Source organism: Podarcis tiliguerta, assembly GCF_965153285.1.
Source record: "Podarcis tiliguerta genome assembly, chromosome: 1".
NCBI lineage: Eukaryota > Metazoa > Chordata > Lepidosauria > Squamata > Lacertidae > Podarcis > Podarcis tiliguerta.
In genome coordinates this window covers 65857867-66002045 of record NC_139534.1, presented here as the reverse complement: position 1 = coordinate 66002045, position 144179 = coordinate 65857867, and the positions used below count along the sequence as shown (strand labels likewise).

General features: G+C 41.6%; 2 protein-coding genes across 19 annotated transcripts in view; one reads left to right on the top strand and one right to left on the bottom strand.

The window, feature by feature from the left end:
• Positions 1–42027: 42027 nt before the first annotated feature.
• LOC310664667 (uncharacterized protein) lies at positions 42028–109346 on the bottom strand. 4 transcript variants are annotated; one of them, XM_083414046.1, is made up of 5 exons: positions 108981–109346; positions 93007–93098; positions 82515–82579; positions 82402–82424; positions 42028–42837 (listed from the first exon to the last, which is right to left on the bottom strand). In XM_083414046.1, the coding sequence occupies exons 1-5, from the start codon at positions 109006–109008 to the stop codon at positions 42725–42727; spliced, it is 321 nt and encodes a 106-aa protein (XP_083270172.1). In that variant the 5' UTR covers positions 109009–109346; the 3' UTR covers positions 42028–42724. The 4 variants fall into 4 exon arrangements, 1 of the variants encoding a protein (XP_083270172.1); XR_014505024.1 differs by lacking the exons at positions 82402–82424; positions 82515–82579; XR_014505026.1 differs by lacking the exons at positions 82402–82424; positions 82515–82579; positions 93007–93098; positions 108981–109346 and adding exons at positions 46733–46844; positions 58857–58931.
• A 6755-nt stretch (positions 109347–116101) lies between these two features.
• Positions 116102–144179, top strand: part of LOC310664225 (uncharacterized protein) — a 170504-nt gene continuing 142426 nt past the window's right edge. For 13 of the 15 annotated variants that reach the window (XR_014504815.1, XR_014504816.1, XR_014504817.1 and 10 more), the window contains exons 1-3: positions 116102–116129; positions 123906–124019; positions 127650–127720. Coding sequence is in view for 6 of the 15 variants with exons in the window: in XM_083413099.1 (XP_083269225.1) it covers positions 116124–116129; positions 123906–124019; positions 127650–127720 (191 nt within the window). In the remaining 9 variants the exon portion in view is untranslated. The other 2 variants (XM_083413103.1, XM_083413102.1) reach the window with 2 other exon arrangements.

Sequence of the window (144179 nt, the reverse complement as noted above, 5' to 3'; positions counted from 1 at the left end):
CACCTAGCAGTTCGAAAGCACATCAAAGTGCAAGTAGATAAATAGGTACCGCTCCAGCGGGAAGGTAAACGGCGTTCCCGTGCTCTGCTCTGGTTCGCCAGAAGCAGCTTAGTCATGCTGGCCACATGACCCGGAAGCTGTACACTGGTTCCCTCGGCCGATAAAGTGAGATGAGCGCCGCAACCCCAGAGACTGTCACGAATGGACCTAACGGTCAGGGGTCCCTTTACCTTTACCTTTACAATTGCAAAGGACACAGGATTTATGTACCTCTACTCCCTCCCACCCTCTTCCTTCTGTTTATTTTTTTCCTTTCCACCACCTCACTTATTACAAACAACAACAGTATAATACTGTTCCCCAAACGCAATATGTTTCAATCGCCTCTAATTAGGGAGGCAATGAGTAGTTGGAACTGCCTTAAAGCGGTTAGATTAAATGCTCTTTTGAGCCATACCAAGTCTGTGATGTTATGTTACTAATCTGAACCCAGATCCCTGCATCCCAAAGCAAGGTGTTTGATGACTAATAATCACCCTGTTATGTACTGTGGTTCTGATCTTGCATCATTTCTCTAATCTTAGTGTTCCATTTTAAACCCAGCCCTGTAGCCAGAATCCTAATCCCACAAACCTGCAGCAAGTTCAGCAAAATATATCACACTCATTTTTTTCTTCCCAATATTCAGGGACGACAGCCTTATACAAACTGATTTTCAAAGGGAGCAAAATCATAAAAGGGTTCAGAGAGCTGTAATTCTAAGTGGATAAGGCAGAATGAAATCTTCCTTTACTTGTGACATTGCATAGTCAATTACCAGTCTCAGAAGTAATTTCAACTGACATAGTATTTAACGTAGAGATCCCATGCTGTAAGAATTATTGCTCCCGGTTGGAATGGCTTCAAAAACAACCCACCAAGATAATATTAGTTTTCATTTCACTTTTGGTCCCATGTGTCTAATCATAAGAGCTGAACAGTATGTCATGTGCAAAACATTGACTGGATGTTGAAGCTGTGACACTAAATGACAAAAGAAGGATATGCACAGTTAGCTAGGAAATGTACCAAACTGGCTATTTTCCAATACAATGCCACAGTAAATTAGATCTTTCGAAAAGGCGACCCATGTAATCCTAGGTTTGTTTGCTTTTTCCTTTCCATCTTCCTGCATTGTTCTAATAAATGCAAGTCCTAAAACAGAACAGAATCTTCTGCTGCTTATTTCCTTCTTGGGTGTGGGAAGAGGGAGAGACAGATGGGGGGATTCTACCCTCTGTCTTCATACACCCCATGCTTTTTGGGTTTGTGAACATGGAGTCCGTGTGCAAACAACATGTGCAGATGTAGCTTTGGTCAACATGAACTGAGATGCTATAAAAAGCAGGAAAAGTGCCTACAGACACATGAGATCTTTGCATGCAAAGTCAATAGGTGTGTGGAGGTCGTGGTCAGGCAGGCCTAACAAGATGGAGCCCACAAATGAATGTCTCTGAGAGTGACAGGATGTGGGGACATGCCATACCTCCTAGGAAGGTTGTACAGAACAAATATTTAATAATAAATAAAGTAAATGTTTAACCCCACCTCCCCAATGGCTAAAAGTGACATGAACAGGATTTAGACAGATTTGTCCATTCCTAGTGTCAACCACCCCATTAAAATTCTTAAATACAGGAATGCATTTGGCCACATCACTGCAAGGACTTGAAAAAGATGGCAGTGGTGGAGTTGCATAACTTCAGGAGGAGCAGGTAAGAACACAGCAGGTTTCAAATTGAGCCATGAAACTTTCAATCCCAGTGCCACCTGGTGTACTCATTCTAATCATCTTGTAGGAGCTGTACTAACAGAGTCCCATGATACCCTTAACAGTAGATCCAAACTTTTGATTACCTGAACAATTGGATATCCTCCAGGCCTTCAGATAGATGGGACTGTGCTATACAGTATTTTTAATATCACCACTAACACTTAGGAGAATATCTATAGCCCTCTACATCTGGAATATGAAGGGTTAATGGGACTAGCATTTGTTTATGAAGCCCATCAAGTACATGTTTGTGCAAATTTGTCAGTTATCTGAGCGAGGCCAGAAAAACAACATGGATCTTGAAAGAAAAAGAAAGAAAGAACTTCCCTGCCCCTGAGAATTAAAGAAAATGTACTGTAGATAACTAGATAACTCTATGTAATGAATATTTTTATCAGATTCTATCATATGGCTCTGTATAAAAGAATAATTCTTTATCCATGTTAACAGTCAGTGAACATCATATTCACTTAATGGTACCACAATGGGATCAGCTGTCTTGTCAAGTAAATCTATTGCATCAACACCGTGTTTTATCCCTCGATCTTCAGCTTCGTGCACATAAAATTTTAATACATACAGTCTTCAGCAGAATGTTCTTTTGTCCATCAGTCACAAATGCATGGTTTCATCCTCTAGTACCACAGTATATTGATGTTACTGTGCATGGTTGCTTTTGGAATCCATCGCAAAGGAGACTGTAAGTTAAAAGGTCTTTTACATCAATTCTAGGGAAATCAGAAATGTGCATCTGTGGATATTGCTGCTTATGTTGAATTTCCAATGGATTCATGTTCCTATCCTATAAAAAGGGCCCTGTTTTTAACATGAAAACAAATGTATTCTGTTTTGGCGGGGAAAATGTATATATTTTAAAGCATTTTGATCATATCTGCTCCATATTTGGATTTCCTGAAGAACTAGACTCGTTTTCCTATAATAACTTTCTGGCGAACTGTGGCAAGAGAAATTGTAACCTAATCCTGTGACTGAATCACAAAGAAGTATGGTAGGGGGCTTTAGTCAAATGAAACCATTCTCATGTTCAATGAACACATGTGGAAGTAGTGGAAATGTGCATGTTAGGCACACCCTTTCCATGCCAATGTACCCACTAGTCACAGTCCATGACAGCCACACATTTGGTGTCCATAAGAAAGAGGCTACACACACACACACACACACCTGTATATAGGCTTCTCCGGCTATTGGGAATCTTGACTGGCTCAGACTTCTAATCAGGTGGAAAATCCCTATGTGCCTAAGGCTAGCCAATCAGAATTCCAAATACCATAGGTGAATCCTGATTGGCTTGGATTCGCAATCAGATGCACACAGATATATGTGTCACTTGTTAACAATGACAACTGCTGGGGGCTGTGGCCACTGGACACATCACAGTGCAGAAGGTGAAGGCAGTAGGCATGTTCCTACTACCGCTGTGGGGCACGTTTGAACAAGGAGTACAAGAAGGCTGTATATTGTCTCCCTGCTTATTTAACTTATATGCAGAATTCATCATGCGAAAGGCTGGGCTGGATGAATCCCAAGCCAGAATTAAGATTGCCAGAAAAAATATCAACAACCTCAGATATGCAGATGACACAACCTTGATGGCAGAAAGTGAGGCAGAATTAAAGGACCTTTTAATGAGGGTGAAAGAGGAGAGCACAAAATATGGTCTGAAGCTCAACATCAAAAAAACTAAGATCATGGCCACTGGGCCCAGCACTCCCTGGCAAATAGAAGAGGAAGAAATGGAGGCAGTGAGAGATTTTTCTTTCTTGGGCTCCATGATCACTGCAGATGGTGACAGCAGTCACGAAATTAAAAGACGCCTGCTTCTTGGGAGAAAGGCGATGACAAACCTAGACAGCATCTTAAAAAGCAGAGACATCACCTTGCCAACAAAGGTCCGTATCGTTAAAGCCATGGTTTTCCCAGTAGTGATGTATGGAAGTGAGAGCTGGACCATAAAGAAGGCTGATCGCCGAAGAATTGATGGTTTTGAATTATGGTGCTGGAGGAGACTCTTGAGAGTCCCATGGACTGCAAGAAGATCAAACCTATCCATTCTTAAGGAAATCAGCCCTGAGTGCTCACTGGAAGGACAGATCCTGAAGCTGAGGCTCCAATATTTGGCCACCTCATGAGAAGAGAAGACTCCCTGGAAAAGACGCTGATGTTGGGAAAGATTGAGGGCATAAGGAGAAGGGGACGACAGAGGACGAGATGGTTGGACAATGTTCTCGAAGATACAAACATGAGTTTGACCAAACTGCGGGAGGCAGTGAAAGACAGGAGGGCCTAGCGTGCTCTGGTCCATGGGGTCACGAAGAGTCGGACACGACGAAACAACAACAACAACAACAACAACAACACTAAAGTTTGTATCTCCATACGTTTGGCTGCAGTCTGCCCAAATGGCCACATCAAAATTTGCTTCTGAATCCCACAAAACCAGTGTAAGGAGGGCAACACCTGATTTGACTTGGTGCCAAACCCTTCAGAGGCTTTGAGTGTGCACTTTTCTTATGATTGTTAACATGGCTTTGCAGGAAAATGTAATAATGAGGAGAAAGCTCTGACATGGTTCTGATGTATCACAGTAAATGTTCATGCAGATGACCCATTCATGTAAACAAGATAACATTTGCTGCCTTCTCACGTCTCCATGCCTTTAAAAATGCAGCTTGGCCTTCTGCATAACACACACACACACACTCAGAAATGCACTTTGCCCGTTCTGTGCAGTCCCTCAATATACACCCCCATCCCCAGTGCTACCACTTCAGTATCACTTAAGAGTCATTGGTGAAAGTGCTGTTTGCCACCACCAACACCAATGAGTTCAACCCCATTCCAGAGGCACACCATATATCCACCCCTGTCAAATATCCTACTCCTCCCCTTTTCTGGTGAACGGTGGCAAAAACTGAAGAGCGCCATTTTGGTTCAGCCTTAAATTTAACTTTTGCCCTGAGGAAGAAATGCCACATTCAAAATGCATTGGGATTTTTACCTGGCAATAAAATATTACTTGCACTCACTGGCTTTCGGCTTTTACACCTGTTTGCAGTGTTTGATTAAATAATACACTTGTGGGGTAGGAAACTTGCCAGAGGGATGCTGATATCTGTCACAAGTGGAGTATCTCAACCAGTTACATTTCCTCACCTACAGCATCCTTAACTTATGGAATCTTTGACTGAGACCTTCTTGTGATTCTTTGACATGACAGTAATCCAACAAGCCCTATCAGGCTATTTCAATATGTCACTGATGCAGAATTCAGCAAAATGAAGTGTATGTGATACATTATACTATACAAGGTGGTTTTAGAGCACCATAGCTCCTTAATTTTATTTCTTCTGATGTCTTATTTTCCTCTCAGTTTTAGCTCTACCAACAGTGTATATTTGGAATAAAGTAATCATAATAAGAGTGATTTTAATAATATGATCCTTTGATTAAACTGCTCTTGATCTACGTCTAGAATAAAAGATCAAGTGATAAATTAAAAGCATAATATCCTTGCTAATGAAATCGGTTCTTTTTGTGGACTCTTTGGTCATCTCCGTCAGTATTTGCTCTCTAAAATCCCTAATGCAGTCCATTTATTTCAATAAGTTGCAAGTATACATACGTTTTATCAATATTATAGATTTCAGTTGTCAGGCTACATTAATTTCAATGTCAACGCCATCCACCATGTTCCTGGGTTTTGAACTGAATAGCTCAATGTACCAGTAAATACACATTATTCTTATTCCAGGATGAGTGACTTTGCAATGAGCTACTTTCATCTGAGAAGAACGCTTTCCTTTTGGTATCCCTCAGGTGTGAGTTTTAGTATACACATAGTCAAAGCAAGAGCTTGAAGAGCTCCCAAGATTTTTTTTATATTTTTTTTGCTCTTCTTATTACATGTCAAAATCTTATTCTGTAGACAACTCCTTTTCAAGCAGGTTGCGATAAGCAGCTAAATCTAGATTCATCCTCCTTTCGCTAGAGGGAATCACCTTGCATCTGTTAAAACTAAGATTATCACCTGATTAGAACATCTGAGATCAGAAATGCTTTACATCAAGCTCAGGCAACAATCTAAATAATGAGGGCAGGAGAGAGAAAGAGTTGGAGGGAGAAAGAGAGATCGAGGATGTGGCCCGCATATTCATGTAGAGCTGCTGACACATCTTGAATACTTAGAGTTTAAATGCTAAGTTAATATAGAAGCATAATTGTGGATTTTTAGGCAGGGAGAAAAAGACGTGAATGGTGTATGCACGCCTGTATTTATGCACTGGAGACTGAAAAGCGCTTCCAATATTCTGTAAAAATTTACTATCTCCCCCCCCCCCAGTAGAATAAGCCATATCCTTTATGCTTTTTTAATGACTCTGTTTCTCTCCCCCCCCCCTCCCTTTTAAGAATCTACATTCAACTTAATGTTTACTCGCTACGAGGAAATATTAGCAGGATAAATGGATGCTTGGTAATCGGAAATACATTCTGTCTCAGAACCACCATAGTCAACAATTTCCATGTAATAAATGCAAGCATTTGAGAATAAAATTTGTATAGAAAAAAACCCTGTATTGCTAACATGAATTCCAAAGAATCTGATGTGATGCTCCAAATTAGTCAAACCATAGAGTATCATTTGAATTCGTTTAAAGATAATTCTGATGGGTGTAGATGTCTACGAGATGGGTTTGGGGGCTTGTTCATATAGCACTGAAAGTGGGCTGATCTGGGGCTTATGGCTACATGTTCAATGCATGCCAGCATTTTCCTGCAACACTATGAACCAATTCCTAGTGTGAAAACAGTTGACAGTAATGAATTTATGATGCCGGGTTAATTCCTTGTAGAATAAAGGTTAGGAGAGAAAGGGTTACAGTTAACTCCTTCCCCATTAACTACAAGGAATTTACTTATGCAATAAGAGGGAGGAAAAGATCACGTCAATTACATACTCATTTCTTTGAAGAGGCACAGAGGAGAGTAGGGAGTCAAACCAGATTTCCCAGAAGGGAAAGTAAAACACACATACATACTCAACATATGCATCCTTTATTGCCATCATTTATAGGTCATACCATCTGTTTTGCATGCAGAAGGTGCCTAATTCAATCCTTAGGATATCCAGGTATAGCTGGGAATTCTCCCTGCCTGAAACCCTGGAGAGTCACTGCTAGTTACTGCAGAACATTACACAGCTAAATGGGGGTAGTGGTCTGATTCAGTATAAGGCCGCTTTCTCTGGGCCTATGGACCCCTAACCACTTAAGCGAATGTGCAATGAAATCCTAATTATGTTTATTGAGCTCAATGGGACTTACAACCTATTAAGGTAGCTCATATACAGGCGGCAACCATTTTAGGCATGTCCAGTTGACACATGATCCCTGAAGCGTGGATCCTTTTGTACCCGGAAGATGGCAGAACGGGGGTGGAACAGAGCACAACAGAGGCGGGGCAGCGTGGGGCATAACAGGGCACAGTACATTTATTCATGCTCTGCTGACATGCATGGGGACCGGGAATGGAACGCCCACACGAAATGATCGCCACCTGTATACATGTAGATAATGTAAGTTGAGCAGTTAATGTGCATAGTAACCAAACATTTTGCACATTCACCAGGCCTCATACAGAATGCGTTCATGAAGAGGGCATCGTGCACATTTTTTTAGTCAATATACGTATGTAGGGTTGTAACCAGCTAAGCTTTATGCAGATTAGACCTCCTGAACTGAAGAAATCTACAGTGGTACCTCAGGTTACATACACTTCAGGTTACATACGCTTCAGGTTACAGACTCCGCTAACCCAGAAATAGTACCTCGGGTTAAGAACTTTGCTTCAGGATGAGAACAGAAATTGTGCTCCGGCAGCGCAGCGGCAGTGGGAGGCCCCATTAGCTAAAGTGGTGCTTCAGGTTAAGAACAGTTTCAGTTTAAGAACAGACCGCCAGAACAAATTTAGTACGTAACCAGAGGTACCACTGTACATTAGTCATGGGGGGGATTCTACTAAGTTGTTGCATGTCTGGGACAAGGTCTATTCACATAATAGGACTTCCCTCCTCTCCTTCCCCAGTGCCCCCTAGATCTGTCATGGAGAGTTGTGAGAAGCATGACAGGAGAAAAGGGGTTGTGCCAGCAGACCTTGTTCTCTGTATGCATACCCCACCTAATGCAAGATGACCACCCAACCTCTGTAAGGAAGGAGAGTCCACCACTTCCTGAGGGAGTCCTTTCCACTGCCAAACAGCTCTTACCATCAGAAAGTTCTTCCTAAGGTTTAGTCAAAATCTCCTTTCTTGTAACTTGAATCTATTGTTTTGGGTCCTCCCCTTCAGAGCAGGAGAAAACAAGCTTATTCCACCTTCCATGGGACAGTCCTTTCAATATTTGAAGATGGCTATCATATCACCTCTTGGTCTTCTCTTCTCCAGGCAAAACTGTTCCTCATAAGGCTTGGTTTCCAGACCTTTTATCATCTTGATCACCCTCCTCTGCACATGTTCCAGCTGGTCTCATTCCTGTACATGTTCTGCCTCATTCACTTACTTGCCAGAACAAGAAGGATTCATCAGTTCCTCTTCCTTCATCAGATGATGTCACCGTTTCTGCTCTGAAAGAAAAGGTCCTGTATCTTTGGTCCCTTGTTTGATCACTGTTACATCACCGGCAGGCAACAAGGCATTGGTAGCAATTTGTGTGGGAAGTCTGAGACCAAGATGAGCATGGAAAGTGCCAGTGGTTAAGAATGGTGGATTCGTAATCTGGCGAACCGGGTTCGATTCCCCACTCCTCCACATGCAGCTGCTGGGTGACCTTGGGCTAGTCACACTTCACTGAAGTCTCTCAACCTCACTCACCTCACAGAGTGTTTGTTGTGGGGGAGGAAAGGAAAGGGGATTGTTAGCCGCTTTGAGACTCCTTAAGGGGAGTGAAAGGCAGGATATCAAGCCCAAACTCTTCTTCTCTTCTTCTTCTTCTTCTTCTTCCACTTCAAGCATCAGGTATAGAATTAGGCTGCTGCTAAAACAGTTGATATTTATGTCACCTTATCATTATAGGCTTTGGCTTATTGCTTACTAAATTACACAACTACCTTTGGGTCACCTCTTACTCAATCATGCAACTATCGAAGACTAACTTCTTCCATATGAATCTACACAAACTATAAGTTCTTCTTCAGTGGACCTGCTTTGAGTGACCCTCTAAATGAAGGAAGGTGTGGACTGCCAGGAGAGGATCTTTTTGGTTGTGGCTCCCTGGTGACAATACAGCCTTCCCAGATAGGCACCATCTTTGTATCTTATGGTTGCCTGGTGAAAACCCTTTCAGATGCCATGTGAAAATAACTTATGTTTTAGAGTCTGATCCTTTAAGTTGTTTTTTAAAAATAAAATAACACCCTGTGATTTAATTGTGTTGTTTTTTTAAATTTTTAAGTGTGATATAATTTTATATAATTCTGACTGAGAGGGGTAGAGAGAGACAGGAGCAGAACAGGATGATCAAGAAGACATTGGTGACAACTGTTATTACGAACCTGACATCGAATATTCTGAATTTTTTGGATTGCCAGAAGAAGATGCTCCAATTAAGAGAAGAAATACTGTAATGTATTTCCCCAAATACACAGAACAGTGGACAGACCTGCTCGCTGCCTTGCAGGCCTTTTCCCACCTGGCCTGGGACCGTAGGTCCCGGACGGACTCCAGCTACAAAAGCTGAGGCTGGTGAAGAAACTCTTGGGCTGGGGTGTTGTTTGGGGGCTGGGGGTGGGTTGCAGAAGGGGGTTGTTGCTGCTGTTGCTGCCATTTTCTTTGTATCTTCATTTTAGATTGGATTTAGGTGGAAATTGTTCAGTTTGGTTGTGCATTTTAAAAATGTTTTATTCTTGTTTATGACTGCTTTTCTTGTAGTTAAGTATTTTTTTTTTCATGTAGTGAACCACCTTGAGCATGGTTTAAACTGTGGAAAGGCAGCATTCAAATAAAATTATGTATGTATGCAGTAGCTCTTATTATTTTATATTATTTCAGCCCCAGCCAGCACAGCCAATGGTTAGGAAAGATGAGAGTTATAGTTAAGAAACCTCTGGTGGACCACAGGTTTCCTATCCCTGTTTGATAATTGTGTTTTAATTGTTCTATTTGTTTTGTGATTCACCCAGAGTACTGTTATCCAGAGTTCTTCAGCTATATACTCCCAGTAGGTCAGTCAGTCGGTCAATAATTAGGAAGATGGCACTTGCTCTTGCTGTACAATAAAACAATGCATTGCCGTTCCAAATGCTTATGTTGTTAAGCCGCTGAACATCTCTTGGGTAAGAATGTTGAACTGCTTACATGATAAGCTAATTACTCATCTTCTTGCATTTTTTTTCAGACTCGTAAAACTTCAGTGTAACATGATCACACACAGATCTGATTCCCTTCCCAGTTCAACACAACTAGCATCTAATAGCACTGTCTTCATCAATCTGGTATCCTATAGAAATATAGAAATACTTTATTGTCACTGTACCACTTGCTTACAGTGAGATTAAACGAGTACAAAACATCATCCAGATGTTTTGTACTCTGACTCCCATCAGACCCAGCCCGAGCCCCCAACATCTGGATGGTAGTAGCCTGCACTAGGGTGTTGTTATATGTAACAGCAAAGCAAAACCTAAATCCCTTGACAATTGACACCTATGGTCTCTCCCACCCCATGCCGTTATTCCCACTTTCTGTAACTGATATTCAACAAAGGATCCTCCACTTTTAAGACCCTTGCTTAACATATTTTTATTTATTTTTTAGGGACATGGATCACAGACTTTATTTTTTTAAAAAAAAATCTATTTGGAACTCGATCAATGCACATTTGACTTTTTACCTTATTTATTGCGCTTCTGTGCATGAATTATAACTTAATGGCTGGCATGCTTTGAATTCCTTAGCATGTTTTTTATACCTAATAAGTGAATCAACCTGCGTGTGTGCATTTTAAGGCAGTCTTTATAAGTCCTGTGTTTGAACATCTGTCAAAGGATGGAGATTAGCTGAATAGATACAGGATGCAAGTATATTCTATTCTCTGTTATCCTGTATACTGCAATTATCTTGATCCTCAAACAACTCTGTGACAGTTACAGCCACTTTTGCAGACTTGTTATTACTGCAAATTCAGAAATTTATTTTACTTGAATCTAAATTAAATTGATATGTAACAAGGCTCTACCCCCCATTTCTTTCCATTGCAAAATCATATTTTAAATGTCCTTACCTTCATATGATACAGTATCATTTATAAATGCTTTATAGTGTTGTATTGTATCTACCGGTACATCTTTGGGACCTGGGTGGTGTTATAGTGTTGTATTGTATCTACCGGTACATCTTTGGGATGTGGGTGGTGCTGTGGGTTAAACCACAGAGCCCATGGCTTGCCGATCAGAAGGTCGGCGGTTCGAATCCCCGCGACGGGGTGAGCTCCCGTTGCTCGGTCCCTGCTCCTGCCAACCTAGCAGTTCAAAAGCACGTCAAAGTGCAAGTAGATAAATAGGTACCACTCTGGCGGGAAGGTAAACAGCATTTTTGTGCGCTGCTCTGGTTCGCCAGAAGCGGCTTAGTCATGCTGGCCACATGACCTGGAAGCTGTACGCCGGCTCCCTCAGCCAATAAAGCAAGATGAGCGCCGCAACCCCAGAGTCGGTCACGACTGGACCTAATGGTCAGGGGTCGCTTTACCTTTTACCTATCTACATCTTTAGACTATAGGTACAGGACCCCTAGACGGTTAAGTCCAGTCAAAGGCAACAATGGGGTGTGTCGCTCATCTCGGTTCAGGCCAAGGGAGATGGCGTTTGTCCGCAGATAGCTTTCTGGGCCATGTAGCCAGCATGACTAAACCACTTTTGGTGCAACGGAACACAGTGATGAGTGTCAGAGTGCATGGAAACACCAGTTACCTTCCCCTCGCAGCGGTACTTATTTATTTAAACAGCATTTCTGTGTGCTCTGGTTTCCGTCACAATGTTTCATTTCTCCAGAAGCGGTTTGGTCATGCTGGCCACATGACCCGGACTGCTGAAAGCGAGATGAGTGCCACAACCCCATAGTCGCCTTTGACTGGACTTAACCATCCAGGGATCCTTTACCTTTACCTTTTATCTACTTATTTATCTACTCGCACTGGTATGTTTTTGAACTGCTAGGTTGGCAGTTTGGAATATACCATTTCTGGGCTTGATGAAAAAAAAATCATTCACACAGTTTTTAATAAAGAAAATTAGCAGAATTGATTCCATTGGCCTGGGTGTGTGTGAACCTTTTCTTCCATTATTTCGTTCTTTCATTAAGGATTCTTTTTTAGAAGCATTCTGAAATCCTGAACCAAAAGTTAGTAAGGGGGAGGAAATGTAAGCATTGCTTGTTAGGTTATGTGAGTTTAAGGCTGAAATCCGATACACACTTATCTGGGAGTAAGTCTCATTGCTCAACAAAGTCTACGATTTGACTGTGACCTACGCTCTTCTAAAACTCAGTGATGGGCTGTAGTTACATAGAACCCCCTGCTCCCGGATCCTATTAATTACCTCATCTAGCAGGCCTGATCCAGCAGGCTCTCCTTATGGACTTTGTAACTGGACACACCTACTTGCTTTCTTTTCTCTATTACTGCAGCTTGCCATCAGTATTCCAGCTGCTGGAACAATCTTTGGTTCCGTCTATGACTCCGACTTCTCCAGTGTTTCCTGAGCTCCTATTCTTCTTCATTTCTATTCACCACAACTCCCATCACTGCTGGCAATTGACCATGGTGGCTGGAGCTGATGGAAGTGTGAGGTCAACAACATCCAGAGGGCCATAGGCTCCTCATCACAGCATCAAAACTGACTTTGAACCTGTCCTATCCTAAGGGTGGGATTCAGCTACGTTTTACACAGAGGAGACCCCCTAAAATTGATGACCATGACTAAGTTATATCCATTAATTTCAGTGGGTAATTCTGAGACAGTGGTTCCCAATTAGTAGTCTGAGGACCCCATGGGGTCCACATAAACCACACAGGGGGTACATTCACATAACAAAAACTACACTAGAGATATCAAAACTTTCAAAAGTAAGGAGTTCATGGCTTGGCTTTTGAAAAACAAGGGGTCGACAGTCCTTAGCTAATTTAGAATCACTGCTCTGAGTAAAAGCATAGTGGAATACCACCCTAAGATTTCATGTGGCAGCAAACTGCATAATACACATAACTCTTCAACACAGTCTGGCCACATTGATGTCAGTAGTGACACTTCATGGACAGACTCTCATTGTCCCATACTGGAATATCTCATTAGTTAACCAACTGTAACTTATGACTTCTATGCAACTCTATGTCAATGCAGCCATACCCAAATGGCTACACACTTAGCCAAGTGTCTCATTATCCACACGTTTTGGATGTCCTCCAGACTATTTGGATAAATGAAGATGTGCTTTATAGCACTGCTTAATTTGTAGAATGAATTCTCACATTATTGATTTTTTTGATTTTTTTACTTCAAAACCACAACCACTCTATGGTAAAATCATGTGACCCTTTTCACAACCTTGAATCTTTACTTAAAAGATTAAAATTGCATCATAATATAATGATGATATTACAATGCAATTATTAACTTTCTTTCTGAAATAAAGAATTTAAATTTGGCACTAGCTGCCGATAAAAGAGTTTCATTGTACTTTGTTATCTAGTTATAAAAGGCCCTTGGGCTGGCAGATGCTTCAATACACATTTATTTGCCTATTATCTTTTTTTTTTTTTTTTGTGGCCCGATTGTATAACCTCCCAGTCAGTCATTTCTGATAAATTGAAACGAAGGACCTATCATAGACATATTTAGATAGATAGATGGATGATAGATGGATGATAGATGGATGATAGATAGATGACAGACAGACAGATGATAGATAGAAATAATTTGTGTCATTATCAACAACAAATATAGTTTGATAACAGTTATGGAAATGCAGAATATGCAGTCAAAGACTATATGCAGATATTTTCATCTCTCTCTGTGTTAAAAACCTTCTAAAAATACAACTGCCATTTCCCTAAAGTACATAATGATGATTTCCAGTAATTTTTGCAGGTTACCATCAGCCCATTAATGTACATGGGCAGTATTTTTCAAATAACACAGACTTTATCTATGCATTATGATGACAGAAAGTGGGTAGGGTTTTACTTTAGTGTATTTTATTGTATTTAGGCTTACAGCCTTTTGAATCTGTCTCCCCCAACTGGGTTCATCTTGAGGGAAAGTGGCTATGAGAATCCTATGCGGTCGAACCGCATAGCACCAATCTTGAAGCACTTGTACTTTCTGCCTATATGTGACCAGGCTGCATATGTGCCACCAAGCCTGAATCTAGATGTTGCTGTTAGCATGTATGCTACATGACTTGAGACTCAAGTATATTGAGCAGTGTCTCCACCAGAGTGGGGTGGAGTTAGCCTTGCTTCTGCTTACCAGAAGAAGAAGAGGGTCTAGCTGGCACTGAGGTCAGGCCTGTGTGAGTACACCAGCAGAGTCTATCTGGTGCTCGCACTGGTGACCTTGGCAATAGTTCACTCCTCCCCTCATTTCTGGCATTGTGGCGAGACATTTCTAGTATCAACCTGCCCATGAATTAAGATCAGCAGGAGAGGGCCTTATTGTTGTTCCATCACTGAGGAAAACTTAAGGTGCAGTGGCACAGAATAGGGTCTTCTCTGTGGCAGCACCTCGTTTATGGATTTCTCTCACCCATGAGGTGCATCTAGATGTTATTTTACTCTGACACACATCAGCCAATATGGCTGATGTTCAAAGGTGATGAAAGTTGGAGTCCAGCAACATTTGAAGGGCCAAAGGTTCTCCACCCCTGCTCTAAACCAAAATTTGGAGGTTCAGGATATATGTACTTGCTCTTTCCCTTCCGATTTTCCCTCCTTCCTTTCCTATCATGAGTCGATTTCTTATTTCCTTCCTTAGGTTAAGAATCTTCCTAGATAAGTTATGAGACCACATTGGCTTTTTAAATCTGAGCTCTATAGAAGCATAATGTTCACCTCATATTTAAAGCAAGCATTATGAGTTGCTGAGATTCCTCTTTATCAGCCAGGAAATGCAAATCGTGAAAACACTGCAATTCAAAACCATGGTTTGAAATGGGTTTTCAAACTATGGTTAGGAAACAATCATGGTTAATGCTAGCTGTAGTTTGCCCAGGTTGCCCAGGCAAATTTTGGTTATAGAAAAGTAGGCAAATGAGGTGTCTGAAGGAAGAGGAATTTTGTAATGAGCCAACAACATGCTCCTGATTCTCCCATCCATGAGGTCTGAGATGGACCTAGAAGTTATTTATATGGAAGAGAAAACACAGAAATGAGACATGCACAGCTTCTCTCCCTCCCTCCCTCTCTCTCTCTCTCTCTCTCTCTCTCTCACACACACACACACACACACACACACCCCTCCCCACCCCCTCTCTCTGAAGGGATGGTTTTACATTTGCAACTGCATTTTAGAGATCAAATGAATTAAACCCCCGAGTAGAGCTGGGAGGGTGACCACATCAAAGGGATTTTTAATTGAAAAATAAGCCAACAACAAAAGACAATAATTTATACAAATGTTTTCAATCCAAAGTATCTGATTATATATGAGAAGGAATGACACCTGTTAAACGAAACCATTTAACTTTTTGAGTGCATGCTGCCTCTGTCTTTACAATTTCCTTTCTCCTGAGAAATAAACAGTTCATTATATGTGTCAATATATATATATATATATATATATATATATATATATATATATGTGCTTATGTGTGTGCATAGATAATCCACTATACATTTAAACAACTTTATATTTACAATTCTGCTTCACATAATTTTACAAAAGTAGGTCTAGATGCATTTCTTTCCATCTGGCAGCAGGGGGCAGTAGGCAGCGAAGAATCTGATCTCAAAAAGCCCACTTCTGCTTAAAATAAAAGCTAAAACGAAATATGTCCAAGACGTTTGCTGCCCTAGAGTTATGAATTTATCAGATAGAAGAAGAACTGTCAGAGAGAATTTGTAAACCGTCTTTTCTAAACAGGAGCTTTCACAAAATACAAGGAGAAAGCTAAATGAATAATAAAGCAAAATTGAGGCTACTGTTACAACAGTGCATTTGTAAGAGCATCTCCGTGTGTGTACAGAAAAGTACAGCTCTGGTTTAAATTCCACACTAAAGTTCGGGGGGGGGGAACTTCTGCTAGCTGACTTCTTCAGTGGAACTGACTTGGGCAGCTATAGATTAATGGAACTATGCTGGCTATGCGGTGATCACAATTATTACAAGACAGCTTGACTGTTTGAAGTTTCCATTAAGCATAATGGAAAAACATAGTGATAGAGCTTATATAGTGACAGTTTTCATGGGCCTTGAACCTATCTTACATTTCTCTGTTATTATCCCAAACACTCCCTGCCACCTCCCACTAATCTCAGGTAAACAGGACTTAGAAAGGCCTGTGCCTGGAAAGACAGACCCCTCTCCACTCAAAAAACTCCTACCACAAACTTTGTTGGGAGTCTCCACTTCTGTGTGCTAAATATTAGCAGCTAGAAGGAGGAATGGACAATTCTAAGGATTTTGTTTCTCTCTGTTTTTCCCAATTTTAAATTCAATTCTTCGCATTTCCAAACCCATCTGTGGTTTTTTTAAAAAAAGAAAAGTCAGCATGAAAATTCACGTGTATTTTTCTGTGCATTTCACTTAATGTATGCTTTTTGTACACAATTTTATCTAATGTACACATTTTTGCAAGCAACTTCTGCTGACTCTTGCACATTAAGTTCAGTAATATAAACCCTTTGGTGTGCACATTCCCCAAATAGTCATTTTTATACAACACTTTTTGTTTTTCATAATACAGTACAGGGAACTGTTCTGATGGACAGCTGTATTTTGCATTTTGGAAGTGTGAACTGGGGTAAGGTAAAGGTAAAGATACCCCCTGCCCGTACGGGCCAGTCTTGCCAGACTCTAGGGTTGTGCGCTCATCTCACTCTATAGGCCGGGAGCCAGCGTTGTCCGGAGACACTTCCGGGTCACGTGGCCAGCATGACAAGCTGCATCTGGCGAGCCAGCGCAGCACATGGAACGCTGTTTACCTTCCCGCTAGTAAGCGGTCCCTATTTATCTACTTGCACCCGGAGGTGCTTTCGAACTGCTAGGTTGGCAGGCGCTGGGACGAAACGACGGGAGCGCACCCCGCCGTGGGGATTTGAACCGCCGACCATGCGATCGGCAAGTCCTAGGCATTGAGGTTTTACTCACAGCGCCACCCGCGTCCCTAGTACCCCTACTACTGGGGTAGTTCACCATTAATGCAATACACCCATAACTTGTAACAACTTTCAGAACATGAAAATGAATGAACATATATTTTCAAGCAGATGGCATCTGGGTTTCAAACAGTACACCTGAAAGGTAATGCAAACTGAAAACTTGCTTAATTACTTTTGAGAGGTGTGTAGAGGCAGGAAGACTAAACCATCTATGGCTGTGTAATGGGTTCCATATCTCTTCTGTGGGTATAACTGGAAGGCTGGCGGTAGACTGAAGAGGAAAACTGGCTGGCAGCTTAGCATATATAGGTTGAGACAAATCGATAGCAAAAGAGAAAGCCTGAGAACAGCAAGGTCGTGTTAAGGTATGGCCTGCAGCTTCAAAGTTCAGAATGTCCCTAATGAAAGTCACAAATATTTCATACCTTTTACGCATTGAGAATCTTTGGTTTGGCATGTGTAGAAATCTCTCTACAGTCCTGAGTGTCAACAGGGCCTCTCTCACTTCCAAAGCAGAGTTTGGTCTACTAAAGATGAAATGTTGCAGATCAAGATAATCCCAGGACAACTAAAGTTTGATATTAAAGCACTCTCCCCCCCCCCCCCTTATATTATTAGCTTTTTCAATCATAGCTGCTTCGGCTGAGTAACACAACTCTTACGTTAAAAAGACATCGGATTGTTTACAGAGTTTCCCTTTCATAAATGGAGGGTCTTTTTCTTTCCACTCACATAAGGGATTGCAATTCAGGGGTAGCTCCCACTGGAGAAAGGAAAGTGTGATTTTTACTGATTCCCTTTTGCCCCTGAAGCTCCTCACACCACTTCGGAGGGGTCTCCAAGCTCCTGGAGCAACTTTTCAGCAGACACAAGAGGCCAAATGAACAATTGTAAAAATTGTAAAAATACAAAGCTCAGGTTGGGGAAGTCCTTAGTCCCGGTCAGGGACTTCCTTAGCTTATCTTAGGTATCTTGATAAAACTGAGGGATGCAGGCATTCTTTTAGGTATGCAATGTAAGACTCAATAAATCACATTGAAAGCATGAATTGAGTAGTGGCTGAAACAATATAAGGTGTCAGCTGAAGCTTCAGGGAAGTAATGAATCGTGATGAGCAAACTCAGAGTAGCCTTGCATTTTATTCAGGCTTTTTTGAGCCCTCTCTTAGAATACTTGGGGAGAGCTTTGTGGGTGGTAGTTTTGTTTTGTTCTGCTTTGAGAAAGCTGAAGGTGCCTGCCACCTTCCCCCCACCAATTCCTTTCATCTGTCCAAGCAAACCTATGCGGAAGAATGGACTGATCTAGCGGTGCAGAGTAGTTACTGCAGACAGAACATGCCTGGTAGAATTGCACCCTTTAGGCTTCAGGGTGCCTGAGCAGTACTCCTTCTAGAGGAACCTCTTTCAGCTTGAGGGCTGCGTTCCCTTGCAGGCAACTTCCTAGGGCAGAGGCGGGTTTAGGACAGCATGACTGGTTCTGCCGCACTGGGTGTCAAACCTAGGGGGCACCGCAGAGCATTCCAAGTATGACATAGTGGATTAAGCAGAACGGAAGGCAGAATCTGAAAGACCAAAGTCCATCCTTGCCCAGGGCCTGTGTGCCCATGGAGGGAAGGGCCAAAGCCTGGAATTGGTGGGACCTATACCACATAAAAACCTTTATATTCCATTCACACTCTTCCCCCATTCATACGCTTACATCCACCCACCCACTTACCTAAGGAGCAATCTCTTCCATCATGGGCAGCTCTGTAGTAGGATGGTCAGCAGCCACTCAAAGGTTACGCTGCTCATCTGATTAGCAGTAAAGTCACTGGCTTCTCACGTGTTTGACAACCCTGCTGTTTTGCAGCCCACGGAAGAGCAGAAGAAGTGGCAAGGCTCACCATGCCCAGAGTGGCAAGTGGTTCAGCTTACTGAGTCATAAATAGTAGAGATCTGGGCTTGCCAATATAGGATTTTCACCATATGGACCAATTGTTCTACAAATACATCATTTATTCTTGCGATTCAGCAAAGCCTAGTGTAACTGCTACAATTGTCTACTTAAAGCAGCGTGCCTGGGATGCCCTTGCAGTTATGAAATGGACGAGAAACCTTCTTTTGGGGGGCTAGATTTTCTTTGCTTTATTTTTAAATTCTTTGAGAAATATTCATTCAGCTGACATTTTATTCTGCAACAGTACATAAATCTCTCTCTTCCCCCCTTCTCGGTTTGGAAGCGCATACCTCAAGGTTTGACGATGTGTCAAAATTAATTGAGAATGCTTTAATTTAATCAAGTTCAGTTCATTAGGCAAACATTTAAATTATTAATTTAAATACTAGGGTAGTTCAATAACATTTATGACAGTAACAAATACAAAAACATCTTCTTCTCAAAGCCTGATTTCTCAGAGATGCACAGCTCAGTAGGTTGCTGTAATTACCATTGTACACGAGCAAATAGTTTTCTTCTTCTTTGCCAGTGTTTAAACTTTTTAGGGCTGCCATTTCAGTGGGATTTCCTTCTGATTATATATGCATAGGATTGTGCTGTTAACAAATGTTACGAGCTCATAAATGTTACATACAAAACAATAGCAGGAGGAGAAATGAATTGTTGAACTGAAGCAGCAATAATATAGCCAGGAGGTCAGGGCATGGAAATTTAACACGTATGTAGGAATGCCTGCCATGACAGAAAGGTTTGTCAAATTCTATATTCAAGAATGCATTTACCGTGATATGTTTTATCATTCTAAACTGCTTTGCAATGAGGGGGTGGAGGATCCAGAATTCAGGTCAAGTATTACGGTTTTGTCAGAGTGGAACTGAATCCTGGCCTGCTAATCTAAAATCAGCCATTTAGAAGCCCGATGCTTAATCTCAACAGACATGTGTGGGGTGGGATAACTGGCTGCTCCCATTCCTGCTAATCCCTGCTCCCTAATTATCATTTCCTGCCTGTGAACACAAAGATCCTAGTTTCCTTGGCCTTCGGATTTAGTTCAGGAATCTAAATCAATTACCCACCTCAGGTGCCTATGCAAGAAATCACACTCATCTTGACCCACCAGAAGAGCATCATTCCCAGTTACTGAGAGGCCAGCATGGCCTGATAATAACTTAGCCCTCCCAGTTACAATTAACTTCTGCCTTGTCTCAAACATTGCTTAGGAAAGGGGAGACTAATGGGGCCTGTGTTTTATTCTTGAATTTGAGGGGGGTTAGCTTTCATGAAGAAAATTAGCATGCCTTTTAAAAATAGTTTTCAATGAACAATTTTAAAAAATGGTTTTCAAGGCAAGCTGACAGAAATTTGCTCATCACTCCTATAATTTCTAATTTTAGAATATCTCAATGTTTCTTCATTTTACAAAACTGTTTACTTAGATATTAGGCTGCAGCTTTTTACACTGAATTATCACCCAGCATGGAAATAGCCTGTTTTCCTATTTACTATGCAGAATACAAAAATATTTAAGAAAATAGTCTATATGCTTCTTTAAAAATGGGAAAAAATCCATATCATAAAATAGAGTTAGGATCATTAATAATTCTTTGTGCCTTGCCTTCTCTGTCAGGAACCATGCTTTCCTTTGAGTATTAAAATTATTTTGTAATGAATATTTGACACAGCTCATAATTTGCAAAAATGCACGAGCAGTATGTGTTTCATTGCAAATATTGTGCCAAACTTGACCTATGCTATAATGATTTTTTTCTCTCTCTCCAAGATTTTTCCATGATTGGAAGCAAAATAGCCTTTTGTGAATTAATGGAGAGAGCTTTGATTAATAAATAATGTGTGAGATATTAAATAATAATGGTATGATTACACATATGACTCCTGTGCCCACACCCAAAGAGAACCATATAGAACTCAACGAAGCCTTCTTCTACATTCCGTGCTCATGCATGGGCTCATGGGTAGTCGACTAGGACAGTCTGAGGAAAAGGAGGTCTGTGGACACCTTTCATATCCCCATCCTGCCCACCTCCTCTACTTGATTAAGTCATGTGAGCTCCAGACCTGGGTGAGCTTGATGAGGCAGAGAAAGCAGGCTGTATGGGGGACATGGAAGGCGCACACACAAACCCCCCTTTCTGCTGACTGCACAAGGCCAACCTTCTTATTTAGCAGAGTGAGGCGGATGCTCACCGAGGCAAGACGGTTTGAGCATAAAGTGCCAATCCTGGCCCGACTGCACTGGCTGCCAATTAGTTTTGGGGCCCAATTCAAAGTACTGGTTTTGATGTATAAACCCTTATATGACTCAGGTACTCAAGGACTGCCTCTGTCCATATGAACTGACCTGGACCCTGCGGCGATCACCATCTGAGGCCGTTCTTCAAGTGTCCAGGAGCAACATGAGAACAGACCTTTTCTGCGGTGGCTCCTTGCTTGTGGAAATCCTCACCTGAGGCTCACCTGGGGCCTAAAGTTATGTATCAAAGGCACTAGGCAAAAACATTCCTCTTCTCCCAGGCCTTTGGCTAATTAAACACTACAGTGGTACCTCGGGTTAAGTACTTAATTCGTTCCGGAGGTCCGTACTTAACCTGAAACTGTTCTTAACCTGAAGCACCACTTTAGCTAATGGGGCCTCCTGCTGCTGCTGCTCTGCCAGAGCACGATTTCTGTTCTCATCCTGAAGCAAAGTTCTTAACCTGAAGCACTATATCTAGGTTAGAAGAGTCTGTAACCTGAAGCGTATGTAACCTGAGGTACCACTGTATGTGGCATTTTAAACTATGGGAGGTATTGTTTTTGTTTGCTACTATATTACATATTTTTGTGCTGCCATGCGATACTTGGATGAAGGGCAGTATAGAAATTTAATTAATGATAATAATAATGCGTCAGGCAGAAGATGGAAGTGGCAGCAAGATGTTGGAAGAAAGAGCTGGATGTGCCACATAGCTTGTACTGCAACTTCTAAGCTAGCTCTCAAGTGCAGAAGAGGATGCTGTCCTATCACTAGTGCTGAAACAAAATTCTTTAAGTTGCCATCTTCTCCTTCACCTTTGGCAACACAATGTCTTGCGCTGGCCCTGTCAATGCGTGTATAACAACAGGCAGAGAAGGAAGAAATAGGATTCTGCTGAGCTCTGAGGCACAAGCAAATAATACCTCCAATGTTTGCAGCTCAAAAACATGGTTGGTTGAGGAAGGTATACCACTGGTATTATGATGATATTGGCATTCAGATGAAATACACAGTGCCAAATGAATTTCAACAAGCTGCTGCAAAATACTTTAAACTGACATGGGCGGTGAACCAGATGCTTCCCAGGGAAATACAAAATAGGTGTGGTTGAGGTATATGGACAATGACATGTGATTCCTGAGGTGCCCAATCTTGCACTAAGGAGTGATACAGGATCTTCAGTAGCTGTGTAGCCTTACCAGCCATTGTCCATAACTTCTGGTAGCAACTGCAAGTCTCTCACCACACTCAATGCAAACTTAAAAGAATTGTGTCCAGTGCTGACAATTACAGTTGTCAGGGAAGAGTTAGAAGTTTTCAGTTTCTCAGAGGGAGAAAGCATTCCCCAAGGGGGGAGGGAGAGCAGTGAATCTAATAGAAGGGAGCAAGAGGAACAACAGGGAGGGACTGGCTGTTCACAGGAAAGGCAAGGGTTAAGTTCTAGCTCAGATTCGGAGGAGAGGAGATACAGGCCAGCTCTAGCCAGGAGGTTAGAAAAAAGAGCGGGAAAGCGAAGGGAAGGGCGCCTTTGCCATTTTGAGGGTGGCTGGTCATGGAGAAGCAGAGCTCAGAAGGTATCTGAAATAAGTGACTCTGAGGAATAATATTTAAGAACCGTTTATAAGATTGTTTTGTTAATACACAATAAAAAGTTTTATAAAGAACAAGAAGCATTGGTGTGGTGATCTGAAGAGGACAACGACCAGTCCTGACAACAGTGCTGACGCTTTGTTAATGCATGGCTAAACATAGCGCAGCATGGGTTTGGTACAACTTACTGTTGTCCACTATCTTTCAACCAGAAACAGAAGACAATGATAGCATGTTCCAGAGATGGCATTTCGTAACATAGATCCAGCGGAATTTTGTAAGATAGATTGATCGATAGGAGTTCTGCACATTTTTAGCTAAATTTAAATTCCACATTTCTTTAAATTGCAATCATTTACTATTAAAATACACATTTCATGACATTTCTTTATTTAAATAAATGTGTGTTTAATTATTTAAAATGAAGATTAAAAATGCCCTTTTATATTGTTTTGAGGTGCCCTTTTGAGTTCATTCCTCCTCCCAGTGAAAATTCATTTAAAAAACCCTGGTTTCCTGTGACCTCAATCTGGGATAGGCAATCACATGTTTACTGAGTATGAATTCATGGTGGCTTTACTGCTCAAACAATCTAGACTGTCCTCACCCTCGATGACACAAGTGCATCTTTAAAAGCTCAAATGATCAAGCTTTTCCAACAGCATGATTTTCTCAATTTCCTTTTGTCTTTTTGCAATACTTCTCCAATAACATTGCAGAACTGTAGGAATGTAATATTATTATTTTTTCAGCAAGAGACTAAATCCTCTGTGCTCTTAAGAAAAGCAAAACAACCAACTTCTAGCTTTCCCCACAATTAAAAGTAAAATAGATAACAAATATAACTAAAGTGAGTTTGGGTTTTAAATCTTTTTGCAATCTTTGTTCCTCAGTTAACTGGTTTAAGAGATTCCATTATTGAAAACAGGTTTTAAAAGCACAAAAAGCCTTTCTTTGCACAGTGGGTTTTTTTTTAATCTAGCCCTATATTACAGGTATAATAATGTCTTCTTTTATCTCTCTATTTAATATTTTTATTTCTCTTTGATAAGATTTCTGTTGAAGTAATATAAATGATTAATGTGAGAAATAGACAGTACTTTTTCAAATCACACAAAAAAACACAGAATACTGGGCATTTTATTTTCATTTATTTGCACCAGATTATTCAGAAATAAAGATATTGATTCCTACTGTTAATGAGTTACATTTGTTTTGTTAGGTACAGAGTAAGAGACACCCATATAATCACTCAGAGCTATGACTGGTACTATTTGTGTTTTGTTGCACATACTATTTATGATGTCATCCTAAGTTTGTGGGGGGTGGAGCAAAGGCAAGTGCCTCTCCCCAACAGCGCAGAGATAACGGTAGAGAAGTACTCATAGAATCATAGAATCATAGAATCATAGAGTTGGAAGAGACCACAAGGGTCATCGAGTCCAACCCCCTGCCAAGCAGGAAACACCATCAGAGCACTCCTGACATATGGTTGTCAAGCCTCTGCTTAAAGACCTCCAAAGAAGGAGACTCCACCACACTCCTTGGCAGCAAATTCCACTGTCGAACAGCTCTTACTGTCAGGAAGTTCTTCCTAATGTTTAGGTGGAATCTTCTTTCTTGTAGTTTGGATCCATTGCTCCGTGTCCGCTTCTCTGGAGCAGCAGAAAACAACCTTTCTCCCTCCTCTATGTGACATCCTTTTATATATTTGAACATGGCTATCATATCACCCCTTAACCTCCTCTTCTCCAGGCTAAACATGCCCAGCTCCCTTAGCCGATCCTCATAAGGCATCGTTTCCAGGCCTTTGACCATTTTGGTTGCCCTCCTCTGTACACGTTCTAGTTTGTCAGTGTCCTTCTTGAACTGTGGTGCCCAGAACTGGACACAGTACTCCAGGTGAGGTCTGACCAGAGCAGAATACAGTGGCACTATAACTTCCCTTGATCTAGATGCTATACTCCTATTGATGCAGCCCAGAATTGCATTGGCTTTTTTAGCTGCCGCGTCACACTGTTGGCTCATGTTAAGTTTGTGGTCAACCAAGACTCCTAGATCCTTTTCACATGTACTGCTCTCAAGCCAGGTGTCACCCATCTTGTATTTGTGCCTCTCATTTTTTTTGCCCAAGTGCAATACTTTACATTTCTCCCTGTTAAAATTCATCTTGTTTGTTTTGGCCCAGTTCTCTAATCTGTCAAGGTCGTTTTGAAGTGTGATCCTGTCTTCTGAAGTGTTAGCCACCCCTCCCAGTTTGGTGTCATCTGCAAATTTGATCAGGATGCCCTTGAGTCCATCATCCAAGTCGTTGATAAAGATGTTGAATAAGACCGGGCCCAAGACAGAACCCTGTGGCACCCCACTAGTCACTCTTCTCCAGGATGAAGAGGAACCATTGATGAGCACCCTTTGGGTCCGGTCAGTCAGCCAGTTACAAATCCACTGAGTGGTAGCATAGTCAAGACCGCATTTTACCAGCTTCTTTACAAGAATATCATGGGGCACCTTGTCAAATGCCTTGCTGAAATCAAGGTAGACTACATCCACTGCGTTCCCTTCATCTACCAGGCTTGTAATTCTGTCAAAAAATGAGATCAGGTTAGTCTGACATGACTTATTTTTCAGAAATCCATGCTGACTATTGGTGATCACAGCATTCCTTTCTAGGTGCTCACAGATTGTTTGCTTAATGATCTGCTCCAGAATCTTCCCTGGTATTGATGTTAGACTGACTGGGCGGTAATTATTTGGGTCCTCTCTTTTCCCCTTTTTGAAAATAGGGATAACATTTGCCCTCCTCCAGTCTGCCGGGACTTCGCCTGTTCTCCAGGAATTCTCAAAGATGATTGCCAGTGGTTCTGAGATCACATCTGCCAGTTCTTTTAATACTCTTGGATGCAGTTCATCTGGCCCTGGAGACTTGAATACATCTAAACTAGCCAAGTATTCTTGTACTATCTCCTTAGTTATTCTGGGCTGTGTTTCCTCTGCTGAATCATTTCCTCCAAATTCTTCAGGTCGGGCATTGTTTTCTTTATCGGAGAAGACTGAGGCAAAGAAGGCATTGAGGAGTTCAGCCCTTTCTGTGTCCCCTGTTTGCATTTCACCATCTTCTCCTCTGAGTGACCCCACTGTTTCTTTGTTCTTCCTTTTGCTACGAACATACCCATAGAAGCCTTTTTTGTTGCTTTTAACCTCCCTAGCAAGCCTGAGTTCATTCTGTGCTTTAGCTTTTCTGACTTTGTGTCTACACGTGCTGGCTATTTGTTTGAATTCCTCTTTGGTGGTTTCCCCCCTTTTCCATTTTTTGTACACATCCTTTTTTAATCTTAACTCAGTTAAAAGTTCTTTAGATAGCCACCCTGGCTTCTTTAGGCACCTTCCATGTTTCCGTATCATTGGTATTGCCTGAAGTTGTGCTTTTACTATCTCCCTCTTAACAAACTCCCAGCCATCATGAACTCCCTTTCCTTTTAGTATTACTGTCCATGGGATCTCACCCAGCACTTCCCTAAGTTTTATGAAGTCGGCTTTCTTAAAGTCAAGAAATTGAGTCCTAGTATGCTTGGCTGCTCCTTTCCGTTGTATAGTAAACTTCAGAAGAGCATGATCACTTGCGCCTAATGATCCTTCCACTTCTACCCCATTAACCAGGTCATCGACATTGGTTAGGACCAGATCTAAAATGGCTGTTCCTCTTGTTGCTTCTCCCACTTTCTGGACAATGAAGTTGTCTGCAAGGCCAGTGAGGAATCTGTTTGACCTTATGCTCTTGGCTGAGTTTGACATCCAACAAATGTCTGGGTAATTGAAGTCCCCCATTACTACTATCTCCCTTCCTTTTGCATGCTTGGCCATCTGTTCCAGGAAGGCATCATCTATGTCCTCCGTTTGGCTTGGGGATCTATAGTAAACTCCCACAATGAGGTCACTATTATTCTTCTCTCCCTTAATTTTGACCCAAATGCTCTCACTTTGGCTTTGAGGTTCTAAATCTTGGATCTCTTCACAGGTATACACATCCCTGACATATAACGCCACTCCTCCTCCTTTCTTGTCTGGTCTGTTTCTCTGAAATAGATTGTATCCCTCCATTTTTACATTCCAATCGTGGGACTTATCCCACCAGGTTTCAGTGATGCCTATTATGTCATATTTAGTTTGCTGTACCAAGAGCTCAAGCTCATCTTGTTTATTTCCCATGCTTTGTGCATTAGTGTACAGACATTGAAGTCCATTAGTCATCCCCCCGTGTCTCTTATTTAAGGATTTTTTCCTCCCACCACTAGGTCTGCTTGCTCTTTGCTCCATTTGGTCTATGACATTTGGATGATCATCTTCATCAATTAATAGACTCCTACCTTCATCAATTAATAGACTCCTACTCTTGCACTCCTCCATCTGTTTTGCATCTTCCTGCTTTTTGTTTCAAGAAGATGGGATGCTGGGCTAAATTTCTTCCCGATTTGGGGACATATCTGGTCCCTAACACCAGCAATACATAGGCAGGCAGGAACAAGTCGGTGAGATAGGAAGGAACGCACCATATAATTACACTTCTTTCTCTCCCTCCTTCAAAAGTCCTTCTTTCTGCAGCGAATATCCAAGCTACCACCAGCACACTGGTGAGTGAGTGAGTGAGTGGGAAGGAAATGAGGACAGGGATGAAGCGATCCCTGCTATTGTTTTCTTCACTCCCGCTACTCAAAATCACTTCTGGGCAACAATATAAGCCCTCACCCCATTACCATCTTTTGAGTCCAAACACCTCAAAATAGGCAGACAGGCCTACCTTTGGCTACAACCACCTTCCTGACTAACTCAGAATTCCCTCCCAAAGTAAGGGGAGATTATTATTTCACAGTCAAACAGATTGTAAGGGGACGAGCCATTGTGACTCCCAGAACTGCTCTGCAAAGCAATATGAAGCCCGTGTCTCTTACTTCAGGAATATCTTGTTTCCAGTCAGGTTGGTACCTTGCACATTTTGATTCATAACTTGGAAGGGCTAGAGACTTGCTTTTCTAAAAAGTAAAGCTAAGACTTTAACTGCCCCACTCCCCCTGCAAGCATGCAATTGTTCCAGTTGCACCATGGATAATCTAGCCTTGGGTTCTTGGGTACAGAAGAATGAATCAAGTCACCTCAGCGTTCTTAAGTGCTTTGGTAACAAAGGTATGCCACTTTGGGCTGAGAAGCAGGGACAGAGAGGGGTGTGGCCTGGAGAGAGTTTTGAATGGCAGATAGCGAGGCCAGGAGGGCTATGTTCAGCGCTTGGGCCTGAAGTTCCTCACCTCTGCAGAAAAACAAATCAGGATCCAGGTAGAATAAGCCCCAAACCAGGGTGGTGGAATATTCTAAAAAGAAGCTCAAATGCCATTGAACATCTGAGAGAACAGGATGGGTTTCACCAGGCATATAAAAGACCACAATGAAGATGCCAGGCGAAGATACTTAGGGAGGTGGTTTCAACCTTGGTTAGCCATCCCTGAGAATATCATCTCACCATTAGCCAGGCAGCTAACCTCTCAGAGTGCGGAAACCTAGAGAAGGGCTTCTGATTTGCCTGGTGGATTCATAAGGAGAACTATAAAATGAGAAAATCACAAGGAATAAAGGTTATGAGTGAATTTCCATGGCTACACTGGCAGCTCTTCCGAGGTGCAGCAGACCCTCCCCTCATTGATTTTACCAGTTCTGTCATTACTACAGAGGAGTGGAATACAATGTGGAAGAATCAGAAAGGACACTGCTTAGGAAACATATGCCTCAGGATTGATAAAACAGGCTTTTCCCAGACTGTATCAATTTCCCACATGTTCATTCATAAGGCTGTCATGTCCCTGCATTAATCTGCAATTTTTTATCTCCACAAACAGTTTCTTTAAATATGTATTTTTAAATGTATTTATAAACATATTTTATCTCAGAGTACACATATCTAAAAGCATTTTATCATAAAATTTGCATTTTAAAATGTATTTTGGCATGCCTTTGAGCCCATAATTGCATCACAACATTTGGTGAAATGAGAGGTCTTATTTATATGTTAGTTCAGGAGGTGAGAATCAGATCAGTTTTTGCACAGGAGTTCTCAAAGACAGCAAGCACTTCTTCAGCAATACCTGGATCTTGGTCATTCCCATGCACAGCATTTCTCAATGAAAATGTGTAGGGTGTCACTGCAGCTACTGTTTACATGATCCCTTAACCTAGAATGAATGAGAGGTGACTCTAGTCCCTGACCTGTCATGGTTGTTGACTCTTTTTCAACGCACTGCTACTTTTGATTCATCACTTGAATGTATACTACAGGCCAGGGGTTGTAATCTCAAGTTAGTTGACTGTACAAACAGAACCTTAATAGTCCCAATGTTTTTTCAGTATGATTTCTATATACGTTCTGCCTTTCACCTTTACAAGCAGGGACACCACTAGTTACTTAAAGGAATCAAACCCCATCATACCAATTTGCATACAATTTTCATATACTAACTTATATGCATAGATGCAAATTTCAGCTGACATTCAAAGAGGGGGGAAACTGGACTGTGTCCCCAATCCCAAAATGAAGGCTTAAGCGAACAGATTTGATATCAATGTTATATACATTTAGTGCACTTTTTTGTGATTATACCCACAGGTATGGAGTACTGACACCTCCTTTTTTGCTCCTCATGACAGCCATTTTGGACTGGTGCCCATGACGCTTTTATAAAGAGCAAAAGCACCTCATTTTTACACACACCCCCAAAGAGACCACTTTATCGTTTAATAATATAACATGTGGATCTGTGCCAATAGTTTGGCTTAACAAGTGTAGACAGCTGCAGAGGCACCAGGTTGCCCCCAAGATTGGGAAACCTGACACTCATTGTGCATGCAAAATCACGCATGCAACACGTGCCGTGTGTGTGTGTGTGTGTGTGTGTGTGTGTGATGTCTCACACATTATATGCATGTGATGAAGATTGAGGGGGCCTGGTGTCCTTAAAACAAATATTGAGGGGGCCAAGGTGCCTTTGACCCCGTAGAGTTGGCATGCCTGGACAACTGTAATCTGCATAGATAGCATGGTCAGACCTGCTGCCAAGGCCAAGGCCAAAACCACCCCAAGAGTGTCCCACCATTCTAAATGGCATGATGGGACTCCACAATGTCCATCTCCCTTGAAAAAGGAGCATTGGGTGTATGTAACCATATTGGCAACCCCAACCCCTACTGTTAAGTATAAAGCAGATGGCACCCACCAAACCCCCAAGAGCCATTAAAAGGAACAACACCCGTCCATGATAAGGCAATCTAATTAAGGATAGTGTGGGAAAAGGTGCACCAAAGACCAATTGAGGTGGACCCTGAAAATTCATAACCACCCCCCACCCCACCTCCCGGGTGGAAGAGCTGGATGCTGCAAATAGCAAGAGAGATATGTGAGGATGGGGGTACCACTTTTTATAGCGCATACCAACCCCCATGCTGATTGGCCAAACAGTCCATGTGACTGTCTCCCTCACCATTCCCTTCAGAAACAATCCTATTGAGACTCTCTCCTCATTAAATGCCCGCCCCCGTCAGAGTGGTAAAAATGTCATAGTGGGTTCCTACGGCTATTTCACTGCATGAGGTGGATTGGCCATCATGCTGCTTATAAATGTATTAAAACTAACACAAATTAATGTGGAAGATGGCTGGGTCTCCCTGGTGTTGCATTTTGTACTGTGCTCAGTCACTGTGTAAGCATGATTTAAACACACACACACACAATTTTATTTTATTTTATTTTTAAAAAAAAAGAGGGAGGGGAGGCATGCAATTAGTGGTCCAGCAGAAAAAAAATATCTGGCACTCAGATCCTTGTTTACAAGAAAGAAGCCCAAGTTTGAAATGTAACTCTATTGTTTCTCGTTCTGACAGGTAAGAAGCAAAGGAGGTTTAAAAACTTGTTTCAAGCATCTCAAAAGAAATGAAAAGGGTTAAAATAAATCCCAGAAATGTTAGGATGAAAGATTACAGATACCGAACAATAACCGTCCACAGTAAACTGTTGATCTGGGTATCTGTATTAGGTGGTGTTTGTAGTCTCTTCATGTAGAGTGATGGAAAACACAGATTAGGGCAGTGAAAGTTGCACAACAATGTAGTCTGATGCTTTGTTTCCACTTTTCAAAGGCTTTTTTTTTTATTTGATAAGGCCCAGGAAATTGTTAGCGACATGCTGGTGGGAACCTATGGAAAAGAATACGCACTCTATCAATGGCGCAGTTCTTATCCCAAGAGCTGTGTTTGGTGGGTGTGGGAATAGCATGCTTTCAGTGTCTGCTGTTGCAAGGAGATAGCATTGAGAGACCGGGCTGGAGAACAGTACAAATTCAGTCTAGGGAACTAGGGGCTTTATCCAGCTGTAATGTGTGTACAGACAATGTGGCAGTATATTTGGCCGAACAACAAAGAACTGTAAAAGGATTTGATAGAAAGGGATTGGCAGAAATGCTGGATTGGTGTGCAATATAATAACAACCTTTTTAAGGCATTTAAGTGATATACTTATGACCTAAAAAGAGAGTATTTGAAACTATCCATTATCTTTAATAGGTCTCATTATTTTTCAGTATGTTCATTTGATACAAGATGAGTAGCATTTAATAAAGGCTTTAGCAGGTTCAGTTACTTACATTATAGCTATTGAAAAGTGTAATATATACTATGGCAGGAATGGGGCGAAAAAAGGCTTAATAATCAATTAATTTTTATAGGCATGAATTCAATTTGGATTGCTGAGAAGTCAAAGGTGAGCACAAAATTTTTACGGCATATAATGTATCAGATTAGTCCCCACATAAACCTTCATGTCCCTTTCCTATCAAAAATTCAAAAGTGTGCTTTGTGGCCCTGAGAAGGGCAGAGTGTTAAAGCTTTCTCATGAAAGCACTGCTGAATCAGGAGTAGATTAGCGATACATGCAGTTGCGCCGATATCCTGTTCTTTTTTGACACATCTTTTTCTCAGAAAGGGCCGATTGCTAGGTAAACAGCCGAGACTCTCTTCCTAATTGTATGCAAAGGAGGAGTAACTTTGGGCAAGGTAGAACTGTCTCCCTTACCAAACTCGGATGAAAGTCGATTCCCTTTTCCAACCAATTTGAAGAAGCCTCAGACATCCAGTTCCACCCAGTGCAATATTGAATCAGTAAGATTCTTATCCTCTATCCTCATTGTCACAGACAATTATGTGGCCAATATAAAACTTTGGAAAGAAAAGGGACTTGGACTTATGGATAGCTCTGGAATGTTTCAGAGAGGAGGCTTTGCCTAGTTACATAAATTCTGGGATATGCAAAGAAAGCTGCATATCAACTTGCATGGTGTTTGGTTTTTTCTTTTTCATTTGTTTGCTATTTATGTTGTTTCTGCATTTTAATAGCGACAACAAAAAGGGCATCTTGTTCTGGAGTGGCTTAAGTGAAGCACATTTCCCCCACCATTCAGATTCTAGTCCCTCCCTTCTGTACCCTGCCTGGCACCCTCTGAAGCAGGTCACTTCACGCTCCTACATGGGAGGACAAGACACAAAGAAATTGCTAAGATCTCATGATGTAAGTGGCAAGTCCAAGTTCTGCAACAGACCCCATGGTTTTCTTTATTTTAAAAGAAAGATGTGCAGAGAATCTTCATGTTTGGGTGATTCTTTGACATCTAAGTACATATTTAGCTTGGGCAGACACGCTCCTTTTCTTGCATGAGTTCTTTAGCGACCATCTGCCAAGATGGCGAACACACAAAAGAGGATCTGTGATAACTTGGGAAAGTGTGCCTATAGCAGAGGCTGATGTCACGCAGGCAGCCCTCTGAACATTGAGGGAACCAGCGCCCTTGGCCTGTACAAAGCTAGTTTTGGTGCTGTTTCTTATTTCAATAATTATTAAGGAAATACACACATATCATTTTCATCCTACCCCTTACTCAAGGCAGTGCACATGTCCCCCTCTCCTCTTGCAGCAGCAGCAACCCTTCTGAAGAGATGGGGATTTGCTGAACAGCACCTGCTGAGCTTCATAGCTGAGCAAGAATCTTCCTAATCCAGCTTTCTATATCCACTAGATGAGGGCCACATTGGCTCAAATCCAAACCTCTAAGGGCCATATTGAAAGATCTGGTAATGATTGTTTTTTGTTAACACCCTAAAAAAGGTAAGAAAAAGTGCAATTGCTCTTCAATAGCTGTAAGAGAACAGAATGGAGAGTTATAAAAAGCAAATTAATGCACTCAAGATGTCTTACCTGTAATTATACCACAAAATGAAATCACTGGAATATTGACTGTCCTCATGCTAAACACCATGTTTAATTATAAAATATCACGTGCAGACACTATTTTCAGCATTTGGAACATATATATGGAGTGCTAAAAATCTCCTGTTCATGGCTGTTTATCTTCAGACACTGGAGAGTTAAATAAAAATATTAAAATTGTGCTGAGGAAGAGGGGCGAGTGAGAAGAGGCTTCCTTATAACATATTTTCATTTATTTCAGTGTGTAATCTTTCCCCCCCCTCTTTTCTTTTTTTAAGTGGATACACTTCAAAGATAATGTGAAATTGGAATTATGAATATCCCTGCTTTGTAGTAAATGCATTGCAAGCTTCTTAAATAATTAAATTATGTGAGTTCTGAAAATGGAGTGTAATTAGTCATTAAGGAGCAAACTCTATTGCTGTGCTGGGCCGCTACTGTGCTCTGTGAAGAATATCTTAGAGCTTGAGAATATTATTACAGGATAGCTTCAAATACCAATGGAGCAAAATCAACTATTGTCTACCTCATGATGAGAAAAACTAAGCTGTGTTTCAACCCAAATATATTAAACAGCAGTTTAATAAATGATTGTACATCACAGCCTTTGATTCTCTTGCTTCTCTCACAAATTGGAAACAAGGCCTGAGCCAGACCAACACTGGGGGCTGTCATGGGCAGTCTCTTAATCTGCAGAAGGCAGCAGTCGCTGAGGACAACAGTGATAGTGAGCAGGTTTCAGTTGGGGTGCGTAAAGAGAGTTCCAGAAGGCGAAAGGGTCACAATAAGGTTCAAAGGCCTGCTTGAAAATTAAATTGCAAGAGGCAGACTCTTCCAGCAGCATTCCTTATGGTTATTTTTTAAATACCTCCCAGGAACCAGAGGTAAAGGCAGTGGCATAACATGGGGGACACAAGGGCAGTTGCCCCAGGCGCAAAATTGTTAGAGGACGCAAAATTTCAACACGCAGTGCAGCCTCAATACAACTGTGCACTTCTGTCGCTGGGCTCCACTGAAAACTTCCATGCCAAGCAGGAAATGACCTCTCCAAACAACAGAACAACTCTTCTTTTCCTATTTCTGTGGCTGCAATCTCCTGGGTGCCATGGACGCTGTTAGGCCATTGAATGAGCATGCATACTCCATTTCCCTCCCTCCCTCCTTCCTCTGTGCAGCCCTGGGCGCTGGCAACCCACACTACGCCACTGGGTAAAGGTATTCCTCGGTTGGGGGTGGGGGTGTAAAAATCACATGTGTTTTGAAACATTGGGAGAGAAACACCACCCTTTTCCTCTGCTCAGCAATGGAGCCCTGCCTGAAGGGACATTGTAAGAATGGCAAGGGGGAGGTGAGTGTGGTTGTTATTTATTTGAGAGAGGGGTTTTTTATTCGCCAGTTGCCATAAGGTTCTGGGGCAGGTTATAACAATTTAATTATATATTTATAAGAACAGGCAAAGTAAGTAAACCTGTCCCACCAAAACAGATTCCACCAAAGGAGTGGGTCCCACGAAACAAAATACCTCAACTGTCAAGAGATAAGTCTCCAGCATATAGCAGAATGTGCTAGATGCACTGACGGAGGAAGAAGAGTGCGGGGGGAGCATACCGCCCCCGGCAGCGAGATCCCGGTGGGGTGCCATTGCGGCTGCCCCCCGCCCATGCTGGGCGCCACACCATCACGCCCCCATAGATGGAGAACCACACTCCCGCCTGATCTCTGCCCCCCTGGTGCTGAAGCGTGAAGCTCCGCCACTGACTAGATGTCCCTCAGAGCAATTCATGGACAGCCTCAGATAAACTCCTCTCCAAACCCACTTTCCACACGGTCCTGAGGGCGATGACACTTGTAAGAAGGGAGCTCCCTTTGCAGACCTTAACAACCGAGAAGGTCTTTAGTGATGGACATATTTGAGGCTTTCAGATATTTGAGACTTCAGCCAGGTCTTTCATTTATTAGGGGAAGAAGGAAGTCAAGATGTGCTGGCATAAAAATGTAAAAGAAAATTTAAAAAGTTGGACTTGGCATCAAAACTAAGAAATAGGAGTTTGTATTGACATGCAAGTCCTGGTCCAAAGTGCCAAGCGCTCAGCAACACATACACAGAGCTACTGTGGACAAAAACCAGTAAGATTTATAGGCACTGGCATGTGGCTATAAAATGGCATGTTAAATAATGAAAGGCATAGAGAGAGTCAGTCTAGCATTCTTGTTTTCCCTTTTGTTTTACTACTTAAGTACCAGAGAGCTGACCAATGGAATAGTCAAGTAACAAATAAAACATAATAGGAAAAGTAATTTTACACTGTGCATAATTATCAATTTGGAGTCCGGAATGGGAAGGGGCCACCATGGCTGGATTATTTGTCTCTATGGGACTTTATATGGACTTATCATTGAAACAATAACCACAACTGCATAAATAATAAAAGGATGTGCCACATGCTACGGGGAATGCGACCTAATTGTTAAAAAGCTGCCTTGCAAAATCGAATGCTTAAAAGCTTTCCTTTGCAAACACTGTTCCTGCTTCCTGTGGGTTGCTCTTGTGCCTCAGTTTGACCTTCTGCCAAATGGGGACAGGAACATTTGTTGTACACCAAAAGTATGTGCCACAGTTTAACTATGGATACGAACAAAATGCTGGTCGTGGGCCCTGTATGGAACATGTCAGCAGGAAAGGGAAAATACAGTGGTGGTGCTGGCCTTACGCCAATTTGAGGAAATGCATGGTGTTCATTACCAAATCCTTCTTTAGGTTCCTCCAAGTTAACTGAATGTGCATGGGAGTCAGCAGGGACAAGAACACTGACTCTGCCCACTGGTTCTGCTCCCTGCACCCCCCACAAGTTCCTGAAACTCCATACCCTTTAGAACTCTGATTTTCCAGAGGGAGACTCCATGAGTAGAGAAGACTCCCCATTCTGAGAAAAAGGACCACTCCCACCCCTTTAAAGATCAGGCTAAGCTTATAAATGGCAACTGCATGGCTCCAGGCATTGAAACACTACCTCAGACCTTGTATCACGAAGAGCTTGACTTGAAAGGTAATATTTTGAAATGTTCTTGAGTCAATTTCTCCTGAAGGACTGATTTGTGAATTGAATTAGAGGAAGATTTGCTGTGGCTTTTCTCCTTTTGCTGCATTACTTTAAAGAATACGCAAAACATTCATATGGGTGATGCTTAAAAGTTGCTCTGAGCACAATAAATATGTTTAACTAATTAGTGTTTGCAAAGTTCTTCTGGTTATTTGATAAGAGGCACTATAGATGTGCAAAAGCACAATTATTCAATCATTTATTAATGATTGCTCGCAATATAAAAAACACAACTTAAGTACTATTTCAAAAGAAACAGGAAAAAATTAGCTTTCTGATATTTGCAAGCACATTGTAAGAAGACCTTTTTGTTGTTTAAATTTATATTAGAACTGGTAGCAAAAACACATATGGTTACTTCTACTGTTGAAGAGATGCTGCGCGTTGATCATCCTTTAGTGCATTTTGAATGATAGTTGGTCTATGGGGACCAGTGAAGACCTCCAATTAATTATTACTGGAGAACATGAAATCATAAACAAAATTCCTTGTAATAAATTTTTAAAATGAGATTGCATGTTTTATTTACAGTACTGGTCCATTTTGGGCTTTAAATCTATGAACAAAAACAAACATGTTTCTTATCAAACTGAAATAAAAAATATATCAATAGTATTTCTTTCCTATCAAAGTAGGACACACAATATGTGGAATGGACTTCTGGTGTGGGGGAGGAGGAAGGAAGGCATCGCTGAACAGGAAGAATAGAATTACTGTATTCCAATTTGTTGAAAGGGAGGACGGAGAAGGAGGAAGAAGGAAAAGAGAACAATAGCACATGGTGCCAATGTATGATAGCTAACGCAGGCTATTGTTTGTGGAGATGTTTGTTATTTTAAACCTCAGCCTGCTATCAAATTAAATCAGCAAAAGATTTAGATGTCTATTTCAAATGGACTTCAGTTTAATTCACTCTTCTCTGCCTCAGGCTCTCTTGCCCACAATTCCTCGGCCCTCACCAACAAGGTACAAGGTCTTTCCTTGGGTAGGAATATAGAGAGCCAAACTATTGGTCCATCTAGTTCAGTGGTGTCTGCACTAATGGGGCAGGGGCTCTACAGGGTTTCAGACAGGGAACATTCCCTGCCCTGCCTGGTGATACTGGAGACTGAAGCTAGAACCTTTCGCATGCAAAACAGCCACTGTACCACTGAGCCAGGGCCCTTCACTCATTTCTTCTTTTCTGAAAATTAGAAGGCAACAAGGAAGACATACAAGAATGATTTCCACCCCTCCTGGCTTTCTCCAAGGAAGCCCAGACTGGTGTACCATTGTCCCCTCTTCTATCCCCACAACAGATTCAGCTGCAAGATACGCTTCATGGCTGAATGGAGAACGGAGCCCAATCTCCCCAGTGCGAGACTAACAGTCTCCCATGGAGAGCCAGCATGATTTCTAGCTTAGCCTTCTCCAGTCATGCTTTATTCTGAAAATGTAGATGAGCTCTGATATGCAAAGGCCTTTGCGAATAGGGTTGTCCGCTTGGGGTGTGCCATGCTAGCTACTGGGATCTTCAGCCTCAACATTAATTAGTAGTCCAAGATGTCTGCTATATATATGCAGGGGTGAGGAATATTAAGCCTAGGGGGAAAATGTGGTCCTGCAGTGCTCTCTATCTGGCCCCCAGGACTCTCCCTAGGTCACACTCTCTTCTCCATTCCACACTGGCCCTGCTTCTAACCACCTCAAGTTATTTTGCCTTGCTGGAATGACTTTTTGAAGTATGATAGTGCTTCTTGATTAACTGGCTGGGGGTTGGGCAGGTACAGCATTTCCCAACTTTTGCCTACTGCACAAAGTTAAGTCTCACACCCAGTGCCGGATTTACGTATAAGCTAAACAAGCTATAGCTTAGGGCCCCACTCTCTTGGGGGTCCCAAAAAAATTTAAAGGGAAAAAAATGATACATTTCCAAAATATAAGATAAAAAAACAAATAACATAAAACCTACATACAGTTAGAGCTTAATAATTATTTCACTATTAATATACTTCTTCTTCATTGTATTTAACTATTAATAAACTTCTTCTTAATTGTATTTCAGTTCAACAATTACTTTGATAAAATACATATTTTGTTATGTGCAAATGGCTTTAGATACCTATTAGGTCCATAAATTACCATATAGCATATATTCAACACAAAAAACAGCGACAATTTGTTGTTGACAAAGGACAGCTGGACATATAAAGGGCCCCATTACCTTCAGTAGCTTAGGGCCTCATCACACCTAAATCTGGCCCTGCTCACACCTGCTACCCTGCCCAATTTTGACTCTGGCCCCAACTGCCACGGGCATGAGGCCTCTGAGGGGTTGAACTCCCTCCATTTAGAAAGGAGGGAGAAAAAGGGGGCGTTCGTGCTGGAGCTATGCTTTCTGCTCTTAACCTCTCTGCCTGGCTGGTTTTAAAGTGGGTTGGCCAATGCCAACAGCTACCATATTGTGAACAAGTGCCTGGGAAATAAGAATTGTTTACATCTGTAGGGAAAAGAGGCAGCCCTGTGACCATGCTTATGGTACATGGAGATATAGCTCTGCAGATAAGACACGCCATGTAAGGAGAAAGAGTAGTCTTGCCATCTCTCTCCACCCACTGTTGTTCTCCCATACAAAGTAACTATGGTAACCTTGCCAGCTTTCCGTTAGGCCTCTTCATGCTGTTACTGAATACTAGTTCATGGTCTGGTGTGTATTATGGAGGCATGGGTGGGTGATATGGAAGGAGCACCAGCTCAAGGCCTGTCTCCATGCTTCCTGGCTAGCAGACTACCAGTTTTGAGTTATTGTGCCTGGTCAAATGGAACAGATCAGTGGTCTCCTAAAACATAGTTATCCCTTCACATATTATGGTTTTCCTGCATGGAGTTAATGTTCACATAGAGAAGAAAAGCCGCAAACTTTTACTTGAGAAGGCCAGCACAAGTGTTGATTTTACTCTGGGAAGGTGAGTTGAGAAGCATACATGTGCAAGTGTTTTTCATCCTATGGGGGAGATTATCTCTCATTTGGAAAACCATGTGAATGCCATATGTGATTTGGCTTTTACTGCCTACATTAAATAGAATTTTCTCCTCATTCTTATTCCATTGAGTTGGCATCTCAACAAAATAATGCCTTCTTTACAAAGGTGCATGGCACACTGACAGTGCATCAAAGCTACTTTGGTATGAATCAAACCAGAGGTGGGAGTACTGTGATTGGCTAGTCCCTTTATCAAAGGCATCCATCAATACCCTTGGGCATTTCTCCGGATCAAAGGGCCTTGTGTTCATAAATTTGGTTTACTGGCAGTTCCTCTGTTCAGATTATGAATTGTCACTCTTGCTGCTACTGCTTCAGGTCAAAGATGACACAGAATCATAATAGTCAAAAGTTTTTGTGATAGTAACATCAGAAGGAGATCGCTGAAGTTTCAAACAATGTCCCTCAAATCCCCCAGAGCAAAACATGAAAATGTGATTTAGGAATACCCCAGGCAAATTCACAAGTTGAGGGGGAAGCAGCTCTCACTATTGGCTTGAAAGTTACAGTATTCCCCCCTAACATTATTACTTTGTTCTGACAGAATTATTCACTCTCAGGTGTTGTTGTGGGGTTTTTTTATTCCATTTGTAATGCCCTCTGATAGCTATCAAAAAGGAGACAAACTCAGGAACTCTTCACAGTTTGGTCTAGGCATTAACACCTGAGCAAGATTTCTCACTGGGTTAATTTATGTGTCATCTCCTTTTACATATATGTGTGTGTTGTTGTTGTTTTTTAGAAACAAATAAAAAGAAGCTAATCTAATACCTTTCACGGAATTACAGGTCTTCATGTGTAAAATGGGAGTAATATTGATTAAAACAGGAGAAATATTGATCTTTCTTTGTAGCTATTGTTTGGGATACTAAAGCCAAGACTGAAAATAGGGCAAGTTAACATTAGAAATGAGTCTGTAGTTAGTTTTTCACTCCTGGTATAATGCATGCAGATTGAGTAAGGCTGGGGACACTCTAAATCTTCAAAGCACATTGGAAGCAAACTACAGTGCTCAGAATTCTTTGAAGGTGTGTGTGCTTCAAATGTTCTTTATGTGCACACAGTCTCAGAGTAAAATCAGAGTAAATAAACTCTGGCAGTTTTGTGGGAGATACTGATGATTTGGGGATACTGGAGTTGATGGGAATACTGTGCCTTATTCATGTCCCCTGCCCTTTAGAAAGTGTGTTCCATACCTGGTGTACTAAAATAAAATAAAATTTGAGTAGTCAAGTCCTGAGGTGTCAGCTTTAGACAGAATTTATCTAAGATGTTAACAACATGGTTACAATATCATAATCTGTATGAAGTATTTGAAAAGGATATGAGGCGGGAGTTTGGGGAACAAACACAACTAGAGAGAGACCTGTTAAATGTTAAAGTAATATCTAAAATGTATATGTTATTGGAATGGGAGACAAAGGACAAACAAGAGAAATCTTCAGTGATACACTGGGCAATATATATTGGTGATAATATAGAAATGGATGCATGTGAACATTTATGAAATGTGGATATAAAATTCACAGCATGCAATACTTTAAGAGAAAACTATATGAAAATGTTATATAGATGGTACCTAACACCTAGTAGATTGGTAAAAATGTATAAATCCAAATTGAATATGTGCTGGAAATATAAAGAGAAAGAAGGTACCTTTTCATATGTGGTGGTCTTGTAATAAGGTTAAATCTTACTGGGAAATGATACATAAGGAACTGAAAAAGATGTTTAAGATAACATTTATTTAAAAACTAGAAGCTTTTCTTTGGGGAATTATGGGATCAGAACTACCTAAACAGTATAGAAATTTATTTATGTATGCAACCACAGCTGCAAGAATGTTATTTGCCCAAAAAATTGGAAGGAATAATAGATCCCAAAGAGAGAAGAATGGATACAGAAGTTAATGGGCTACACAGAAATGGGGATACTTACCAGGAGAATAAGAAATCAAGATAACTTTTTATTTTATTTTTAGAAAGGAGTGTAAATGGTTTATTCAGTATTTACAAACAAACTGCAAACAGATGAAGACATTGCCAGGATTAACATAAAAATCTGCAGTTTCAAAATATATATGGGATATATATGGGAATAAATATATAAAATAATATGTTGAGATAATTTGGAGTATGCAGGAAGATAAAAAGAAATGTAAAGAACCACAGAAAGAGGGGGGAGGGAGTCAGGGTTTGAAATGTTAAAATTATGATCGAATAATTGTTGTTATATATATAAATGAAATTATAAATAAAAAAGAGATGCAAAAACAGCGGTAATACCAGGGGGAAAGGGGGGCATAGAAGGGGCAAACTATATTTGTAGGTGAGCAAACTGTGCCCCACATATTAAGATCTCTGAAGCAAAATAACCATATTTGTTAATGGCAGAGTCCAGCAATGAGGGCAAAGCTTTTTGTTTAGGAGAAGCCCCAATGCTGGTGTTACCTATGACTCGAGGTACTCAAGCTCTCTGCAGACCCCTACTTGCAGACAGGACCCTTCCAGACCCCCACTTACTAGGTAAGTGGAAAGAAGGCAGCAGGGCAGCAGGCAGCAGGGAAGATTTGAGAGAAATAAGTGAGAAGTGCATACCACAGGATAGAGTATGGGCGCTTCTGAGAGGAAAGGGAGGCATGGAATACCAATGGTGGTCCTGAGGATGTTATGGAGGTGTGACAGGATTCACATATTGAAATTAGTTTGGAGAACAAGAAAACGCCTTTCAGTTGTGGCATCACAGGTATGGAATATTGTTCCCATGAGAGCCACCTGGCACCAAAACCAGTGCCAGGTTAAAACTTTATTCACATGCATTTTGATGGTTTTGATGTTTTTATTCCTTAGGATTTTTTTATTGATCTGTTTGTTGTGTTGATTTTGAGAAATTTTATGGGGCTGGGTGGTATTAATATTGTATGGGGAAACTGCCATTTTATTGTTTTTAGAAAGTTGTATAATTTGTATGTTTATGTAAGTCACCTTGAATCTTCCTGAGAAGGTCGACTAAACAATTTAGTTAAATAATCATAATATATTTTCCAATTTTTTAAGGAAATGTTTCATTTCTTGAAATATATTTGCCAAAATATCACTTTCCTGAGCCCATTTCCTAACTGAGATGGCATGAATTCTCCCATGTCTAATGGAAGAGAGCAAGCAACCAGAGGAAGAAGATACTACTAATATGATATTGATATAGATATATTAGATAAATATATATAATCAGATATATTTTTCTTTAGCAGGGTGGACTTTAGAAGAGCAAATGCTGACTTTAAAATAAAAAAGCCCACCTTTACAAAGTAATATTGTGAAGAATAGAAATCATAAACTGGGTTTTAAAATACCCATTTGTGGCATGCCGTTGTAAGGAAAGCAAACAAATAAAGAATTCTTGAAGAGATCTGCCGTTGGTGTTTGAAGGTCTGTGGCAGCATCTGAAAGACAAAAAGGGAAATAATTGATTAGTGGGTTTTGTTTGATCTGTTCAGGGATCAAAGGGACAAATGCTGTCTGCAAGGATGAAAGAAAGGGAAACTGCTCCCTGTACTGATTCAGTTATCTGCTTAATCATACACTCTTTATTGTGCATTAGAGAGTTTCTGCTACCTGACCCTGCCTCAAACTTTGAAGCAACAAATGCAGGGCCTAAGCACTTCCTGCTGTTGCTCAATAATCTCATATGAATTGGCCGTTGAAGAGTATTGTTGTTATGCAGATCTATAAGAGTGAGATGCTTATTTTCCAGAACGTGGAATTTCATTGCCAGCCTATTACGTAGCTGGGAGTAATAGGTTCTCAGCTCGTGAATGAGGGCTGCTTTGCCCTCATCTTCCCAATCCCAGGCGCCGAGAGTTATTTGGCAACCCCTCACGGAGCTTACAGTTCCCAGCACCCTTAACAAACTACAGTTCTCAATATGCTTCAGGGGAAGCCATGATTGTTAAAGTGGTACAAGCGTATGGTGTGTTTTTGATCTAGATCTAATAGGCTTGAGTTATAGAAGTGCTGATTTTGGGTGAACATAAGCAGAAATGTCTTAATGGTAAGAGCAGCTTGGCAATGGAACCAATTACATAGAGAGTGGGGGCCCCCTCCCTCATTGGAGTTCTTCTATTATCTGCAAAAAGGAAACATGCACATTGGATCTGGTAGCGTTATTGGTCATATTATTTCAGCTCTGCTTCAGAATCATATGCCTCATGTGCTTTGCCATCCCTTCTACTACATCGCTCCTTTGCATTCCATTCTTCTTTCCCAGAGTCTGGACAGTTTCGTTTTTTCTGACATAATGAAGGGAAAGCACTGTTAAGAATTAAATTGGCCAGGCTCATGACAGGCTCATGACAAAGCATCCAGTGGGTTTGTCTTTCTCTGTCTGTTTATAATCATGCATGCCTCCTCTTGCACTTATAGTTGCAGAGTCAAGGGTTGTGAGACTTAAGGAAACAATACTAACTAAGTTATGAGAGTATTGGCTGGTGACAACAAGGTCACATGGGACCCTGTGAGGCTGGATCCACAGGATGTCACAGTCTCAGGCTGCCAAGAGTGGTTAGGGTTAGAAGTCAATCCTGCTTAATTGAGCTCTCACCAGCTTTCTCTACAACATAGAAGTGAAACCCAGACGCTCTTCTTTGCCCGCAGATGGCAGAGAAAAGGCTGAGAGACACATGAGCACTACTAATAACCTTAAGCATCAAGTGGCCTGTTTTTGTTATTTTTTTGCTGCTCTCTAGAAATCAGTTGTAAATGCATTTTCCTAAATGTCCTTATTTATAATAGCCTGGATTGAATCCAAGGATGATCTTCTAGATTCCATCCATTCAAAGAATGGCTGTTTTCTGCCATACACTACTACAGTGTGGAATGAGAAAAATGAGACCAGCCCTTCAATCCTGTGGTCCCTGGGAGGGCATCCTAGGGGGCAAAGGATGTTTCAGATCTCCCCCTCCAAGGGTGCTTTGACCTCAGAGATCACAAGGCCTTTCCGCACAACTGAAGAAACCTCTGCAGCCCTTGCCTTAGTGTCATCAAAACATCAACATTGTTGGAAGTTGAAAGAGGTGTGTGCTGGTGTTAGGCTTAATTTTGTGCCAACGTGCTTCAGCAATAAGCTGAATTAGCAACAAGCTTATGTAGGCATAGAAAATCATATATAATTATCATAGAGGCTTCTCTGGTACTATTTTAAGCATTAAACCTCTGAACAGTGGTACCTTGGGTTACAAACGCTTCAGGTTACAGACTCCGCTAACCCAGAAATAGTACCTCAGGTTAAGAACTTTCCTTCAGGGTGAGAACAGAAATCGCACGGCGGCAGCGTGGCAGCAGAGGGAGGCCCCATTAGCTAAAGTGGTACCTCAGGTTAAGAACAGTTTCAGGTTAAGAGCAGACCTGCGGAATGAATTAAGTTCTTAACCACAGGTACCACTGTATTATATACTCTGGTTCAGGATGCGCACCATTAAGTATGAGGCTTTTAGAAGTATTTTAAATGTAACTGCCCGGCTGCTGGAACAGAAAAAGGGTATAGTAGTACAGGTACAAAAAGTGAGAGTCTGGTTGAGAGGGAGACGTCACCCAGTTTCACCTGGCCTTTTACCTGACACTGAGAGTGTATCTGTGATGTGACAAGATCGACTGGGAGAATCCAAAGAATCCATAGCTTTCCCAGGCCTCCAACCTAGTGAGACAACTATAGTAACCCTGGAGGCTGTGACGGATCTTGGGGTCTCAAATTTCAGTGCACCCTGTATGATGCCATACCCACCCACCTCTACAGTTGGCATACATCCGGAATTTCCTGGATATAACTGACAATCAGAAGCAGTGTCTGGGCAGAAATCGCTGAAATGTCTTGGAAAATTTGGACGTATGGCGAAAAAAAGCTCAGCAACTTTGACTGAAAAAAGCAAAAAGTTCAGCAACTTTTCTGTCCGGATTTTCACTTTTTGAAATGTGGTAACCCTATATTACCTTCCATTTTGCATCATAGTTGTGGCACCCCCACAACACCCCCAAGGCTCCATGCCTAGTGCGACTGAACTGATCACGCACTCCTAAATCCATCTATGCTAGAAGTGGCATACAGTATTTCTGCCACATCATTCTCATGGATGGATGTTGTTGAATGAAATCTCCTTGGATGGACTGGGGCAGGAAAAGATGAAGGAGCAAAGGAATGCTGCTCTGTTCTCTTTTCTGCCCTGCCAGCATGAGCTCAACAGAACACAAGGTACTTATGAGGTGATCTGCCTTCTTTAAAAGATGTTTTACAAGAATTCAGGCATTGTATAGAAAAAAGATGGCTGTCCCCACTGTTACTTGCATACAATCTCCTTGCATGTCATTCCATGTCATCCCTCTCCAGGGCATTTCTGGCTTCTTCTCAACCCTTGCAGTAGCTGCTGTGCTTTCTAGTTGCACCAAGCTGCTAAATCTTATAAAAAAACAAACAAGCAAATAAATAAGTATAAAGGAGAAAGGGAGAAATATTAAAGGCAGCCCTCAGGCCACCTCATAGAACTTGGCAGGAGTATAAATTTTGGAACAAGCCACATTCCAATCTAAATATTAATCCAGAAGCTGCAAATCAAGTGAGTTTGCTCTGGAATGTGGACACCTTCCTCCCCAAATTCCTCACCCTTTGTAATACCATCACATCAAGACTACCTTCTTAAAATGTTTCATCAATGCACATGTGCACAGTGGCAATACAGAGCTGGGAAGAGTCTGAAAAAGAAATGAAAGCTAAGGAAATGAAATCTAACAGAAGAAAAATCTCCTGGTTAAGCCAGAATTGAGGGCAGAGTGAAAAAGGAAGCCCAATGAAAGAAGAAATGGGGGGTTATTTCACCCCCGTAATAAATATAACACAAATGTTCAAACAATGTCAAACACAGATAAATAGTCCCTTTTGGTTCCCTTTTCCTCAATTATGCAAGATCTGGAAGTCTGAGGAAATGTTTGTTATTCCTTCTGAAACCAATCTTTCCTCTTTCTGTCATCGACCCAAATAAAAAACCTACTCTGGATACTTATTCTGCATCAGAGTAGCTTCAGCAGCTGTTTGATACTGATTGCCAGATCCCTTCTTAGTAACAGGAAGCCAGACAAATTCCCAAACTTCTTCAGTGTCAAACATGCCTATCTTCTCTTGTTAAAAAAAGAAGAACACAACCAGACAATTTCAAAAGTTTATATACCATCCAAGATTTCTCCAGTGAAAATAGGGACGTCCTATTTAATGATGATGATGATGATGATGATGATGATGATGATTTGCTATTTACACTCCACCTATCCTAAACATTAACGAACTTCACATACCTCCATACCCTCCAGCATTCCTCTGATGAAAATAGGGATGTCCTAAGAAAAAGTGGGACATTCCGGCATCAAATCAGAAACTGGGACAGCTTCTGTAAATCCAGGACTCTCCCTGGACTTGAAGGGTCTGAGATTATAAAATACAGTACATTATTTTGCATATTCTTACTTATTTGGTAAACAGTAATCACCCAGATAATTTGCCAGCATCACCATTCCCTAGGAGTGTTGATGGATGGTTTGTTCATGGCTTTGATAGCTTTGTGCTCATACCACATTTGAATCTTTTTCACATGACCGGAAAAGAAGAGAAACAAGATGAATAATTGATTTGTTAACATAAATTGTGCTGCTGGGCCCTTTAGTTGTTTTTGCTGCTGCAACAGCCTAAGACAGTCTTCCAAACATGCCCCCACAGAAAGTTGTGCAAACTCCCATTGGGAGGTTATTCCCCAACTAGGAGAGACAGGGCAAATCAGAGAAGTCCAAGGAAGAGAAGTTAATAGTTTGTCATAGCTTTCCCCAACCAAGTGCACTTCTGATATTTTGGACCTCAACTCCTGTCAGCTCCAGCCAGCATGGCCAGTGGTCAGGTATGATGGGAAAGTCTGGATGACATCAGTTTGGGGAAGTCTAGCTTATTCTGTTCTGCTTCCTCTGCCCTGATGTGCAATCATGACTAAAGTACTCCATTAAAATTTTATAAAAGATACAAAAAAGGTATGATGCTAATGATCTCCCTTCCTTCCAGAAATAACTCTGCTGCAGTGGTCAGTTGTCCCTCTATTTATTTATATAATGCATAGAATAACCAAAACACATAAGGCAAAAATTGTACTGTACTACTGCAAAGATTAGAGTAGCTTAACCAGGGATGAGCTGAAACTTCTCAAAAGAAACTTTCAGCAGAGGTAAATGCAGAGCTTTGTCCAGGTACGAGGTGAAATTTACTGGTGCTACCAGAGTTTATCCCAGTGGTGGGCAATTGCCACCCCCCCCCCCAAAAAAACCAGCCCATCCTTTAGACCATCAGAACATCAATCAACAATGTGAGCAACCAGGCAGGGCAATGGGGTGAAAGGTACTTCTTCATGCAACCTGGTCCCAAGTTGCTTAAAGCTCTGCAGGTCAATACTAAAAGCTTCAGCCGGGCCTAGTAGCATATTGGCAGCCCACCCAAGCTGCTCCATTGAGAACAGTGTAGCTAATGCATGAGAAGAGAAGACTCCCTGGAAAAGACCCTGATGCTGGGAAAGATTGAGGGCACAAAAAGAGCACGAGACAGAGGACAAGATGGTTGGACAATGTTCTTGAAGCTACCAACATGAGTTTGACCAAACTGCGGGAGGCAGTGGAAGACAGGAGTGCCTGGCGTGCTCTGGTCCATGGGGTCACAAAGAATTGGACACAACTAAACGACTAAACAACAACAATGCTAACGCACACTCCACTCAGGACCCTAGCTGCTGCATTTTGCACTAGCGGTAGTTTCTGGACACCACCCTTTTCTGGCCTGAAAATGAGGCCACAACATGGTGGAGAGAGAGGAGGCCGGCCCTAAATAAACATATTACTCTGTGTGGACTGCCATAGAACACAATACTGTACCTCTTTGCCATTTTAACTCTCACACAGCCACTTATTATTTAAGTTCTTTATAAATTGGATTTATTGATGGAGTTCTAGGCATTTGGTGAGCTTGGAGACAGGAATCATAAATCATATTCCTTCTTAAATGGAACAACCCAGTCAGGTGCTTGTTTGCTTGGAAGTATGCCCCACAGAGTTCAAGAGAATCTACTTCTAAGAAAGTGTCCACAGGTGTGAAATCTCACGTCCACTTCATCTTTGAGCATCCCCTTTTGTTTAATAATAATATGGGCGTCAAGCCTTAGTTTGATCAGCATTTTTCTTCCAGGTCAGTTTTTGTAATGGCATCAAGGTAGCATATGCAGTCATTCGCCCACATATTATTGACTGTACTTTGCCAAATGCAATTAGTAACCACTTTTATGGCTTTCGGACAAACAAGCTATTTTCAAACATCACAATGAGCTCCTTATTCCTGAGCTCTGTTGAAGTCTCAGTAGGATACATAGGAATTTGCCTTTAATTAGGGCTTCTAATAGAAATGTCAAAAGAAAGATGCAGCTTAACCTTAAGCATAATGGAAAATTAACAATTTGTTCAGCTACCATATTTTCCTAGAAACAGACCCCTTTTGATGTTGGAACGCAAATAAAGCAGGCCAGATCCCCTATAAAAGAAGGTTAACTCTCATGTCATTTTAAAATAAAGCTAAATGGATGAAACTGAAACAACCGTCTCTGTTTCTTCCCATGCCAAAGGGTAGAACATGCAACCATTTAAGCTACTGCATTGCTTTCTTATACATTGCTTTCTGATAAAAATCAAAGCATTTCATTCACTTTTCTGCTTTTCATGTTTGTTTATAATGTGTGAAGAAGGACTGAAGCTAAGAACCACGAGATTTGCTTTGTGTATTGCGGTAGTAGAGACAGATAAAGTACCTTAGAAATTGCTCATGATTCTGAAATGCTCAATTACCCATCATAATGAAGATACAAGTCATGAATGGGATGAGGGTTACTCACTGTATTGAAAGAAGAGCTTTGCAGCAGATCTCTCAGATAAAGGTCAGAGCCTTCAGTAGAGAAGTGCACAAGAAGGTCAGTGCATCATATCTAATCCCCACACCGGAAAATATAAGCCCAACAGACAATTGTGCACATCCCTGTTGACTCACCTCCTAGCCATTTCAATATGGTTAGGATGGCGTGCTCTACATAAAAAACGGTATTCCAGCATCTCAGACCAAACAATCATGAAATTAAGAATCCAAGTCTTTAATTGCCAGATATCCTGACTGTGAAGACGAATAACTAGTAATGTGCACCATGCACAGGTTAAGATCCCAAAACTGAATGGACGCATTGTGAAACTTCTCTTTCCAAAAGCTACCATGATAGGGAGCAGTTCAGAAAAAGTCAGGTTTTGAGTTGACTCTTGAGAAACCCAACTTTCAAGTTAGTGTTCTGTCCACCAACGCCTCTTGGGAAATGCCCCCCCCCAACCAATTCCAGCAGCAGCATTTGCGACAGTTCAGCCTTGAGCAATACAGTAAGGGACTCCTCCAGAAAGAAATGCAATTGAACTGTAAAATGCACCTTCACATAAGCATGTCGGCTCTCATGTGAGCTGCACCTTGTGAAGATGATCAGCAGTAAAGCATGTTCTCCTTCTTGGAGACCACATGTTGCGATGGGTGCTAACAAGACACCCCACTGTTGCTGGGCCACCACATCCATTGGTTCCTATCTGTTGCTGAGGAGATTTATATGTTGCCGTTTTGTGATTGACAGCCATAGCTTATATATATGCCCTGTGCACAGTGTTGAGCTTCCTCTTTTCGCTGGATGCATCGGATCACCCGCCCTCCCTCCCTATTTTAGGCTGTTTGCTTGACCTTGCTATGCCTATCATGGGGTCGTCTGCTTTGGGGCAGGGGCCCGGTAGGAATTTTGTCCATTTGGCTGATTGGCTGATGCCATTTGGGTTTTGCCTACTGCGTAGCAAATCATCGCAACTTGTAAGGTTGTGGTTAGGAATTGGTTTTATTAATTTGTTGGTCGAGGGGTACAGATTGGCTGTGCCTGTCCCTCCAAAATACTGCTGCTGCAAGGGTATTCCATTAAAGGAATCCAGGGGATCGCCATGCTTTTGTCCGAATCCCTGTCAAGGGGCTAGGGCCACGCAAGAGCCCATGGGAGCATTTGGGGAGAGGTGAGGCATGGTACCCAGCTCTGCCTCTCTCCCCAAAATGTTTTCCCTTTCTGACTTTGCGGGCGGGCGAATGTCAGTTTGTCCCCATGCGGGGGCAGATAGTCACAACCAATGCCCAAGCAACCACTCACATCGCTTGTAATTTTAATTGTGGCCAAAATTATGCCAAAAACCTTAAACTAAAATTATGTGTCAAGTGTGCTTTATTTGGGGTGGCTTGGGGACCTCGACGCGCAACACACTATCTTGTGTCTCAAAGCCTGTGAAGAAAGGCATGCCAAGCGGCCACCACCTCACAGGCAGAAGTAAAGTGCCTCACTAGTTCCTGAAGCTGCCTGAGAGTCACACCTTTGGCCTTAGAACAACTTTCCAGCCTCTTTCTGGAGGTCAGCAACTTACTCTAAGGAAGGCAACCAGTCTCACTCACCATGTCAAATTGGTGGCTGGCACCTTCATTTTTTTTACAGCTAAGGGGAAGCCAATATAATCTGCTCATTCCTTAAATTAATGTATTTAGGGCAAATATTGTCCTTAAGTGGCAGGGCCTGCAAAAAGCAAATTATTGAGATAATAAATGACACAAAGCAAACCAGCCTTGCCTTGAGGATCCACCATATCTCTATGGTGGCTGGTATCCATTGGGACTGTAAGAGCCTAAGGCAGGAAGCCAACAGTAGGTCTAATCAGAGCAAATAACAGGTGAAACCACAGCCAATGGCAGGCAGAACCAATTAATTATGGTTTTGTCCCCATCCTCATCCCTGCTGTGTTCTGCAAGGACAACACTCAGAATAGGAAGGAGGAAGCTGATAGCCAGCGTCAAGCTGACACCCCTAGACTGGTTGTAAGTATGAAGCTAGGCAGATGGGGGTGGCTGAGGGTAGACTGATGTTGGTGAGGTAGTGCCTATTTGCCCTAATGGACTGGTCTTCTCTCTCTCTCAAGCACATTTTGGGCTGCACAGGGGCCGCAGGGAGGATGTTATAGGAGCAGAAGTCTGTTCCATTCACATGCAGACACCACTGGATTTCACCCTGATAAAATTATTATGGCATAAACTTTTGTGGACGACACTTCACTTTATCAGATGCAGGAAATTATCTTGGGACTGTGGTCTAGCAAAAGCACACACAATTCCAATTAGCTGTGCCAAATTCCAGACTGTTTTGAGGATTGTTTTGTACAGATTATTTGCCCTGTTGATTAAACTGCCTGCAAAGCAGTCAATTTCCAGATACAAGTAGAGTCCTGGAAATATTATGCAGCCCGCAATTTGCCAGTTGTCTCTTGACAAAGACCGAGAGTAAGCCACTTACTACTCTTTTTATACAATGAATCACTTTTTCCCCCTTCTTGCAAAAAGGGAATCGTCTAATGAAAATTCAAATGTATTGCTTTCCAGGATACAAACATAAGCCCAGGCACTTCATATACTCTGTAAATAAGCCTCATTTGCCGCACTGTGTCAGCTAACAAGTGATTTTAGTTTTACATGCAAACTCCAAGGGGAAATTTTTCAAATAAAAACAGGTAGCTTCATTTCACGTCCAATAAGCAAACATTTTCAAAATATTTAGACATCTGTATATAATAGACTTTATAAACTGTTTGTTCGGAAGCGTAAATAGATCTCTCGGTGTTTGAGTTACCGTCTATGTTTCTCATTGTAGAAAACAAAACAAAAAAATTCTACCTACAATGCAAAGCCACATGTCGTATTCTTCTTTCCTTTATGTTAAAGGTTTTCAGAGTCAGGCCTTTACAAGGCAAGGAAACAACTTCTTGTTCATGAGGCCTGATTCACCAGTGTGGTGGTGACCATGTGGGTGGGCACTTGGCAGTGCAGATGCATGGGTTTTACAGCATGCAGAACAGCGTGGAAAGCACTTCCTTGTGTAGTTCTCAAAAATGTATGGGGACACCAGCTGGTTCAGAATGCAGCAGCTGGGATATTGGATATTGACAGCAAAGCACTGCAGCAGTTATATCCCACCAGTTCTCAAAGATCTCCATGGAAATTCATGGAGGATAAGGTTACCAATGACTACTAGTCATGATAGCTATCTTATACCCCCTAGTGTATTGGAGATCTGTACTAGGCGGTCAGTTTGTTTCCAAACACCATCCAAAGTGTTGCCCTGAACAGTTTGGTTTCTGTGTAGCAGAGGGTGCAATCCCATACAGCTACAGATTCCCAACTGGTACAGCACCCATTTGACTTGCATAAAAGCAGCCTCCAACCCATAGTCCCTGCACTTGTGAATATGGTTGAAGAGAGGGTGCTAACTCTTGTCCAGGGTGGAGGCAGACCAGGCGAAACAGAGAGAAATATGCACATGTGCAAGAACAATGAACATTTGCACAGTGTTAAGACTACAACAACCTATGATGCAGTGTGAATGCGTGTAATACATGCATAAGCAAAAACATTCATGTCCTTTAATGGAAACAGTTGGCAGAATTGAAGAAATAGTGAGGCCACCACAGTTCATATGAGACAAGGCTGCTTCACTATGAGTACATCTGCATATGAATGGTCAACCCGGAAATAAACGTTATTCCAAACTAACCCTTATTCATAGTTCCATTTACAACTGCAGCATTCTTTATATTACCTTCACATTTTTGAGCTTATCTCCACAACCATGAGTGACAGAAACACTTTTAATGTGTGTGGTTTTTATTTTTTTAAAAGTATCTCAGAATTATAACAAGAAGTCGGGGGACACAACAAGCCACATCACAACTCTGTTGAACCCATGGGCCATGTTGCTCACTTTTGACTGAAGGAATGATTAGGACAACCACCAGCTCAATTTTTTTTCCGTAGCTAATTTTGCTACTTTTGAAAAGAAATATATTTTATTCATCATCGTATCACTTGGATATCAAGCTGGCTCCCTTTGTGAATCATTAAGAGTATGCCTTTTGTGAAATAATATAAAATCATCCACCAGAGAAAAGGACATTAACCGCTTGTGCTTTGGAGCCAAAACTTATCTAAAAAGAGTATTTCTACCAGGCTAACTTTTACTTATTTTGCTTTGATATAGAGGGTGCCAGCATCCCAACCAGAGCCTATGGAGGGTGGGCAGGGGGGAGGAATCTCATTTGTTAGCTGCCTGAGAAATACTTACTTTTTAACGAAGTTCACTACTTAAAGACTTTACATGGTATGATATTGCTGGGAGCTGGAACCTGACACCCCCTTCTCCTGCCTTGCCTTTTCTTTCTTCACATATTTGCTTTTATCAAGTCAGTTTTACTCAAGTGACACTGAAATATGGAGATTTTTCTGATCCTTTCTTTTTCGAGAAGGAGCTTATCAGTTGTAAAGCCTACATTTTTTAATGTGAGCTTTGATGTTAACAGCCCCAGTGCTTTTCTTTCTTATTTGGGGCATTAAGTTCAATTACATATTCAAAGTATCTGTTCAGTGCTTTTCCTAGATTTTTTAATAATTCAAATGGCTAAGGTTTTTTTAAGGTCTCTTTCATCGATGTTTCATATATTTTAGATATGTGATTCAGGTTTAGTCCAGTCTTTCCTATCCATTTTTCCACTTTAGTGGCTAATACTGACCAGCAGTGAATACTTTAGTTCAGGTTGTTTCATGCATGTGGAGTAGCAAGGAATCTATGGAGTAAAAAATAAAATGGAACAGCTGGAATAGTCAGTACTGCCCTGAGTATGTACACTCATTTCCCAAGCACTTCCAAGGAACTGTGTCTCCACAGCAGAAATGGGGGATCAGTGGCCTGCAAATATTTCTCCCAATTTACCTTGAATTTTCCTGTAAGCAAAATCTGGTGGAGCTCAGGGAAGGGCAGAAGCCCCCTCAGAAACTTTATTCTCCTTATTGAAATGCATATGGCATTCATTTTATATACAGTGGTACCTCAGATTACATACGCTTCAGGTTACATACGCTTCAGGTTACAGATTCTGCTAACCCAGAAATAGTGCTTCAGGTTAAAAACTTTGTTTCAGGATGAGAACAGAAATTGTGCTCTGGCGGCGCGGCTGCAGCAGGAGGCCCCATTAGCTAAAGTGGTGCTTCAGGTTAAGAACAGTTTCAGGTTAAGAACGGACCTCTGGAACGAATTAAGTACTTAACCTGAGGTACCACTGTAAACACACAAACTCTTTTGGCTTTCCTCTCAGTTTTTTGGGGGTATTTTGCCTATGAATTGTCAGTGTGAAAGCCTGAAGTCATTCCAAAACTTCAGACAGAGCTCAAGCCACTGTTAGCCACTGTAATCGCTAGTTTCCCTCCTTCCAAAACTTATCTTGTGGGGTGAAGGAAAGGGGGACTGATAGCGGCTGAGACCTAGTCCTTACGTTCTCAGTTTTCTGGCACCAGTGAAGGGTTCCAAGCATACTCAGAATCATCCATTGACATTAGACACACGGCTCAAGCCGTAAACCAGGAAAGTTGGAAACTGCGTATCAGAAGTCACCCATGTCTTATGATGTCTGCTATGAGGCTTCCCAACAGCATTCCTGCATCACAAGGATTGGTTTAGGAAGAGGGTCTTGTACCAGACTGAGCACATAACTTCAAGGGCAGGGGGTGGACTCAACATCAAATGAGCTCAGGGAACAAACTCATGAAGCCACCCTTCCAACCCCCTCCGTTATGAGGTATCCCTTGCTCCAAATTAAAATTGAAAAGGTTATCTTAATGTTACTGTCTGACATGAGACATAGCACCCAGAAGGGAAAGTTGCTTCTTGTTGGGACTTTGCTCTGGCTTCCAACCCAAAGGCTTTTTAGCTCCGAGCAGCATAAAAGGGTAGTTCACCACTGTAGGAGCCTCCTGCCTCCTTTGCAGATTTACTAGTCACAACACTGGTTTTTGCCATAATCCTGAATGTATTCCAGCAAAAGACTATACAATTGGCTGCTCTACAGCATTCATATGAACCTTCCAAGAAAGTTTTCTAAAGCTGGAGTTATTTGCACAGTCCCAGTGCCATTTTGATTGCACAGTGTGCTCATATTGGCATTGTACTTGTTAGGAAACTTTTCAGAGTTTATCGGAAATACACATTAATAGTAAACAAGAACCGAGATTGGCTATGGCTAGATACTTGCAAACTGTCCTCCCATAGGCAAAAGCTCTTCCATAGCAGGGACTATGGGACTGTGGCTGCTGATAAGTTGGAACTGCATGGGCACCCCTTGATTCTATACCTGCCAACATGTGTCTCATTCACAGGAAGAGGATGAAGAGCTAGAAGAGGAAATGGGGAAATGTTGTTGGCCCCATTCGTTTTAGCATTATACTCATTGAAGCTGGACATCCAAGCATGGGTGTCTGAACATGGATGGTCATTGAATGTGGATATCTTACAAGTTCAGAGCTAGATGTGGAACTCTGAACACAATACTGCCACGAGTCTGCATGGAGCCCCTTTCATGGATGAAACACATCAAGAAGCACTTCAATGTTTCATTCTTATTTTGTACCATAACATTTATACATCACTTGATTGGGGCGGGGGGGGGGGACTCAGAGCAGTTTGCAAAAAAAACACAAAACAATAAAATTATCAGTAAGAAAAATCAGCAACAATAATTTGAAAAGTTAAAATAGCAATAGACTAAAACAGATTAAAACTCACACCAACTTTCTAAATATCTGGGTTTAAATACCTGTCCCTGGTTTTCAAATACTAGACATTACACAGGAAAGACACAGACGCTACCCGCAGAATATAGCATTTACGTTAGATGCTGCTGGATGTGGGATGCAATAATTAAATAATTGGGAGTGGGGATGTGGCAGGGGAGATGAGAATAGGGTGATATAGGGGCCCAACGTGGGTCTTGAGGTGAGACTTGAAGGAGGTCCAATGAAGAGAGAGAAAGCTGCTGTTCTGAATCTAGTGAGCAAAACAGAAGAGAGGGAGATAGGAGAAGAAAGGAAGAGTTGAAAGTCACCCCCCTCCCCTCAAAAAAACCAACAAGCAGCTATGGTTTACCATTTGGATTGCATATTTTCCACAGTATAACTAAAGCTTTTCTTTACGTATGAGGTATCTGACCTGCTGTACAGAAACAGTGTAAATCCAGTGTCCACACAATGGCCGCCATGTTAAGGATAGGATGCTTAAACTTGCTTGGGGGAAAGGATGTGGAAACTTGTAAAAATGGAGGCAGTGCAGAGACTTAAGGGTAACTGTTAAATAGTGGAAAGGAAAATAGTGATGTAAAGGAAATACATGTTTAGCAGAGAACTGCTTAACTGCTGTTACTAATACTTTGTGCATTTGTGTAACTTGAAAATGTGTTTTCTACTGGAAAGTTTACTTTGAAGTGATGAGCAATCTCAAAACAATACAGTATTGAACAGGAGGGGAAATCCTAGTTTGCTTTGCTTTGATTAAACAATTGTTCACATAATGGTTACTGGATTAATTGCACAATTATTTAATAAATAGCCTTAGGGCCATGTGATGAACTTTTTTTTCTTAAAAAAACACCAAACCCTTAAGAATCAGACTCACTAAGCAATTCTTCTGCTAGAGACTCACCACTGGGCAATCATTAGGAGTGGAAATGAGTGGTTTTGTATTATTAAACACCTCTCCAAACTCACCTATTAAGTAAAGCAGCAAAGAGAACGAGGATAAGCTAAGTCTTGGGCTTAATGTGCTACTCTTTTCCCAGTAAAAGCCTTTAGAAGGACAGAAAGCTAAAACAAAAGCAGATTTGTAATACAGCATCCCATCTGAATGAAGCCCCCCCACCCCGGCCGGTCTGGTGCTTTATTAAAGACCAGGACATACTCAATACAAAGAGTTCCCTTGCTCAGATGAATACGCCTTTCACAATTTGTTTGGGAAGTAGGAAGGGGAGGAAGGGGAGGTTAACACACAACAACAGCAGCAGCAACAACACAAAAAAGTCCATTCATGGGATGAGTGGGGAGGGAGGGGAGTCTGAGGAGATTTTGCTTCATAACTCAAGTGAGAACATTAGTGACACAGAGACCTGCTTAGAAACCTTAAAGTGTGTTTCAGTGTTTAACAGAACAAGTCATTAACAGATATTCAGGCTCAAAACTAAGGCATCTGCAGAAAAACGTGTAATGACGGACCCTCACACAGCATTTGTACTTTCCTAACAGCGCAATAATATGCACTGCTACTCAGAAGTAAGTTCCATTGGATTCAATGAGGGTTCCTCCCAGGTAAGTGGGTATAGGAATGCAACCCAACAGCACAATCCTATACATATCACCTCAGAAGTCAGTCTGATTTCAGAAAGTGGTAAATTGATATAGGATTTCAGCCTTCATCTGTTTCACATAACCTGATAAGTAGGTTTGAGATATATAGGGTTAGCCTACCCAAAGCAACAGAATGCTATTCCATTGACCTCTTTGCTTTACTTGTTTTAAAGACAGAGAGATGTGCTTGCATACAGGTGGAGACCATTTTGCATGGGGGTTCTGTTCCCCACATAAACCCAACACACCCATGCCGCCCTTTTTGGGCCACTTCCAGGTTGGCAGCGACAAGTGTATGCTTGATCGTGCACCAATCAGACGTGCCTAAAATGGTCACTACTTGAAGATGCTGGTGCAACCAAACCAGCTGTGTTCCAATAGACCCACCTTTGTCTGTGATGCAAGGATTTCCACTTGTGCAATGGAACTTTCTCCTCCTCTTCCTTTCCCCATGCCGCCTCTGGGGGGTTAGGGGGGAACCCAGAAGAGATTTTGGAGGTGTGGGAGGATACAGGGAGAGGAGAGGGAGGAGAAGTTCCATTGCACAGCCAGAAGTCATTGCAGTGGCAGGTAGGTACTTCACTGGATACTGCCCATTGTTTCCTCTTTGGGGTGGGGGTGGGATCTATTTTTGTCACCATAACCTTCAGTGAATACTTCTCTTTTCTGAGGCAGTTGTGTTGGCAATCCATATGAACCAGGAATCGTGTTGCTATACTACCATTATACGGCTGATGGCATTATTCACTTGCACAGTTTACACTATCCCACACCTCACCATCCATGAATTGACAGGAAATGTATGAAGAGGGGAGGCTGCACTACATAGACTGCCTTTGGTGATGTAGAACCCTAATCATGCAGTGTTCTAAATAACCAGGGTAACCTAAACTCATAGAGGAGATTCCTCTCTTTCTATGCTTCCCAATCCATGGATGAAGAGAGTTGGAGCCACGGGGTGGGGTCTCACCCCCCACACACAATGTTAGTTGATTATCGGTACATAAAATTATGTGGGCTAATAGAACTGACTCAGTGGATTAGCTGGTTGGAGAAATACCTGTGACAACATTCCATTCTTACCTAAGGAGCAGCTTTCAGGATGCTGCTAGATTTTCCGATGGAGGCTTCCTGGCCTGGAGTTTTCAGATGGGACTGATTCACCACCTGTGTTGGAAGATAGGCACCTGACCACCATCATTCACGTCCAGCTCAGACTAGTGTAATATGCTCTATGCAGGGCTGCCATCAAAAGTAGTCCATAAATGCCACTGCTCATTTGTTGACTCATCTTGATCATCCTGAACATATAACACAATTTCTAGAAAGCAGGAAGTTGCCATTCCCCATTTGCGGTAAATAGTGAGTAGTTTGTTTACGCTGAGCTTAATTACACTCAGAAAATGATTGCAGAAATTCAGTATAACATCCTGTTGCAAACAATAAAATTTAAGTTTTAAGAAGTCCGCATGTATTGACAAATAAAATACCTTTTTGTCTTCAGCATAGGGAATTAGGCAGCAGTTATAGCAGGCACAATTAATATGATGTGGCATTATTTGTTGTAATCTACATGGCATTTTGTACCCTTTCCTAATCGTTCTGATGCTCCAATGACCCAATAAAAGCCCAAACCATGTTGTCTACAATTTTGTCTGCATCCCTGCTTGACATCAACAAAAATTACTGTATTTTTCATTACTTTGGCACCTTTCCAGTTAGGAAAATACAAGTCTAATGTGATTTCTTTATTGGCCCATAAATGCTGCCAGTATGATTATACATGAGACCTCTCATTTCATATGCTAACCCCAATCACATTCTTATATTTTAGTAATTATTATGGGTCAGCAAGACTTGATCGGGCATTGTGGTTTTTCCATATGAACTTCATGCCTTTGTGACAAACACATGCCTTGATGCAGTTTAGCTTTGTTAGCCCTTATTATAAAGAAATCAAGAGTAGGTATTATAACAACATTTTGCATGTTGTCACCTTGGTCTTTGACGTTAGGGTGACACCAGACTTTTGCCAACAAAAAAAACCTCTAAACAAAGGGAGCTGCAAAAAGTTCCACATTACATCCCCTTTGTTTACCTTTTCAATGTGCTACCTCTTACCTGTTCACAGCTGTTTCATTTTATCATCTACAGCTTTAGTACCCTTTAAAAAAATAACCAGAGGCTTCTTCTTGAAGTAATCCCAGCCAGGCTGGGCGATATGATGAGTTATAATCATAATTATTATAATGAGTAAGGGCAATACTTCACGGGGGGGCCTTTTCCACATACCATGCCCTATGTCTTAACTGAAACATATTTGATATACATATTCACTCATGCTGATGGTAAAATATTGACTTTGTTTAATGAGGGAGCACTACCTATTAGAATCTGAGAAATGCAGGACACTTCATATTTTAACACTAACCATTAAAGATATACTCAGTGAGATTCTGTAGAAAGTTAAATCGTATACTTCTAGTTCAATTAAGCCAGTACATATTAATAAAGTGCCATCTGCATCCTTTAAAATCTACTGGTTGCACTCAAACGCTGATTTTTAATGTAAAATGATTGAGCACTTGTTCACCTTATTCACTCAGAAGGATCAGCCTCTCTGATGGAGGCCAGTATCAGATATTTGAAATAATAGCTCTATAATTGGGCACTCAGTCCCCACACACAATTAAAATCAAGTGAGCGGAGCGAGGTATTTGCCCAACCACTTCAGTTGTATCGGCCCACATGATTTTATCTACTGATATCTGCTAACATACAAGGGGTGGGGAACCACCCTGTGGCCCCAACCCTCTCTGTCCATGCATTGGAGGGCAGGATTGTTGTGCAGGAACGCCTCATGGAATCTCCCTCATTTGTGCAAGGTTCTAAATCATGGGGAATGGGGGCTTCAATATGTGCAGCAGACTCCCCAATGCACACATCTAGTTTGTGGACGGCAACAGGTCCAAGGGATAGAGACAATACAAAGGGGGTGGGCAGTGAGGGTGGCCCCACTTTACCCCTCCCACATTTATCTTGTGCAGAATTATTGGCAACAAGAAACCAGAAGTTCATTTGTATGTTCTCCATGCCAAGTCATCCATTCCCAGGCTTATGTTACTCTATAGTTTAATGGCTTTAGGGCACACCTAGAATAAAGCTTTACTAAGTTAGCGTATTTACCAGCATTTTGAACTTGAGTGAGCATCTTTCACAGGCTAACATCTAACCCATTAATTTCGTTTCTGTGGAATTTATGTGTTTTTTTCGTGCAGGCACCATTCACTTTGCTTTTACTAAGGTGATGACAGGATTTGCATTCTGGAGGTTATAAGCTGCTCTCATAAACAACTACACTAGTAGCCATAAAAACGTATCTCTGGAAAAACTCGGAAAACAAAATGCCAGCAAACTAACAATTGGCTCCAAATGTTCCAGGAGGGACATCTGGGAGGCAGCCAAAAGAGAAAATGTCATAATCATATGTGTCTTCAATTATCCTCACATCAACTGAGTAGATGTATATCTGGATAATGACAAAGGGACAACCACAGTTCTAGATATGATGAATGATTTGTTTTAGAACAATTACAACAAGCCTTTGATTTAATTCTGAGAGGTGCCCAGACCCTTATTGATGTAGTTGTTGCCAAACCACTCGGAAGCACCAACTGTAACACTGTATTAAACTTAACCAGTTTGTGTTCTTTGCGATGGGACAAGTGCCCATGCTTTGACCTAGCCTCCCCTAAGACCTCAATCCAGAAAAGAACAGGCTAGGGCTGCAGCATCATGTCTCAAGGTCAGTGTGCCCCTCTGCCCGTGCCCTTCAGGGTCTTATGTGTTTGGCTGAAAGGGACTCCAATGCAGCCACGTGTAGCAGTTCTCAATAGCATGGAAGTCCTATACACCTACAGTGGAGGAAGACTCCATTTTAGCAGAGAATCCAGGAAGGGCTTAGCATTGAATCCTGCTGAACTGAGCAGGCTTTTCCCTCTCTCCCTCCCCGCACTCCTCATCTGACGAGGAGGGCTAAATCCTACTGCCTTGGGAGAATTGCACAGCCAGTGCAGGATTTAACCTCATCTTCCTTCCCATCAACTGACAGTAGGTGACTGTGGTTTGGGAAAATAGCCTGAAAGGCCAATTGGGGCTTCCTGGCAGGCCAAGATTTGACCTGTGTGTCTAAGGTTTCTCAACCCTGTGTAACTCCACCACTTACACTCTGTTCCCATAACTCAAACACACAGGAGAATGAGGACCCATGTAAGGAACAACCTTGGGTTATTTTCTTTGGAATCCCTCCTCCAAATCACTGTGATTGGCTTACTGCTGGAAAACATCCCACTATTATTAAAAGTTGGCCTTGTACATCAAAATACCCCCTTGTCTCTCTTCCACACCTGATCTCCTCTTGAGCTCTGAGAGTTTTCCTAGTTGGCTTGGTTTGTTTCTCAGAAAACAAGGGGGGGAGGTTGCATATTTAACTTTTTTGAAAACCTGAGACAACAAAGCTACTGCGAAGGTTGGAAACTCCCTGTTCTGCCTTGACAAGCCTTATTAGCAAGCAACCTGATTTGGGAATACCTCAGACCACCACAATTTGGCTTGTAATTTGGAGTACACAGACAGAGCCAATGCACACCCCTAATATATGCTGCTTTCAATACAGATATACCATTCTCAGTGGGAGATCCACACCATGGAAGTAAAACCATCAAAATATATGTGTATGTTTCCTTAAGAATCAGTGATAACACACCACCAAAAAAAGTCCAATATAATCAGAAAACACTCATTAGTGTTTAACATGCATGCAAGTGTGACAAACTATCTTTATAAACTATAAACACCCTCAAGAAGCTTTAATAATAGAAAAGCTATCTGTACCCAAATATAACATGACAGTACTGTAGCACCAAAAGAGAGAATGAGAGAGAGAGAGACCAGACAAAGACAAAGTTAATTAGTGAATGGGGAATCAGAGCCAAGTGAATCCACAGTTTATTCTAAGTTCTACTGAAACCTTCTAAACAGGAAAGTTGAGTGAATATATGTATTGAACCTTGCTTCCTGTATGAAAGTAGAAAGGCAGCACATCCTGCAGGATGATCTTATAAGCATAACTTCAGCTCTGTGTAAGGATAACTTTAACTCCATGCATGTACGTATTAACCAAAACATGACTCACACAATACGATATTCCAGTAGCTGTACAGAGAAACAGATGTCTCAAATAAGCATTTAGTTTATACTAAACATAAGAACTCAAATATTAGTCTAATTAAAATTGCTTGTGCAAAACAGGCATGATCTTATGGTGAATGGCCAAACCAAGGGAATCTGCCAGAGTTTACAGAAATGTTCCCATTTTATCTTTGGTTTCTTTCACATTTAGAAATAAAAATTACAGCAATGAAACTAAGGCTGAAAGCTGCGTCCAAATGCTGAGAAAGGTACCTTCATATTTGTAACCCTGGATTATTACATTCCTCTGCCAGGTCTTATAAATCACCAAAACATCATGACCAATGGTATCCAAAAGCCACTGAAAGTTGAATTAGATCAACAAAGAACATCTGCTTCTGTCAATATCCAACTAAAGATTGTGTGTCAGTTTTCTTCCAAAATGGAAGCATCTACAACCTCATCCACAACAAGTCCTGTCCAAGCTTTTCCTACCCAGCTGACACTGGCCAAAATGGCCAATAACCCAACCTGCAGTTTGTTCCCTGTTTGCCACCCTCTACCCAACACATTCCACCTCTGCTTCCCTTCTACACCTTTAGGTGATGCCAACTATAATTGATCCATAAACTGGACACAGCTGAACTTCTCCCATCCGGAATTCAGATTATTTTTGAAGATATTGGTGACTTCATCTGAGAGCAAGGTGGGGAATTCAACACAACAGCAATTTACCATCCAGTCACTAGGTAGAACAAATGCAATAGAATGCTCTCAAAATAAATGCTGTCACTGAATAAAATGTTGGACCTTCTATGTCAAGCATATATATTTTTCTTTCTTTGAGGAAGGGTGCACTTTAATCTTTAAAGGCTTTTATTCACCCAAAGGCTCTGCATGAGTGAGGACAGCTGTTTTCACTACTGAATGATCCAGTGGCAGATCTCTTGAAAGGATATTTACTGCTAATATTCACCTTTGGCATAGGTGGGACCCATTTGCACTGTGTCTAACCAAGAGGATTAACACTGACAACAAGCCATTGCTCTTTTTGACAAGGGGGCCAAATGATTTCATGATGCCTCTCCTAAGTGAAAACAGTTTTACTGCTGTCAGGGATCTAAAATATGTTCATCTTTCTCATTTTATTGCAGGAGGAGACAAAGCACAGACCAAAGAATAGTGCTTTTTTGTGGTCACCATCTTAATTACACCCAGGAAGATGGAGACAGAACCTCCAACTTCTTAAAAAGGGAAGTGGTGAGCCTTTTTAAATGTGTGCAGATAGAACACATTATCAGTGACACAATGGAGAACAATAACAGAGTTAGGGTTTATTTATGGAGTGTGCATATATACTTACAATGTCTTGCATTTATAAAAAAAGAGTGGGAGGAAAAAAATGTTTTTTCTGGGTATTATAACAATGAAACGACTACCAAGAAACAGCATTCAATCGGACCAGAGAAGTCAAAAAATTAAACAGACAACCACAATAAGGTTCCTTTTTATAGTTTTATCTGTGCACACCTGCAAAAGAACTCAGAGAAATGAATGTTGTGGAGGGTTTGTGTCAGTCAGTGTAGACAGTGCGGAGCTAGATGAACCAATAGTCCAACTCAGTATAATGCAACTTCCTGTGTTATTAGCTAAGCAGGAGTGAAACTTAGGGTGGAGTGAACCAACTGAACAAGAGGGAACAGAATGAGTGAAATACTTTCAGCCTTAGTCAAATCCTCGAGAGCCAAGACCCACTGGTACACATGGGTTCAGTGTTGTGGAACGCCCTCCCATCAGATGTCAAGAAGATGAGTAACTATATAACTATACAACCTTTAGGAGACATCTGAAGGGAGTGCTATATAGGGAAGCCTTTTAATGTGTAATGTTTTACTATGTTTTTATATTAGTTGCAGTGGCGTAGCGTGGGGGGTGCAGGGGGGGCCGGCCGCACCGGGGGCAACATCTGGGGGTTAGGGTTAGGGGGCGCAAATCCACGGGTTAGGGGGCGCAAATTACTTGCCTAGCCCCGGGTGCTGACAACCCACGCTACGCCACTGATTAGTTGGAAGCCGCCCAGAGTGGCTGGGGCAACCCAGTCAGATGGGCGGGTGTACAAATTAACGATGGTGGTTGAAATATACTCAGAGTCGCAAGGTGATTTCATGCTCTTTATTCAGCTCATAGTGGTGAGGAGGAATGAATGAATGTCCCCTCAAAGTATCTGTTTTATATACATTATTTACACAATGGGCTGCACATGATTGGCTAATTCTGGAATTCTACTGTAAGCCAATCAGGTTGTGGATTCACTTATATCTGGAGCATGATTGGGTGGTTCCTGCCAACCAATCAGACTGCTGCATTGTTCTAGGACCAATCAGACTGATGCATTCTGAATCCTATTGTTCTAGGACCAATCAGACTGCTGCGATTTGGATCCTATTGTTCTAGGACCAATCAGACTGCTGCAGTTTGGATCCTATTCAACTCAGTACATAACAGTGGTGGTGGTGATGATGATGATGATGATGATATTGAAATTGTTCCATCAGTGCAAACATTTCAGGTTCCCAGACAGAACAGTCCTGGCTTTGTCTGCACTGTTCTGGAGGTTCTGCTGGACACACCCAAGGCAATTTCAGGAGGCTGGGGGAAGAAGGTCTTTGCACAAATTTCCATGGATGGGACTCATTAGTTGAATCCCACCCATGTTTTTCACTATTGTTTCCCACCTAATCTAGGGTCACATTTCATTTTTGAAAAGATACAAGGAATTATATCTTTCTATCCTTGATGAAGTTTTCTTTTTCTTTGCATGCCTTTGCATTCTGATCGGTTCTGTTAAAAACTGTGTTTTGTCCAAAGTGGTCCCCATAACCACCACCACCACCAGACCAGAGCTCCTGAGACCTGTGAAGAGTATAAGGTTTAGGGAACAATAATCTGTCCTTTCTTTTGTATCTCAGTATAGACATATACACAAGAAATCTTCTGAGAAAGCTCACGGTATAATGAGGAAATTCTGGGAATAATTATGCAAGGGATAGTATATACTCCAGCAAATGAAATACATCTTTTTATTTAAAGCAATGTTTTTTACCACCAACTTGCTGCAATTAGGAGGTTGTTGGAAAGATATCAGTTGAGATTTGAAGCCTTATTTCTGAAGATGTTTTGAATTAACAACTAATTGGTAGCTTTCTTTGATAACTATTTTATTGTAGGGTGCAGCTCAGATGAAAATCAACCACAAAGGGAACTCAATTTTGTTTGTCATTAATTTAAACAGATGATTTACATAGACCCGCTTCTCCGCCTCCATTTTTGTGTGCCTTACAATTCCTTAATGCCAACTAGCAGCAGTTGGAATTGATGCTGTGTCATTTCCTATTTATATATGTTACAGAATGTTTCCTGTCATACATTAGCAGTGGGTTGTGGGAATGGCTGGAACACTGTGAGAATCCAAATGGGAGCCCTTGCAATGTTATGAAGAAGTGGCAAGCAAAACATTGTAAGGGCATGGCTGTGTTTGGGTTAGTGAGGCCATTCTAGTCCCACTGGACAATTCAATCTCCATGAATTTACACTCCAGGATTTTTTAAAAACTCTCTGTGAACTTGCAAATAGAACTACACATATCTGATTTGAATCAGAAATTATGCAAGTGACCACAAATACCCACACATTATCTACAATCCCCTTATACTTGATGCGCCTGATGCAAGAGTTTAGGTGTTTATATTTTCTGGTAACTAAGTACTGGATGATTGAAATACTATGAAAGGGATGGACCATGGCTCAGTGTCAGAGCACATGGTTTGTATGCAGAAAGTCGTAAGTTCAGTCCCTGGCATTGCCAGTTAAGAAGATGAGGTGGGGGAAGACGAATCAGGCTGCTTGTGACGTGAAGAACTGATAGCTTGCATATCCAGTGCTAGTCAAGGTAACAAAATGTTTGATGGACTAATAGTGTGATGGGACATTAGGCAACTTCCTATCAAGTGATGACTTGATCAGAATAAGTCACAGAATTCATTCTGAGAATGCATTGGCAATTCACTAAAAAAAAAAAAAGCCTCACAACTTGCTCACAGGAGTGGGCTACTCATGGAATCTTCTGGTACACCTCTCTCAAAGTGTGGATGGGAGAAGGGGTATTCATGAAAGCTAGTGAGACCATATAACACCAGTCCTGAAAGACCTACATTGGCTCCCAGTACGTCCCCGAGCACAATTCGAAGTGTTGGTGCTGACCTTTACAGCCCTAAATGGCCTCGGTCCAGTATACCTGAAAGAGCGTCTCCACCCCCATCGTTCTGCCCGGACACTGAGGTCCAGCTCCAAGGGCCTTCTGGTGGTTCCCTCACTGCATGAAGTGAGGTTACAGGGAACCAGGCAGGGGGCCTTCTCGGTAGTGGCGCCCGCCCTGTGGAACACCCTCCCATCAGATGTCAAGGAAATAAACAACAATATGACTTTTAGGAGACATCTGAAGGCAGCCCTGTTTAGGGAAGTTTTTAAAGTCTGCTGTTTTATCGCTTTATTAATATTCTCTTGGGAGCCGCCCAGAGTGGCTTTGGAAACCCAGGCAGATGGGCAGGGTATAAATAAATTATTAGCATTAGTATTATTAGTATGTTTCCCGCCTCCTCAGTTCCCAACCTTCCTTGTAGGGAAGGTCTGCACTGGGCTTGCGTCTGCTGGAACAGTTTCTGCACACAATAGGGTCCCTAGTTGTGATGGGGGTTCTACTTGTATAGACCATGTATTCAAGTGAACAATGAATTGCTTGGAGCTACCCACCCATGATTGCCTTCTCTTTGTGAACTGGAAAATTTAAAAGCTTTCCGTTTTCTCCTTTCATGGAAGAGGGACTATGATCTTGCATTGAGTTCACGGTTCTGATGCAACATTGTTTATGAGACTGTTTCACTTTGATTACAAAATTTGGCTCTTGGGGTGTTGTAGGAACCAGTTCAGGGATAGTCACAGCAGCAGTAGTATACACTAATGGGCATATCCACCTTTGCACATAAGGGGTGTGTGTGTTATTAAGTGTTGCCTGGCTCCGAGGTCCCACCTGCCTAACCCTATAATGACATGGAATACTCACAAGCAATCTAACTTTTTAGAGGGATACTGCCAGCAATAGAATATTGCCACCTAGGGGGAGAAATGAAGAGTGAGTTAACTAGTCAAAATCCCGCACAGAGCCTAGGAAAATGAAAAATTGCGTGCAATGTAGCCAAAATTCACAATTACAGGTTCAGAATATGAATTTGGCACACTTGTATTGTGCACCTGTATTCCAAACTGGGCACCATTTCCCCCAATTCCTGTCCAGCTTTGATTATATTCATAATGTATGACTGTACGTAAATTTTGGAAGCATCCAAGAGGCTTTGTTCAAATCCTCTTTTAATCCCATGGTTGCTACAGGCCTCCAATCCACAGATCCTTGCATATAGCATGAGGCAATAGTGTACATGGATACTGAACATCAATCTATGGTGCTAGAGACAAAGTAGCATGAGCTGAGATTGGATTTGAGCTCAAAAGGATTCAGAAACTCTGAGTTAGTACAACCCATTCTTCCCACCTGTGATTTGAAGGACAGAACCTCCAGATAGACTTGACTCACTGGCATTTATTTATTTTTAAGAAAGAACACAAAGAAAACAATTGAAGAAAGGTGTCTGGCCTGGCTTGGGTATCAAGTTGAATTTGCATTAGAGGTAGCTAGACAAATAAACCTTTTGAACTGCAAACTCTGTAAGAACTATATGTATGGAACATGTCAAGAGAAAATAAATCCAGGTCACCACAATCCCACTTTTAGAAGGTAGTTTTTGTAAGAGGAGTGCTAATCTTACTTTCAATACAGTTATGAAATGTTTGGCTTTTCTGTATAATATTTTAAAGTCCCTGATGAAATTAAAGTGTCTAACTCCTTGAGCAAAAATGTATTTTTAACAGCCTTTCATAATTGGGATGATCATTTAATTGGACAGCTGTGTAAATTATATGAAGGGAAATCTGGATTTATACAATGTCCCCTTAGTTTGATATTTCAGAGTAGTTCTAAAAATTGTAGATTAAAAGTATTTATTTATTTTACATTCAACCTGCCTTTCTGTAGAACAAAAATATACTCAAGATGGCTTACAATTAAAACAAAGCAAGGAATGTTGCACACACACAGCTCCCTAGAAGTATAATACAATTTAAAAAGAATCAACAGAGCACCACCACAGCCCAGTTCGCTGGGCAGCACCCAAAAATGCTTGCTGGAGAAGGTTAATTTTAGTCTGTCAGAAGGCAAACAGTGGTCGGGCCAGGCCAATGTCCTTGGGCAGCCTGTTCCAGAATCTCAGTGGCATCACAGAAAAGGCCCTACTTCTTGTGCCTGGCTGATTTCGGATGATGGGCATCAGTGGCTGATCATAAGAGTTTAGCGTTTTCATGCTCTTTTCATATGGAAGAATGTAAGATGATAGATAGATAGATAGATAGATAGGGTACCAAATTCCATCCTTTGCGTTATCTTTGATTCAAAGTACACTGCTAAATTTCCCCCTTTTCAGAATCCTTCTAGATCAAGTATGGGAAACCAGTGGCCTTGCAGATGTTGCTGAGTTACAACTCCCATCAACCCTAGTCATTGATCATGCTCACTAGGACTGCTGGGAGTTGTAGTTCAGCATCTTCTGAAGAGTCAAAGATTCCCTGCTCCTGCCCTTGATCTTCTTCCTCCCCACCCCCATCTTCCTCTTCCCACCTCTAATGACCTACTGCCATAACTAAGAGGCATTGTTTTCAGGTTACCTTGGCTGTGTAAGGATAATGGGAACTCAGCAATATTGAGGGATGTGCCATCATAGTGTGTGCTGTGAGCACAGTGGGCAACTGGACATGGCTTAGTTAACAATGTACAGACTCTGCTTCTTTATTTAAAGGCTTTAAAACTTCTACACTTCCAAACTTCCCATGTTCTTTGGTTCACTCTGGAGCAATGTTGGGCTATGCTACAAGAGACTGGGGCAATGACTCATGCATTTGGGCTGCATAGAACATGCCTCACGAGGCTCATGGCAGAAGGCAGGGATTCCTCAGCAAACACATCAACCTGGCAGGTGTTTTGTGAAGGGCGGTACCACTGTTTGAGGCCATTCAGTCACCCTCACAAGGAAAAAATAAAACTGGGGAAGTTTTCTTCCCCAATGTCTTAATGTGCACACAAATCTGGCACCCTCAAAATAAGTGGATATGTAACTCACCTTGTCATGTTCTCAAAGCCACTTTAGAATTATGGCATTGTTCTGGGCACAAATTTCTGTGTATTTATGAGGTATGCGTGCAGGTATGAAGTGGCATATCACAAAAGCAGGTTGTTAGAAGCTACATTAAATCAGATAGTTTAGATTGTTCATATATGCAGTTGAAACGGAACAGCATTGCAGCAAATGATAATTCAAGTATGCTAAAATGTATGTGCTGTTTTGGAGTCTTCAGAAATGATTAGAGGAGAAGAGTGTTCTGGCTCTCCTGGATAGCATTGCAGACTGTGAATGCTTTTAAAAACTAAACAATTTATCTACCGTATTATTCTTTAATATGTATTTAAGCAAGTCATTCCACTGACTCTTGTATTACATTACTTTCTGCCCTCTCTCGATATAGTCCACCATTTCCTAAAATTATAGCTGTAATCCAAGCTGCCAGTAGCTATTTGTTTTCCAATTTAGAGCCAGAACTATGCAGTCCGGAATGGGAGAACACAGACGAGCATAGACTGTGTCCTAATAGAAGAAGAAAAGAGTGACCATAAAGCCATCGGTAGCCCAGTCCAGAAGAGACTGCAATACTTATAGCAGCATTAGCCACAACGTAACTTCAAGGTGCACAGATTAACGTGGGAATTGCATGAATCCTAGATTCCTGGGATTTCACTTTCTGTGAACAGTAGCTGTTCAGCAGGGTGGATGTTATTCACAGGACTGCTAGGTGGCATCTTTACCTGAAAACTTGTGTGTTCTCTATTAAAAAGCATTGCTGTATACGAACAGAAATTTGAATCCTATGTGGAAGAAGGACTTTCTGTAATATCCAGTTGTTGGCATCTTTCTGTCTCACAAGACAATGGAGTGTGCCTCCACTCTGGGGCACAAGCCTGGGCAGTGTATATGGAGGTCCTGGGCTACCCAGATGACAAGACCCCACTCTCAGCTTCCCTAATGTGATCCAAAGGAAAGCAGAGCAATATACTGGTATTTGGCACCAGCTTGGCTGCAGGAGTTATGAGAAGGAGGCACACAATATGCCATTCAACTGTCTTAGGGATTCCACTCCAGATATGTGTAGGGTTTACTCCTTAGCCTTTTCTTCTCCCCAAGATGTCCCACAAGCAGTGGGTACAGATTTTTCCTCGGGGTTTACTCCTGAAGCCTTTCTCACGAATGAATATAGCCATAAGGCAGCAGATGTTTAGGATCTGAGTTTCCCTTCTCCTGATATTCAGTAACTCGTGGTATTTAGTAGGTTTCCTACCCAATCAAAGCTGCAGATTGCTCTTGGGTTCCCTAACTGCATGATTCCTTTATGGGAGATAGGATCCAGGCTTCCTGTCATGCTTAGAGTAGGAACATTTAGATCAAGGGGACATAAGTTCTAAGCATGACTAAGTCTGGCTCCAACCCATTAGATCTGCATACTGTAGCAGCCAATATTGTGTATATATATATATATATTTGTTTTTCTACATTGTGGGCTGCATTATTTTCCTGTTTTAGAGTTTTCCTGAGAAATGTACTATAGTCAAACATGTGTAAGAACAGCAGGCGTGGAAGTGATACATACTCCATTTGTTGCTTATTGTCTTGTATAAGAAATGAACTCATATTCTCTATCGCAGGGAGCTGCACGGGACTCTTATCTTTTTCTCTCATGGATCTTTTTTCTCATAGAGCAAACTGGAAGTCCTAAGAGCAACATTTTGGCTTCCCCTGTGTGTGTTTCAGGCAGAGGACAAAGAAATTCACAGCAATAGTGAAAGTATGTTCTCAAAACTATCCAATGCTAAATGACAAGAAGCCATTTTCAAAAGAGTGTTTGTTGTGGTTCCTTTGTATGTGCATCTCATGACAACTATACTTTTGTTTATTGATTCACTATGACATTTATAAACTTCCTTTCATCCACAGCACTCAAAGTGGCATACATTGTTTTCTCCCCACACTGCTGCCGCCATTTTTATTCTCAAAACCACTGTTTGAGGTAGGTTCAGCTGAAAGACAGTTATTGGCTCAAGGTCACCCAAGGAGTTTCAGGCTGAATTGGGACACTCAAACCACAACACTGTGTTGTCCCTCTAGATATAGGGGTTTCTGAGAAATAATCCCTTATTGTGTGAAACATAGTATATATGGGAGTGTTCATATCCTGCTCCTGGTGAGTCCCCATTTTGAGTCAAGGCAATAGGCCTTGAAAAGCTGACTCATGCATCACTTGCACAACTATTTGTTCCTGCTACATGTTATCATGTGAGAAAGAGTCTTCAGATTAAATTAAATTGAGCCCAATTGTAAACAGTTTCTCTTTTCTTTTTTAAAATAAAGGAATAAAAATAAATTTGAAACACCAAATGAAAAATATATTTTTCATATTGACTTCAGATTTAGAATGTAACGGAAGTGAATTCCACTGTATCAAATTTGTGTTTAGCAACAGAGACTGCTTTACATTAAAAGAGTGAGAACAAATTATTGTGTGGGCTGTTTCTTCCATGGTATCAAATACATTTGTAACATGCAGCCTTCTAAAGAATCTGAGGTTCTACATGTCTCTCATATTCTTTTTATAAAAAAATGTCCAGATGTTTCCCTAAACATTTTAGAACTTTATTTGAAAAACATTTTTCTTCTTTTCAAATGAGAATATCTGTAAAGTGCAATTAAACATGTTTTTCCAACTAAGCACACTAGCTTAAACTGTGTGGCAAGAAAAGATAAATAAGGAAAAATAAAAACAAGCTGTGACTTAGAAGTGAACAAAATGTAGCATCCTCTAGTTTACACCAGTTCCTGATTCCAGTTTATTAAGCTGCAGCACGCAGTTTCCATGAATTCTAGCTTCATGTGGCCTTTAATGCATTCATTTCTAATCTTAAACTAATCAGCACTTACCAGCATTCACATATTGCACTTAACAATGAGATGAAAAAATGAACTGTATGTTGCACATAGAGTCTATGAAGAAATGCGTATGAATAGTCAAATGCTTATGTGAACATCCTAACGTTTTAGAATCAGAATGAAACCTCCATACACTCATGGCCTGCACAATCTCCTATACTGTTTCTCTGCTTTCCCCTAAAATGAACCTCAATCATATTTCAAAACTGTGAAATGATTTCGGCAGCAATCCCGTGCCCACATCCCAGAAGCCATCCAAGGGGGCATAGTGAAGATAGGGGTCCAGTCACAGAGGCCTCCTTGCAACAGGTCTGCTGCTTTTACCTCTCTGCCTCTAGGGCTTTATCAGCAGAATAAGCAAAAGGGGGTCTTTTTCCTGATTGTTGAGGCATAATGGGGTACAGAGGAAAAATCCTGTAAGCTGAAGGAAGAGGAGGGAAAGAAGATCAATATCCCTCTTTCCTCGTCTTCTCTTATTCTGTCCATAATTTGAAGTATTATATTGGATTATGGATGGCGGTCCCAATCCTGTAAGAGTGATGTCTGCTTTGAGAAATCCAACTTTTCTGCCCCAATTATCTCTTAACAATCATTTTGTTTGTTTGTTTGTGCAATAATTTAACTTAGCTTTCTGATTACGTTTTGCTAATATATATATGGGGGGAGGGGAATGTACACCTGCCAATTCCCATCTTCTTTTTAAATTGTTTGGGTGCTGGGGGCATGCCTCTATACTTGGCTGGCTCCTATAATAAACAGGATACTGCAAGGAGCTATACGTGATACTGTACACTTGTCAATTACATATATTTATTTTGGTTTGCACTCATGGTGTTTGTTTCTCTATGTTCCAGCATTCAGAGTGCAATGCTGACACTTCCTTTTATTGTATTCTATTGTGCTGTCAGCTCTGGTTTGCAGCACAGTCAAGTCATGGAGGCTGATAATTTGCATACTTGTTATGAGTATTCACAAACACATTACAGCAGTGCAGGTAGCAGATTACCCACCAGAACTCAACAATCTGCACTTACAGTAAATATTCCACTTTTGGAGAATGAGAATGATGCTTTAAATGTCGGTGGTTCTTTTAGAAACACTCTGTCACATTTATGGATCTCTGCGTCACGTTTATGGCACCCGGTGTCATGGTAAGTTGTCTAAAGTGCCTGTCAGCTTCACTCACAAATTGAACAGAAATGAACACCTCACAAGACTAACATATGTTTTCTCCCCGACCCTGGCTTCTCAATGCAAGGTTTCTTTTCTACTTTTCACCCAAGGCTTGGATCTATAATTTCTCTTGTTCCATATAAATGGAGCAGTTCAATAGGTGGAAAAGTTATAAATACTGAAATCTTATGAAGTGAAATGTCTATAATTACTCTTTAAAGCAACAACCACATTCTAGTTGAGGGGTGAGCAGAAGGTAGACAGTCCGGAAACTACTGGTAGACCTTGGGCTGATCCGCAGTAAATCAGTAAATGTTTCTGACACCCAATTGTTTAACGATAGCAACAAACAAAACTGCTTTCCCCCCCTAATTTCAGTTGCTAAAATGAAGAAAACCCACCAAGAGTTTCTTTTTGTATGAAAGGTTTGTGTCCTGCTCTGGTAGTGAAAACAAATTCCTAGGCTCTGAATGTTCCTTATTTCTATTTTGCATCTGGCTCTGGCTGAAGTTTTAGTGAAGAATAAACATTGCACACAGATGCAAAGCACAAAAACAAAGGAGATTTAACAAGTCTGAAGTCTGCCCTCTCCTGATCTAGATCTATTAATTTGGATTTAGACCAGGCTTTCGAAGAGAAACTGTTTTCCAGAGCGATCCAAGGCACAGATGCTCTTCAACAGAAGGGATTTATGTGGAGTTAAAGTGTCCCTCCATCATCCCTCACTGGTGGAGGAGCTTTCTTATTGGTGGGAAAGACCCACAAGCAAGGAGCACCCCAAAGTACCCATGCAAGCAGCAGGTAGGAAGCTACTGCCAGCAGTGTCCCTGCCAGAGGAAACCTCCCTCACCCACAATGGGGCATTGTGAGGGGTGGTTCTGATAGCAACAGGGGCAGTCCAGGCCTCTTTACTATGTCAGTCTGGGATCTGGCACAGTAAAGGGGCATCCTCATCCTTATTGCTTCCCACCTTCCTCCCTGGCCTGTGCAAGCAATGGGTCTGTGGTTGCAGTGGTGGCTGCATGGCTCTAGCAAGCCATACCACTGCCAGCCAGGGGCAGACTTAGGCTGATATGAAAACTTCTAACATTATTATTTTGGTGACTGTTGTGAGGGAGTAAAGAAGGAGTAAATTCAGGCCTTCAAATAGGGGCTAGGCCCACTGTTCATTATTGAAGGGGCTAGGCCTACTATTCATTATTGTTTCCTTTAGCAGTGGTGGTGGCAGCTTCCATATTTTGTTTTTGAGATTCTCAACGAGCCGTTATACTTCTACAATCCTGTTCTATTGTACTCCATCCTCTTTTACAACAGAGCAGGGGTGCCAACTTGAATAAAATATTGTGGGGGCCCAGGAAAGACCTTCCCCTGCATAACCGATCACATGACACAGTGCGCACAAAACCATTTGAATGGGAATGCTCGTCATCTTGGGGGGGGGGGGGGGCGTGAGCTGTCTTGCCAGAGTGGTACATGCTCTGGTTATCTCTCGCTTCGACTACTGCAATGTGCTCTATGTGGGGCTACCTTTGAAGGTGACCCGGAAACTACAACTAATCCAGAATGTGGCAGCTAGACTGATGGCTGGGAGTGGCCGCTGAGACCATATAAAACCGGTCTTGAAAGACCTACACTGGCTTCCAGTACATTTCCGAGCACAATTCAAAGTGTTGATGCTGACTTTAAAGCCCTAAATGGCCTTGGTTCAGTATACCTGAAGGAGCGTCTCCACCTCCATCGTTCTGCCCGGACACTGAGGTCCAGTGCCAAGGGCCTTCTGGCGGTTCCCTCGCTGCGAGAAGCCAAGTTACAGGGAACCAGGCAGAGGGCCTTCTCGGTAGTGGCACCCGCCCTGTGGAACACCCTCCCACCGATGTCAAAGAGAAAAATAACTACCAAACTTTTAGAAGACATCTAAAGGCAGCCCTGTTTAGGGAAGCTTTTAATGTTTAATAGGTTATTGTATTTTAGTGTTTTGTTGGAAGCCGCCCAGAGTGGGTGGGGAAACCCGGGTATAAATAATTTATTATTATTATTATTATTATTATTATTATTATTATTATTATGGCCGAAGCCCCCACAGCCCCTGGGATTTGACTCCTATGCAACAGAGTACAAAATGTAAACTTCTTAAAATACACTAAAACAGTGCCTTTCTAGCTGTAAGGAAAGAGAGCTGGGGTATGGTGCTGGGGAAGAGATCAGGAGCTCTGCTTTTCATCATATTTAACCTGAGATGTTGGAGATCTTCCCAGCAGGAAATATGAGCAGCAGGAAAAGAACATAGAAACTCAGAAAGCTGACCATCTAGCCCAGTATTATCAACAATGATAGACAGTGACTCACCAGGGTTTTAGGCTGCGGCCTCTCTCTGCCTTGCCTTGAGGTTCCAGGAACTGAACCAGGGACCTTTCACATTGAAAGTAGCTGCTCTGCCACTGAGCAATTTTTTCTATCTTACCTGAGGATATTGTATCCCATTGATTCCAATGGGACAAGCAGAATGAGTTTTTCTGGACTAGTGGCGTGATTTTTGTAAGAGAAAATATTGGAAAGATAAAACAGAAGAAGGAAGGAATGCTTTCCTTTCTGCCAAGGTGGTAGAAAGATATTGTGAGCAGTGAGGTTGGTGCTACAAGCAGCAGACAAGTAAAGTAGAAACAGAGCTAAGAAGAGGACATTTAATTTGTTAGGAATAACATCACTGAAAAGCTTTTGAAGTGGTGATCAGGGATGGAGCAGAAATTCAATTCAGTTTGCATCTAAAGGCTAACTTACCAGTTGCATACTTTCTGAACTGGTATGTAACCCGAAGCACAGATATCTTTTGAAATTTGCACTTCTCCAAATTTTATAACGCAAATCTCCAGTCAGGTAATGTGCACAACAGTTATTAGATTAAAGTGTGCATAAAAATGCATATATTAGTGAAAGTAACATGCAAAAATACATTATATTAGGGGAAGATACAAAAATGTGTATTTTAGGAAAAACTGCATGCAAAAATGTGTAAATTAGGAGAAATTCACACTAAAATGCTGATGAATTTTCATGAGAACTTTTTTCCCTCAATGAAGCAGATTTAGAAATGTGGAGAAGTGAAGATTTAAAAAAATGAAAAACACGGAGTAACTGAAATGGGCATTTTTGCCCATCCCAAGAAACAAAAACAGTGGCAGTAGGATGGAATGAGTAAAAGCTGGAGTTTTCTGCCCAGCCTCAATGCACTAGACATTGCCACAAATGCCTTGAAATATCTTCTAAATAGAACTCTGTGAGGACAATGTGATCATTTAAAATACTTTTCCAGATTCACTTGCTGGGGAGCAAACATTGCATTGCAAACAATCAGAGCGTAAACGAGCCATTATGTGTGTTCCAGCTTTCAATGTTTTCGGTACTTGGCCCTCTTGACTCACCCATTACTACCCTCAGTGTTCCTTATTTACATGCACCTGCCGCACTATTAACACCTCATTAAGATACACACCTGCTGTGGTTCATATTTAAGTCCACTGTACCACAACCATTAACCTGCTGTATTTCATTAGGAGGCACTCAGCACAATGGCAGCACAGAGCAGAGCTCATTAATGGGTCACATTGCCACTGAAAATTGGTTTTCTGGGGGGAGTCTCCTTTGGGTTCAAATTCCCTTTTATTAGTAATTGATTTTGTATTAAATATTTTCCCAGAAAAAAGTATATATAACTGGAACACGCATAACATTAAATCCAGCTGAAACAGCATCGTTTTCAGACACTGCAGACTAATAATAGGAAAGTGAAATATATTATAATTAGGTAACAAGGTCAGCTTTTCAGTTAAACCTAAGGGCTTGGGCCTGCCACAAGCTCTTGGCTGAATAATGCAATCTCCCCAGACCTTGGTTTATTCCTATGAAAAATGGACACTTCTCTGTGAGTGAAATCCATACAGTTGTGCAGTATATGGTTTGGAAGCCATTGTGGCATAGTGGTTGGTTACACGTTGGCAGGTTCAAATCTGCAGTGAGCAATGAAGATCAGTGGGAGGAGACCTTAGATCTCTCTCTCTCTCTCTCTCTCTCTCCCTCCCTCCCCTGAGAATTGCAGATGGGCAGAATGCTGTTGTAAACCACTCCGGGATTTGAACTGATGAAGGATTTTAAATGTAAATTAATATGGGATGATTGCCATGGAGGACACAAGAATGCCCTCACAGAGGACATCTATAGCAGAGAGAGCAAGCCCCCCTCCCCCAAATTCCCCTATATACCAAAAGTACTGGTCCAAGAACATTTGGCACAGCCTTAGGTAGTGGTTTCATTTGACCCATAATAATAAAACCAAGAAATTGTATAAGTAAATTCTATATGTTTGTGTAAAGCACAAAATATGAGGTTCTTGACATTTGTGGTTCTAGTCAATGCATCAATAGGAGTATAGCATCTAGATCAAGGGAAGTAATAGTGCTACTGTATTCTGCTCTGGTCAGACCTCACCTGGAGTACTGTGTCCAGTTCTGGGCACCACAGTTCAAGAAGGACACTGACAAACTGGAACGTGTCCAGAGGAGGGCAACCAAAATGGTCAAAGGCCTGGAAACGATGCTTATGAGGAACGGCTAAGGGAGCTGGGCATGTTTAGCCTGGAGAAGAGGAGGTTAAGGGGTGATATGATAGCCATGTTCAAATATATAAAAGGATGTCACATGGAGGAGGGAGAAAGGTTGTTTTCTGCTGCTCCAGAGAAGTGGACACGGAGCAATGGATCCAAACTACAAGAAAGAAGATTCCACCTAAACATTAGGAAGAACTTCCTGATAGTAAGAGCTGTTCGACAGTGGAATTTGCTGCCAAGGAGTGTGGTGGAGTCTCCTTCTTTGGAGGTCTTTAAGCAGAGGCTTGACAACCATATGTCAGGAGTGCTCTGATGGTGTTTCCTGCTTGGCAGGAGGTTGGACTCAATGGCCCTTGTGGTCTCTTCCAACTCTATGATTCTATGATTCTATGATTCTAGTCACTTTCCGAATGTAGACAATAAGGAACATTTATAGTCCCATAACAATTTCTCAATATCAGTGATCAAGTTAGTTAAATCTGACATTGTGTCTTGAGTACTGACTTAAGCATTACTCATTATATCTACATCCAGCCAATGTATATTCTATAGGGTTCCCAAGCAGTCTCCCACACCACACCAAACCAAGACCTGCTCAGCTTCTGCAGAGTTGGTGCATTATTTGCCTCCGACACCATGACTCACAGAGAACCACACTGCACAGTTCATCTTTTGATTCTTTTATCTGTTACAGCAGACTGTGTCATTCTGGTTAATGTACCATAGCTCAAGGAGCATCCTCTGGACTACAAAGTCTGCATAGGCTTCTTTGCTCTAGAACAAGTTCACTGCAGGGATAGAGAAATATGTACTGTGTCAGCTAACATGAATGAATTATTACCAACTTTTGTCTGATGTAAGCAACTATCTATATTAGCTTCTTTTATATAAATGGCACTGTATTCCTGACTATATGATTTAAGGACTGCAGATACAGTGGTACCTCGGGTTAAGTACTTAATTCGTTCCGGAGGTCCGTTCTTAACCTGAAGCACCACTTTAGCTAATGGGGCCTCCTGCTGCCGCTGGACCGCCGGAGCACAATTTCAATTCTCATCCTGAAACAAAGTTCTTAACCTGAAGCACTATTTCTGGATTAGTGGAGTCTGTAACCTGAAGCGTATGTAACCTGAAGCGTATGTAACCCAAGGTACCACTGTACTGCCATTCACATGAAATCCATGGCTAGGAATCCTACAAGTATGAACGGACAAGGTAAGTGATGCAAACAACACTGCTGTTGTTGTTTTTTCTGAGAAAGTGGGCTTCTGCCCATGAAAGCTTATGCCACAATAAAAAAACCTAATATTAATGGTGCCACGGGACTCCTAATTGTTCATATTACTATATGGTAGTTTCACATCCCATATTTTGAGAGAATATTTTAATGAACTGAAAGCCACATTCCAGTGAAGATAAAGTGGTAACACCACAGAAATTCTTATCTTCAGCATACAATTCCAAGAGATATTTTCTGATGAAAAGGCTAATAAACCAATGGCAATGAGGACACTTAACATATGCAAATCTGTTCCCGTGAAAGAGTTAAAGTGCTTTATAATATAATTTTGCTTTCAGTGCCAATATAATTAGATTGTAACAAGCAAATCCTCACAACATAACACAGTGAAAATTTGAAAATTTGATTCTGCCTGGCAAACAACCAAGTCCCTGTGTGTGCGCAAACCTGACATTAATAAGCTACAAGAGATTACATGATTTAGAAAAGAAGCACTTGGTGTTACAAAATCAAATAATAGATCTCTAGGCTATAATTAGGAGAATTGGGATTCAACAATGAAGTCATAATAATGTAATTTAGCTGTAAGTAACAGAGCCATGGAGTCACATTAGGAGGTGTGATCACATCTTTCAGCAAAGCTCCACTGTGTAGACTTATTGCTGCTCCGTTTAGTCGAGTTCCCAGCAACCTGTTGGCACCGAATCATGAGCTGTCGGCCTCTTGTTCTCCAGGGGCAGTATGGCAAGGCGCCACCCATGCCTTTTTATTTCAGCCTTGTGACTTTTAAGTTCAAACAGTAAAATTATATATACTGAGTGCAAAGTTGCCAGCGAACATTTGTATAAACAGCATGACTGTAGGGGCCATCTGAGAAATAATAATGCATTAAATAATCACACAGTTAAAGCAATGCGTTAGATGTCTGCTTGGGTTGTGGGCATGTTAAATCTAGTTATTTCATTAGTCCTGGAGCATTTTTGGTTATTTGAATTCTGTTGTTAAGATATCTTAGCTGGAAAAGTGTGGTTGTTCTCCCCCCCCCCCCATAAGTTAAGAATGTATTTTATTTATTGAATTTGTATACCTCCCTTCACCTGAGGATTGCAAGGTAATTTCTAATATAAAAACACAAAACACATAACATAGTAAGTAACAAACACAAGCACACTCTGTTTAAAAGGCAATAGATTGTTTAATTGGGCCTGAAAACTAGTTGGCAGCCAGTGGTGTCAGGCTAGGATTAGCGTTACTGTATATGCTCAAACCATCTTGCTTGCCTTCGCTAAAACATATTGTTACTTTTTTAAAAAACCAAGGACAGTGAATGTTGTACATACACTGGGAAACAGACATAAATCATTTATGTAGCTAAGTACTTCATCTGAATGCTGTTCTGACATTTGATATTGATTGCTGATTTCCATTTGTACAAAACTCTATAGCTGGGACTGGAGTCTCACAGACTCTCATTGATAAACTGATACTGACATCTGATTTGTGTAGGGCTGCCATAAGTACAGGTTTCCCCGGACACATCCAGGAATCAGGCTGCAAAAAGGGTGTCTGGGCGGATTTTTGCTGAATCAGCAAAATGGCTGGGAAAACCTGGACATATGCCAAGTAGGGTGATTTTTAAAATAAAATAAAGCTTTAAAAATCCAAGAGAAGCCCAAAAACGTATGGGGGGGGCTCAACAAATTTGACTAAAAACAACAACAACTGGGATATATGACAACCCTAGATTTCTGAGACACTGCAAACTTATTTTATGATCTCTTTACAATATGTGAACTCCATTTTATTGCATTGGGTCGTTCAACACAATATCCCCCCCCCCATACAAGTGTGCAAGGGGGTAAACCCTTAGGATGTCACACAGCATGCTAGTCAGCAATCACACAGACCAAAGTTGGAGTTCACTCTTTACTAGCAAAAACACAATCTTCGCAGACTTGGCTGAGCATCAGGCCTAATGAGCTCAGCATCTCATTCCTGGTGGGTCTTTCTCCATCGGTTGCTGAGGCTGAAAGGCTCCCCACAGCTGTCTATGTTTCCTCCTCTCCAAGGCTTTTTCCCTCTGGGCAGCCAATCTCTCCTTCCCCCATTTCATGCTTCTCCTTGTTCTGAGAGATGGGGAAGTTGAGCATGTTGCAGCAGGAGGGAGCTACACCCATGACTCTTCATTAGCCCAACTCATTTCTGCCTCTTGACCTCCTTCCCACTCACCAGCTTCAGCTTCTGATTCTGGACTTCCCTCTGCCACAGAACCACCCTTGTCACCTCCTCAGCTTCTGACACTTCCTCCTGCCAGTCTTCTCCTGTCTCTGACCACCCATCACCTTCCCTGTCCCTGCAGCTCTGAGCCTTCTTCCCTTGGTGGTTCCCCAACTGGTTCCTCTGCGTCCTACCAGTCCATGACAAAGGAAGAGAAAAAGCTCATGAACGCTCATGTACATTACTATGTGCACAAATCATGAATGCATATATTTTAGTCCATCTGCATAGGTTGGGAAGTTGTAATTGGCAAACAAGCTTCTCATGCTGTAGATCAGTTGTGTCTTGTGGTGCCTTGGTGTATACTTGTTTTCCTACCTCCATGTAGGAAAACTACTATGTGTGAAATAGGTCCCAGTTTGGTTACTGGTATCAAATAATGAGGCCTTTTGAAATCTCGCTGTATCTTCTTTGTACTGATATACACAATTAAAAATAAGATAGCTACAATGAAAACTGTGTAAGTATAATATGACCAAAAGTTCATCATTTCAGAACAAAAGACACCAACTCCAACAAAGCTTTCCCAACATTTTCTCTAAATCTGAGGGTTTATCATATGGAGGAAGGCAAGATCCTTATTATCTAACTCAGATCAATTCATCACATTTATGAACATTGTTTTACCACTGTAGCACAGTTAAGGGCATCTTGTTATCCAAGCTTGTGCTTTCTTACTGAACTGCAGGCCTTGAGTTTTCCTGTCATTTTCATGTGTTGAACTTTCTGAGGCAAAGAAAAAACTGTTCGCTTTCAGGAGCCTGTTTCTAATTTGAATTTATTTGGTATGTGTTAGCCAGGACTGTTTCCTTGGCTCATATCATCTACTCATTGTAACTTAATAAAATAAATAAGTCAGCTTAGTTTTGCGAGTTGTGACTTGTGCAGTGGCTGGCACCTCATTATGACAAAAATGCTAGCCATTCACCAGGCAAGAGCTATGCTTACGTCAGTCGAGACGGCTGGGTATGCATACAGTTTTCATTTATGCTACACACTATCCTTGTCTGAGTCAATTATCTCGCTGTGTGAATGAGAAAAGAAAAGGGCTACAGTCCTATGCAAACTTACTTGGGAGTAAGTGCCACCAAACTCAGACGAACCTTCTGTCAGTCATATATTTGCTCAGCTTGTGAGGTTGCACCCATATACATGTTGGCCTCTAAGTTCAAGACTTCAGTTATTTTTAATCTTCTCTTCAATAATACTGGTTTAGAGGAGATTTCCTGGTTTCAGCCATTCATTTCTATGTGTAGTGAGGGGACCAGCGGAGGGGCAGGACAATGGTGGGAGATTCAGAACAGTCAAAAGTGAGAGCTTCACACAGTACATCGTCCATCTGTGGAACCCACTGCCATGTGAAATATGGTGATGGACACCAACTTTTCCTCTTCTTTATTTTCTTTACTCACATGTCGCTATTTTGAATGAGTGTAGGTTTTCCCTGAACTGAGAAAAGTTCCATGATTGTAGTCACACTCCTAATGGACCCTCATGTTCCTCCAGCAAGTAAATGTCAGAGTTATAAACATGTGCAAGGGAATGCCCCCTTTTTTGGCTTAAAACTTTTTAATGCCTAGTATTCCAGAATACTGATCTTGTTGGGAGTATAGGAGATTAGATGAGGAACTTTGTGACTCCCTGAGCAATAGCCAACATCAACAACCTTGTTCTTGTCATGAAATTTTATATGCAGCTAATGATTGCTGTCATGGGCAGTACTTTGACACTTCCATCTGCCCAACCTGTCCTCTGAACTAAGCTCACAAATTGACAGTATGCACCAGTCAGAGGGAAGTGGCAGAAAACAGATGTCTCCAAAACCAACCCCAACACAGAAAACAGGATGATGCCTGTATGTATTCCACACAATGAAAATTACTGAGGATCCAGCCGGAATCTTTCCCAAAAATCTTTTTCAAAGCGGTGTAGGGAAAAGTAGGTTTTTGAGAACTTTATCATACTAGCTGAATGATGTTGTGTGATAACCTGTCCAAAACATATTTTAAAAGTTGCAACTATGCAACTTTAAATGGTGCAAAAAGGCCTTGAGTCAAAAGCTTTTGGAAAGTCAAAGTACACTATGTCCACCAGGTCACGTCTGTCTATATAGCTGTTCACACTTTCAAAGAACTCTAATAGGTTGGTGAGACAGGACTTGCCCTTCCAGAAGCTGTGCTGGCTCTGCTTCAGCAAGACTTGTTCTTCTATATGCTTGGTTATTTTCTCTTAAACAGTACTTTCCACTAGTTTTCCCAGGACAGAGTTTCTCAGCTAATTAGCTGGTAATTTCCAGGATTTCCCCTGGACCTCTTTTTAAAAATTGGTGTTACATTGGCTACTTTCCAGTCTAACACCTTGAATTAGACCCAGTAACTCACTGACACTGCTTAGAGATTTTTTAAAATATCAGACAATATTTAAATACTTTCAAATAAATAAAGAAAAATGCAGCACTTTCAGGACTAGTGACTTTATTTAAATAGCTTTGAAGGGACAAAAAGACAAATTCATGCAGGTTGCTAGCCATTATGACTATATATTCCATTCAGAATCAGACACAGCATGTATCTGAATACCAGTTGCTGGAAATAACAGTGAGAGAAGGATATTGTCATGGTGTCCTGCTTGTGCGCTTCTCAAGAGGCATCTGATTAGCTAAACCAACGGAGCTAAACTTATGTAAGTGCAAGGAAGGATGTGAGCCTATGCAATATCTGTGTATATGGATGGGACAAGCAATTATAAACAATTTCATTGAGTGCTTTCATCCAGGTTTTATTTTTTGTGAACACTTTTTGGTCTATCCACAATCTGGATTTTATGGCATATTGCTATCACGACTCCATATCTCCAATGCTAACCATTTATCCTAAGTGAGAGAACACCAAATTCAGCCGAGTAGAATTATCCCAGATCCATTTTGATCCAATTTTATAGCATACACAGCTATAAAATTAGGCTTTGTTTAACTATAATGGACACAAAGCTGAGATTCCCCAAATCACAAATGGCAAATAGCTGCCTCAGTACTTTGAATGTCAATTGTCGTAAGGTACCCTAACTGTAATTTGTGCCTTGGCTAATTATTTCCCCTAGTCCCTACACAATCCTAAACATTTATATCCAGGATATCAAGAGAGAGTTAGAACAATTCAGATGTGCTAATGAAGCATCAGATGCCATGAAAACACAATGATTCATTGGAAACTATTTGTTGGCTTCTTTAAATAGCAGAATACTCTTGATTCACTGAAAGGAATGATGCTGTGTCTTAGGACTACTTTATATAAGACATATTATAAATATTAACTGATTTTAATACTCTGATGTAAATTGCTTTAACTGTTTACAATGTTATATTGTTGTAACCTGCATTGTAATAGCCCACCTTTTTGGTGAAGGGCGGGTAAGGAATCCCATAAATGAACAAATCTTGTGGCAAGGAAATGATACAAAATACATGTGCAATTAAGAAGGACATGCATTTGTTTGCTGCCATTAATGTGCTTGGTGCTTTATGGAAATTAGCTCCCTGCCCCAGGAAGTTTGCAGAGTGGGATGTAAAGACTTTAAATTTTAAAAATACCCAAGCAAGCTTGGTTTAGGCAAGAGCTGTAGCTCAGTCTTAGGGCATCTACTTTGCATGCAAGAGGTCCTATCTTCAGTCCAGGCAGGCCTGGGAATGTCTCCTGTAGAGCCACTACCAGTCAGTATTGACAGTGCTGAGCGAGATGAACCAAGGACCTGACTCAGTAGAAGGCAGCATCCTAGATGATGATGATTAAACACATGACTGCAAATCTTCTTTTGTTGGTGGGGAGTGCTAGTGCTGTGCATAGGTGTATAGATCAATTTGGCCAAGATGTTCACTGCTTAACTATTTTTATATGATCCAATTTTTTTATGCCCCATCCCAAAGGCTGTTCTATGAACCACCCTGTGAGCTTTGGATAAAGGGTGGTGCAAAAATTTAATAAATAATAATATTCTATGAATTAGCCGAAGAGCAGCCAAATTCTTGAAATTATAGAGCCCAGATTCTCCCTGTATAAGCTGCTATTTTTTTCAACACAGCTGGGTTGGAGACAGTCCACAACCACAACCACCCTACCCAATGCTCAAAAAGGCTACAGGAGATTCTTTCTTGTAGGTGCTGGTCCATTGGTAAGATCAGAGGTTTCCTGTGAGGCCTCTACAATATGTCTCTGGGGGTTATGTGCCATCTCATTGCACACAGAGAGCAACGCCTGTTGGGTTGAAAGCTGGGCATTCCAAGGTTGACATGACTAAACGCAGTGCAAGAGCAGGTCCTCCTCTCTGTTGGAAAGGACAGGTTGCCCTGGGGATTCAGAGGTCTCTGGGACAGCCTATGGGAAGCTGCCTTATTCCAGGCCATAATCATCCATCTGTCTAGCCCAGTCTTGTCTACTTTGACTGACTGAGCCTCTCTAGAGTCTCGGGCAAAGTTTCCCATCACTTGCTCCTTCTTTCTGAAGGAGAGATGGTGAAGGTTGAAGTTGGGACCTTCAGCATTCAAAGCAGTTACTTTAGCCCTGGGCTAAGTTCCCTCTTTCTTGGCATCCCTACACTTCCCAAGTTACTCCTTTCTAGTACCTTAAGTTATGTTAACTTCTAAAGAGAGGGAAGGGGGGCTGAGCATGCTCAGTTGATATTCATGCAGCAGTGAAATAAAGGCACTCTACTAATGCTATTGACCTGCTCCATTTTTTAAAAAAAAGCTGTATTATTTACCACTTAAACAGCCATTTAGATGTATAGTTAAGAAATAAATAGTCCTAGTTAAAAATAAAAAAAACTGGATTATTCATCTCAAAGCTGCAATGCAAGGATGTAAGGTGATGACTTCCAACTCTACATTTCTATGCTTCTAACTCAAATCTCTCTCTGCCAATTTACACAGAGCCATTAGTCCCCCTTAAAGAGGGGGTATTTTTAGCAATTTTTCAGGTAGTAAAAGAAAGACAAATAAGCGCAAAGCTCTGTCATCTCATCTTACAATAGTAACCTCTCCTGCCCCTACAGAAACTATAGACTATCTTCCCTTGACCTTTTCCCTCTGTCCGTGAAATTGCTGGAAAAGTGTGGGATGAAAACTTTGGCCCAGCTCTAGACATTGCCCTTTGCTTGTATAGACTGGGACCCGATAATGTGTTGAAGAGGGACTGCTCAGTTACTCAGGAAGGTGGGAAATATGTTCTGCATATGTTCAGGGACACTTTCCTGCCGTAAAAGCCCAAGATAATGCTAATACAACTTGTAATTGACTCCAGAAGTTGGTTGGGGGTGGCTGTGACTGTTCTAAAAATAATCATTTAAAAAATATATCAGCACATCTTTCTTTCTTTCTTTCTTGTTTGCTTGTTTATTTATCTTCCAAAAACTCCCCTACATACACTTTAAAATTGAAACCACTCAGGACATTGCAAAGCTCCAGAAATGTACCCCACAAAAAAGTTATTAAGACTGGTCATGTATTTCATCTTCCATTATATTTCTGACACAACCTTAACATTTCAGGCACTACCACTTCTGAATAATGAAACTGGCATGGCTCTCTCTCATTAAAGAATAATAAAAATAAATTATTTACAGCAAAAAATTGGACAGGGTTCTGTGAATGGATTCCTGCCTTTTTAGAGATTTGCTTTACTCTCCCTTTGTGCCATTTGGGTTGATAAGCCAGAGTAAAAGCCAGCAGCCCATTCCCTCACCTCCTAAAATAAACCCACCAGCAGCTGCAGAAACAAAGAGGTCATGAAAAGTAAGTACTGTACAAATACCAAGTATAGAAAGCAAACATAAATGAGTGTAAAATGAAGACAACATTGGGGAGAGAGAGAAGAAGAAAAGGAGTATGAAAGAAATACAGATTTCCCTAAAACACCAAAATGAAGAACCCTGAAAGCTAATAAAATGAACCACTAACAGGGAGAAAATGTAAATAATTAATTGGAAAAGGGCAACAGGTGACAAGAATGGCCTGTCCCCAAAAAGGAGCTGGAAAAGCATCAGAAAAGAACAACCAAAAAACCAAAGGGGTGGAGCACCACCCGTATGTGGAAAAGTTATATTTGGGGCTTTTTAGTTTAGGAAAAAATGAGGGTAAAGAGGTGAGGGGCAGGATAGAGCTGCATTATATTATTGATGGTATGGAGAAATACTAGAACTCAGGGTGATCCAATGAAAGCAACTGGGCAGAACTCATCAGCGGCATCACCAACAGGGCCTCCCCTGCCAATTGTAGGGGCCGAGGTGGTTGCTATTGGTCAAGATGTTATGGTATCTCAATGGTAATACTAACACCTTGAACTGTGCCTGGTATCTCAATGGCAGCCATTATGGCTTTGGAGACACTGGGTCCCACCAGGCTGCACCATTGCTTGTTCAGACCCAGAAACCTCTCCCCCCACCCCAAATAAATTCACACATGGCTAAAATTTTGGTTTGGTTTTTGGAAGAATTTAGGCCACAACTTTATTTATACAAAAAAGTGACTGGTTGCATAGGGTCTGGTTTGACTAGCTCCCTGCATGGAGGTAGCGCTGACACACGGTTCCAGCATAGGTCAGCCAAGGCTGAGCACCTGGATAAGCGGAAAGCCGGGAACGGGCTAACTCCGCCACCCAAATGTCCCCCTGGACTCAGGCATGGGCACAACCCCCTCTCAGGGGTTGACCAAACCATTGAGTCCCTGGATTCCTTTAAAGGAATACCCTTCACATAGGGATGGCAAGAGCATTCTCCCATCCCTATCACCTGAACCAGAGCCTATCCACAACCTTACAAGTTGTGACGATTTGCTACGTGGCAGGCGAAACCCAAATGGCAACAGCCAATCAGGCAAGTGGGGGAAATTCCTGCCGTCCCCCTGTCCCAACGACAGACGACACATGACGGCATAGCAAGGTCAAGAGCAAGCCCTAAAAGTAGAGAGAGGTGGGCGGGTGTTCTGAATGCATGCACTGAAAGAGGCAGCTCTGGGTCATGTGCATGGGCATAAATAGTTCCCTCGAACCATTTGGACTGCGTCCCATTGGCCAGATTGCACCCAGCTTTGAGGGACCTACCAATCGGGTGTTGTGGCTGACCAATTGTATCCATCCACAACACAGGGTGCCGGTTGTCCAGGTCTCACTGCAATACGTGCCCTCATTAAGGGAGGACCTGATTTACCAATCTAGCAGCCACATTCTGCACCAGCTGCAGCCTGTCTTCATGTGGCATGAAAGGACAGGTGAGCATGGCTTCTCAAGTCTCTGCTGGGGAGGTGAGCCTGAATAGGCTCTCCCCCCCCCCCCCATCTTCTGAATCCAGCTTGCTAAGAATTATTGGGACCATGTGTTCACCCCTTCAGCACAGTTCTATCTCTCTCTCAAATAGTGCAGGCAGCAACAGCTGCTTTTTAGGAGGAGGTGCCAGGTGTTGTTCCCAACAAGTCTGCTGCCTCTCCTCCTGCTGTTACTAGACAATGATGAACAAATAGAAAAGCACAGCAAATTGCCAAACAACTGCCAGGGCTTGTGTTCTGGGCAGCAGGCAGAGATGAGCCAGGAGCCAGGGAACATGATACAGTCAGTGATCAGAACCAAAGACCAAGGCAGGAGCAGAGACCAACCAAGAACACAGCGACACACCAGAGCTCAGGAAGACTTTCAGTGGAAATGGTTCAGGAGGAAAAGAAAGCTGTGAATACTCCTTGCTGCACAGATGATCTGATGGCAAGCCATGTAGGCGGAGTCAATCCAGAAGGGTCTTCATTGAGAGAATGCTACCTTCAGCGGTTCACCACAAAAAGCAGCCATAATAATAATACCTTTATTGTCAATGTACAACCTGTCTATAATGAAATTAACTGAGCCTCCCTCCCCCACCCACAAACACTCAGTCTCATTGCACTCTGTGTGCTTGTCACACAACACACCAACCCCAAAAGTCAGTTGCACTACATTATTTTCCATTTAGCAGCCGAACAGCCCACGGATAGAAACTGTTTTTTAGCCTGTTGGTAGGCCTGATTATACAGTGGTGCCTCGCAAGACGAAAAGAATCCGTTCCGCGAGTCTTGTCGTCTTGCGGTTTTTTCGTCTTGCGAAGCAAGCCCATTGGCGGATTAGCGCTATTAGCGCTATTGACAGTTTAAGGGCTAAAAACGGCTTTTTAAGGCTTAAGGGATTAGCGGTTTTGCTGCTAAAAGGCTTTTAGCAGCTTAGCGCTTCAGAAAAAGGGGTTTTGGAGTGGGGGGAAAACTCAAAAATTTTCGTCAATTTTTGTCTTGCGAAGCAAGCCCATAGGGAAATTCGTCTTGCGAAGTGCCTCTGCAAACGGAAAACCCTTTCGTCTTGCGGGTTTTCCGTCTTGCGAGGCATTCGTCTTGCGGGGCACCACTGTACTTCTATATCTCCTGCCCGAGGGTAGAAGATTAAAGAGGTGCTGGCTGGGGTATGAATCATCCCTGAGAATTTTTCTCGCTCTCCTACGGCAAGGATCCCTTGCGATGTCATCTAGCGGGCTCAGGGGACAGCCCATGATATCATGTGCTGTGTTCACTACCCTCTGTAAAGACTTTCTGTCTGTGGCTGTCAAGCCAACGTACCACACTGTGATACAATACGAGAGGACACTTTCTATTGAGAAGGAGGTCATCAATTGTTGTTTAACATTGTTCTTTCACAAGACCCTGAGGAAATGGAGTCTCTGTTGGGCCTTCCTAACCACCTAAGTTATATTGTTTTTCCAAGTGAGGTCTTCACTAAGGTAAACTCCCAGGAATTTAAAGGAAGAGACTCTCTCCACACAACCCACCCCCCGATATACAACGAGGCTAGTTCCCCTCTCTTCCTCTGAAAGTCCAACACCATTTCCTTTGTCTTGCTAATATTTAGGTGCAAGATTCTCTAGGCACCATGTAGATACTTTTTTGAACCTCCCCACTGTACACTGATTCATCTCCACCAGCCATACAGAAATTCCAGCAGCTCTTGACAAAAGTATCATATAATTATAGATCTGTAGTCAGAAGGGACCTCAAGGGCCACCAAGTCCAACCCCTGCAATGCAGGAGTACAGCAGACAGGAAAACAATTGCCTTCACATGTGAAACCTTGCAGCTCTGAACTATGCCAAAGAAAAAGCACAATGGTAGTGGACAGATGATTCAATCATATAGTAATATATAATCACAGCTTAGATATTTTTAAACATGTTATTTATAACTGTCTGGGAAAACTTTCAAAATGATGGTTGAGTCAGGAGCTGAGGTCTTTGATCTTGACATGTATTTGAGCATACACAAGACTCACGTGTGCCCCCCCACACACACACACAAAGGGGCTATATGACAACAGAAGTCCTCTCACAGTAATACCCACCACTAAACATATGGTTGTGTGAATCAAGAAGTTGATTGGGAACTTCCCTCCCAAGCAGTTCATCTGCTCTGCCTTTCCAAAAGCAGAACCATGTGTTTGCTGCTCAAGAAGCAAAACTGCACCGTCAGCCAAACGCATAGCAGCCCCCATTAGAGACCTTATTTGCAAGATATGCATATCCCGCAGAACGAAACTTGAACATGGTACAAAAAGCGAAGTGCAGAAGTTAGCCTGAGGGCAGCCTGTGACTTACATGCCAGCGAGTTACATGGTTTTGCATAACTCTCACTGGGGAAAGGAGAAGATGAAGACATGGTGCAGGCCAAAAGCTGCTGCTGCTGCTGCTGCTGCTGCTGCACACATTGTAGCATTTATAACCTAAGCAGGTGCTTTCTCTTGTGCAATAATAGGTTCAAATATCAGTTTATATTATATCGTGTTCTCTATTATTAAAATAGCCCACTTTCTCCTCCTCCCTTAAAAATATATATAATCTGTTGCCACGTTCTTTCTTCTACCCTGTTACAGTCATAGGGTGGGGGCATTGCATTCTTACTAAGAGGGCTCACAATTATAATGGTCTAGGGCAGCCTTTCCCCAAGCTAGTGCCCCCAAGCTAGGGGGCGCTCCTATCTCCCAGAACACTGGACTATTAACCTGAAAGGACATAGGTAGTTGCCTTATACTACATTGGACTATTTCTCCATCCAGGTCAGTTATGCCTACTCTGACTGGCAGAAGCTCTCAAAGATCTCAGACAGAGGCATTTCCAATTAGAAGATAACTAGATAACCCCATTGTGTATATAAACAAAAACAAAGATCTGGCTATGGTCGGGCTTTGAACCATGTGCCTACACGTCCTGAAACATTGAGCTGTGGTCCTAAAAACTGTTACAGAAGTCTTCACAATCAAATTTACATCTTCTGGCATTCAGTATGGATTATATTTGCTGCACTTCGTTTCCTATCAAAATGTACCATAAAGCCCATGCCCCTAAGGTCTACGTTATGCCTCTTCCATTAAGTTCCATAATAGTTTCTTTACAGGGACCTCTTAACGATTTGAAATCAAAAGGTGAACTAATCCATCCGTTTGTAACCTGAATTACATTACCCAGCATGCTTGAGGAATTCCGTCTTTGCAAATTCCAACAAGAACTGACCTGATCCACACCACCTGGAGGACTTGTGACAACTGGAGCACAGTCACCCTTCGGATTTCGCATTTCTTCAGATTTTGTGATGCAGTTCTCTGCTGTAAATATACACAGGGGGGAAATGCACATTTTAGGATAAAATACATTTAGAAAAGTGTGTTTTTTTGGGGGGTGCATATTTAAATGTTTAGATATGAACTTCCATGTAGATTTTTAAAATGGATAGATTAATGCCGAAGTGGCATGGGATGGACTTGGGCATGAACACGTGTTAAACTGACAAAGACTAGAAATAGACAAATCCTTCCTTTCCTTTATATTACAACTTATGCTCCTGAGAGATCATTGCCCTCTGTACAGACCCTTCGGGGTGTTATGAGTACTGAAGGGAGCAGTCTTGGTAGTTCCACCTCCCTCAGAAGTTCAGGTAGGGGTGGCCTGGGAGAGGGCATACTCTGTAGCAATGCCTAAATCAGCATTGCTTCTGTTAGGAGGAAATGCCACAATTTAGGCCAGGCTTCCTCAAACTCGGCCCTCCAGATGTTTTGAGACTACAATTCCCATCATCCCTGACCACTGGTCCTGCTAGCTAGGGATCATGGGAGTTGTAGGCCAAAAACATCTGGAGGGGCGAGTTTGAGGAAGCCTGGCCTAAATTGTGGCATTTCCTCCTCAGAGAAGTGTGTGTAGCATCTTCACTATACTGTTTTGCTGTTTTGGGTGGATGCTGCAGCGACATTTCTTTACCTTGGCCTTTGACACCCGAGGGCCCATCCTATTCCTGTGACTATCTGTTTTAGCTGTTTTCAGTTGGTGTAACTGCTTTGACAAATGTGTTGGCTTCCTTCCACAAACCTACACACTGAACTCAACTCCTTTCACTGCTCCTTTCTGTACTTTTTTTTTTTTTTTTTGTGGAATAATAATTGCTCTGGTTAAAACACGATATACCCTGTCACATGACTATAACTGAGCTAGTCGGCAAAAGTAATTTTATGTATCAATTATTTAAACAGAATCTGTGATTATCCATTGGAGCAATGTGAGGGGTTGTTTTTTTATTTTTTTGCATAGAATAAGTCTTTTCTTTTTAGGGAATTGCAGCATGATAAATAAATGAATAAAGACTTGTAGCAGTGTATATCTCTGTGAAGAAAGCACTTCTGCTGTGGGAGCATGCCTATCAGAAAACTTAGAAATCACAATATTCCCAAAGGTCCTACTGTTCTGTATTAAAAAATAACTAAAGACTCCAGATGTATGTTTCCTTCCAATACATAAAATGCATTTTATGCAACAATGCCTGAGATGAGAAACTGGCTTGGCAGAGCTTACAACTATTCCACATTACTTCTTTTCATAGGGCTGCTGCTGCTACAGCAAAGCAGATTTACAGGCTATTGTGGGTGTCACAGCGTTTTGCTTGGATTAAAATTCATGACAAATCTTGCTTGCATAAATAAATCAAAGAGGCAAAAGTAAAGTTTAAACACCCATACACAGCAGCTGACATTATGCCAAAGAAGATGCATAGCACAATTTCAAATTTGCTACATAATTCAGTAATTGAGAAGAAAATTTGCCATACTGAATGAATTATGAGAGTCAACACTATTACACACAGCACAGGGTGTATATACAAGTTAGTTCACGCCCCACCTCTGTTACATAGCATACTTTAACTTGGGAGCTACAGACTATGGATAATTAGAAAACACAATCCAGTTGATAGCATGTATGTAGCTGATTTTTGCTACACATACATAAACTTCGTATTTATAAAATTTCATTTAGTCCACAGCCCCAAAACAGCATTCAAGTCAATTTCATGGAGATCAGATGTAAATATTAGTGTTCAATCAAGTTTCTATCCCACATGGAGATACCTTTGGGGGGGGGGAGTGGTGAAGGTGTGTGCTATGTTTCTGGATCAAAGAGTAAATTAAGAAGTACAATAATGTGCAATATTAATTATGTTTTCATTAGTCCTTTTAGGCCATCTTAAAGATTTTTAAAGAATTGTCCCAGTTTTGTTCTAAATCCAAAAATACAGAAACTGCTGTTGCATATGTTCACCAGCTATGTGTTCATATTACTATGGTCATACAAACTATTTATTTATTTACAGATATTTCTATACTACCAACATTAAAAAAGAAAGAAAGTTTCTCATCCCTCTTTATTAAAGGCTTGATGAAGAAACAATAACATTATGAAAACTCAGTGTTTGATCAGGACAATAAATGAACATCTGCATAATTTTACATGGTGGCGCAGAAATTATCAGTCACCTGGATCCAATAACAAATTGTGGAAATTAATTAAGAACACTGAACAATCTATTCCAAGCATAGTTGCAGTACCCACAAATGGAATGATCACCCAAGAGCCCTGCTTTCTCCTCCAGTGAAAGCATTATTATAGGATATAGGAGGTCTGTGTGTGCCTCCTTAATTCCTCTTCAGCTTTCCTGTGTGATGCAAGCTACTTGAAGTCTAGAGAGCTCGAGCTCTTGTTAATAATGTATTAGCTCTCCAATTACAAACATTCTTTTTTAGTATGGTATTTTAACTTTATCTCGAATAGTGGGCCAAAAGCTTCATTCTCTTTCTTGGCATATTTGTATTAGGGAGCATGCATTACCAAAAAATGACCAGTTTTCAATATAATTTGTTACATTTCTGAAATTTGGCCATGTTAATGTGCCTCAGATGGTCTCAAACCTGACTTGCATTCCTTGAGCATTAGTTATATTCAGGGTAAACTATTATACAAAATATTGCACAACTGCCCTAAATCAAGACTCATCCTCTGCTGACCCAGGTGACGTAGCATAAAATTCTCTCCCCAAAAAAAACCTTTTGATGTGGGCAATTTACAGAATAACAAATGTTGACGATGTAGCAGCTCATGAGCAGCTCTAGGCCATGTGTTTTGAAACTGACCTGTTATCAATCCTGTCACAGGTAAAATCTATTTAATCTAATCTTTGAAACTGGAAATCACACTCAGTCACCTGATTTGTGGAAAACATGCCTGTGGGCTAAACTGCCAGACCTTCAGCATTAGCAAAGTCTTTTGGAAGTTACAGTCTGCACATAAAATGGATGTCATGGATTGGCTGGATGCAGAGGAGTAGTGAGAGGCACCAGCTGGGGAACCCCCTGGGGAACCCCCAGGGGAAGAAGGCTCAGAGCCAGGAGAATGGTCAGAGGGAGAAGGAGCAGGCCGGGAGGAGGAGGAGGTGTCAGAAGCAGAAGTGGTGACAGGGTTTTGGTGAACAGGAAGAGGCTATGGCAGAGCACAGTTCAGACTCTGAGGCAGAAGCAGAAGCTGAAACCAGGGAGCCTCCCCCTCTTGCTCCAACCAGCTCCCCTCCACCCTGGTCTCCTAGAACATGTAGAGAAATGAAACAAGTATAACAGGGTGGGGGCGTAGATGCAGCCTGAGATTGTGGCACCTCCTGGTAGGGCTGGGGGAGGGACACCCTGGTCTAAAATTATGGGGAGCCACTGCCAGCCAATGAAGATAATCAGGGCCGGATTTAGGTTTGATGAGGCCCTAAGCTACTGAAGGTCATGGGGCCCTTTAGATGTCCAGCTGTCCTTTGTCAACAACAAATTGTTGCTGTTTTTTGTGTTGAATATACGCTATATGGTAATTTATGGACCTAATAGGTATCTAAAGCCACTTGCACATGCAGAATATATTGAAATGAGCAAACCAGTGATATTTTGGGGATCAGGCTAGCAGGCCGGGCCCATTACTTACATCACAGGAGCCTACACAGCACAAAACACTGTTGCTGTATATAGGTTTTATTTTATTTGTTTTTTATGCAATATTTTGGAAATGTACATCCAGGGTTTTTTTTCTTTAAATTTTTTGGGGGCCCCAAGAGAGTGGGGCCCTAAGCTATAGCTTGTTTAGCTTATACGTAAATCCGGCACTGAAGATAATACTGAGCTAAATGAACCAATGGCTTGGTATAAGGCAGCTGATTCAGATGGGCAGGGTAATGAATAGAATAGAATAGAATAGAATAGAAGAAGTTATTTTCAAAAAATGGCCCACATCCATCAAAGTACATATTCTATAGGAGGGAAAATACAGAAAATTTCAGTGTGACCACTTCCACAAGAAGTACACCATAGGTGAATCACATTGAACATGCAGCTTTCAGTGTTGGAGGAAGTATGTGGCTTGCAAGCTTCCTATACACATCAGTTGCAGGTAGGTAGCCGTGTTGGTCTGCCATAGTCGAAACATCTGAAGAAGTGTGCATGCGCACGAAAGCTCATACCAATAACAAACTTAGTTGGTCTCTAAGGTGCTACTGGAAGGAATTTTTTTATACACATCAGATCCCGATCCACCAGGACTCTTCTTATGTGCTTCTTATGTGTGATCAACCTAAGGGCCATGTTTGTCCATTAATTAACACTACCAACTTAGTTAGAGGGTATGGGGACACCACCCACCCCATCTGTGAAGCTTCAAGCTACTCATGTTGTGTATATTAACTCATGCCTTGGAATAGCCATCAGCAATCTGCATTGTGCAGACAGGGCTATGTTTGAGAGAAATAATGGATGAATACAAATCCTACATTAAAAAAAAACAAAAACACAAAGACAAAAAAGAATCCTTTGAATAAACATTTTAACCTCCCTGGACACTCCATCAGAAACTCAGAGTAGCTATCCACGGGAAAATCAATGCTTGTAGATATATGGAGCGTGAGATGGCAGAATAGGAATTAATTTTAAAAATTGGCTGTGTCAATCAAAGCCTAACCCAGGGACTATGGTTTCCTCTTGCATTATAATAGCTGGAAGGAGCACTGCTGATTTTGTAACTCAATGTTTGCAAAGTAGACTTTGCAGCTTGGGTAACTGTCCCTTTAAAAACTGAAAAGGACCCCACCCCCTGCCACCCCCCCACCCCGATATTCAGCTTTCACTTCCAGGGCAGTATCTGTTGAATTACATAATCACCTATGAAAGCTCATGCTCTTTCAGTAAAAGTTTTAGTCTTAAAAATGCAAGTACCCTAAGTTATTAAATCATAGAACAGTTTCAGAAGCAAATGATTTCATGGTAATGCAACCTAGCATATTGGAAATTGACAATATGCAAGTCATGTGGGCCATTTCTTGAAAATAACTGAATAATAAAAATTTTATTATTTATACTCTGCCCACCTTATGGGCTGCCTTATACCAAGCCAGCCCATTGGTTCATTTAGCTCAGAATTATATTTGTTGGCTCCCCAGCATTTCAGGCCAGGGTCTTCTTCCCCCAGCCCTACCTGGAGGTGCCAGGGATTGAATAGTGGACCATCTGAATGCAAACAGATACCCTGAAACTGAATGTGCACATTTGTATGCACATTTGATACCCTTTTCTCTGAATGTGCACATTTGTATGCAATTTTGCCTGATATATACATTTTTTCCTACTACAATGCATTTTGTGTGTTATTTTCATTAATATATGCATTTTTATCCACAATCTGCTTCAGCACATGCATTTTTGTAGTCATTATTTGGCTGGGAATAATGAATTTCAAAGGAGGGGTACGCTTCAGCTTGCATATTGTTTCAGAAAGTAAGATTTAGGGAGGTACACCTTTAAATGCAAAGCAAAGCAAATTCCTCCCACATCCTTCGTGTCAAGGGATTCTGACTTAAGGTTACCAGACATCCCTGTTTCCTGGGGACAGTCCCTGGATTTACAAATCAGTCCCCATACAAAATCCATTGAAGTTGAAAAGTGTCCCTGGATTCACTGGAAAAAATCTGGTAACCTTATTCTGACTTCCACTTGTTTAACAGCAGCAACACCAAAATGGGTACTTCCCCCTCCCTTAAATTACGGTACATTGTTGAAACAAAGAAACTTGGGGGAGGGAGCTAGGAAAAGTTCTGTATGAAAGGATAGCAAGCATAGTTCTGGTCTGGAAAACAAATTCCTGGGCTAAGTGAGCTCTTAGAAGTGCCCCTTTCCTTAATTCGTAGGGTACATCATATGCCCTACCGAACCACTGTTTCGTACCTGGCTCACATTCACACAGAAGCCCCCAAAGAATTCCATAGAAAAGAGTCAAATAAAGCAGCACAACCCCCAAACCGAGGACTGAACATCAGTAAGCAGCTGTGATATGCACAAGATGGCAGAGCACTTGCCTGGTACTAATGAACAATGTTTCCAACAGCATTGATTCCCTGGGATGATGCATAGCCACTGAGAGTTTATAAAGTAATGGTGTGCACAGTGTGTAAATTGGAACAAAAATGTACAGTTTTCAGCCTGCCTGATGCCAATTGCTTATTTTGGACAGCATGACTGTGATTATTTTTCTGTTTCCGTGCTATGTCAGCTCACCTAGGTAGAATGAGCAGACTCAATTTCACTGAAAGTAATGGAGTGCGATTAGCTAGAATTATTTCCACTGGGCTGAATTTGTGCACCCCTTCTGTTAGGAGAATAGAAGTAAACAATGAGGCACCTTCCCTGAAACCCAAGAAGCTTCATACTACTTACCTCTTCATAAAGATAACATTTTCTTTCCAGCCATGCTCAATTAACTTATCCAAGAACTGATCCAGTCAGAAAACAAGTTCATTTAAGTGAGTTAAACTGGGCATCTGTTGGGGGGGGGGACCCTGATTACCCAAAGTCTCCTTTCACCAGGAGGAAATGAAATGTTCTCTCTCCACATTTTAAAACATATGCCACTTAAAGTGCATGTTTGTGTTTCTCTATGAACAGGGAAGTTTGTATGCAATAAAAAAACTGACTTAAAAAATGTAATACCCTGAGCACCCAGCACTGTGCTAAATGAGCCAACATTTCCCAGCAGATATATTTTTCTGAGAAAATTTCTGAAGTCTTTCTTTTTCCTAGCCACTAGAAAAAGAAGACGATATCACAATTGTTTCTTAATTATTATCCACCATTTTGTGATGGTCACCATCTCTCAACCTTTCCAACCCCAGGCCCTATAAATGTCCTGGATCAACACTGGGGTTTGATACATTTAAAGTAGTATCACACCCCTTTAAACAGTAATGGCTTCCACCAAAGAATCCTGGGAAATGTAGTTTGTTATGGGTGCTAATAATTGTTAGGAGAAGCCTACTCCCCTCACAGAACTACAATTCCCAGAGTTCCATGGAAAGAGGGACTGACTGCTAAACCACTCTGGCCCAAAACACAGAAGACATAATTGCACACCTTGGAAAAGATACACCAGATCAAAATAAATAATGTTAGTGTCTAGCGTACTGCGTTTTATGGAGCTGGCATAAGAAACACTCTTAAATTTGTATTCATTTAAAAAATAAGTCATAAAATCACCATGTGAAGAAATTGCCACTCTATGTCTTTCTTTCTTTCTTTCTTTCTTTCTTTCTTTCTTTCTTTCTTTCTATAAGGGCAGATTATTAGTCTCACAAATGACCTATCTCTGCTTACTCCCTACAACAGGGGTGTCCAACTCAAATTCATCAGGGGCCGCATCAGCAGTTTGGTCACCCTCAAAGGGCCGGTTGTATCTGTAGGACTTACAATACAGGAGAGAAGGGTTCAGGCAGCCGTTGGATCTGTCACATCACAGGATGGCATGCGCTCAATATAAAAACAAGTGGAGGTTTCCTGAATGCATGTAAAGTGGAGGTTTCCTGTGTAGAACGGCCGGCGCCGCTAGAGGGCAGACGTTCTCTGGCTTGTAGGCTGCCGCACATGCGCTGAAGAGGCGGCTTTCTTGTGTCAAAAAAAAAAAGCGAGAATAAAAGGTGAAGGCTGGCGGCCGGCGGTGGCTACACAGGCCACATGACGAGGTCTGGCGGGCCGGATTCGGCCCGCGGACCTTGTGTTTGACACCCATGCCCTACAACTATCAGCTTAGCTTAGTAGCGTCGATGCTTTAACAAGGTGCTGTTGATTTCAATGCTGGGCACACAGAGTGTGACTTTGAATTCCTTGCATACTCAAATTGCTATTGCTCATTGCCTGGGACGTTTGCTTTCCACCTTCTGCTTGTTGTTTGGAACCAATGAATCACAAAATAAGTATGCATGCCCAGTTTTCAAAATTATTGCATTTAGAGAATGAGATCCCGATAGCAAAATAGTGAGATTTGTTTGTTTATTAGACTTACAGAATCATGCAACTTTTGAAATGAACATTTTATTAAGCATAAAGCGAGAGGCGGCAGAGCTACCCAGACTTTGTGATGTGCTTGCTCGTTCAGTATCAGTGTACTACATGGAGTTTTTCTCTCCTGTCAAATACTGGATGGCACCAGCTGTTGGGCAGTTTGGTTCCCAGGGGCGCAAAAGGGCCTCTCAGCAGCATGAGCTAGCTGAGTTGCCACTGACTGCCCTCCTTAGTAGGGCCCTGGGTAGCCATTTTAGCAGTGGTGGGCAGCAGTGCACCTTTTGAATGTAAGCCAAGCTTAGTTGCCATCTGTGGCGTCTACCTACCATGTCCACTTACTCTTGATGGTTCAGTGGCATTACAGGCCAGCGCCACCTCCCCCAGCACCACTTGACGAGGAACACTCACTGCAGAGGGTTTCCCAGCCAATTGGAGGGAGTCTTTGAGAGCCCTGATGTGTTCATCTGTTATTACACCCTCTGAACAGACCAGAGGAGAGGAGTTTTTCTGGTCCACTCCTGGGCAATACCCCTTTTCCCTGGTGTGAGGCCTGATTGGCTGCCACCAGGCAACCAATCCAAGGTCCTGCAGTGCCAACCCTGGAGCCCAGTTAGCTCCCTTCCTCTCACACGCCAAAGCACAACAAGGCCCACTATGGATTACCAAACGGTTGCATGCTTCCAAACCTATGTTTAAAAAAACACGCCTAAACTTAGACGGTCCACAAATCGTCCATTTGCAAGTAATAAAGGAAAATTAGCTAATAATCTGCGACAGTATGTGAACAATTGCTGCTAATCTAAGTTGCGCATAGGCAACAGACACCAATTTGTAAACTACCCAAAGCCCAAAAGCTTTTTAAGTATTTCCAGTCCTGGTGAATTTCAATGTGCCACATTAAGGTACAATATAGACAGAGGGAAAAGGGAGCAAACCAATCTATTGGAAAAAGCAGGCATGCAAGAAGTTTTCTAATGCCACTATGAAATCCAGATTCTGAAATGTTGAAAGAAGGGGAGAAAATACCCAGAAAGGATTCAATAATAGGCTTACATTAAACTAAATAAAATCATTTTGAAATGACTGAAGAGAAATAGTGTACAGGGGGGAGAAACGCCCTTGGGTCTGCAGTCTGTTTATGCACTGCATATTATACCTTTTCATCACAATTACCTAAAGTGGTACATTTGTATTTCTGTAATGTATGGAATTCATTACATAGTTTTGCAATGAAATTATCACACTGTGGCTGGGACATCTGCACCCTGTCATGTATCATTCTATTCATTTCTAGTTAATTTAATCTTAATATCTGCCTACATGACAAGACAGATGTTCAGCTATACTGGAGCTTCTATAGTTTCTGCCTGGAAGAAACTTTCAGACATTGCAAGAAATGACATATTTCATGCAAACACCTTATGGGCTTCAAAATATGTTTTTTGTTCAGCGTTTTCTGTTCAATTAGCAGTCGCAGTCATAAAAATCAATGCATACCAATGAATTCTTAAATAATATTGACCTGAATGTCCTTTTCTCTCATTTATATTGAATTGATTTCTATAAAAAAATAAACTTTTAATAGCATACTGAATGTGAGGAAATATCAAGTATTGTCGCTCAGAGAAATTAACCTAGAGCTTTCTTATGCTGTCATTAATTTTGATCTCTACTTTTATATCAGGCCATTAGCAGGTGAAATGACTGGCAGTTGCCTATAATGACGCATATCAAGGGTCTGAAATGACAAGGTGCTAAACACATGATTTTGACCCAGTGAAGATATTACATATGAGCTTAGCATTAGCAGAAGAGTAATTCATTTCTGTGTGTACTGAAATGGCAACAGCAATGCTACCATATTAAATTGCCAAGAGAGCTACTAATTAATGGAATAAAGAGAGCAATATATTTAAATATATATAAGTGAATCAAGGTGCTTAGGAGCCAAATTATTAGGTGGTAATTGTGGTAGTAAGTATTAATAATAATAATAATAATAATTTTTATCACATCTAATATATTGGACATTTATGCACCACAGCATGCCCCAAACATATTCTAGTTTTTTTCCATGCTACTCTGGAATCTCCACAAGTCACTCATCAGTGGCAATAGTGAAAAATCCATCTGCACACAACAGATTGCAGAGCTTTGCTGCAGGGAAGATATCTGTGCTGATGTTTACCTCCTTTGTTCTGTGTTCTTTAAATATATCTGGATAGATCTGCACAATGTTGTATTAGAACGAGAGAGCAAAGATGAGCAGAAAGCATATTCATAGCTTCTGCCACTCTCCCTTTAGCATGTCTTTCACTATGTCGTCCGATGGCCCAATCTCCCCCTTGGTGGTTTCTTGCTTCTAATGTATTTACACAAGCCTTGCTAAAAACCTTACTGTTTTTAGAAATGTGTTCCTAAAATTATGTTTTTGCATGTCAACTTATATTTGTTTTGATCTGGTTTTGTGCTCCATTTTGTTCTCCATTCCTGCAGAACTTACTTTTAAAAAAATGAAAGGTTCTGGTCTTGGATTGTGCTAATTAACCATACCAGAATCTGTTGGACTTGTTGGTACCTTTCCTGATCTGTTGCATACATTTTACCTGAACTTCTATTACTATGGTTGTAAACAACCTCCAAGTGTTTTGGGAAATATCTGACCCCTGGCTGAATATATTTTAGACTTCTAGATATGCTTTATGCAAATTTCATTGCAGCTTGACATTACAGCTTTTATGTTCCAATGTTCCAAAAAACATTGCAGCTTTTGATTCCGAAAGGTCTATACAACTTTGAAGATGGATTTGCTTAAAACAACAGTACTCTCACGCATATAAAGACTGTGGAGAGGTTATCCAGTTTCTTAGCAATTATAAGGAGAATTTTCTGAAAATTCTTGAAAAGCATTGACAACATAACAGGCTATTGTTTTCTTCAGTGTTTTTCAGAACTGAGCCCTCGAATATTCCTACTCCAAGAATAAAAGGTAAAGGGACCCCTGACCATTAGGTCCAGTCGTGACTCACTCTGGGGTTGCGGCGCTCATCTTGCTTTATTGGCCGAGGGAGCCGGCGTACAGCTGGTCATGTGGCCAGCATGACTAAGCCACTTCTGGTGAACCAGAGCAGTGCACGGAAACGCCGTTTACCTTCCCGCCGGAGTGGTACCTATTTATCTACTTGCACTTTGACATGCTTTCGAACTGCTAGGTGGGCAGGAGCTGGGACCAACCAACGGGAGTTCACCCCGTCACGGGGATTCGAACCGCCGACCTTCTGATCAGCAAGTCCTAGGCTCTGTGGTTTAACCCACAGCGCCACCAGCGTCCCTCCAAGAATATTTCCCAGTAATTCTAAGAGATATACATTGTGCCATAGAAAGACAGATTACAGTAATGTAATCCTTTAGAATCCTTGTCTCTACTTCTTCTGTCTTACCTACTCTCTCAAATGTCTTCTTTGTCTTTGTCTTTGCATTTACTTGAACTTTTAGGGAATTAAACAATATTTAGCTTATTTTAAAGCAGTGTTTTGGCTGGAGGAAGCTGAATCCCTGGTTGTTTAGTGGTATTCCATATCTCCAGCAGTGGTGGAACTTGGGGTCTTAAATTTCCGTTGCACCCTGCATGATGCCAAAATTCTCACCTGCACCATTGTTGCAGCTCCCCCTATGGCACACCCAAGGCTACATGCCTAGTCTTCTTCTTTGGTGATCACTCGTAACATTGTCTTCCATACACATGGTTTTAACAGTGAGTCTCTAAGTGACTGTAGAGGCCAATTCTGAATCCACATGTCCTTTCACAGTGGGGACATAGGTTTCCAGGTGGGAGTTGATCACGGCGAGGGTTTGCCAAGCGTGCCTTCTTCTTAGCATGTTTCTCCCTTTCGTCCTGAGTTTGAGCGTCTTCAAAGCCCATGACACCTTTCGTAAAGGCTATTTTCCAATTGGAGCGCTCGCAGGCCAGTGTTTCCCAGTTGTTGGCATTTATACTACATTTTTTTAGACTTGCCTTGAGAGACTGAATCAGTTGAACTCACTAAAAATTGCCTCTGTCTCCAGGATGCCTTTCCGAAATGACTTAAAATCTCAAGTTTCACATGTGCTGGAAAAGAAAAGGGCCCCCTGTCCCACGTTTTCACTATCACAGGTAGCAGAAAAGTATCTGGCTCCCACTCACTACTTTGACTGTGTCTGAATTAAAGTCACTATAGGCTTATTCACAAGTTTCACTGAACATAGGTACAAGCTGTTTCTACCCATGAACAAGCTGTTGTGTGAGTTGTGAGTTGTGAAGCTCAACTATTGTGCATACAGTTACACAGACACGAGCAACTGCACAAGCATATAGTTCAGCTGTTTATGTACACAAGTACAGAGGTTGTTCGCTCACTGAATGCAATGTGTGAATACCCCAAATGATTCTCTGAGTTGCTCTTCTGTCAGCCTTAATTAAGGACTATATTGTAGTCAGGCAAACAACAGTCAGCCATTAATGTTTGTCAAGCAAAAGTCTCTGGTTTTGATTTTGATTCCTCATTGAGAAAGTATATAAGGACGACTGAAACAGAATTAAGTTAAATTCCAGTACCAAATGGCTGAATATTGGTATTATGCCTAATACATTTGAGGGGGTTTAAGTTTCTTAATATGGAATAGATTTATGCTGGCAACAGGCCCAACTCTCTTGAGAGACATAAAACAGTAGCCTCGGCCTTGGGACCTCTTGTGGGTTCTCTAGGATTATTTGTTTACTTAAATCTGTTTGCCTTGACTGTTCTTTAAAACAAAACCCCCCAAAGAAAAGAGAGTTCCTGTCTACGGCTGCTACTTAGGATTCCCACAAAGCACCCAGGAGGGGGAAGCTGGGTTGTTTCATGACAATATATAACAAGATTGTTAAATTAGAAACACATGTGTTGAAGGAAAAGTGAGATAGACTTGGAATGGCAGAGATTTGGTTAAACCAAGACACTGAGCAGAAGAATTAGGACCACAAAGGCATAGAGGCAAATTCAAAATACAAGGGGTGTTGGAATGAGAAATAAAGGAATTTGTTTAATTGTGAACTGGAGAATGTTATGACATTTCTTCTACTCAGTAACTGAACAGAGACCTGTAAGGGTCATACCAATCTTGGGATTTTTTTGTACGTTTCTACAGTTTCAGCAGAGGGAAGGGGCCAAGATTCAGCAAGACACACTCTTGAGTATATTTGAGCTTAATTTTTTAAAATAAAAATAAAGTACATCTTAAGAGTGCTTGTTGTATTTAGTTTGTTTTGTGTACTTCATAACACTGATGTCATCTACACTGAATAAACAGGTACTTTTGTTTGAAGAAAAGGGATTTGTGCCATTTCAGATCTTAACACATGGAGCTATTTCAGTGTGTGGAACATGACCCGGCAGGACAGATTTCTGCTTCTGCTTCCCAAGCTGAGTATTGTCTGAATGGAGAGTGATAGCTGGAAGCTGACTGTGAACTCGCTGGGCTACCCAAAGCAACACAACATCAGACAACACAACATCAGCAGTTGGCGTCACTGGGCATCTGGCATTGTTCACACACCAGCAGCTGAAACACCATTGACCTCTGACATCAGGCTTGCTGCTGGTGGTTTGGGGATGGGTGGTGTTGGTATGAAAGACAAGCAGCACCCCTGAAAGTTGGCCTGTCTTCCCTCTTCATCTGCGTCTGATGCAGTGGGGTAGCAGTGGCTAATGTGAGCTTCTGGTGTTTTTCTCTTCATACTTGCCTGTCCAAATTCTTCTCATAGTGGGAATTGAAACCAAATGGGCAGGCCAAGCAGTGCTAGGTGCTGCTCTTCCTTTTGCTCTCCCTTTGGAGTCAATTTTCACCCTGGGATTGTGGTGAGAGCAAAGAGGAACAACAGAACCGCTGCTATTGCCAGACTGCCGGTGGCCATGTATGCCATGAGGTGGTGCCATGAAAAGAAATGGCATTTTGTGAACACGAGAGCGTAGGCAGTACCTCATTTCTCTCCTAAATCTTTACATCTTAACCTGAGAGTATCTTGCCCACCTCACACACAAAACATTTCAAGTTTAAGAGGAAAGCTCTATGTTATGATTTAATGGTTGAGTAATGGTCAGCTAATGAAATGGGTTGTGGTTGTGCTGAGCTGAATATATAGGGTCTGAGCAGCTGTTGTTTAACCAGGGCCCAAGGGCCTTTTGTAAGGCATGCTGTAAAAGTGCTTTCTAAGTTAGAGATGTCAGTTTTCTCTGCTTGAGTTATTCCTTGCAGACAGTGCAGTGTTTTGTCTTCAGTGATGTCTAGGAGGAAAACATTTGCACTATTTCATAGGCATTCAAAGTTGGTCATGGAGCCCAGATTACAAAATGCAAACTCCAGCTTTATTATTTTGACAGATACATAAAGTAGAAGCGAAGCAGCATGTTTAGTTTTCATTGAAATCAATAGGGCCTAATCACAAGTTAAGCATTTAAGACCCACTGATTTCAGTGGGACTTCTAACATTATCTGGCTATATATTTAAATATCCTTTTTTGGACCCATCAACCTTAACCTGTTTGAGGATTTAAGGAAAAGAAATTAGTATAGCCAGCAATGTATAAAAAGGAGGTGGCTCAGTCAGGTTTTCAGTTGGGTCAGTTACACACACATCAATCTTTTTAACAATCTGATAATGCAGTTGTGTGGGTTTGAATTTGTTTGTATGTGACCAATGTATGGTATCACATATAAAGTAGATCCCACTGTTAAGCCTCTCATTAATAATTCTGAATCCTTTAATTGCCAGTTTAAACATATGAAACTGTCATCAGCTTCAGAGGAATGAAGTGAAACTGAACTCAAATGGTGATTATTTAGAAATTTAAGTATGTGCTCAAATTGGAAACTACTGATTTCAACAGAATGGTTTGAATGCTTTGTACCTAAAGTGAATGCTCGTGTAGCTGTGATAAGGGGACTTGCTAGTCTCTTGAATCAATGACCATCTCCTTGGGTTTTCATGACTTCATCTGAAAGAAGATCTAATGAATGTCTTGTTTTGAAAGATAATGTTTAACAAGTTCAATTCTACTCATTCGTATGCTTAGTAGTTCATCCTCAGTGACACTATCTATGAGTGGTATTCAACCAAGTTTTACTTAGGGCAGACCCATTGAAATAAATGAACATGGATCAGCTATGTCCATTAATTTCAGTGAGTCTACTCTGAGTAAAACTTCACTGAATACCACTCTATACATTCAAGATCACCTTTAATTCCTATGTGAACAACAGTTTAATTCTGGGACAGGGACACTTGTGACTTCTCCATATTATTTCTGCTCATTTGTTCTTTGTTCCCAAATTTCCTGGGAGCTTAAACACTAAAATCCATAAGCAGCTTACATAAAATATATTCTCTCTCTCATACACAGATACACACACACACACACAGAGAGAGAGAGAGAGAGAGAGAGAGAGAGCAAGCCCAGTCTTTATGAAGGGTAGAAAATAATTATATATAAAATAGGTTCTGAATTTTGGGATGAATCAGTTTGGGATGTTCACACCTTAATAGGACCAAGATGTCATTTTAGATATGATAATATAAGTACTGAAAATGCCATGGGGTAGGGGGTGGGGAGAGATGATAAAAGACTGGTGTACAGAACAATTAGTCTGTGCTTGTATCTATGCAACCCACAGATTCACCAGTTAAATATAAACTTCAAGAATAAAGGCAATGTTCTCATTCAGCTTCCTTCAATTCCGTTGTTGCAGAACTAAGCAATTAAAACAAGAACACTGTTCAGTGCAACTAAATAAGCAACTCACTTTCTCTGCAGCAGGTCCAATCAAACATGAATATGAAATTTAAAAATGGAGGAAAGAGCTATTTAAAGCACTTGGGGTCAAACTAGATGTGACAGCAACAGTTGTGTGTTTAAACATGGATCTATCAAAACCACATAAAGTTGGTCCAGTTTTAATAGAAAAAGTATTTCATTGGAGCTCAGCTGAGAACAGAGGCTACATACATGAAGGCAAGCCTCATCCGTATGACTCCCTTTGTTGTAAAAACCAGACACCTCTCCAGCTTCTAGAGCCAGCCCTACCATTAGATAGAGATGGCCACCTCAGGTGGAAAATTGGGCTGACCCTACATTAGGCAGAAAGTGGTGGCTGTGTATGCTATGTGGTGTACTCGTTGTTGGGAGATACTGCCAGGGAGATAAAGTCCATCTTGACTCCACGTCGTCTCCGGACATCCATCAACCTCCCGTAGACACGCAGTATCAGCAATTAGCGACAGGAGCTCCAGAAATAGCTTCCCAAAGATCCAGAGCTCTTGCACGCTCTATCAGCAGATTTGCACAACGGAAGATGCACACAGGAGAGCATTATTTAGAGGTTTATTCAGTGTTGATCAGAACAAAGAAAAGCCATGACTGCCTGCTAGAGTTTCCGGCAGTAAGAGAGAAACGAAAGCAAAAGACACAACAGAAACATCCTGTGAACAGGAAATACGCAGGCTGTGACACAAACATCCTGCTCCCTTTTAAGGTGGAACGGAAATATCCCAACATCCTCCCCCTTTCCGTGTAACCTGTAGTACCTGTGGTTCAACCCAATTGCAACCTCTGTACATAAACCTTAAGTTGTTCTCTGTTAACAACCTTCGACAACAGATCAGCAGGAATTTCATTTCCTGCCATGTAGGACACCCGAATAAGTCCTTTCTGAATACACTCTCTTGCACGATGTAACTTAATCTGCAAGTACTTGGTTCTTTGCTTGCAACTCTCTGAGTTCAGCAAAGCCAAACAGGATCTATTGTCTTGATACACTTGTATAGGACATTTCACAGAAACTCTGATGTCCTTAAACAGTTGCATCAACCATTCACAATCCATGAGTGAAAATGACAGAGCATTGAGTTCTGCTTCACAGGAACTTAGGCTCACTGTCGTCTGCTTCTTGCACAGCCAGTCAAACAGACAATGGTTGTACATGTAGCATACTCCAGAAGTGCTTGTACCATCCGTGGTGTCACTTCCAAAACTTGCATCAGCAAAAATTTCAAGACCTCCAGTCTTCTGACTGGTGAACCTCAGCCTGTAGTGCATAGTCCCTTTCAAATAGCGGGCTATGCGCTTCAGAGCTTTCCAATCCTGAACAGTAGGATTATTAGCATGTCTGCTAAGCAGGTTAGTGCTTACAGCTATGTCAGGTCTTGAGCATCTAGCAATGAAATTCAACTTGCCTAGAATGCATCTGTACAGCGTTGTGTCAGAAAACGCTTCAGCAGTACTATCTACCTGGTAACCTGTCACCATCGGTGTGTCTGCTGGGTTTGCATCAACCAAATTCAACCTGGTTAATACATCAGCAATTTTCTGTGTTTGGTGAACCAGAAAATTACCTGCTTTGTCCCTCTCCACCTGCAGAGAAAGATAGTTGGATACCTCACCAAGATCCTTCATGTCAAAGTGCTCCTTCAGCTGAGCTAGGGTGCTTTGGTACAAAGCCTGATTCTTCCAAAACATCAGAAGATCATCAACAAAACATAAACAATACAGTTTGTTTTGCCCCTCCTCCTTGACAAACACACATGGATCAGCTTCGCCCTGGTGAAAACCTAGAGAAAGCAATGTCTCTTTGAGTTTTGTGTTCCAACACCTGGCACTCTGCTTGAGACCATATAAGGATTTCCGCAGTTTACAGACCATTCCCTTCTGTATCTGCATTCCATCAGGTGGAAGCATATACAGCTCCTCCGCCAAATTCCCGTACAAAAAAGCTGTATTTATGTCATGATGGGAAACATGCAGTTTCTCCTCCGCAGCAATCTTGAGCATCAGCCGAATGCTCTCATATTTGACGGTGGGCGAGTAGGTCTCGTGGTAATCCTGTCCTGGTACCCGTGAAAAACCTCTGGCAACCAATCTGGCTTTGTGTCTGACAACCTTGCCATTCTGGTCTGTCTTGGCCTTGAAGACCCATTTGCTGCCAACCAGTCTCATTCCTGGGACTACCGGTACCAATTCCCAAGTTTGGTTCCTGTTCAAGGAATCAACTTCAGCCTTCATGGCATTAAGCCAAGGCTCAGCATCTTTAGAGGTTAACTCCTGAACCTCTTTGAAGCTTGAAGGTTCCCATACCTTCTCTGAGCTACTAAGAACAGCAGTTGCTGTCTTAGCAAACTCATCAGCAAATCTCTTTGGAGGTCTGCCCTTGGTCGCCCTTTCAGATCTGCGTACTAGACGCAAGTCTTCTGGACTCATCTCCTCCTTCTTAGGAGAAAAACGACCAATGGTGAACAGTGGTTCTTCCAGTTCATTGTCAGACGCATCAGATGGTCTGACTGAGGCCTTTGCGCTCTTGTAGTCTGCTGTGTCATCACTGTCACTGACACCAGCAGCAGCGCCGCCCACTGAACTGGAATCCGAACTCTGATCATCATCATCATCATCCTCATCATCAGCTTCCTCAGCTTCTTTAGCATCATCTGCTTTTTGCACATCACCTTCATCCTCCTCTGGGTAACTCTGGAAAATTCCCACATTTTCCCCCCACTTAGGATTGTACTCAACACTCCTTGTGAACTTAATGGACTTAGAGTCAGTCATCCATACCCTGTATGCTCCTTTGTCGTACCCCATGAACAAACCATGTGCCCCACGCTTCCCAAGCTTGTTGCTTTGTGGGGTGTGTACCCACATGTCAGAACCAAAGATTCTCATGTGCTTGACATTTGGTTTCTTACCAAACATCTTCTCGTAGGGAGTACAACCAATAGGTGATGACAGTCTGCGATTAAACGTGTAAACAAACGTTGACAGAGCCTCCCCCCAAAACTTATCAGGGAGATTGGCATCATGCAACATTGTTTTCAGTCCTTGCAGCAATGTTTGATTTGCTCTCTCCGCAAGCCCATTCATCCATGGAGATCTAGGCGTTGACAAGTCATGCTGGATTCCCTTCTCAGTCAGAAAAGCTTCAAACTGCTGAGAAGTGAATTCCCCGCCTCGATCGGTAAAGAGACAGCCGATGCGTTTACTGTGAGCATTCTCCAACCAAGCACAGAATGCCTTGAACCTAGGAAACGCTTGCGATTTCTGCTCAAGCATGAACACATGAATGTACCTGGAAAAAGAATCAATTAGAACCATGAAGTACCTTGCTCCACCCAAAGAGGGCGCAAGTGGACCAACCAGGTCTGCGTGAACAAGCTGGTAGGGTTTGGAAGCCTGCCTGCTAGACTCCTTGCCTTTTGGAGCAACCTTCACCTTGTTCTCTGCACAAGATACACATTTCATGTGAAACTTACAGGGTTTGATGTTCAAACCCTCAACCAATTCAGGCATCTTGGCCAGTGCCTGCCAAGACATGTGACAAAATCTTCTGTGTGCTTCATGAACACAACCTGCATGAAGAACCTTGTTAGTTTGTGCAACACAACAAGAATCAACATTAGACACAGCAACAGCATTGTCATCATAAGTTATACAGAACAAGCCATCCATAAACTTTGCATGCAAAATGTCCTCTTTGCCTTTCCTGATGACACAGACGTTCCTCTTGAAGGAAACTTGAAAACCACGCCCTATCAGCTGTGGGACACTGAGCAAATTGTTCACAGCATCTGGAACATAAAGTACATTTTTGATGGTCGTGTGCAGACTTGCAAGTTTCACAGTCCCTTCTCCTGCGATCTGCAACGTCCTTCCGTCAGCCAGGTGGACCTCACCATCTTGAGGTTTGAAGGAGATAAAGAGATGCTTATCTTTTGCGAGATGGCGGGTGCATCCAGAATCTACAATAAATCTGGGCTGGGCCTTTGGAGCAGCTTTTCTGGCAAGCAAAATCTTGTTTTCCACCGGCGTGGGCTTAAACTGCTTGCCCCCCTGCTCCTTGCCATCAGACTTGCCTTTAGCCTTTGGTGAAGCAGTGCCAGCAAACAAAGCCTTGTTTTCCACTGGCGTGGGCTCTTCACCCCCCTTCTGCTCCTGGCCATCTGCAGGCATCTGTCTCTGTTTACCACTGGCCTTCCGGCCTTTGCAAAGGCGATGACCTTGGTTCCCACGAGAAACAGAGCTCTCATCTGCCGACTCCTTGGCTCCCCCTGGAGGCTGGAATGCTGCCTGGGATGACATCACAGTCAGCTCCCCCTGCAGCTTGCAACCGGTGCCCTCGGCATCCCTGCATTGACTTGCATTCCGGGAAACAGCCAGGACCTCCGATGCAGTCAAACTCTGGGCTGGGATGACTGGCAGATGGGCCAGCTTCAAAGCATTCCACATCCCACGAGCAGTGGTGTTGCCAGCTAGCGTGGCAATTTCCTCCAGAGAGACGGACAAGACTATTATGTCTATGGCCCTTGAATCTTGGGACTTCCATCTCTCTGTCAGAGGAACTGGAGGGGCCTCACTCACAGTATGCCACACTCCAAACTGACTCAGCAAACTCTCACACCACTGTGTCCAGGCCTGATAATTTCGCCCATTTAGCTTTGGGCACTCAGCAGCTTCAGAAGCAGCTTGAGAAGCTTGGAAAGACTCCATCCCAGCTTTTCACTCTAGCCGAGCCCTTTTCAACTTCAGGGGCTTCTTATCTTGGCTGCCCATAAATCACGAAGCCTTTGGCTTGACTCCCAGGCCAATTAAGCCAGCCGGACATCAAAGGGACTTGCCGCGGCAACGGAAAGCCTTACTTTCGCTTTCCCACACATACCTCAGCAGCATGTCGCAGTCCTACTCTCCTGTAAGTGCTGTTTATCTGGGCCCGAAACCTTGTTGTTGGGAGATACTGCCAGGGAGATAAAGTCCATCTTGACTCCACGTCGTCTCCGGACATCCATCAACCTCCCGTAGACACGCAGTATCAGCAATTAGCGACAGGAGCTCCAGAAATAGCTTCCCAAAGATCCAGAGCTCTTGCACGCTCTATCAGCAGATTTGCACAACGGAAGATGCACACAGGAGAGCATTATTTAGAGGTTTATTCAGTGTTGATCAGAACAAAGAAAAGCCATGACTGCCTGCTAGAGTTTCCGGCAGTAAGAGAGAAACGAAAGCAAAAGACACAACAGAAACATCCTGTGAACAGGAAATACGCAGGCTGTGACACAAACATCCTGCTCCCTTTTAAGGTGGAACGGAAATATCCCAACATCCATGCCCCCAAGGTAGCCCACTTTTCTTAGGTGTGGTGATGGTTGCTGCCAATCCCCAGTGTTGAAGAGAGCCAACTGCCACTTCTGTTGGCTTCTGTATGTGGAATGGGGCTACCATCTTGCCTTTTGCCTCAGGCACAAAAACATCTTGAACCATCCCTGTCTGCTTCTGCAATGTTTAAACACATGCAACCTGCTGCAGTCAAATGTGGAATTTTTTTTTAAGAAAAAGAATAAAACGTCTAGCAATTTTTCAGTTGGTTATGACTTAGATCCAAAGTACTGCCAGCAGCAGGAAGCTCATGCAAGGAACCTTTTGTTGTGGAAGTGGGGGGACGATTAACAAAATCAATTCTCCTGGCAAACTGGGAATATCCCCTAACTCGCCTAAGTTTAGGATAGAATCATAGAATCATAGAGTTGGAATAGACCACAAGGGCCATCGAGTCCAACCCCCTGCCAAGCAGGAAACACCATCAGAGCACTCCTGACATATGGTTGTCAAACCTCTGCTTAAAGACCTCCAAAGAAGGAGACTCCACCACACTCCTTGGCAGCAAATTCCTCTGTCAAACAGCTCTTACTGTCAGGAAGTTCTTCCTAATGTTTAGGTGGAATCTTCTTTCTTGTAGTTTGGATCCATTGCTCCGTGTCCGCTTCTCTGGAGCAGCAGAAAACAACCTTTCTCCCTCCACTATGTGACATCCTTTTATATATTTGAACATGGCTATCATATCACCCCTTAACCTCCTCTTCTCCAGGCTAAACATGCCCAGCTCCCTTAGCCGTTCCTCATAAGGCATCGTTTCCAGACCTTTGACCATTTTGGTTCCAGGATATTCCACACCTTTCCTCGGCAGAGTTTCTTTTTCTTTGAGAAAAGTAAGTAGCTCACATAAATGTAAACTAAGCTTTAATAATAAAGAAAATTGTAACGAAATAACATGATGAGAGAAGCTAAATGCAATGTGAGGCAAGTCTGAGACAAGAAAAAAAAAGGCAGTTGGTCCCTCGTAACTGACATTCTTAACTGAACATACTGAAGGGAGAGGCTGATTCGGGAGCAAAACACACAAGTCCCGCCCACCAGATACCAAGCACTCTACTATTCAAATTAGGCCCCAGTGCTACAACAAACTTACAACGTTCCCACCCCCAATTCCCCCTCCAGCCCCATGAACCCTTGAAGATATTTCTTTGGAATGGCAAGGGGGATCCAAAACAGTGTGGGATGGGGGCACAGGGAAGTGCTAGGGAAATGCCCCAAATTGGGCAGAGCCACCAACCTCAAAATAATGGATGCTTGACTCTAGAGGCTGAGTTTAGTTCTGCCTTAAACACCCTGCAATCAAATGGGAATACAAAAGCATTGCTTGGTTACTCCTATGTGTCACCAATGAAACCTATACAAAACAGGGGAGCTGCTATACCAGGGCATTGTGAGAAGTAAAGTCTCACAAGAGAAAAGCTAGGGCAAAGCAGCACAACGCCACTAGGAGGGGACAGTCTTACATGGGACAGAGTTTCTTAGCTTTTAATTACATACTGTGTCTATGAACACAAATTAAGCAGTTAAAGCAAACATAGTTCAGGTTAGGACCAATTAAACACACAAGAGCTGGGGGAAACAAAACAGAGCCTTAACTTTGTGTGGCAAACTGTGGTAAATAGTGGTCAAGCCTGCAGATGACTCCAAATAATTCAGAATAGTAAAATACAAAGGAAAGGACTTAGCTCCTGAGTAGCCTGGAAACAGAATGCCAAGCTTGAAAAACAGGAACAAAGCAAATGTCCTTCAGGCAATGAAGGTCAGGGCACATACTGGAGTTGTCACACTGAATTTCCTCAGGGAGACACATTTGACACACCATGTTTTGGTTCTATTTGCTAGTCTGATGTGAAGCTGCCCTGCAACTAGCCCCCAAAGTCCACCAAGACTGGTGTGTGTGTGTGAGAGAGAGAGAGACAGAGAGACAGAGAGACAGAGAGAGACAGAGAGAGAATTGCACAGTGCCTTTCTGATCCAATTTCAATAGTACACATATTAAATAAAACTATCCATTTGGCAAATACAAACTGTGCCACAGCACAAAATGCCACTTTAAAATTATTTGCCAAATGCCCTCTGCAGTCTGTTTGTCCAACAGCAGTGGCTCCCCACTATCATGTGGTTTGTCCCAATGCCACGGCAGAAATGGAAGGCCAATAAGAAGCCGCTGTCGACATCAAAGCCTCTGTGAACATCTCTCAATATTGCTTAGGTGGTGTACTTCTCTCTGCCATTTTCCCTGCCTTTTCCCCCCATTCCCATCTAATCCTGCTGGCTATGGCAGTCCCTTAATTTTGTAAATAATGTAATGAAACCAAATCTGATGTTAATAATGTCACAGACAACCATAAGCAAAGTCCTGTGGGGATACCACAGCTAATTGGATTAAACAGCAGGGTAGATAAGCAAGAGGTGGAGAAAGATAGTGCTGAGAAGCAGTGCCATTCAGGGCAAAAGGGCACCAGACGGTACTAAACTGATTCAGTGAGTGTATTTTCAGAATAAGAGTGTATTTTCATAAGAAGGAGCCTGTTGGATCAGACCAATGACCTATCTAATCCGGCATCCTGTTCTCATAGTGGGCAACCAGATGCCTGCAGGAAACCCGCAAGCAGGATTTGAGCACATAACTATGCTCCATAATTGCTTGGCTGTATCAAATTTACTTTCTTCAAGGCAAACATCAAAATTGGAGAATAGTGGCACAGACCTACAGAACCAAGCTCCTGCTCTCTTTTATGGCTCCACAAAAATGGGAAGAGGAATGGAAGTTTAGTTTCCATCCTGCTCTGTTTCCTGCAAGTTGAGAACTGAAGTCCGCTAGAAGCCTCTCCCAAAATATAGGAAGATGCTCTTAACCCCTTTCTGCCTGTGGGATTTTGACACAATTTTGTATCTTATTGCAAATCTCTGTGGACTGGAGTATTATTCTTCAAACCCTTTTCTCCTAAGCAATTGGCAACAGCTTTAACATTAGCTCTTAAAAATAAAATGCATGTTATTTTAACTATTTTAAGTTGCTGTTTATTTCATTTATTTGTTCTAAATATTTGTTCCAAATATCCAAAGCAGTGTACAAAAAGTAAAGCACATGTTAAGACAATGAAAAACAAATTAAGCAAAACTAAGTACAGAGATTCAATTCATCACACAGTATGTGGCAGTTGTAGGCAGTTGTTATTGACCATGGGGCAACTATATGTCATTTTGAAAGCCTCCATTATTTTTATAAACACAACCACTCCAATCTGCTGCTGTGTCTGCATTTAGAGACCCTGTTCCAATATGTGTTCAGTACTGTCCAAACTGTCACTGTTCTTCATCTGTTCAGCTTAGCTGCAAGGAGCCAGAGTCTGGGACACATTTCTCCTGCCCTACAGATAATCAGAAATGTTCTGTGGCGTTTGTGTGATAGTACAAGAGCATTGCTTGTACGGTCAAGGATGCTGAGGTTGAGTTCTTTCCATCACTACAGCCATTTGCAGGAAAGGTGGAATCAATTCATGTGTGGAAAGTATGCATAAATATTTGTTCCTCTGGAACAGGGTGTCACCAGGCAGCTGAGATAAAGGCTGCCATCCTATAACTATATTTACCTGGGAGAAAGCTCCATTGAGCTCAATAGGATGTACTTACGAGTGAAAATTGATACACAATTGCATTTAAGCCCTGGTCTGCAAATGGAAACTTTATATTTAAACAAACTTAAGTTTGGTTGTTCTTAAAAAAAAACACACTAAAACATACAATGGCATTTTTGGCTAGTAACTCACATTTAGATTCCCAGTTTTAAAAAAAAATTAGGGAAATGTACCTAGTTGTTTTCTTATTACAATACGGCTCCTTTTGTTCACTGTTCCATGTTTTTCTTGGAATGCACTAAAGTGGAATGTTTTAAATTATGAGGTTTTACTTCAGGCTGTCCAATATCTACTAAATATCCATCATCTCATTCTGAAATTGGGAAGCAGCAAATGTACTCTGGTAGCCAACAAAGCGTACATTTTTTTATTCCAGAAAAGTGCCCTTCTGTTCTGAATTTACTGCAAAGTGTTCCGCAGACAGGGGGGGATCCTCTACCAACCCCAGGTTTCGTTCTTTATAATGTAACTCTCTATTCAAACAATCTAGCTTTACATAATATAAACTGTGGGGAAAGTTTTCTTCTTCTATAATACATAGTAGCAGTTGCTAAGCTTTAGCTGATCTAACACCAGGCTCTTTTGTTTATTACCAGTAAAAATGAAACTATGGAGCAAATGAAGGCATAAGATACCATGGTGAATATAAATCAGAGTCATATTGTAGGCTCTAATTATGAACAGATTTGGAAATGTGAGGCAAAAATTAGATTAAAGGGCTATAGATATCATTCCTACCACTGGAATCTGCAGCGTTATTTCCATGCCCCCCCCCCCTTGAGTCCCAGCCACAACTATCACCATTGTTAGCTACATATGCAGGCTATATTAGTACAGAACATGTACTGAGAGAAACATAAATAGTGATGCAAGAATCTCATTATGAACCTAATAAGCATCTTCCTGTTGGAATGATTCTAATTTGAGACATGTGAAGCTCCGGAAGCCCTGCCACATAATTCCTTTGCTTAATGACAGGGAGAAAGTCTAGTAAGCTGAGGTATGGAGTTGGGACTTGGAAGTTGTGGGGTCAAAAAACAAACAAAACAGGTCTGCTATCAGCACCATATATGATCCTCAGCAAGACAAATGTTCCATTTATCCTCTGTTTCTGTGCACACAAAATGTTCAGCAGGTAGCAGACTTATGAAATCTTTCCAAACCTTCTCTGGCTCTGCACAGTGCCCTAAACCACTTCTTTCTTTTTTTTAAAGACATTTAAAGGAGCTCTAAACCCACAAAGAAGTAACTGACAGGCCCTGCCCTCACACTATGTGAGTTCTATCACACATCAGTAATGTGCATACATCTCTGCATGTAGAACAGAGATGTGGAATCTGTAGCCCCCCCCCCCCCCCCGAGTCCAGCTCACATAAGAACACAAGCAGAACCCTTGGGATCAAACCAAAGAAAGGAGATTCCTACTAAACATCAGCAAAAAATTTCTGACAGTAAGAGCAGTTCCATTTTACAATGGAACGGTCCCCCACTCATTCACTGGAGGTTTTTAAGCAGAAGTTGGATAACCATCTGTCATGGATGCTTCAGTTGAGATTCCTGCATTACAAGAGTTGGACTAGATGTCCCTTCCAATTCTACCATTCTATGATTCCAGGTCCCATCTACTCCAGCATGGTGGCCAAGCCAGATGCCTCAGAGAGGTGAAATTCCCAGGGTGGTTTAACAATCAGTCCCCCTTTCCGGGAGGCCTTTGGGATCTGTAGCTCTGTATGGAGAATAGGAGTCTCTTAATAATGCTCAACATCCTTAACAAACTACAGTTCCCAAGATTCTTTGGGGGGAGACAGGAGTGTTTAAAATGGTATGCTACTGCTTTAAATGCACAGTGCAGATGGAATCTCAGCCATGCATACTCATCATTGCTGCTTCAAAATAACTTGCATAGATTTTGGTACAAAGAAATACATTCTTCTTGTTGCCTTTGCTACTTTTTACTTAACATCCCATTCATCTTTGCTCATTGTGCTCCATTTTCCTTTTCTACTGTTACCTTGGTCTGATTATTTTATGTACTGCTTTGTTTCCACTGTTCCCAGATTTCTCCCCATTGTGCCCAACACTTTTAAAGTCTATACTGAAGACCTACATACCACAACTTCTTGGTTATTTTTTATGATTTCTCAAGTCGTGAAAGGCTAAGGCCAACCCTGCTGAAATGCCCTTTGCCACTGTAAAATATTCCTGTTGTGTAGTCTGAGAATTGTTAAGGTTCAGATTCAAATGAAAAGTCTTTCACTGGTTTCCAGGCATTAAACAATCTCAGCCCTAGTTTTTTGAGTAAATCTGTCTAGTATTTCCTAGCAACAGTTCAACTAATATCTACTATATTATATGCTGAAATATTACTTTTTTTACTCACTGTATAAAGAAATATGGTTGATTATAACCTCACATCTTCAGGTCTTGAAACACGTACACTAGTTACTTGTTATGACATCTCTCTTAAAATAATAATTTCCATTAAAGAATCTTTAGACTACAAATACCAATACTGAATTATATGCAATAGCATCAGAACACATTAACTGTGTGAGCACACACACAGGCAGGAGAGAAGAAGGTGTATGTAACTGAGTTCTACTTTATGCCTAAAACACCTGTCACATTATCTGAAAATAAAATCCAAGATATTTTTGGCACAAGCGTGAACTTCCAAAGTGTTACCTAGTTTACCTTATCATTCACCAAACAGAATCTTAAGAAAGCAAAATCCAGTTGCAAATACCTATTTCTTCAGTATTATTTGGAGATGTCCACTTGGAACAGAATACAGAGGGGTTCTGGAACTGATTCTATATATCCATAGCTAGGATATATAATCTTTAGGAAGTACTGATGTCAAATCACAGTAGAAATCTACCATGCATCCTAGATGCAAATCTAAGGAGAGATTCCAGAATTTGATAAACTGTTATCAGTTGAGACTAGGGAGCAGTGGCGTAGCGTGGGTTGTCAGCACGCGGGGCAAGGCAAGTAATTTGCGCCCCCCTAACCCTGAGTGAGCCAGGTAGGGGCAGAGAGCTGCGAGTGCAAGCGGCCCCCCCCCCAGATGTTGCGCCCAGAGTGGCCGCCCCCCCTGCACCCCCACGCTACGCCACTGCTAGGGAGACACAAAAGCCCTTGATGAAATGCAATAGAATTGCACCTAGCACAAAACAACAGAAAGTTAGATGTTAGCAAACAGCAAACTGGGAATGTATCTCTTTTATCTGTTTTATTGGCTACTGAAGGGAAGAACTTTAAACAAATGTTTCATTGGCAAGTCTGATTCTGGTCATAGTTGAACAGAAGAGAGAAGCAGCTACAAATGAAAGCCTTGAATCAATTTTCAAGAATTTCCTTTTCCGAGCAAGTGCAAGTGTGCTTGCCTTTTTGAACTGGCTGGCCACAATTTTTCTTTTTTTTAATAATCACATATAATATATTCACTTCTATTCCATAGGTTTATTTTTCAAATTTCTGTGAAAATCATGCATATATTATATACATATATTAAATTTTTTATACTGTGATTTCAAGAATGTGCTCAAGCCCGGAGGTGTCTTCATTAATTGAAACTATTGGTTTAACACCAGGAAAAATATTGCTCATGAAGTTAATTTCACAGTGGGGGAAAAGCAAGGCTTAACTTTATAATCTCTCTACATAGGACAACTTTGTACTTTTCTTTTTCCATTACATATGCTGGACCATCTACTATATATATATAGAGAGAGAGAGAGTATTAGAAGTTGCCCCCCCCTCCATTCTGGTACTTGCTGAAGCCATTAAATTGTCTTGAACTTAATGCGTCTCCATATAGGTCTGTTCAGAAGTCACCTCCACATAGCTCCATGAAGCCTACTCCCTGGTAAATGGGTACCGATTGCTGCCTTGTTCTGTTATTAAGAACATAAGAACAGCCCTGCCTCACAGTCGCCAACCAGATGTCCCAATGAGAAGCCTGCAAGCAGAACCTGAGTGCAAGACAAGAGCGCTCTGCTCTCCTGTGGTTTCCAGAAACTGGTATGGAGAAGCATACTGCCTACCACAAGGAATGAGTGCTGTTTGCCTCCATTTGTGTACTTCTTGTATTGGATATTTTTAAAAAATTATCTAAGTTTTGTAAGTCCCTTCACAAAAGGAGCCAGTGGCTGGCAACGCTGCCCTAGAAAATCCTCACTACTTGCCCAAGTGGGGAGCGTGTAACAATGTAATTTGGGATGAAAATAAAGATATATACATAGTCTGCACAAAGATCAAACTTTTTCCTGGCAAGTTTAAGGCAGAAGTCTGGTTTTTCAGCCAAGCTGCTAAGCTCAAAACACTGAGGTTTATAATGGAAAACCTGACAATCTCTTAAGTGTAATGGAGTAAAGATATTATGACAACAGGGCTTTGTCTACTGAACACGGCTGAAAAAATATACTCCATGCTAATTGTTAACCAAAATGAAGCATACCCTTTCCCCTTTTATTCAGACCTTTTTGTCCGAGGGAGATGTGGCTATCTAATTTCTTGGCAGTTGTCTTATTTTATTACAATATCCTACTGCTTAGACTGCTGGACTTCCAGGTAGCCACGAGGCTATTATTCTGAATCAACATATAAGTCATGCTACTTACAGGATGAGCCAAGCAGTTCTGCAGCCTTACTGTCTTCCTTTATTCTGGCATTTACTTAATTCAGATTTTGATCCCCCCCCCCATCTCCCCTCCCTCTTAGAACACTCCATATTTACATGAGCTGCTGTGCTTTATTTCAGCACTGTGGTTTAGACTTAGGAAATGAGCAGCAAAGTTAATGACAGTCTGAAAACACTTCATGCAAAGCACATCTAGAATGTAACAAAGAAAGAAAGAAAAAGAAACCCCCACACACTTTAGGCCAGATGTACATTTGGTGTAAATCCAGTGATCATAGTGATGAAGGGTTCGTAGGATGTTGGCTGGATCTGCTATGGTCTGGTTCCATTTCTTCTCCCCCATGAAAAATATGTGTAAAGGTGCATAAGGTGGACAGAAGCAGGCAGGAATCTAGTCCCTTCCTTACAGATATTTGTCACACAAAATACAAGTGGATAGTGCATCTTGGCACAATCATTTAATCAGAATTTATCTTTCGTTACAAGTTTTGGTGGGGTTGCTGTTCCAACTGTAAAACCATCATTTTCTGAGGTGGGGGGGGGAGACATTGCTATAATACATCCTGAAGAAGAGAAGGAAGACAAAACTAGAATTAATTACCAGTAACTATGTCTGTCATTGACTGTGGCTCCAAGCACTGCTTACCTCCCTGCCTTCCTCCCTACTAGTCCCAAAGGTCACCAACTGCCACTGCTGCCAGGAGTGTGCCTAGGAAGAGATGCTGGAGACAGTGGCGTAGCGTGGGGGGTGCAGGGGGGCCAGCCGCACCGGGCGCAACATCTGGGGGGGCGCGCTCGCACCTGCAGCTCTCTGCCCCTACCTGGCTCACTCACTCTCTCTCACTGCAGTGCTGGCTGTGTGAATCCGAGCCGCTGGGTCGCCGCCCACTGTGGAGGGGAGGGTGCCAGGCGTGCGGTGCAGTGCAGAGAGAGAGCGAGGGACTATCTGGGGGAGGGACAGTGCAGCGGGGGGGGCGCAAATTACTTGCCTTGCCCCGGGTGCTGACAACCCACGCTACGCCACTGGCTGGAGATGCGAGTGAGTACCTGTTCCAGACAAAGGCATGCCTCTTTAACAATTCCATTCTCTAGCAAGGAGCCAGTGCCTAGGAGAGGTACTCAGTCTGAGGGACAACATTAGGGTTTAGTTAGCACCCAGCACTTGTTGGGAAAGGTCATTCCTTCCCTGGGACATGTCCAGGGTTCTGAAGGATTAATGTTCTTATTACCCTTGCTTTCTAATTTTCAGACTTTTGAACAGCTATCCCTGGCTGTCAGTCCCTGCCCTGACTTCCTGTTCTGGACTACTGCCCGGCCCACTTCATTCAGACTACTGTGGGCTCATCCTTGCCAGGACTTGACAGTATGTGAAGCACTCTGTATACTCTAAATCATTACCTAAGTACTGCTTCTTGTTGTGGTTACTATTGCTATTATTATTACTGCTTCCCAAACATTCCCTGAGATTTGGGAATTCCTGGTATAGTTCATGTCGGATCCTGGTGGCTGGTGCTCCAAGTTCAAATGTTATTGTAGGAAACTTTTCTGCAGCATTTCACTTGATGATTAAACCAACCGAGATGATCCAATTGTATCAAAGGCGATTGCCCACTTCTGGAGAAAATCAGCAGATGGGAAGGCTTCCAGCTTATTGATTTAAATGGATATGGAGTCTCTCCCAGAAAGCAGGGCTCCACCCTGCCAAATGCAGGGTCTTCAGTCATGTGAAGAGAGCCTAAGCATTTACATGATATATTCCATAGACTCTGTTCTAATTCTGGATCAACACAAGCAGGTCAGATGTGTAGAGAGTGGGCAGGATCCCACCCACTCCTACCTACATAAAGCATACGTGCCTTTTGAACGTATCTAAAGGACTTTCTGATGAAATGGACACTAACGCACAAAGAATTAATATGCTGTAATAAACTGCTTAGTCTTTAAGGTGCCACAAGACTATTTGCTGTTTTCACAGAAGGATGTGATTGTGATAGGATTTCTGGGGAAACAGTTCACCACCTTATCTTGTATTGAAAGAATAAGGTAGAGTTTTATCTATTGATATCATTTAGCCAGTGGGGTGCTTTCCAGATGCTGGATTAAATCTCCCAAACTAATGGAAGAATCTGTATCTAAAGTACTGCCATCTTCATAGGCTAATATTATTCACTATGATGGTATTCTGTGCATTAGTACGTAATGGCATGTTGACAAGTCCTGTGCTAATTTTGCTTTAAAAATACATGTCCCATGTTTCCTGATATTAAAATGGCAGCTTTCTTCTTTACATCAGAGACAAGAAGATTTAGAGAAAGTAATCTCAAAATAATACACTTTGTTAATTTCACTATGCCCCATTATGCATGTGAAGTGATCAGATGTCACAGAGTGTGAGTTGTATTCAGTAGCACAATGTGATGATAGATGTGAAAATCGCAGCATGTCACCAATGTGATAATCACATTCAAAAACCATAAGACCTAGTTTTCCTTTAGTGATCCTAACATTCTTTTCCAGGGAAATTTCAACTGACATAACCAGGAGATGGAACGCATGTCCCATATATTGTCTAAGGATAGTCAAGCTATCAGGGATGCGGGTGGCGCTGTGGGTTAAACCACAGAGCCTAGGACTTGCCGATCAGAAGGTCAGCGGTTTGAATCCCCGCAACGGGGTGAGCTCCCGTTGCTCGGTCCCTGTTCCTGCCAACCTAGCAATTCAAAAGCATGTCAAAGTGCAAGTAGATAAACAGGTACCGCTCCGGCGGGAAGGTAAACGGCATTTCCGTGCACTGCTCTGGTTCGCCAGAAGTGGCTTAGTCATGCTGGCCACACGACCCAGAAGCTGTACGCCGGCTCCCTCGGCCAATAAAGCGAGATGAGCACCGCAACCCCAGAGTCATCCACGACTGGACCTAATGGTCAGGGGTCCCTTTACCTTTACCTTTAGTCAAGCTATAGCAATTTAAGAAAAATAAAGTGGCATAGTATTCACGGTAACTATCAGCGTATGTTCATGTTGCATTTAGCAGTCAAATATATCTAACATCAGCCAAACCTCTAGATTCAGGTAGGTGTTCGTGTTGCTCTGATGCAGTATCTGAAGAAGTGGTATGTGAAGAAGTGTGCATGCACACGAAAGCTTATACCAAGAACAAACTTAGTTGGTCTCTAAGCTGCTACTGGACATTTTTTTAATTGTTTAAATATATTTCATCAGCCAAACTGTAATACTTGAGCCAATGTGGTTCCCTCCAGATGTTGCTGGACTACAGCTTCCATTGTTCCTGACTACTGCCTATTGTTTGGGGAGTATGAGAATTGTAATCCAACAACATGTGGAGGATGCCATATTGGAGACCCCTGCTCATTAGCAAAAGTCAGTGTATATCAGACTTGGACTGGGAAATGTATGCTACCTGGGGCACCAAAGAAGAAAGGATGGGGTTGCAACAAACAAACTGGGGTTGCTACAGGAAGGATTAGTTATATTAATAGGGGCATGGCTTGGAACCATAGAATCAGAGTCGGGGAGAGTCCTATAAACTGTGTGGTCCACTCCCCTGTTTCATGCAGTAAGAAGGCAAAGCAATTAGAGAGAGATTAGGCAAAAGTAAGCTAGAATAGATAAAAGTTAAAAAATATTTAAAAATTGAATACAAAAACAGAGAAACTAAAGAAGGTAAAGAAATTCATTATTTAGAAGAAATGTGTTTAGATTTTTTAAAAAGAAGCTACAGATTAAAATTAAACTATTTAAGTTGCTCAGAGAATCAGATTCTAAAGCAGTTCCCTAATGGGACTCAGCACAGCTCTTATTTTTTTATGTGAAGAAAGCAACGATTTGCCATTAAAGTTTAAAAGTAATCTTAAAAAAAAACCCAACCCACCCTTCATGTTTTTGTGGGTTTGGCACATGACTGTGCTCACTTACCAACAGTGTATGCCCCTTCAGGGCTCAGTAGACATTTGCTTTTGTGGGTGTCAAAATCAAAACCTTTCCAAAACCATTTAATGGTTTATGGGGATCCAAACGCAAACAGAAGCAACAATATATCTGTGTTACTTGCTGTCCTGGCAGTACTTACCGGTATAAGCTGCATTTAGTCTGGGGCAATCTTGAGCAGCTTGGTTGTTGTGGACTCTCCCATTCTTACATTTTGATAACAATATTTGAAGACATTACCAGTTAGTGAACTGGAAATTCTCCCCTTCTTCAAATATCCACCTAATCCTTGTCGCTGGGCATTATTATATGAGGGTGAACCAATCTATCGTGATCTGAGAAGTGAATCAAGTACCTTTTCAATAGGATTTCCTACTGAATTTTCAATAGCTCTTTTCTTTACTATATTTCTTATCAATTCTCTAGATTAGGTTGGGAAAATAACCTCTCCTGTCTACACCTTGAAATCTACATGGAAAATAATCTCTTGGCCATTGAGAATTGTCATTCTGAGTTACGATGATACAGAATAGATGGAGTCATAAAAATATAAGGATTGCTGTGCTGGATCAGACCAAAGGCCAATCTAGTCTGTGAGTGGAATTAGGTCATGTGAGTGGAAGATTAAGAGTGACGGATGAGAGGTTAGGCCTTTCCCCAGGACTCTTAAGCCTGTGCTCCATTCCTTTGTGCAGGCAGTCAATCATATTGTGAGTACTTTGGGAACAAAATTTCACTATTCCCCACACCTCCCTAATCATAAAAGTATTAGCAGTCTTGAGAAAACCCCAAAGATTGTAGGTGAACCAAAATAATATTAAGAAAAATGAGGTCAGATGTAGAATGCTGACTGGCTAGGGAGGAGTAGCAAACAGGAAGGAAGGGAATGGAAAGGAGAGGTTGGAATCCTGAACGACAGCACTACCTACTGCAACATTTTGTTGCAGGTCCTCACTTGTTACCTTAGGATCGTAACCCAGCCTATATATGTGTCATTATTAAAAACAGATAATCTTCCTGAATGAGAATGTGTACCTTCCATCTGCAGTATGCCAGGTGTTGGAGAAAGTATCGGCCACTTTACATTCCATACAAGCTGATCAACATCTGCATGTACAGGTCAGCTCAGCTGGGCACAGCTGCAAGCCTATCATATGCATGGACAGTGGATCTCTGGAACATGTTTGGTAGCTTGGATGTGCAAGGGAGCTGAACCTCATGACATAGCCCCTTCCACATGAAGAAACTGCTAGATTGGGACCTATGACATTAATATTGTAATTCATGCTTCTTCAGGTGAGTCTGTAGGAGCTGATTTTAAGAGACATTGCATGTCCCATCAAACTCAGTGTTAAGTTGTGTGACCCAAACACTCCACAGTTCCTGTAATCAAAAGTGCACTCGAATGATTTGTAAGAGAAATAAGTAGAAAAGTCAGAATGCCTAATTCCTTCACAACGCTTAATGTGCAGCTTTGCAGAGTGTCAGTATTTTCCAACACCAACAAAATTATGCATTTTTTTCCTCACATCACGGATAGAAAACCTGCCCAATGTTGCCATTACTTGAGTGAAGGAAAGTTATTTGGAAATTAAATCTTTGAGTAAATGTACTGTGGTGTTCATGGGCAATAGTTCTTATAACTTTAGAACACAGGTATTTCTTTCAGCAGCTATGGCTTTCAGTAGTTCATCAGTTTGGCTTTGCATGAATGTAATTTACCTTTCAAGTACCAAAGGCCTACAGTACAGGGTTTGTCTTTAAATAAACGGGTACTGTAATAGTGCTCACATTATGATCTTTTAAGGGGAAAAAACACCATGCCAAATGTATTCCAACATTTTCTGAGCAGTTAATTGAGATGCAAACATAGTTTGGGTACATTTAAAAAATGGCATTAACACTGCTGTTTTGTGAGCTAGAAATTGTGTCTTGTGGAATAGGCAACTGCCATTATTTTTAAACAAAATTATTGGTAAATGACTGTGAGAGCTGAAAACTTTTCAGGAACAACAGAGCCTACTAGACTGAAATGAGACACATAGGAATGAAGGACCCTCCTGAATAGGGTGGGCTGTGGTTTAGGAGAATTAGGGGAAAGTGGGATCACACAAAATTGGGCCAGGACACCTTCTGTGAGTGGAATTCCTGAAGGTAAGTTAATCCAAGCCTATTGCTGCAAGCAAATCACATTCTACAAGAGTGGATCTAAAAACAAATGATCAGATGATTGAGTAATTTTTCCTCAACATCATAAAATCATATAATCATCACAGAATTGTAGTGTTGGAAGGGGCTGCAAGGGTCATCTACCTCAAATATTAGTACTTGGTAATAACTTCCTAACTATTCAGTTGAACTGCATATAGGAAGAATCAGTGGCTGAATTGCCTGCATATTGTCTGATTCATTCTCATGAAATTCATCCAGTGGGTTGTAGAAATTAATGCATTTATTGGTAAAATTTACCCATAGGTTGTCAACTCACACACTAGGCAGATGCAGTAACAACTCCTATATTTGAAAAAAGGCAATATCTTAGAGCCAAGTCATGTGACCTATCTGGACCTCATTTGTCATTTCATTTTCTTGCCTACATTGCAGCTCTATACTTCCTTCACTGAGTTGGTTGACCAGTAACCTCCCTTGCTTTTTCCAGTCATCACTACTTTCCTGTGCATCTGGTGAAATAATAATAATAAGAAGAAGAAGAAGAATAACGTATTTTAAGAGGCAACAAGTAGGGATGTAGTAGCACTTTGATTAAGTTCACATTTAAAGGTGAGCCTACCTAATTCAAACTTCCCAAAACAATGTGCAAATTGAAACACAACCATTCTTCAAAATCTGAATTTTGTAATGCATTTCATCAGCTAAGTAATATGTAGAAAAATGTGTACATTAGGGTAAAGTGCATGCATCGGTCATAATAACATACAAAATGCATTAGGTAAAATTGCCTTACAAACATGTATATTAGGCAAAATTGCATACATATACAGTGGTACCTCGAGTTACAGACGCTTTAGGTTACAGACTCCGCTAACCCAGAAATAGTACCTCGGGTTAAGAACTTTGCTTCAGGAGGAGAACAGAAATTGCACAGCAGTGGCGCAGCAGCAGCAGGAGGCCCCATCAGCTAAAGTGGTGCTTCAGGTTAAGAACAGTTTCAGCTTAAGTACAGACCTCCGGAATGAATTAAGTTCTTAACCAGAGGTACAACTGTATGTGTATACTTAGAGAAATGTCTGCTAAAATTATTATTAGTTTTTATGATACCTTTTTTCAAATTAACAGTAATAATCACAAACTGATGTGGAAATGTGAATTGAACTTAAAACTGGAAAAATGCAACACCGAGCAAAACCGAAATTGGCATATTCGCAGGACTATTTATTGCTGTACTTGCTGCAAGACGCTAATACAGTTACCTATTTGGAATTACCGTATTTACTCGAGTCTAATGTGCCAGCAAATCTAATGAAGATCTTAATTTTGACAATGTAATTTGGCCAAAAAAGGTGAGCATTAGATTTGAGCAAATACAGTACTTCTCGTTGGCATCAGACTACATTGGACTTGTTCCAATAGATACTGGTTTTGTCATGGCTAAGGAGGGGTGAATATGCCATTAATTTTACTAAGATACTTGAATATTTTTTTGCAGGTGAAGGGAGAGAATTCAGTTAATGCCCCCGCACTCACAGAAGTGTTTTTGACCCAGCTGATGCCACAGGAGAGGTCATTTTTGCCAGTCATCAGTATGGATATCGAAACACTTTGCCATTGACAACAAAAGAAGCTGGACCCCACTCTTAGTCACGAAAGTGACAATAATGATACAGTTATACAGCCTAGCTTCAATTATAAATGCAATTTAATTCCACGATGCATTTTTGGATGTTTTTCACTTCTCCACTGTCCCAAATGTTTCTGTTTACAGGAATTGATTTATACGATAGAAGCTTTTACAACCGCCCTCAGTATTTAGAAAGGAAATTTAAAACCAACCATGGAACTTGGTGAAAAAAACTGAGTAAATCAAGTCAGTTTATGCACTATTTTACAGGAAAGGATTGTAACCTATCCAGGTAAAAAAAATAAAATTTTAAAAAACCATGACAAGTCCAAATAGGAATGGGAGATTCCACTGTTGTGATTCATTTTGTAGCAGCCCTGCAGGAACTGGAAGAGAGAAGTTTCAGCCCAATATTAACTCCTAATTGGTTCCCGGGGATTCTTAAAATCTAGCTGAGCCAAGTAGCCAAAATGTTGACAGCTTTATTAGCATATATAATTCAAAAAGGCTCCTATGTTTTAAAAGATTTTAAAGCTATCTTTCAATGTCAACATAAATTCCCCTTAAGACACCTTCAGACACTAGATTTTTCAAAGTATCTCTTTCAGTGAGTGGGTTAACTCCAGCCATCTTTATGTTTGTTAATGTGTCCACCTTCCCACTAACCACAGAGTTGCCCTGGGCAACTGGTTTTGAAAAACAGGAGTGAAACCATGTACTTGATTTCATACCAGCACGTCCTGGCTGCTCTCGTTTGAAGCAATAAGTATCCAGCTTAACTATGCACTATATTCAGCACTTCAAACCTCTACAGTTCAGATGTGCAGGTTTCCAGCATACCACCTAACTTCATTCTGCATTGTAGATGACAGGCTGGTGTGAGCTATGCAATTTGCATGGCTGGCTTCCAACAGTGGGGACACTGTTGTCCTGTGGTACATGCTGTTTCCTAGGAGATACCCTGTATTTCTTCTAGCTGTATAACACTGCTCTGAACTGAAAGGATGGGAGGTATGCCCCATTTATAGGAAGCTGCCTCTGTAGCTACCTCCTAAGACCCACTGCACACTCCTGAAGGCTTTATATTGTTTATCTAATTTTTATTGCTCTTTCTATTCCCAAGGAGCCCAGGGAGGCAAACAGACACACAATTTAAAAAAAACAAAAGCAAAGCAGAAACAGATAAAACATTCTGAAAACGATTATAATGAAAAACATCTAAAAGCAGTTACAATTAAAAACATTCTAAAAGCAATTAGAATTAAAAACATACTTCCCTCTAATGATCATGGGATTGCCAGGAACAGTATTCTTCTACCACCCAATGCCTGGGTGAACAGGAATGCTTTCCAAGTTGTCCTGAAAGCTAATAGCAATGGAGACTGATGCACCTCACATGGAAGAGTATTCCATAGCCAGGGAACCATCACAGAAAAGATCCAGTAATGTGTCAGCACTAAATGGGTAAACCCAATTATACTAGGCATACAGAGCTTTTTTTAAAAAAGCAATGCTTTGGGTAGAGGATGAGAGGCGGTGGGTGGGAAGGCAGCTCTTTGCCTTCAGGTCAGGAAACTCTTGCTTTTGGTAGTTGGGGATTTGTCCAATTGATGCTGAGTTATCATTGGTCTGATCACTGGTTTGTGTAGTCCAGGATTGTCTGCTCTGATTGGCAATGGTTTTGCCATAGTCTCAGGCATAGGAATCAACTCTTAAAATATTTGAGCCCTCCCCCCCCCACACACTTCATGAGCATTGCCATTCAAATGGTGTGTGTGTGCTTGTCTTGTGATCGATTATGCAGGGCTTACCTGGGGCTCCCCAATATTTTATTCAGATTGGCACCCCTGTCAGGTCTTGATCTCTTCTAGTTCTGCTACCCTGAGATCATTTTAACTAGCAATGCAGGGGATTGAATCTTGGGATGCTGTGCATACAAAGCATGAATTCTACCATGAGCTACAGCCCCCTCCTTTGACTTCACTGGGAGTCAGATCAGGCTTTAAATCAGGGGGTTGGACACCAACAAACAAGTACGTCCTTTTCCACATTTTCTTATTCTGTGTGTGTTTTAATGTGCAATTCCTAAGGCATTAATTTCTACAGAAAATGTCCCAGGACTGCTGGAGTCATCTTTATTATTTCACTGATTTGAATTCTCTCTCTCTCTCTCTCTCTGTGTGTGTGTGTGTGTGTGTGTGTATGTATGTCTTATGCATGTGTGTGTATGTCTTATGCATATTATCACACACTTGTGTTCCCTCCTTTAATCGCTCCTTATTTTCTTCCTCTCTCTAGTAGTTTATAAATGCCACTTTTCATTAATGTGACCAGAATGTCATCAAGTAGTTTAATGCTCTTTAATGTCCTTGTATCGTTTACGTTTTTTGAACAGTGTGGAAATGAATCCCATCTGTGGGTTCCCTGACATCAAAAAAGTTTGACAGGCTATTTAGACGTGCTACTTCACATTGCATTAGCGTGTACAATGTCAGGCAGGCAGGAGTCAAACCTGGGCTGCAGTGAGCTGCTTCCTTCCTTGCTCCGCTCACTGGTCTAAGAGCGACAGATCACTTACCTTAGAAAATCAAAGTCAATCACAGACTATCTTGGCCTGGACAGGAGCCCACAGGCCCCGGGAAAAGTGTGAAGCAGGAATAAAATTTTAAAAAGAGAAATGAGTCAGTTGGAGAAACAGGGAAAAAAGCAAGCTCTTTCTCTTGCATGATGCCAAGTTACCTTTACAATCACATTTTTTTCATCACATGGCTATGCAGATTCGCCACCAGGCCATCTGACTCATTCATTAGTAATCACATTTTTATGATTTGATTTTTTTTTACTCTCCAGGAGGCACTTTTAATTTGTAGCATAGAAGCCAACTGAAAAGGACATTCTAAGCAGCATATTTAGGCTACAAGCAGACACGCCATACCCCAAGGACTTGATTTTTTCTGTTTTGCATAACATTGGGATAATTCTGATTGTCTTCATAGCATGTCTTCAACCCATACACACGTGACTTGAAGAGCTTTGTATGAAAGGAAGACTTTTGCCATAATCGTAAATGAACTCCCTTCACCACATGACTACTAAGCCTGAGTCACACATTATTGTTGCAGTGTGGCGCCACTGGGTATACCCCACCCCTGTGGTTGTTTAGAGGGAAAGGGAAGACTTGGCTCCCTTTTGCTGCAGAGGTGACTAGAAGTGAGGGGAAATGTGCTTTCCTTTGTGTTGCCTGAGCTGGCTTCCCTCAGTCAACACCAGTGTCCTTCTGGCATTAATACTCCAGCGTGGGTATGGGGACAGGCTGAGGAGCCTTGCCTGCTAGCTTTCACACAAAGAGCACAACTGTTTCCACTGAGGCAACTTTGACATGTTAAGCTGAACACATGAAGGTCTCTACATGGCCCAACATGCGGATCACGCTTTGCTCCAGGCCACGTGGAAGCCTTCATGGCTACTTCCAAATAGACACTGTTTGTGCAAAGGTTAAGAGACAAGGCTTCGTGGCAGGCCCTACGATGGCTCAATGGCACTTTTTCCTCTGGCACCGTTGGGCCCGCCCTCACTTAAATATAATGCACCCACCTCACAGAACACCACTTCCACGAATTCCCACAAACTACCCCAGATTATCCTGTGGGAGACTTGTGTGAGGGCAAACTTAATAATTTGGAGTCTCAGGCAGGATTTGATCAAATAAACAATAAAGATTTTATTTAACAAAGGAAGTTTTTGACACAAGTGGATAAAACATAGAATACTTGAGATTATAATGTTATTTCACTTCAGTTCTTTCTCAGTTGTTGGACAGCTGTTGCCGCTTAATATTTTGGTTCTTGAACAAAGTGGATTGAAGTTGAATCCTGAATAGGGTAACTGTGCCCCTGAAGGACCAGGTGCACAGCCTGGGAGTCATTTTGGACTCACAGCTGTCCATGGAGGCACAGGTCAATTCTGTATCCAGGGCAGCTGTCTACCAACTCCACCTGATACGCAGGCTGAGACCCTACCTGCCCGCGGACTGTGTCGCCAGAGTGGTGCATGCTCTAGTTATCTCCCACTTGGACTACTGCAATGCGCTCTACGTGGGGCTACCTTTGAAGGTGACTCGGAAACTACAACTAATCCAGAATGCGGCAGCTAGACTGGTGACTGGGGGTGGCCGCCGAGACCTCATAACACCGGTCTTGAAAGACCTACATTGGCTCCCAGTACGTTTCTGAGCACAATTCAAAGTGCTGGTGTTGACCTTTAAAGCCCTAAGTGGCCTCGGCCCAGTATACCTGAAGGAGCGTCTCCACCCCCCATCGTTCTGCCCGGACACTGAGGTCCAGCGCCGAGGGCCTTCTGGCGGTTCCGTCATTGCGAGAAGCAAAGCTACAGGGAACCAGGCAGAGGTCCTTCTCAGTAGTGGCGCCCGCCCTGTGGAACATATCGTTATGTCAAAGCGATAAATAACTACCTGACATTCAGAAGACATCTTAAGGCAGCCCTGTTCAGGGAAGTTTTTAATGTGTGATATTTTAGTATTTTTTGGTTTCTATGGAAGCCACCCAAAGTGGCTGGGGAAACCCAGCCAGATGAGCGGGGTACAAATAAAAAATATTATTATTATTATTATTATTATTATTAAGATAATAATAAGAGTTAGGTCATGGTAGATTTTAGGAAGGGCAACAGGGAGTGGGAGGGTAATTTCATGCAATATCCTTAAGTGCAGGGTGCATTTTTTGAGCAATAATAATAATAATAAATACAAATTGCCAGCAGTGAGGCAGGACCAGGGAATCCAGGTGGGAATCCTGGTGAGTGTGAGCTGCTAGAGGATTTTATTTTTTTTAAGCCATTTGCTCCCTGCTGTTGGCCTGGCTTGGGGCAAGAGGCGAGTGTGTCTGCATTTTGCAATGCTCTTAAACAATCCCATTTGCCTTTTTAAGTAATTCAAGTTGAATTGCAGCTGAAGGTGGCAACAAGTTAAAATGTTGAAGTTCCAATCCAGATATGGGTTTGAGCATTAACTATTGGGGGGGGGCTGCACTTAAGGGTGTAGCTATGTGAGTAACAGTTTGCAGTTCGAAACTGTATCTCTAGTTTTTTTGAAGCATGAACAGTAACCAGAGTAAATACCATAGTTTTTAAAGTACACTGTTGCAGTTTTTTTGCAATTTGATCTGGAACATACCTAGAGCAAGCCTACTTGACGCTGGGAAAATGCCCCTGATACATGTTTATATTCCCTTGTACAATATTTAAATATAATGTGAGAAACTTATAGAATCATAGAATTGTATTAAAATACTTTTTCTCAATTTTGTGGCTTCTTTGCCTTCAGTCTAATCATATATCTGCCCTACAACTGTCAAAAATTAACAGAGATCCAAACAATCTCCTTTTGGAATTGTATGTATTTGTATTACATATGTTCTTCACTTATAACAACTGAATGAAACAACCAAGGAACATCTAACACATTTTAGAGGAAATATTGTATCTGACTGTGCAGAAATCTGCTTTTCTTCAGCAGAAAAAAACCCCTGACACCTTTTTCAATTTGTAGACTAACAAATTTATCGAAAGTCTGTAAATAATAGTATCTTCCATCTGTGATAACTGTCAATCACTATTTAATTATGCATTATATTTTGTCAACATAGTTAAACTGTAGTTTTGCTCCATTTTCTTACATTTTAATAACGTGCAACATTTTTGATGTCTTGTAAAATGTACACTGATTAATCAGATTGCATTTACTGAGTCATTACTGGCTCAGGAGTTCTGTTTCCGAAATAGAGGTGCTAGGGGTCATTGGTTCTCACACACAGGCAGCGGAGAACAATGTTACAATTGTGTGTTTTCCCCCCTGGGTGATTGGGATGTATGCAGAAGTGGGTGGGATGCTACAGACTTGTCAAGGTTAAATCAGTGCTGACCCTGATGGCTGCTGGCATCCAGTGTAAGCCCTAAGCAGAACTGACACATTAAATAAGGTCCTTTAATGTAGGTTCATTAATTTCAATGGGTCTACTCTGAGTAAACTTAGTCGTCTACTACTTATTGTGCTGCTGAAAGTGGAGCCCAAATGGTGCCCCCTCCCCTCTTAGGTCCAGCCCTTTAAAAAGCTGTTGGGTAACCATACATTACAAAGGACAGATCTCTATTTCAAGATGTCATTTATTTAGAATGACTGTCTGGTTCAAGAAAGTGTAAGCAGTCTTGGAAACTTATTATTATTATTATTATTATTATTATTATTATTATTATTATATTTATACCCCACCCATCTGGCTGGGTTTCCCCAGCCACTCTGGGCAGCTCCCAACAGAATATTAAAAACGTGATAAAACATCAAACATTAAAAACTTCCCTAAACAGGGCTGCCTTAAGATGTCTTCTAAAAGTCATATTATTTCCTTGACATCTGATGGGAGGGCACTCCACGGGGCGGGCGCCACTGCCAAGAAGGCCCTCTTCCTGGTTCCCTGTAACCTCACTTCTTGCAGGGAGGGAACCGCCAGAAGGCCCTCAGCTTTGGACCTCAGTGTCCGGGCTGAATGATGGGTATGGAGATGTTTCTTCAGGTATACTGGACCGAGGCTATTTAGGGCTTTAAAGGTCAGCACCAACACTTTGAATTGTGCTCGGAAACGGACTGGTGTTATATGGTCTCGGCATTATCAGTAGATAATGACTACTTGGCTCAATTTGCACACAGCAGAGTTCTGTCCACATGCTATACCAATGAAGGGTGATTTTCACAGATTCTTCCTTCTCAATGTATCCCATAAAAAGCTGCTGCAGAAGGTTGAGGGTCTGTCCGGAATACCATGGGAGGTGATGCCAGCAGCTGAAGGTGGAATTGGCAAAAACAGCCTGCCACTGGTGGCTCCAAGTCCCATTTATGAATAGAATAAGACCTGTGGTGTGCAGAATGGCAACTCTGGAGCCAGCCCAGTATAAATACAATCGGCCCTCAGATGTCCAAGCATACAGAATTTCACACAATGCCTTTGATTCTTCAGTTGGTTTAAGAGATCCACTGTGGTCCAGCAAATAGAAAATTGGACTCGGATAGGGGAAACTAACCTCAAATGCAGCTAAGCTAAAAGACTCATTGGAGGGCTTTTGGCAAGTCACCATCTCTCAGCCATCAGCAGCTTGTTTTAAGAATGAATAAGGCAAGAGTGGGACAGCTCAATGAGCATATACAGTGGTACCTCAGGTTAAGTACTTAATTCTTTCTGGAGGTCCATTCTTAACCTGAAACTGTTCATAACTTGAAGCACCACTTTAGCTAATGGGGCTTCCCGCTGCCGTCGCACCCCCGGAGCACGATTTCTGTTCTCATCCTGAAGCAAAGTTCTTAACCCGAGGTAATATTTCTGGGTTAGCGGAGTCTGTTACCTGAAGCGTCTGTAACCATGAAGCATATGTAACCTGAGGTACCACTGTAGATGGATATATACCTTGTAAACATTGTTTTGAAAACATTTTCAAAGGATGTCACAGATGTAATCTGGGTTATCATTAAGATTGGATTTGAGCCAAGGTTTAATTATGGAACTTTTTTATGCCAGGACAATGAAATATTTGAAGAAAGAATAATGGTGAGTGCTTCTGATCATGCACAGAGTGCTCTCTTCACCTCTGAATAGACACAACCTGCTGCCACACACCTGGTAATGAGGGTGTTTTACAGACAGATCTGAGTGTTGGCATCCTGCTTTTTATAGAGGGATTTATTGTCCAGGTGGGACGCGGGTGGCGCTGTGGGTTAAACCACAGAGCCTAGGACTTGCTGATCAGAAGGCCGGTGGTTCGAATCCCCACGACGGGGTGAGCTCCCTTTGCTCAGTCCCAGCTCCTGCCAACCTAGCAGTTCGAAAGCACGTCAAAAGTGCAAGTAGATAAATAGGTACCGCTCCGGTGGGAAGGTAAACGGCGTTTCCGTGCGCTGCTTTGTTCGCCAGAAGCGGCTTAGTCATGCTGGCCACATGACCCGGAAGCTGTACGCCAGCTCCATTGGCCAATAAAGCGAGATGAGCGCTGCATCCCCAGAGTCGGTCACGACTGGACCTAATGGTCAGGGGTCCCTTTACCTTTACCTTTTATTGTCCAGGTAGTTATTTGAAACTTGTGCCCTCCTTGTCTGTAAAATGATCTCCCTAGACAGGCTTGCCTAGCACCTCCTTTAATGTATTCTCAGCTGCAGCAAATATTTTTTGTTCTCCCAGGTCATTTAGCATTTTAAAATATCCTTTAATATTATTGGTATTGCTTAATTCTAATCTGTGCTGAACGCCGGCAATTTGGCCAGGTTTTAGCTTCTGTGGCCGGATTGATTTTGGTTGAATTGTTTGCTGAGGTTTTCTATTGTGTCTCTCTATGTTGGATTTTAGGGCTGGAATTATCTATTGCTAGGTTGTTTTTATAAATTTATGGGTTAGCTGAGTTGCAGGGTTTAATTTTGTCTGCTTTACTATGTCTTTGGCCTAGAGATTCTTTTACAGTAGATGACATAAACTGAAACAAATAAAAGTCCTTAAGGGATTGTCCATACCTAGGAGAACATCCACATTTTCCTCTGAATAGCAGCCTCCCGCTGCCAGCCTTCCATATTCTGCATCTGACTCAAAATGCTTACAAAACACCAACAGGCCATATTGGGTGTTGAGTCATACTCTGAGTAGGCACGCGGAAATTAATGAACATTATTAACTTTTATGTTGTACATCGCCTTGTTTTATTCATTATGAAAGTGCAGTTTAGTCATACTTGAATAATAACAACAGCAGCAACAACAACTTGAGCTTACTGATAAGCAGGTTTCTCTGAGGAGAACTTAGCTAGATTCAAATGCCGCATGTTTCAGAAAGGATTCGCCAGGAAGTGTGGGAGGAAAACTAGCATTTTCAGAAGTCAAAAGCCTCACAGGGCATGCAGTATTATTACTTCTACAATTCTTTGGATTGTGGCTCATGAGAGCTAGAAACTTACAAGTCACTCACAAAACGCCACATGTAATAAAAGGCTTTGTGTTTTCCGAAAACTAGAAACAAAGTTTATAACAGGACTGGGCTTTGACTCATCACTCTTAAATCTGTGTTAAAATGATCAGGGGCTTCTGGAATACTTATTAGCAGGGGCCAGAGAACCACCTCTGTGAGAGCTGTAGTGCTGCACAGGCAAAGGAAGAGAGGAGACAAACTGCTGCAGCTGTACTGCTTGCCATTCATACAGGCAGTGTATTTTTCCAGCTTTCGTGGTTACATTAATTGTTAATGACAAAGGCAACCTTCACTCTGTGTGGTTTCCTGCCTGTATTTGGATCCTTTACAAGGCTTCTTTTCTCCCCAGCCCCACCGTCCTGCTTTTCCCTGATAGGATATGCAACCCGAGATGTGCGAAAAAACAGTGCACACATTGTCATTTAATTGGCCCTCACTCAGGCGCATCGGGCCTCAGCGCGTGTGCTGCGGAGTGTCTGCTCCACAACAGGAAAGAATAAACTCAGGCTCAAATCATAGGAAATTCATCAAATATGCTTCTTAGAGTTCTGTCTTTCAAGGTCTGTTTCCTTGCCATATGATCTCTATAAACCAAATTACTGCTGGCCTGAGTACAAGACTCGAGGCGCCTGGGGCTAACATATAATGAATGCCAAATGCATGTGACAATAGACTGATCATGGAGAAGAATGGAAATTTTTTAAGTACTTCTTTTATTTCATTTATAGAAAGCAAACTGACTACACTTAATACATTTCTAAAGGAGCCAGTCATTTCCTTGTGGTTCCAGACCTGCGCACCAAGTCTTTTTATATCAGCCTCATTAAATCAGAAGGATGGATGGAAGATCTTTCGGAATAAGCAGTATAAGCTGAAACACACACAAAAAGCAAGACATTTCCTTTAGACGCATTGTGGAGTGAGCTCAGTTGTTCCTACGAGCAATGTTCCATAAGCGACGGATTGTATCCGATTCCGTCATACTCAGGGAGTAGACTTATTAAAACGGACGGACTTCCAATTAATAGTGTCCAATGGTTTCAGGGAGTCTACTCTGAGTATGATTTAGACCTTCACAAGATCCATTGCAATGAATAGACAGTATGGAAACAGCAGTGCTGGGTAGTTTATACCCTTTGTTCCATTTACTTAATGCAACCAAGAGCTCTACTGCTTTGCGTGGAATTTATCACCCCATCCAGAATTGCTGTGTTGTTGTTTAAGCAAGGGTAGGGGGTTGGGAAATCTCCTTAAAGGCTCAATGGATGGGAAGCAACTTGTTTTATTAATTTGTGCAATAAACAGCCAAGCAGGGTGTCCCTCCCCCGCCCCAAGTTTGCCAATTATATTAAATTCCCTAACAACTGAAAATGTTACCGGTGAAGGATTGCAAGAAATGCGAAATCTCCAGACAAGGAAAATGTACATACATATATATATTGCACTCGCCATACTGTATGCAGAGAGGCAATTAATATTGCTTCTTAGGCTTTAGAAAATACTGCACTTAGAACTGCAAGTCAACTAACAGATCGTCTATAACCCATAAATGCTTCCATATTCACAGGCATCAGCACTCTTACACTTACAAAAAAAAGAAAAGAAATAATACATACATATTAATGGATCACTTTTTGTCCTTTGGGGAGTATATTTTTTAAAAGGGCCAAGGCAGCAATAATAGCTCCTTTAAGAATTCTAAATGCTCTAATTGTTTTATATAAGTTACAGTGTTAGTATTAATTAATGATGAATGTTTTGTGTATGTATTTGAGGAAAACAGCCAAAGAAAAACATATATATATGTACATAAGCCCTATTTCAAGCCGATGTTAATTTTTGCCCTTTTTTTTGAAGGTTTGGGATTGCTTAAATACAAAATTATTTTAACCACATTTCAATTAGAACCATGAAATATAGCCCATGAGGTCATGCAATTCAGCAGACGGGTTTTTATTCCACACTGAAGCTTAAAGCAACACGTGAAAACAGCAGGAGTGCCTTCTATTATATTTTCATCTAAATCCTTAAGCAGGTACTATGAGCTACTGGGCCACTGCAGTTACATATAGAAATCAGTGTATGTTGGTGCTGTACCCTGCAAACGACATAAACCCCAGTGCAGCAGAAACCAGTTGATACAGCTGAACCAGCAAGGCACTCCCCTGTGCCAAAACTCAAGTCCAAAGTAGGTGATTGTGTCAGTATGTTTGTGGTACACCACTCCTTCCACCATATTGATGCTTCTGGAGAACTGAGCCAGAAAGTGGCATTGCACTGAGGAGACTGGCAGGCCCAACTTTGTGGGATCAGTGCCTTCGCATGTTGAATGAGGGGTGCTATTGATTTTATCATAAGATGATAATGAAAAGACAACTACTTTAATACAATCTATGTTTTCCTAAATGTGAGGTAGGAGGAAGGGGAATAAAGCTTTTGGATTATTGAATATATATGGATAAAGATGTACAGTGGTCCCAAATAATACTAAGAGGCAGTTTCATAGGCTGAATAGTGAAGTTTCTGAATGATCATCATTCTGCTAATTAGTTTTACAGTATATGAATAGCCTAAATGTCCTCCTTACTGGCACATTTGTGTAGCTAATGGAATTAACTAGAATCAGCAAAATCCAGATATCCTTGGTTTTGGTTCTCCTATTCTCCAAGGTAAGCCTTTTCCCACTCCAAGTAGGACAGAGGAAAACGTATTTGGTTTTGTGCATGTTTTTCTATAGGTATTTTGATTGCAATAGAGACTTCCAACATCTACATGCTGCCTGAAGCAAGTTCCGAATGCCATTACTAAACAAGTGCCCTACTTGCCCACATAAGGATACAACACCAGAAGAGTTTGGGCACCATCACAAATATGTATATGCTGAAAAAATGCACAGAATATATTTTTACAAAGTGAAGCAATCAGTGCAAAGAAATGTGGACATGAAGAAATTATTGTGGTCAGGGTGCTGAATGCACACATATTCAGAAGAGAAAATTGTGCTGAATTACGCAAAACCTCCTTTAATTCAGCAATGCCTTTAGTGGGGAAAACATCCAGCAAGGAATATATTAATGTACATATTGTCAAGTATTTCGTTTTATAAAGAGTATAGTATAGGTGCCAAAATATGCATTTACAAAGAGGACAAAAATAACTACTCTGGTCTTTAAGAATATGTGGGGTTTTGGTTTTTTTAAAAAAAACTACCTACAAATAAATGTATATCTCAGTCTGCCATCAATAAATTGCATACATTCTCTCTCTCTCTCTCTCTCTCTCTCTCTCTCTCACACACACACACACACACACACACACACACACACAAAGAGAGAGAGAGAGAACATATAATGTTCCTTATACAGCCGTAGCCACATTCAAATGTATATTGTGTTCTAGGCATGAATACTTCTTGCAGTTGCATTGCCTAAAGCCTTTTCCTTCACAAACTTACGTAATGTTTGTTAAAGTGCCAATGGTTATGCCTCCTTTGCTGTCTCTGGAAGCTTTGCCCAGGTGTTGATCATTCACTGTATAGAGGTATTTCTCTCAAGGTCTCCTTGGCCTGTTGTGTGCTATCATCTTGAAGGGACTTAGCTCTAGATTCAGCCTCAGACCTTGAGCCAAAATGGGCAGACTCTGAAGTGCTTTGGCCAGGGATCAAAAAAGTAAAGCCTTGGAACTTATTTGTAGACGCAAAATGGCATAGAGCTTTCCCTCACTGGATAACCACTTAGTCGCCCCACATCTGGTATGAGGCAAAATGTCTTCCGGGTCAAAATCCATGGCTGCCAGGCAAATCTGAGCCCTGTCACCTTTCATTTGAGAAATTAAGCACTTGCTATTGCTGATTAAAGAATTCAAGGTGTGGGTCAAGTGGGGGGATGGGGGGATTTCACCTTCCTCAAAGAGTCCACGGGAGTCATCAGCTTCCTGGGCATGTTTGCATTCTTTGATATATGGGGAACTGAGAAATACAGATTTCCTTGCTTAAGGGGCCTTCAGAAAGGCCAGGTTGTATTAATTCGGGTCTACCCATGTGTGCTTGTGCTCAGATCAGCCATAGGTAGCCAGGTTCCCTGCTACAGCCACAAGAGCAATTTGTAGACAGACTGTATGGAATTATTGCTAAATTCCCAGCTGATGGAAGGTATTATAGGTTATGTCCTACAAGGGAAGATGTTGTAGACCCCACTGTGTGTTGCAGCTGACTTGCTGGAAATAATGGCTTTGTAAAAACACTGGAAGGAGGACAGTACCTAAAACTAAAAACACGCTAAAATATGGCAGGAAACCTTGAGGGAAGTGGGGCTTGTGAGAGTTAAAGCATCACAGAAAGGCCTAAAAAGGGTAAACAAATATGGCAAGGGAGCCAAAGAACATTGTTCAGCTGAACATATGCATTTCTTGTTTGTGTAAGCTTTTTTCAGAGAAAAGAAATGAAGTCCCGTTGAAACATCCAAATAAAATTAGGAAGGCTCAAACGCTTTAGATTTCTAGGGGTATGTCTTGGCTGCACTCTGATCAGGAATTTAGGCTGCTACTGAAGAAGGAGGAATCATTCCTCTCCCGAGGCAAATTAGATTTCGTTCTCCTACTAGGGCTGACAACTTCATTTTTAGCCAGCTTTCCCTCTCAGCCAATGTACACTTGGGGCCATGTGTAAACTGCTGTGTTTTTTGCTGGCACTCAGAGTTCTTTTCTTTTTCTTTTTTTCATGATTTCATGTTGCTAGCGGCAGTACAAATAAAAAAAAATGTGTGAG

Coding starts and splice junctions, on each gene's coding strand:
- LOC310664667 (XM_083414046.1), bottom strand. CDS start 109,008: ATGTTTGATTGGACCTGCTGCAGAGAAA. Junction 93,099..108,980: donor TTGGACCTGCTGCAGAGAAA/GTGAGTTGCTTA, acceptor GTATATTTACAG/CAGAGAACTGCATCACAAAA. Junction 82,580..93,006: donor CTCCAGGTGGTGTGGATCAG/GTCAGTTCTTGT, acceptor ATGGACTGGTAG/GACGCAGAGGAACCAGTTGG.